At 29.9% G+C, this 141,239-nt stretch overlaps 13 protein-coding genes across 16 annotated transcripts; 3 read left to right on the plus strand and 10 right to left on the minus strand.

Moving 5' to 3' along the window:
- Positions 1-8,376: 8,376 nt before the first annotated feature.
- LOC132946655 (uncharacterized) lies at positions 8,377-9,483 on the plus strand. Its single transcript, XM_061016700.1, has 3 exons — positions 8,377-8,473; positions 8,735-9,089; positions 9,179-9,483. Exons 1-3 carry the CDS (start codon positions 8,377-8,379, stop codon positions 9,363-9,365), a joined length of 639 nt encoding a protein of 212 aa, XP_060872683.1. The 3' UTR covers positions 9,366-9,483.
- A 4,763-nt stretch (positions 9,484-14,246) lies between these two features.
- On the minus strand, positions 14,247-15,347 carry LOC132946658 (uncharacterized). Its single transcript, XM_061016702.1, has one exon. The coding sequence runs from the start codon at positions 15,345-15,347 to the stop codon at positions 14,247-14,249; it is 1,101 nt and encodes a 366-aa protein (XP_060872685.1).
- Positions 15,348-16,474: 1,127 nt separating this feature from the next.
- LOC132946659 (uncharacterized) lies at positions 16,475-19,982 on the minus strand. Its single transcript, XM_061016703.1, has 3 exons — positions 19,886-19,982; positions 16,869-17,223; positions 16,475-16,779 (listed from the first exon to the last, which is right to left on the minus strand). Exons 1-3 carry the CDS (start codon positions 19,980-19,982, stop codon positions 16,593-16,595), a joined length of 639 nt encoding a protein of 212 aa, XP_060872686.1. The 3' UTR covers positions 16,475-16,592.
- A 3,665-nt stretch (positions 19,983-23,647) lies between these two features.
- On the minus strand, positions 23,648-34,473 carry LOC132946189 (ATP-binding cassette sub-family C member 4-like). Of its 2 annotated transcripts, XM_061016057.1 has the most exons (26): positions 34,003-34,473; positions 33,801-33,884; positions 32,058-32,168; positions 31,839-31,973; positions 30,570-30,780; positions 29,686-29,908; positions 29,433-29,589; positions 29,209-29,347; positions 28,671-28,781; positions 28,272-28,559; positions 27,847-28,011; positions 27,653-27,774; positions 27,489-27,586; positions 27,339-27,424; positions 26,858-27,249; positions 26,488-26,771; positions 26,333-26,412; positions 26,088-26,238; positions 25,887-25,993; positions 25,428-25,551; positions 25,186-25,356; positions 24,974-25,101; positions 24,672-24,917; positions 24,387-24,559; positions 24,059-24,299; positions 23,648-23,957 (listed from the first exon to the last, which is right to left on the minus strand). In XM_061016057.1, the coding sequence occupies exons 1-26, from the start codon at positions 34,077-34,079 to the stop codon at positions 23,913-23,915; spliced, it is 4,149 nt and encodes a 1,382-aa protein (XP_060872040.1). In that variant the 5' UTR covers positions 34,080-34,473; the 3' UTR covers positions 23,648-23,912. The 2 variants fall into 2 exon arrangements, with proteins under 2 accessions (XP_060872040.1, XP_060872041.1); XM_061016058.1 differs by lacking the exons at positions 31,839-31,973; positions 32,058-32,168.
- Positions 34,474-40,150: 5,677 nt separating this feature from the next.
- On the minus strand, positions 40,151-56,171 carry LOC132946193 (probable multidrug resistance-associated protein lethal(2)03659). Of its 3 annotated transcripts, XM_061016061.1 has the most exons (27): positions 56,046-56,171; positions 52,156-52,263; positions 51,983-52,066; positions 50,366-50,476; positions 50,149-50,283; positions 48,441-48,651; positions 45,974-46,196; positions 45,572-45,728; positions 45,351-45,489; positions 44,868-44,978; positions 44,476-44,763; positions 43,952-44,116; positions 43,758-43,879; positions 43,594-43,691; positions 43,441-43,526; positions 42,970-43,361; positions 42,598-42,881; positions 42,445-42,524; positions 42,228-42,378; positions 42,037-42,143; positions 41,834-41,957; positions 41,591-41,761; positions 41,387-41,514; positions 41,084-41,329; positions 40,826-40,998; positions 40,509-40,749; positions 40,151-40,416 (listed from the first exon to the last, which is right to left on the minus strand). In XM_061016061.1, exons 2-27 carry the CDS (start codon positions 52,161-52,163, stop codon positions 40,387-40,389), a joined length of 4,065 nt encoding a protein of 1,354 aa, XP_060872044.1. In that variant the 5' UTR covers positions 52,164-52,263; positions 56,046-56,171; the 3' UTR covers positions 40,151-40,386. The 3 variants fall into 3 exon arrangements, with proteins under 3 accessions (XP_060872044.1, XP_060872046.1, XP_060872047.1); XM_061016063.1 differs by lacking the exon at positions 56,046-56,171 and having other exon boundaries at positions 52,156-53,916; XM_061016064.1 differs by lacking the exons at positions 50,149-50,283; positions 50,366-50,476.
- Positions 55,944-68,566, minus strand: LOC132946192 (ATP-binding cassette sub-family C member 4-like). Its single transcript, XM_061016060.1, is given in 27 exon segments — positions 55,944-56,491; positions 56,570-56,810; positions 56,887-57,059; positions 57,171-57,416; positions 57,474-57,601; positions 57,678-57,848; positions 57,920-58,043; positions 58,125-58,231; positions 58,323-58,473; positions 58,536-58,615; positions 58,698-58,981; positions 59,068-59,459; positions 59,553-59,638; positions 59,692-59,789; positions 59,854-59,975; positions 60,034-60,198; positions 60,431-60,718; positions 60,839-60,949; positions 61,468-61,606; positions 61,825-61,952; positions 61,954-61,982; positions 62,089-62,311; positions 63,115-63,325; positions 65,119-65,253; positions 65,327-65,437; positions 67,805-67,888; positions 68,001-68,566. Coding segments are annotated over 27 exon segments (4,068 nt in total). The 5' UTR covers positions 68,009-68,566; the 3' UTR covers positions 55,944-56,458.
- A 7,681-nt stretch (positions 68,567-76,247) lies between these two features.
- Positions 76,248-81,292, plus strand: LOC132946660 (uncharacterized). Its single transcript, XM_061016704.1, has 8 exons — positions 76,248-76,300; positions 77,441-77,659; positions 77,917-78,107; positions 78,670-78,776; positions 78,924-79,130; positions 79,854-80,050; positions 80,137-80,276; positions 81,252-81,292. The coding sequence occupies exons 1-8, from the start codon at positions 76,248-76,250 to the stop codon at positions 81,290-81,292; spliced, it is 1,155 nt and encodes a 384-aa protein (XP_060872687.1).
- LOC132946662 (uncharacterized) lies at positions 81,251-94,577 on the minus strand. Its single transcript, XM_061016705.1, has 4 exons — positions 93,575-94,577; positions 91,269-93,080; positions 84,215-85,006; positions 81,251-83,720 (listed from the first exon to the last, which is right to left on the minus strand). The coding sequence occupies exons 1-4, from the start codon at positions 94,172-94,174 to the stop codon at positions 81,906-81,908; spliced, it is 5,019 nt and encodes a 1,672-aa protein (XP_060872688.1). The 5' UTR covers positions 94,175-94,577; the 3' UTR covers positions 81,251-81,905.
- Positions 94,578-95,908: 1,331 nt separating this feature from the next.
- LOC132946663 (uncharacterized) lies at positions 95,909-97,046 on the plus strand. The gene is made up of 2 exons (XM_061016706.1): positions 95,909-95,936; positions 96,200-97,046. The coding sequence occupies exons 1-2, from the start codon at positions 95,909-95,911 to the stop codon at positions 96,709-96,711; spliced, it is 540 nt and encodes a 179-aa protein (XP_060872689.1). The 3' UTR covers positions 96,712-97,046.
- A 2,938-nt stretch (positions 97,047-99,984) lies between these two features.
- Positions 99,985-103,936, minus strand: LOC132947842 (uncharacterized). Its single transcript, XM_061018077.1, has 2 exons — positions 102,935-103,936; positions 99,985-102,440 (listed from the first exon to the last, which is right to left on the minus strand). The coding sequence occupies exons 1-2, from the start codon at positions 103,532-103,534 to the stop codon at positions 100,626-100,628; spliced, it is 2,415 nt and encodes an 804-aa protein (XP_060874060.1). The 5' UTR covers positions 103,535-103,936; the 3' UTR covers positions 99,985-100,625.
- Positions 103,937-105,562: 1,626 nt separating this feature from the next.
- LOC132947258 (venom serine carboxypeptidase-like) lies at positions 105,563-111,576 on the minus strand. The gene is made up of 3 exons (XM_061017511.1): positions 110,193-111,576; positions 108,396-109,114; positions 105,563-106,659 (listed from the first exon to the last, which is right to left on the minus strand). The coding sequence occupies exons 1-2, from the start codon at positions 110,941-110,943 to the stop codon at positions 108,444-108,446; spliced, it is 1,422 nt and encodes a 473-aa protein (XP_060873494.1). The 5' UTR covers positions 110,944-111,576; the 3' UTR covers positions 105,563-106,659; positions 108,396-108,443.
- Positions 111,577-117,887: 6,311 nt separating this feature from the next.
- LOC132947021 (venom serine carboxypeptidase-like) lies at positions 117,888-121,234 on the minus strand. The gene is made up of 2 exons (XM_061017199.1): positions 120,466-121,234; positions 117,888-118,694 (listed from the first exon to the last, which is right to left on the minus strand). Exons 1-2 carry the CDS (start codon positions 121,211-121,213, stop codon positions 118,024-118,026), a joined length of 1,419 nt encoding a protein of 472 aa, XP_060873182.1. The 5' UTR covers positions 121,214-121,234; the 3' UTR covers positions 117,888-118,023.
- A 552-nt stretch (positions 121,235-121,786) lies between these two features.
- LOC132946939 (venom serine carboxypeptidase-like) lies at positions 121,787-129,126 on the minus strand. Its single transcript, XM_061017060.1, has 2 exons — positions 127,888-129,126; positions 121,787-125,198 (listed from the first exon to the last, which is right to left on the minus strand). The coding sequence occupies exons 1-2, from the start codon at positions 128,672-128,674 to the stop codon at positions 124,570-124,572; spliced, it is 1,416 nt and encodes a 471-aa protein (XP_060873043.1). The 5' UTR covers positions 128,675-129,126; the 3' UTR covers positions 121,787-124,569.
- Positions 129,127-141,239: the final 12,113 nt, after the last annotated feature.

Consider the following 141,239-nt stretch of genomic DNA (forward strand, 5'->3'; position numbering starts at 1 on the left):
TTCATCAAAATCTCAAAAATGTACAAATTATTTAGTAGCTAAAAATGTATAGTAAAATAAATTACTTTTATAACAATAATATCATAAAAAAGGTTAGGAAAGCTAACTCTGCGAGCGTGCTAAATTTCCGGTTTCTAAACGTATTTTAATACAACGCAATAAACTATAATACCATAAACAAATAAAAAGAATTTGGTAACTTTTATATTTTGGTAGGTACCATTGTTTTAATATTGGTTAGTATCAATATATACTTATTGAATACGCAAATGTTGATATGTTGATAAATTTACTTTGAATAGAACCGCTGCTAAATCTTAACACAAATATGAAATATTCGTAAAATTATGTTTTAACATTTGACTTTTGTAACTTAATAGACTAAATAAAATATAGCATGACATCGTTTTTCGTATACAATGATTTTAATTTTGCTAATGTTTGAACATTTAAAACAAGATTTCTAAAAATTTGTTCATACTGTAACCAAAAACCTAAAATTTATAAGCACAGTTATTTTTTTATTTACATTTCAATATAAAATTTGGACAAAATTAAATATTTTAATAAAGAATAACGATTTTAGTTATTTTGTTGTAATTAAAAATATAATTTGTGGTTACTTGAAACTTTTAAAGTATTATTATATTTTATACACACAATGACATTGTCAATTGCAATATTTTCAGAAATATTAATTCAACTAATTAATAATAGTAAATACTTTAATAGGTAGCGCAATAATATCATAACATATATTTAGTAATATATAGGCCGAGAGACAGTCTTCGCTCTGAATCGTTTTTCGTATACAATGATTTTATATCATTAAATTCAAATGCAATACATCCAATACAGTTACCTGCCTACACGATGCCTACATTTATATCGGAGTAGTAATCACATTAATATCATTTTTTTTAGATGAAATGCATGCACTTTAATTAACATAGAAATGTATCAACAGTGTCATATACGTCACGCAAAGGCTTGGCGTATGTAACAGATATATTTTGGTTTCCGATTCCCAAACCGTCAAACGAGTAAATTATCGATACCTGTTGTAAAAGCCTATTTGAATTTTCTTTTTGATGACCACGATAACGAGTACTGCACAAAAGGATAGTTAAACAAGGTCCGACAGGATTTACACTATACAACTCTAAGGTTACTTTACTCTCAAATAACTGACCACGATAACGAGTACTGAATGTTCGAGGGTGGGATCTCTCTAACCTATACAAAATCTTACTCTTTCTCGACTGACCACGATAACGAGTAGGTACTGTAAGAGAAAGTACCTATGTACTAAATAAAGTGTCTTGCTACCTTTTCAGTGTTATTCACCAAAGCCAGAAATAAAACTTGAACACAATTTTCGGTCAGAAACACTTTTATTGATGCAGTCATAAAACAATTATAAATTAAACACTTAGTCCGTGCTACAGTTGTCACTTTTTTGCGTACAACCGTCGTACTACGCTCCCGCCGAGTTCCACGACGACAGCGGGACTGTCTCGTCTCGTGCCCGCGAATGTAGCGGTGTTATATGCACAAATATCATAGTGCCGCCTCAGCAAATTTTAGTTTTACATATCAGATTTTGCTACAACAACGAACACGGAAATAGCCTTATATGCGGACGATAGTGTCATTTATTCTAGTTCCGATAAAATCGAAAATGTAATAGTAAACATCTAAACTCATCTTGACGAAATACAAAAATGGGCGCAAAAATGGAAAATCGTTCTCAATCCGACCAAAAGCACAGCAGTCATTTTCACACTTCGTAGACCCACTAATCATAATTCCTTAAAAATCAACGGACACAATATACCTTGGTCTCAAAACATTAAATATCTTGGAGTTATTCTGGACAAAAAACTTACCTGGAACCCACATAATATATCCTCTAAAGTGCAACAAGGATACCAACGTTTAAAAATTGTATACCCATTAATAAATCGGCAAACATCACTGAGCTGGAAGTGCTCATTACTACTATACAAACAAATCATTCGTCCTCTATTACTACACGCTGTCCCTGTCTGAGGTCAATGTGCGCCAACCCACATAAATAAAATCCAGGTTCTACAATCCAAAGTCCTCCGTGTGATTTCAAATGCCCCTTGGCTTGTTCGAAACGATGCCCTGCACACCGACTTCAATTTACCAACTATTAAGGACTATATAAAGGACCTATCGGCAAGTTTCTTCTGTCATCTACGCAAAGCAAACGGTCCACTGCATTACGGGTTAAATGTTAGCCCCATCAATCGAAGACTAAAACGTGGTCGTCTCCATGATGTCCTAAAGTAGCTTATCTTCAACCTAGTTAATTATTACATTATATTATGTTAATATCTTTTTTATAAATAGCCAAAAAAAATGTTGTTCTTTATATAACTAAGTTTAGATGATTTTGTCAGGAAAACTCTACAAATAAATAAAAAAAAAAAAGCACATTTTAGCTTCATTGAACTGAGTAATAACTAATAATTATTTACTTATTTGCTAAATTTTATTTTTACATTAATACTATATATTAATATATTATAATTTACAATTATTTGATGACTGTCTAAGATAGAATACAACAACAACTTAAAAAATTGTATTTCTTCAAATAGACAATGAATACAATTTATAATTGAAACAACTCCTAAGCTCGTATATAATATCATAATCATGTGCTATAAGCAAAAAGTATTTAAATAATTATAGTATAATAATATATTAATATTATAACCTGCCTGCAGTAATATGATCTTATAACCTGGTGTCATAAAAACTGACTAGAATTTCTGTAGGTTCTTGTAATTAAAGTTCGGTTACATTTTATCGAACGTCGTATACGATATTGTAACGTGTATATATAGAATATAGTATACCTATATGGCTTGGTACGTGAGGTGTATATCCTATACCTAATATTAATCTAGTATTATATTGGGTACCAAGACGTTTAAAGGTACACATTTTAGATTCTGAGCGGAGCGAGGAAGCTAATAGTTTTACAATGGTGTTCATTTTTTAATTTTTTTTTTTATATCCTGTATACAACATTTTTACCAGAAGGAGTTTTTCCATATCAACATATAGTAACTTATCTTTTAGAAAATTGGATAAAAATGGTACTTAGAGAGGTAATTTTTTGATTTTATCAATAGTTATTTAATGCCACGGGAAAAACCACCGAAAAATTACGAAAAACCGCTAAAAATGGGCTTTTAATTTCTAACGCTTTGTTTATCACCATAGATACGAATAAAAATAATAATATTATAATATTAATTCAACTTACATAATATAATAAATAATAACAATATAAAATATCCAGACTGACCGTTTTCGCTCAGTATCGTTTTTCTTATACAATGATATTATATCATTGAATTCAAGTTTAAAGAATTTATTATACAATGATCCACTTGTAACCTACTGTACAGCAGAGCAACATCCACTTACCTGCTTTTTTTTTCTATTTTATTTTTATAGTCTATAAGCGTTACCCAGGAGCAGTCATGTAAAAATACCGTATTTTATTTTTCAATTGTATAATACGTGTATTATACATGAATTATCGAAGAGTCTCGCTAGAGACTCCTTTCTGTGCATAAGTAACACCGATAAGAAACAGCACACCGACAACCGATAGCGAGACTATTATACATTAAGTTTCGTTTCGGCGCTCGGACCTCTCACTCGCACGCGTTAGTTGAATGCAGAGTGCGAGAGAGACAGAGCTAAAAACTGCAGTTTTGTGAGTCTTTTTCTTTCGTCCGTCATACAGCGAGATGCGGCCGCCCAAACGTCCCCTTCCAACGCCGCGCCGTAGCAACCGCCACGCGCCGGCCGCTACCGTACCGCGAACCTCACCCACAACAACAGCTAGCTAGTCTTCTATTCTATTCTATTCTATGGCTATTCTATTCACTCTGCGAACGCCGTGGAACATACTACGATTTGTAAATTTTGCTGTTACAATAAGTATAATTTTTTTGTCACAAATTCGTATGATTATTATATGATACTTTACATAACCTTTGCATTGTATGTTCTTGTAAAAATGTCCAAGAATTTCAATCAAATATTATGCGAGTACCGGAGTACCCATAAAAAATGATTCGAAAATAACGTATGAGTTAAAAACACTTATGGATTTCGAACGTTCAATTAAAAAAACCGGGACTACATGTTTAAGTTGTAACAAGGATACACCTCATAATGTTCAGGTTGATCCAAAAATTACCAACAAAGTTTTGATAATTCAATTACAGTTGGAAAACTCCTATAATAGCAATCCTGGGGATTATATATTCTGTAATATTACAAAATAAAGGCTTTGCCAACGTCTGTACTGAAAATTCACAATCGCTCCTATAAGCTACACAGCTGCATTTTCTACGAGAATAATCTTAAATCTGGCAGATACAGCATAATGATCAGGGAGAACAAAACCAACTGGGTACAAATAAAAAACCAAATCACGAAAATACAAAAGTGGCCCCAGAATTCCAAAAACGCCCAGATTTTAGTATTTGAAGCAAAATAATTACATTGTCCTGAGATATCACAGTAAAACGTGCTTCGGAAAAATAATTGAAATCCTCAAAAAAACTACTTCGGAGAAGTAAAAAAGGCTTTCTGTGCGTAAGTTGAAGAGATTGGGAGAAAAGATAGAACTTTGGTGTTAATAAAGATGTGAAATCAATCTCAAAGTTCTGTGCCAAAAAGGGCCACGGTTGAAAAAATAGAATTTGGGGCTTAATAAAGAAGTGAAATCAATACCCAAATTATGTGCCTCAACTTGAAAAAATATCTTATTCAAAAAAATTTCAAGATGTTCAACTGTACAAACATTAAAAAAAAATATTAGCTCAGAACGGCGTAAAATAATGATGAATTAGCCATAAATCGGAGTTGTTGACTTGTTTACGAGTTAATCTGTCTGACTAGAATTTTTATTGATAATCTGTAATTAGGGCCGCTTTGTGCTAATTTTCTCATTAGTATGAATTTTTGTTGACAAACTGTAATTCACGCCGTTCTGTGCTAATATATTTTTTTAATGTTTGTACAGTTGAACATCTTGAAATTTTTTTGAATAAGATATTTTTTCAAGTTGAGGCACATAATTTGGGTATTGATTTCACTTCTTTATTAAGCCCCAAAGTCTATTTTTTCAACCGTGGCCCTTTTTGGCACAGAACTTTGAGATTGATTTCACATCTTTACTAACACCAAAGTTCTATCTTTTCTCCCAATCTCTTCAACTTACGCACATAAAGCCTTTTTTACTTCTCCGAAGTAGTTTTTTTGAGGATACGTATATAATACGGTATTTTTCAAAAATCGTATGTAGTTTAGATAATTGTTAAATATATAGCTACCAGAGTGTAATAAGAATGTAATATCAATAATATTTCAGTTTATTGATGAATAATAAAGCATTTTGATTATTAAATTATGTAATGGCAGTCTGGTAATAAATTGATAACTACCTAAACCTAATAGAAAATATATGAAAATGTATTGGTTCTAAGTTTTGAGTATTAGGTTTTAATATTTGCAGTTATTTGAATTAGTACCTATGTAATTATTTAATTAGTAAGTGTTTACTTTTTTGAATCAGTTTTTAGACGTATTAATAAATTATTTGCCAAACGAAATGCATTATAGGCATAAGCCTCTTTACAAAATAAGAATTTTCATTTTTCAATATTTCCAACATAATACTTGGTAAAATATTTGTCAACAATAGCTTTTTGCTTTGAAGGTCGACCCATAGTAAAAACAAACAGTTACTAACGTTTAGTAACTTCCATTAATTGTAACTTGTAGCCTGTAGGTAGTTAAATAGAATTATTAGAATTTAGTAGAATATTACACTACGGTCTTAGGTGTAGTGTCCACGATTATGACGTATGACTTATCAGTTATCAGTAAGATATCAGACTACTATTTACGAACGATTTACAAATGTTTACGACTAGAATCATAGAACTTAAGTTAGTTGATCTATGACTAGAATAGTCCTTTGGTGTTGATCTTTATAATATCTTTCCTATAATATGATCGTGACTACCACCTACTAATAACACGAACGTCTCTCCAGCACCACCCATTCAAAAATTTTACAATTTTTTTTTACAGGAAATTAGCATGTAATTAGCATGAATTTCGCCAAAATTTGCATGACAAAATATACAACTCTATGACAAAAAATGATGTGCGGTGCTGGAGAGACGTCTCACCAGCACCGCCCAACGTAAAACTTAAAAATAATAACAAACTCGATATACCAAAATGTAGCACGTGATTAGCACGAATTTGCATGATATACCCCGAAATTCGCACGTGTCTGGTCCGCGAACAAACCACGTTCGATTATTTCGCGCGTCTCGCCAGCACCGCCCAAAATGGAAATTTTGCGAAAATCAAAAAACTGTTTATGCCAATATTTAGCACGTGATTAGCACGAATTTGCACGATATACCCCGAAATTCGCACGTGTCTGGTCCGCGAACAAACCACGTTCGACTATTTCGCGCGTCTCGCCAGCACCGCCCAAAATGGAAATTTTGCGAAAATCAAAAAAATGTTTATGCCAATATTTATTAAATTTTGATTTTCCATTATTTTTTAGTTTTATTTCTAGAAATGTTAATAAAATTTTAGTTGTTGGTTAAAAAAGCTTGAAAATATAAAATAGAAGGCTCCTAGTATATTGTTTCAAAGGTAGATGAAAAATATTAAAAATATTTAGTCACAGTTTTTTTTTATAAGCATTTAAAGTTCAGAAATCACGAAAGTTAGCAAATTATTTTGAGTGAGGATTCGTAAAAATTTTTCTTTTTAAATCTAAGATTTTAAAATGTAATACAAGATTCCTTATAAGATTATCTACCTTTATCAAAAAAAAAATGTGTACGAGAAAGTAAAATTAAAGTTTTATGACCGTTTGAAATTCAAATTTTTACAACATTTAATATTTACTCGATTTCTCATGTAGCGATTTCCTTATTTTGTTGTAATTCAAAATCGAATAACTGTAGATACATGAAAATTTCACTGAATGTTTATTATATTAGCATTTCCTACACACCATACAATTTTAAAAATATTTTGACTGTTGTGCCAAAAAGTGTAAAAATTGTATACAAGGCTCCTGATATATTGTTACAATAGCAGTTGTAAAATATGAAAAATACATTGGCACAGTTTTTTTTATAAGCATTTAAAGATCAAATCTTGACAAAATTTATCAAAATATCGAAAATTATCAATCATTGTAATTAATAAATTATAAAATGTTCAGTTTTTATAGCTAAGGATTCAAAATTTAAAACAAGATTCCATGTAAGTAGTTTATTCTGTTACCAAAAAATCAAAATAATACACAAGCACAGTTTATTTTTATAGTAATTTTAAGTACAAATTTGGACGAAATTACATATTAAAAAACCTAGAATAACTATTTTAGTTATTTTGTTGTGATTGTATAATATTATTCGTGGTTACTTGAAACTTCTAAAGTGTACTATTATATATCTATGATAGTATCACGGTTTGTTGTTGATGTATAACGCGTTACAAGTACCTAATGGATATTGTGATATGATTAATTTGGAATTTAGTATAGGTACCTATTATAGGTCAATTTTTTTTTTAATACCATAAATATGTATAATATGTCTTAAACCTAGACTGACATACCGTCTCCGCTCAGAATCGTTTTTCTTATACAATGATATATCATTAAATTAAAATTTAATACCATGCATTATACAGTGACCCACTTGTAACCTTCAGTACAGCAGAGCACCTTTTTATTAATATTTTCACTGTAGATTGAATAATTGTTAAGTTGATAGAGCTAATTATTTAACAGTGGTAGACTTAATATAATGCTCATGTTGGATCCCTTGTTTTTAATTTGGTTAGCTCGTAGGTAGTAAAATATTTGAATGTTTTGATTAAAATAGGATATATTATATCTAAAATAGTTTAACTTGAATCATCTCTAAGGTTTAATACGATCATGTTATTGTTTGGGTGTGATTGTAATATGATTTGTACCGTGGTATGATGGGTGAGCTGGGGAATTCCAAACAGAAGTTCATCGATATCCCATCGTATTATTGTTATTGCTCATTGCCTATTGGCCAATAAAAATAAGCTGCGCTACTAATATTGCTACTGTATTATCATTAACCATTTTTAGTATCCAGGATTTTTTTAATTCATTATTCCGATTTCACCGTTGTTGAAATAAACGTTGTTTCCACGCCGTTATGAGTTTGGTTATTTAGTTTGCACCTAATAGTTAGTTTATGTATAATTTTTCTCTATTAATTCATTACTACCTGAATAATGGTGGGTCGAAAAACAGTTATCCCGTCTCATCAAATTGTGGAAGCAGTTCTTAAGTTTAAAGACCGTATAATAACTGAAGTCAATGGTGAAAAAAGTAAGTAGACCTAAATTTTTATAAAAACTTACAGTAATAATCAATTTAATACTAAATTAAATTACTTTTTACACGTATTATTCAAATATATTACTTATATAAGTACACTTTTATTTGATTATTTCATAATGATAAGGTATTATTACACAATACATATCATCTAAATAAAGTTTTTTTTATTTAACTATATGCACTTACATCATTAAATTATCTGCGTTACAATTGACATATATTAATAACTGTTAACTTTTTTTTATACAGGTAGTTCGGATGAAAATTTCAGCAGTAATCTGGATTTTCCTAGAAGAAAATTTGTGGTAACTTTTTCTTCAGAAGAATGGAAAAAAATAAAACCTGATGATGTGCAATACAGACTGCATGATAAAAAACGACCATCACAAAGTTTTAAAACGTACTATGCATTAACCAAAAATCAATGGACACCTATTTTGGCTGAACATTTTTGGGTGCATACACAACTTCCATGCTGCTTATCATTCCGCAAAGCAAATGTTCATCCACATGGAACAAACTTTGTGACCGTATTTGGACGATGTAGTGTATGCAGCTCATGCTTTAAAGGGATTATTTCTGAAAAACCATTAGATAATGAAAAGTAATATTTTTATTAAATTTTAAGCAAATTTTTTTCCTAAATTTTGTTATTTCATACAAAGTTGTACATTTTAATTTTATTTTTTACAGGGTATTAATGCAATGCACGTATACGGGGAATTTTGACATGTTGCACGAGCCAAATAAAAAACGCCGTTTGTTGGGAACAGCAAAGGAAAAAGTAATAACAGCCATTGTTCAAAAAAATATGTCTAGCGCCACACATCGTGAAACAGAAGCTGTACGACTGATGAAAACAGGTGATTTTAGTCCGTAATAATAAGTATAAAAAAAAATCCTTTTCAGGAGGAGGGTGTTGGAGGGGGAGCGTTAAATTTGAAAAACTACAATTTTATTCACCTCAATCTTTTGTAACGTTAGGTTAGTAAAAAAAATTAAAATCGTTATTTTAGATTAGTAGTGAAGCGATTCATTTTACAATGATGTTTTTTTTACGTCTGTGAACAATTTTTAGAGCTGTTATGCTTGAGTCATCGACTTAGGACTTGTTCTGTTAGGAAAGTGAATGTTTGTTCTTTCAGGTTATTCTGAACCACCTATTATACCATCGGGGGGTGCATTACGTCAAATAAAATGGCGAAACTTGGCATCAAATAGAAGGCATGAAGACGTATTTATATCATTGGAAATCATGAAAAATGAAAATGAGTATAAAGACATTCTACATGATTTAAGTTGTGAACCATTTTATATTCATTACCATAGTTGCGAACAGATCCATCTCTACAGAAGTTACTGTCAAAGTACTTCTTATCCTAAGATCATAATTGATGCAACAATGATCCACATTAATTAAGAATTTTAAAAAATTACGGTTTCAAACATGATAAGTGAGCGGCATACAACTCTTGCTATCTATAACTGGCTAGCAAACTGGTTAAATTTTAATGTGCCTTCACCTAGAGAAACTGTTTGCGACCAATCCATGGCTTTGTTGTCCGCATGTGTGAAATGTTTTACCCAGTATTCTTCACTAAAACAGTATATCAGAGTTTGTGCTAAGTTAGCATTAGGTAAGGTATCGCCGGATCCAATTTGGTTGCCCAATTGTTTCATACGAACAGATGTTGCTCACTTTATAAGATTAGTGAGTAAATGGATTCCATTGAAGAATACTCAAGGTAGAGTTAGAGAAGTAATTCTACGCAGCATAGGAGTTATAATTAAAAACCAATCTATATCGGAAATATATTCAATTGTTTTATCCCTATTTGTCGTGTTAACAAATGAAACTGATGGAGTTGATGCAGTGAGAGGTAGAGACACTCCATGTGAGTATCATAAAAAACAATTAATTGATATAACATCCACGGGTTTTATAAATTACGAAGAATGGTATAATCAAGTGTTATCAACTATTGACTCTGAGGAAGACATTCATGATTCAATTAAGGAAGTGGATGAATCACAAAATTTTGATCTTGATAATGAAAAAAATCCATTTCAGAGTTGGGCTGAGGAAATATTTGAAAAGAGCAAAGAATATATTCAAGAGGGTAATGGCATTAATGCTATGTATTTGCCCACATTAGTGCCATTAATAATTAAATGCATGCAGTTTTTACCTTTGTGGTCAGGTTTAATGATACCTATTTTTAAATATGGAAAAATGACAGCCAGTTCTGCAGGAGTGGAATCAAGCTTTAAAAAACTAAAAGTAGTAACTTTCAAAGACATAGACCTTCCTACAAATATTGATTTGTTTTTAGAAAGACACATAATATCTCTACGAGGAAATTCTCTTTTGCGTTCTTCAAATTACACACATACCATTCAAAGTAACAACTTTAAAGAAGTTATACTGATTGATCAAACTAATGAAGATGACTTTATTGCTATTGATGAAAACAATATTAATGATATTATAATGGACACTGAAAATGAAATCACAATAAACAAATCAATAACAGTTAACTGTGATGAGAATACTGCTAAAGAAGGGTGGGATAGAAAATCTAAAAAGCAACGTATAACAAATTCTTACTTAAACTCTAACACACATTTGCGTCATATAGACTTAAATAATTCACGCAGCATTACATCGTTACCTAATTTAAAAAATGGTTCAAAAGTAACTGATCTAAAAAGTAGGAATTTAAAAGGTTATGGTAAAGTTGCACTTAGTAATACTTGTGCTTTTGATGCACTGGCTTCAATATTCACGGTGTCTTATTGTACAAGTAAGCGATATTCCGAAGAAATAAATTGCCTGGAAAACCCAAATGAATTTCTTTCTTTTGTTTCGTCAATTGTTAAAAAAGGAATCAACCCTACAACTTACAAAGAAAGAGCTCAGATATTATTAACTTATCTCGAACCAGAAGCAACCAAAATTGACTATGACATTACATTAGTTTCTTGCCATGCAACAACAGCATTTGTCATACAAAAGCTATTTCAAGATATACCTACGGCATTTGATTATATATTATGTTCAAACCCTAAATGTGACTACTCAACGGAAAAACAAAAACCAGTGACATACATCACATTCCACACAGAAAATAATCTAGATGGTTTACAAAATTTTTTATTAGAAAGATTATCGATAGACTATTTTACTTGTGGAAATATAAACCAATATCAAACAAACCCATGTAATGGTGATAAAACTATAAGGACCGAAGCATCTACAAAACATTTAATTATAGAAATTTTAAAATGGGAAGGTACTTACAGTAAATACATTAACTAAAATATAACCTATAAACACTATATACATTTATTTATGTTATCATATTTTTTAATTGCAGGAGATATTACTAACTATAAAGATCAATCAACAGAAGCTGCTCCACAGCTACAAATACCTCTAAAGGATATCCCACAAGTTCTAACACATTATAACACAGCATATGAATTGCGAGGTGTATGTGACTATCGGAAAGGGCTAAGTAGATTGCGCACATCTGTTGGTCACTATGTAGCGTACTGTAAAAGAGGGCCTAACAATTGGGAATTATTTGATGACACTACCAAAAAGTCAAAAGCAGTCAATCAAAATACAGTTGTATTGTGTGAGCTTCTCATTTATACAGTATAATAAAATAAATTATCAAAGCATTTGTATACCATAAAATGTACAAATAAAATATTTTGATTATCTGAATTCAAATTGTATAGGTACTTCATTAAAATAACTTGACAATATATTGTTATCTATTAAAAAAAATTCCAACCTCCAAGTGTAACCAATTTTAAAAAATAAAATTTAATAAGATTGTTTACGAAATTTCTATTAAACGTTTGAAAAACTCTGTGTAAAGTTCTAATAAATACTTAAATATAATACTGCAGAAGTGTAATGAGTGGGGAATAAAATACTTCATACCTGTACTTATACAATAGGTGCCTATACCAATGGAGGTATTTTATGATTCAACCAGCTTCAGCTGCCTGAGAAGAGTCCGAAAAATTATTAAATTGGGATAATAAAGCAAAATTATATGTTAATTTTGATTCAACGTGGATGCGTCTGAGTAAAACTAAAGTTAAATTAATTAAAATATAAAATGGGGAACTTTATTTCAAAATTTTCTTAACCAGAAATTACGTTTCGAAAACCTTTAATTTAAAAATATAAACTTGGTGCAACTCAAATTTAACTTTGTACACAGTTTTGTATTATTACCAAAATAAAAATCTTAGATTTAAAAAGAAAAATTTTTACGAATTCTCAACTCAAAATAATTTGCTAACTTTCGTGATTTTTGAACTTTAAATGCTTATAAAAAAAAACTGAGACTAAATATTTTTAATATTTTTCATCTACCTTTGAAACAATATACTAGGAGCCTTCTATTACATTTTCAAGCTTTTTTTAACCAACAAATAAAATTTTATTGACATTTCTAGAAATAAAACTAAAAAATAATGGAAAATGAAAATTTAATAAATAAAAAAGTTTAGATGGTGGAGTGAAGTGGTACGCGGGGTTACCCCACAAAATTTTTGTCCACTACTCCGCTTGTCTATACTTATAACTAGGGCTGGGATTTCGATGCACTTAGCATTGTTTTTCAAAGCTTACTGTACAATGCTCGTCTTGTCACAAATTTGTTTTATGTACATTTGAATAAGAATTAGAAAGTTTATTTTGCATTTTTTTGGGCATCTAACAGTAGATTATAAATTATAGAAAACTGAAAAAGTATTATAATTGAGGTAGTAACTAAAATATGAAATTTAATTTTAAAGTTAGATAAAATTGTGGAAATTGGTTACGACAAAATTATATAGGTAGATAAAAACAAGTTAAAACATTTTATTTAAAAAAATATTTTATTATTCCGCAGAAAAAATGTTAAAATGTAAACCTTAAACATTGAATGAATTATACAGTTGTTTATCTTGGGTACCTATGTAAACTTAATAATTATTGGTATATGAATATTTAATATTATTATCTACATTTTCGTATACTTGTAAATTTGACGTTTTTTTTTAAAAAAATTAGTTATATTATTTACTGCATGGGCTTCCACGATAAAAAATTTTTTGTAAATCAAATTGTCTAAAAATATTGTTATACTTTTATCTTCTTCTGTAATGCCGTTAGTTTTTTTTCTTCGTGTATTTCAATATTATTGTTATGATTACACGGCGTTATGGATAGGCAATTTAGCTATACCTCTGTCATGGTTCTATTTGTCCGGTATCTCCCGTGTTAGGCCTTATTCAACAATAAAATACGACTTATAAATATAATAATCATAAAAATATAAAGTAATTAGTGTTAAAGACGAATGTACACATTAAATTATATTATTTGTTTTATTGTTATTACTTATGATTATGTACATTTTTTTTTTATTTCTCACATTTTTATTTTTTATAACAATCAGAAAAAAATTTGACGGTATTCGAAGTAAAAATTTACATGTATAATTAATATTTACATATGTTATGCTTCATTGTTTATTTGATAATATGAGCAAATTAACAATCATTATAATATTAAAGTTTTTCAACAAAACGAAAATTAAACAAAATGAATTTTAATAAATTATAAACTTAAATTTTGGATTGATGACACCAGTCAACATCTCTTTTTGCATCCCTCTTGTCTTCTCAACTCGTTGTCATCTCACAGATGCAATCGAGCGCACCATATGGCGGTATCGTTGTACCTACCACACTATTTGCAACAGCAACAGCAGCATAACGTCCTCCCGAACTTGAGGAGCCGCCTCCCCACTGCCGATAAGAACGATCTACGACGACCTTGCCGGGGTTTTTCTGCTGCTGCTGACTTTGCTTGGACCGCAGTCGTCGCTGGCTCCAACCCATCGCCATCACTTTTGGCCACGGCTATAGGAACTATGGTCGTGCTTTCGGTTGCCTCGTCCGGAACAAAATCGTTAACATCAGCCAGTGCATCTAACAGCTGGATTCTAACCGGTGCCACGTAAGAATCAAGCTGTTCAGTCACCGCTGACTTTACTTGGATCGTAGTCATCGCTGGCTCCAACCCGTCGCCATCACTTTTGGCCACGACTATAGGAACTATGGTCGTGCTTTTGGTTGCCTCGTCCGGAACAAAATCGTTAACATCAGCCAGTGCATCTAACAGCTGGATTCTAACCGGTGCCACGTAAGAATCAAGCTGTTCAGTCACCGCTGACTTTACTTGGGTCGTAGTCATCGCTGGCTCCAACCCGTCGCCATCATTTTTGTCCACGACTATAGGAACTATGGTCGTGCTTTCGGTTGCCTCGTCCGGAACCAAATCGTTAACATCAGCCAGTGCATCTAACAGCTGGATTCTAACCGGTGCCACGTAAGAATCAAGCTGTTCAGTCACCGCTGACTTTACTTGGATCGTAGTTGTCGCTGGCTCCAACCCGTCGCCATCACTTTTGCTCGAAGTCAATGTCGTCGTCGTCGGTTGTTGATCACGGAGCTCACTGATAGCACATACAATTTTTGGCCTCGCGGTCAGTGTAGGGTCGTCTACCGCGTCATCTTTCGTCGTGTATTTATTGTCGTCCACCATATATACGTTGTCTGTCGATGGATAATCGCACTCCTGCAAGATTCCAACAGGAGCTTCCAACAGTTCGTCATTTGGACACAGGGATAGTAGTGGTGCTAAATCTAAAGTCCTCTGATCGGCCTCCACCTGCAATGTGGATGTCGTCGCCGACGGTTGTTGGTCACAGAGCTCAGTGATACAGACAATTTTCGGCCCCACGGTCAGCGTAGGGTCGTCTGCCGTATATGCTCCGTCGTCTGCCATCATGTGAGTGTTGTCTTTCGACGGATATCCGCTATGGGTGCGGAACTCGTAATTCTGCGAATTTCCAACAGTCGGATTATTCTGCACTCGTCCTGACGTAGTGACGTTGTTTTGCAAAACTTTTTTTGATTTTTATAAGGTTGACTCCTCAGCGTTTTTTTTTTACCTCACGCAAGGTTATAGAAAAATTATTAAACAATAAGATATAAGTAATACATTCAAAAGTTGATTATTAAATTATATTTATGTTATAGAAAATAAAATAATTCGTTAAGCGGTTCGTTACGAAATATAAACTGATTCAAAATATGTAATCGGTCGTATGAATAAACATCCAAACGAATATTTCCATGACAACAAAATAATATAATATTGTTCAAAATTTAAAATATAATACACGGCCAATTTAATTCCAAAGACATTACATATGTAAATTTCAACATAATTAATATTAACATGAATACTTGTATTATACAAGTAATATAAGTGGAATACTTAAAAGCACCTTTATTGCACGTCACAATATTTTCAAAATATTTAGATTTATTTTATGCTATTCGCTACCACAAATCTATTAAAACCGTATGTTTGTATTGTATTTACTATTGACTAGGTAATAATAACATCTAGCAAGATCGTATAAAATAATATTATAATTTATAATATAGAAAATTAGTTTTTGTCAAGAGTTAGTTCAACCTGGTACTACTGATAGAAAAATAAATTACTTACAGAAATACCATATAGGTACCAATATACCTATAGTAAAATATGTTTAGGCTGACAGATCGTTTTAAAACAATGATTTATATAACCCCGATGGTATAATAGGTGGTTCAGAATAACCTGAAAATATGAAATATTTGATTGATGGTTTGAACATTTTTTTTCTTGTAAAAATGTTTGTTGTACCCTTACTTTTCCCCCAATTATTTTGAATATGTAGGTATTACTCAGTATTAGGATGCATTTCTGTTTTTTTTAAAGAACAAACATTCACTTTCCTAACAGAACAAGTCCTAAGTCGATGACTCAAGCATAACAGCTCTAAAAATTGTTCACAGACGTAAAAAAAACATCATTGTAAAATGAATCGCTTCACTACTAATCTAAAATAACGATTTTAATTTTTTTTACTAACCTAACGTTACAAAAGATTGAGGTGAATAAAATTGTAGTTTTTCAAATTTAACGCTCCCCCTCCAACACCCTCCTCCTGAAAAGGATTTTTTTTTATACTTATTATTACGGACTAAAATCACCTGTTTTCATCAGTCGTACAGCTTCTGTTTCACGATGTGTGGCGCTAGACATATTTTTTTGAACAATGGCTGTTATTACTTTTTCCTTTGCTGTTCCCAACAAACGGCGTTTTTTATTTGGCTCGTGCAACATGTCAAAATTCCCCGTATACGTGCATTGCATTAATACCCTGTAAAAAATAAAATTAAAATGTACAACTTTGTATGAAATAACAAAATTTAGGAAAAAAATTTGCTTAAAATTTAATAAAAATATTACTTTTCATTATCTAATGGTTTTTCAGAAATAATCCCTTTAAAGCATGAGCTGCATACACTACATCGTCCAAATACGGTCACAAAGTTTGTTCCATGTGGATGAACATTTGCTTTGCGGAATGATAAGCAGCATGGAAGTTGTGTATGCACCCAAAAATGTTCAGCCAAAATAGGTGTCCATTGATTTTTGGTTAATGCATAGTACGTTTTAAAACTTTGTGATGGTCGTTTTTTATCATGCAGTCTGTATTGCACATCATCAGGTTTTATTTTTTTCCATTCTTCTGAAGAAAAAGTTACCACAAATTTTCTTCTAGGAAAATCCAGATTACTGCTGAAATTTTCATCCGAACTACCTGTATAAAAAAAAGTTAACAGTTATTAATATATGTCAATTGTAACGCAGATAATTTAATGATGTAAGTGCATATAGTTAAATAAAAAAAACTTTATTTAGATGATATGTATTGTGTAATAATACCTTATCATTATGAAATAATCAAATAAAAGTGTACTTATATAAGTAATATATTTGAATAATACGTGTAAAAAGTAATACCGACCATATTCTGTGGAAGAATTAAAGATGGCTTCTGGTGGATCAATCTTGGGACTAGAACAAAATCCGAGCTTTTCTTTTATCTCATGGCGTCCCTTATACACAAAAGTGTGAATAGCACTTTTACTCATAAGACTATTTAAATAAATACTTATATCACTTCAAACAGTGTCAGTAGCTACAATAATTTCTGAAAAGAATATTTGTAAAAATAGAATTTGTAAAATGTTACGTCAAATTATGAATTTTGTTTAAATCCTTATTTTTGCACAACCCTCCAATAATAATAGCCTACTCACGGTACGAAGTATAATATACAATATATATTTTGTATTATTATTATTTAAGAATAAATTAGCATAAATGATAATTCTGTATACAATAATTATAATCACAATATTCTTGTTGTTTTTATTTCATATTAATAATAATGTATTTTATTTGATTATTCTTTGGAAAAAACTCAATTTACAAAATACAAAATTAAAATAATATTAGGGTTGAAAATTTGAAACATAATATTTTATCACACTAACCATATTGGATGGTATATTAATATTGGTCAAACAGAAATTTATTTTACGAGTAGGTTAAAATTAATTTTCTGAAAAAATTGTATTTGATGTCAGTATGGAATATAATAATATACTTTAAAAGTTTCAAGTATATAGTTACCATTTACCAACGAATAATATTTTTAAATTACAACAAAATAACTAAAATCGGTGTTCTAGGTTTTCATGTACTTACCTAATTTCGTCCAAATTTAACTTAAAATTTGTGTAAACAATAACTGTGTTTATATAGGTAATATTATTTGTATTTTTTGGTTATAGAACGAACTATGTGGAAAAAGGTAATTTGAATAAAAAATGTTAAGAGAATACAATAAAATTATACATTACGTCGAACTCAGTGTAAAAAACGGATAAGTAAAAAAAAAATAGATCTTTAAGCACTTTAAGGATGTGATACCTATCGGCTATCATAAATCAATGCTAAGTAAATTTAATAAAAAGTACACTTATTTTGTTTTAATAATTTATTTACTTGGCGAGAAATTATTTTGAGCAGAAATGTCCATTATAATATAATATTTTAAATTACATTGATTTTCTAATGCATTTTGTTTATTTTATTCACGTTATTTCGTGTGCTGTGTCGTATAAAGTTTACGTCATATAGTTTCTCACCGAGTAAATAAATTATTGAAACAAAATAAGTATATTTTTTATTCAATTTACTTAGAATTTATTTATGATATCACATCGTTACAGTACTTAAAGATCTGTTTTTTTTACTCTTCCGTTTTTTGCACTGAGTTGTGATATAACCATTAATTTAGAAAATTGTCAAGACAACAGTATTTTTGGGAAATTTATTTTATCACTAAGATTCTTTTTTTTATTCAATAAGTACTTTTCTTTATTTTTTATTCTTTCTTTGTACACTTTATTTGGCATATTTATAATTAAATAATACCAATATATTATCGTACGAACATAATATAGGTACGAACATAGGAATAATTATCAACAGTATAACACACTAGGTAATAGTGTAATACTATAGTATTAATTACAATTTAACAAACTACATTAAATAAAATATAAAAAATTTAAGCTATAATGTAATTCAATGAAGCGATATAGTTTATAACGAATTGAAACAAATAATCCATAGCTACGTATAGGTAGTGGCGAGAATCTAAGTTAAAATATACGTGAAGTCGTGAAAGAGCAATAATGAAATGCGTCGCGTACATGAAATTGAGTGGGGGAATCAGTCGGCACGACAATGCGAGATGCGGCCGCCGTGATTCCAGATTTCATTATAATTTCTCATTAAAAAGTTTGCACATTTCCTTTAATAACGTAATTTCTAACAGTACTATTTTGATGATTTATTCAAAAAGATCATCTGCACGATTTTTCTAATTTTTCCAATTTATTAGAAATATATTGATTTAGTAGATAATTAGTTAGGTCCGGTTAAAAAAAACACCAAAATGTACAATGTTGAAATGGGCAACTCCTGCTTCGAGATAATAATATACACTGTCGTGCCGCCGCTTTATTTTTTTTTACTTAAGGTTAGCTCGCGCCACGACGATGAAAACTATTTGTTCAGCACAAAAAAATTTAAAAATTCAAATATTTGAATATTATATACCTAATTATTTATCAATCTTTTATTTCTTTTAGTGAAAATTAATTACAAAAAGTGGTATTTTTGGAATTTTGAATAATTTTAAATTTCTATATTAAATACTTAAATTTGTTTTTCATATTTCACATTTTTTCAAGCATATTTTTAATTTTTTAACATCTATATAACTACCGAGCCCTACATATTAGTGAATACACACAATAAAGTTATAATTTACTACGTCAATTAATTTAATTTAGTATTAAATTGATTATTACTGTAAGTTTTTATAAAAATTTAGGTCTACTTACTTTTTTCACCATTGACTTCAGTTATTATACGGTCTTTAAACTTAAGAACTGCTTCCACAATTTGATGAGACGGGATAACTGTTTTTCGACCCACCATTATTCAGGTAGTAATGAATTAATAGAGAAAAATTATACATAAACTAACTATTAGGTGCAAACTAAATAACCAAACTCATAACGGCGTGGAAACAACGTTTATTTCAACAACGGTGAAATCGGAATAATGAATTAAAAAAATCCTGGATACTAAAAATGGTTAATGATAATACAGTAGCAATATTAGTAGCGCAGCTTATTTTTATTGGCCAATAGGCAATGAGCAATAACAATAATACGATGGGATATCGATGAACTTCTGTTTGGAATTCCCCAGCTCACCCATCATACCACGGTACAAATCATATTACAATCACACCCAAACAATAACATGATCGTATTAAACCTTAGAGATGATTCAAGTTAAACTATTTTAGATATAATATATCCTATTTTAATCAAAACATTCAAATATTTTACTACCTACGAGCTAACCAAATTAAAAACAAGGGATCCAACATGAGCATTATATTAAGTCTACCACTGTTAAATAATTAGCTCTATCAACTTAACAATTATTCAATCTACAGTGAAAATATTAATAAAAAGGTGCTCTGCTGTACTGAAGGTTACAAGTGGGTCACTGTATAATGCATGGTATTAAATTTTAATTTAATGATATATCATTGTATAAGAAAAACGATTCTGAGCGGAGACGGTATGTCAGTCTAGGTTTAAGACATATTATACATATTTATGGTATTAAAAAAAAAATTGACCTATAATAGGTACCTATACTAAATTCCAAATTAATCATATCACAATATCCATTAGGTACTTGTAACGCGTTATACATCAACAACAAACCGTGATACTATCATAGATATATAATAGTACACTTTAGAAGTTTCAAGTAACCACGAATAATATTATACAATCACAACAAAATAACTAAAATAGTTATTCTAGGTTTTTTAATATGTAATTTCGTCCAAATTTGTACTTAAAATTACTATAAAAATAAACTGTGCTTGTGTATTATTTTGATTTTTTGGTAACAGAATAAACTACTTACATGGAATCTTGTTTTAAATTTTGAATCCTTAGCTATAAAAACTGAACATTTTATAATTTATTAATTACAATGATTGATAATTTTCGATATTTTGATAAATTTTGTCAAGATTTGATCTTTAAATGCTTATAAAAAAAACTGTGCCAATGTATTTTTCATATTTTACAACTGCTATTGTAACAATATATCAGGAGCCTTGTATACAATTTTTACACTTTTTGGCACAACAGTCAAAATATTTTTAAAATTGTATGGTGTGTAGGAAATGCTAATATAATAAACATTCAGTGAAATTTTCATGTATCTACAGTTATTCGATTTTGAATTACAACAAAATAAGGAAATCGCTACATGAGAAATCGAGTAAATATTAAATGTTGTAAAAATTTGAATTTCAAACGGTCATAAAACTTTAATTTTACTTTCTCGTACACATTTTTTTTTTGATAAAGGTAGATAATCTTATAAGGAATCTTGTATTACATTTTAAAATCTTAGATTTAAAAAGAAAAATTTTTACGAATCCTCACTCAAAATAATTTGCTAACTTTCGTGATTTCTGAACTTTAAATGCTTATAAAAAAAAACTGTGACTAAATATTTTTAATATTTTTCATCTACCTTTGAAACAATATACTAGGAGCCTTCTATTTTATATTTTCAAGCTTTTTTAACCAACAACTAAAATTTTATTAACATTTCTAGAAATAAAACTAAAAAATAATGGAAAATCAAAATTTAATAAATATTGGCATAAACATTTTTTTGATTTTCGCAAAATTTCCATTTTGGGCGGTGCTGGCGAGACGCGCGAAATAGTCGAACGTGGTTTGTTCGCGGACCAGACACGTGCGAATTTCGGGGTATATCGTGCAAATTCGTGCTAATCACGTGCTAAATATTGGCATAAACAGTTTTTTGATTTTCGCAAAATTTCCATTTTGGGCGGTGCTGGCGAGACGCGCGAAATAATCGAACGTGGTTTGTTCGCGGACCAGACACGTGCGAATTTCGGGGTATATCATGCAAATTCGTGCTAATCACGTGCTACATTTTGGTATATCGAGTTTGTTATTATTTTTAAGTTTTACGTTGGGCGGTGCTGGTGAGACGTCTCTCCAGCACCGCACATCATTTTTTGTCATAGAGTTGTATATTTTGTCATGCAAATTTTGGCGATAGTCATGCAAATTCATGCTAATTTCCTGTAAAAAAAAATTGTAAAATTTTTGAATGGGTGGTGCTGGAGAGACGTTCGTACTAATAACCATGTTACTTGTGTGGCCGTGCTCCGTCGTTGTATTACTGTTATAATTTGAAACATTGTGTTGCGTATATTTTCTCTTTATTATTGATCTACCATTTACCACAATTTTTTTTTTATACTATTTGTATTTTATTTTTTTATACATGACGTATAATACGTTTGTATAATACAATATTATACAATTTGTATTATACAATTTACATCACTGCCCAGGAGACACCACGGGGAGGTTGGCTTTTAATTGTTTCGAAATGTATATTTATTATTTATGGATACTTATTTATTAATACATTTATCTAGATCTAAGATAAACATTAGATAACTTAAGCAGTATTTATCTAGATAATATAAGGTATCAGATGTTATTAGCGTTGGTACAACAAAAAATGTTACCCTCGTCTTTTTTTATTTTATAAATTCACTACATCTAAAATTACTAATTATTACGCATTATTTACCATGACGTGTTTCAAAAATTTCAGTTATATTCACATTCATGGTTCTTACTATTTAGTTAGGAAAAACGAATCAAACTGACATACTGTCAAACTGAGTCTATGTGAATGAAAGAATAAAGAAATCTGTAGTCATATATTATATTATATTGATATAATAGGCGTAAAAAAGATATTACATATTGTCTAATAATTTATGTGTATTATGTTTACCCAAAAGTTCTTTGATTAGACTGATTTATCCGGTAAAATTATAATATCTTTTATTCTATGTGTTCAAACGCAGTTTACCCGTTTACTAGTGCCTATTTGTAACCGTTCGTGTAGGCTTTTAGGTTAATGCCCGATGTGCCTAAACGTCCAGCGCTCAAAATAATGTCTACGGCCAATGATGGGCCATGGCTCATTGCTCCTCCCCCCCTTCGGCCTTCGCTACGCCACTGATCACATATATAACTATAATATAAGAACTATAAATCCATAAGTGCAGTATTCACAAACCAAACTTAAATTACATATCAAAACGACAAGGGTTTTTGAAAATTTGACACCCAATACAGTTATGTGATTGATACTGGACAATCCACGCCCGACATGTTTAATACACGAACAGACAAATGTTTACACTGAGCTTGGTATGAGTAACGCTTATGGCTTTTAGTATCCATACGTATGCGGTATAACCATAGCACAGATAGAAAATTATACAAATAATTTATTATATAGATAATTTTAAAGTTATCTGTGCACAACACTATACATGTATTAAGTATTTATTTTACCTACATAGTATATATTCATTATATTCTACTATTTTAAATAATGTGAAATGGAATAAAACATATTTAAAATTACAAAATTTGGACTTGATAACTCAATCATTTTCCGTTCAAAAATTGAATCATATTGATAAAAATTGGAGGAAAAAAATTTATTTAAAAGTAATAGTCATTGAACAACGAGTAAAGAAATAATTAATAAACATTTTTATAATAATTGTATAAAAATATTACTTTTTTAAAATTGTGAAATTATTTTTTTTAATACACATTTTTCACTATTGTATAAAATAATTCTATATAGCATGTATAGTACGATATTATACATTTGTATTCTACAAACTCATATCACCATCTATAACGATATAGTTGCGATTTACAAACAACAACTCCGACTTCTTCAATAATTTAATTGCTAGGAGATTTCTGCATCAACTAGAGGACTGAATTTTTTAAAACTCTAAAATATTATGGTACAGACATTTTAGTTATAAAATTATGAAATATCATACAGTTTATAACTTATGAAGTGTGTTAACGAAATGTAGTTTGTTCAAATACCTCAGATGCCACACTATGTAAAAAGTAAGCAGTATCCTTTCCCGTCTGTTCTACCATTTTGTAGAAAAATCCATCAGTGTTTTTCAACAAACTATACGGATGGTCAAATTCAATTATTTTTCCAAAATCCATTACTAGTACTTTATCGGAGTCCATAATAGTATTAAGACGGTGAGCAATTGTTAGTACTGTGCAAAACCTAAATTTATTTCTAATTGTATTTTGAATCAACTTATCAGTCCTGTAAAAAAATTAGTATGTATGTATTGTATGTGATTAAATATTTTTGGATTTCAAAAGAAATTGCAGCTTTCAAAACTTTTATTACATTGGATCGACATTGGCGGTGGCCTCATCCAATATCAGGATCTTATGTTTTTGTACTATTGCTCTAGCCAAACAAACTAATTGCCTTTGACCAACACTGAAATTGGATCCACTCATGGACATTTTCGAGTTTAGACCATCGGGCAAATCCTCTACAAAGTCTTTGAGTTCTACCTATAATCATAAATAAACTACTATGTTATAATTAATTCTTAAAATATTTTTCATTCAGTTATTCATAACATCGATATTTTGTTTTTTAAGTGAAAGTAGTTAAGAAATATACTTCATCTAGTGCATTCCAAAGAGCATGATCTGAGTATTCGTCAAATGGATCTAAGTTTGTTCGCATTGTCCCAGAAAACAATACTGGTTCTTGAGGAATAATGGACAACTTAGATCTGAGGTCATTCAGTTCTAATTCGTGTATATCTACATCATCAATGATGATTTTACCTTCATTTAGAGCTAATCTAAACAATGCTCCGATAAAGGATGATTTACCTGCACCGGTCCTACCAACAATACCCACCTAAATAAACGTAAAACAATCATCATTTAATATTTAAAATAACACTCAATCGTTACTTTTTCCATTGTCTGAATTTGAATATTTAGATCTTTTAATACATATGGTAAATCTGGGCTGTAACGTAAACTAAAATTTTTGAACACGATTTTTCCCAAGGAAGGCCACTCTTTTAGTCTCGTTTTATCTAGAAAACAAAAATAATAATTTAAACATAAATTATTCGTGGGATATAAAATATATAAATGCGATAGTTGTTATCTAATTTTACCAGTAGTACATTGAAGGGTATCTTCGATAGGTAAATGTGTATATTGTAATATTCTTTCAACAGTTATCATTCGGTTTTCTAAAGATGTTGATAGTTGTATTCCCCATTGGATCCTGTTGATCAATGTAATCACCTGTGTAATAGCTAGACCAACAAATCCTCCTTGGATATCTAAAATAATAACAAATTAATTTAAATAACATAATAACTTTCACTATATTGTATCTTAGTTTTTAACTTACTTCTGTCAATTACTAAAAAGCAGAATATTACAACACTTAAATACATAATACAGATTATATCCAACCAAAAAGCGAATCCTCGATTCAAACACGTACACAAATATGATGCAGAGGTATGTAAATCCTAAATATTATATTAAAAAAAAATATAATTATATGAACCATTAAAATAATAGTTTTTTTTGGATCGAGAAGCCCGGCAACTATGGTCATCAACTGTTTGTTTTTAGTTTGCAGGCGAAATTTTTTAGTGGGCACTTATGGGTATCTGCCATGCTTGGGTGGGGGACGGCGACACTGCTCTCCGGACACCGTGAATTGCTTAAAGAAAAATGCCACCCGTAAACCGAGGTTTGAACCAGCGCCGGTGTGCGTCACAACCGACGCCTTGGTCCGCTCGGCCACTCCGTCCCCAAATAATAGTTTTATTAACATCGTATAATAACAATTTTAACTTACTTGATGTTTATCAAATTCACGAGATAATATATTCTCTACTTTAAATGCTCTTATTGTTGTTAAACCTTGTATTGATGTATTCATATGAGCTAATACAGGACTTCGTGCTGTTTATAGTTAAACATAACAATTGTTTTAATTTAATATAAAATATATACAATAGGTATACACAACTATTTATAGTTTAAATATGGCACTTACTTTCTCCTTCTAACTTGATAATACCTTGAGATGTATTGAGATGTAAATATCTTAGTTTGTAGATGATAATTCCGACGATAAATGTAGGTATCAAAAGATAAACATTAGTAAATACAACAATAAATACACTTGCCAAACTTAAAAAAACAATCTATTAAAAATAAATAAATAAATATGAAGCATTAATTTATGTTTAAGTGGAAAAAACATCGAAGTATATTAAAAATTATTCTTCAATTTATTACTTGTATGAATTCAAAAAAAATATTTGGTAAGGTTTTATCCACCGATTCCATGTCTTTAGAAAAGCGGTTCAATATCTGTCCTGCATAAAATAATATAATATAATATTTTATGCAAGAATGTGTAAATCACATAGGTAATTCAAAAAAAATAATACCTGTAGAATTGGTATTGAAAAAAAACATGGTGGTTCTTATAATGGAATTGAACATTTGTTTGTGTAAATTTATTGAAGCTTTCGTAGTTATTTTGACAAATATAGCGGACCTGATGATAAGTGATAATATCAGGAGAACCATTAATATGACATAAATCATAACATAATATCGCTGGAAATTAGGTAACAACAATGATGCACTATTCGAATCGCAAGGCGTTGCTGTATTATTGCTGTAAGATGTATTTAATAATTTTTGATGTTCATATACTTCGTGATTTACCCTGAAAATAATATACACAATACACATAAATACTTAAAATTATTTTTCCATTGATTGATAGTAAATGAATAGTCGTATAAATAGTACCAAATGCTAAGCCAAAAATCTCCACTGGTAGTTAGTACTTGAGTAAAAATGCACATACAAATACTTAACAGAATGTCAATTGGGCTTCCACCAGCCAATATGTATGATATGATTATGTTTTTGAAATTATATTCATATGACTTGGGAGGTGATATTTGATTAGGTTTTAAAGCTTTGTCATCACTAATGTGATTCTCATAATTAGACGATATAATGCTGTTGTTAGATCCACGCAGAGATGATACCAAGCGTAAATCGGCACTATTGTTGTTCATATTGTTAGTTTCGATTTCATTTTCAATATTAGCACTTTCTAAAGATCCAAGTAAATTTGTAAAGTCAAAACTGGAGGCTTTTAGAGTTTTATACGATCCTTCAGTTACTATTTTACCCTACAAATATAAATATTATAAAACTTAGGTTTAAGGTTGATATAGTATTAAATCATCCAGTAATCCAACGAATAAAAAAGTATACTAACATTATCCATTAGAACAATTTGATCAACGTAAGATAAATATTGTGCTTGGTGTGTAATGAGAATACATGTTTTTGCTTTTAGGTAATCTATTAATCAAAAATAACAATATGTTTATATGTGTTTATACTATTTAAAAATTCTTATGTGTACCTAAAATGCATTTTTCAAATAAATGCTTGCCAACTCTAACATCAACCGCTGAAAGTGGATCATCCAGTAAGTAAATATCTGCTTGTTTGTACACCGCTCTGTTGTAAAACATTTAGAATTATTAAATTGAAAATTATTTTGTTAATTTTGTAGATTATACTTGCCTCGCTAAATTAATTCTAGCTCTTTGTCCTCCACTTAAGGTTATTCCTCTTTCTCCCACTATCGTCTCATCACCAAGTGGAAATTGTTCAAAATCGCTTTTTAGTGCACATACATGAATAACCTATTTAAAAATTATATCAGTTAACTTTATTCTAAATTTCAAGATAGGTGATGTTAATCTTTATAAATTTACTTGTTTAAAACGTTCTTTGTCCATAGGTGATCCAAATAGAATATTCTGTTGAACAGTCCCAGAAAATATCCATGGCTCCTGTGGTGCATAAGACACTACACCATGCACAGAAATGCTGCCTTCAAAAATGGGCAATTCTCGTAAAATTGCGTGTATTAATGAACTCTGTATAGAATGTGATAACCATTAAAATAATAATAATATAATAATATAATCATTATATGTCTTATAAGATAGATTTAAAGTTCTTAAACTGTTTTTTTGCTATTTACATTTTACACATTATGTGTAAATATTGCAGAATGATAAATTAGTATAATTTTTTTAATTAATCTGTATTTTGATTTGTTTCTCGTAACATCCTATGATAATGGCAGTTAGAGAACCTCTAAAATAATACCATATTATTTGTTATATTTGTTCACCTTTCCAGCTCCTACTGATCCAACAACCGCAAGCAATCGGCCAGTTCTTGCAGTTAAGTTAATTTTTTCTAATGTGTTACTATTTTGATCGTCTGCCCATTTCGCAGTAGCATTTAAAATAACTATACTAAAACAATCATCAAGTTTAGTGTTATTTTCAAAATCCTTACAGTTTTTTGTAATATTGTCATCCGCAATAAGTGATTGAATAACATCTTTTTCCACTGATGTGGTGGATTTTGAACAACATTTTGATATTTGATCTTTTTCCCCAAGTAACAAGAAGTCCTAAACAAAAAATATGTATACTTAAATATTTTTTAAACATGCATCAACTATGTTACATATTCATCACTGATATTTGGAATAAATAAATATAAAAATACTAGGGTAATATACCTCGATGCGTTTAATGGATACAATCAATTCACCGATTTGCAACAAACCAGTACAGAACCGTACTGCCATTGAGAAATGCAACACAGTGTACAATGATGTAAGAACATAAACCTATAAGGAAATACTAAATAAAGATTAGTTTAACATAAATCGAGCTACAAATAATCAAATACTACGATTTAATAAGTTGTTAAGAAGTCTTTTATTGTATCCATTTTTCAATGGCACAATTTACCAAATTTGTTTCCACAGAACAAGTTTTCTGTTTGTTAGCATTTATATTAGATTGATTTGATTTGTGATATCTTAAAGTACAAACATTAAGTGTATAATATTTATGTTGTTTTTTTACGATATTTACATTTTTAAACTAGTTATGACTTATGAGTTATAACTTATTAGTAACTCCAATAGATTTATCTCAATATTAATGTAAAAAACAAAATTTGTTGTACGTAATACGTATATAAAACGGGACAATACATATGGGTATTATATGGGTATGGCTATAATAGCATCTTCTTAATTGTATATTTACTTTGCACACAGATATGTGATTTCCTAGTGAGATATACAATACAATACTGACAAATAATTGAAACCTTATTTGAAATACTTTGAACGATGTAGAAATGAATTTAATAAATGTTGATCCTTTAATTTGTTTAACTTCCATTCTATAGTTTATGAAAAACATAACATAGTAGGTACTATTATATAAATATATAAATTCAACTTTTTATAAAATCGTATAAAACGTACTTTCGCACATATTCTATAAGTTTACTAAAAGGTTTTTCCCACGTGTACATTTTTATCACTTGTATTCCCAAAATGATTTCATTCATTAGACGTATTCTCTCATCGGTATTTTTCGCCGTCTTGTAATGGGTTTCAGACATTTTTTTCCCCATCCAACCTGATAATTAAATAAGTAATATACAATTTAGGTATGCAGAATGATTGCAAATAAATGTATTAATTTCACCTATTTAAAATAATTTAGTCAACAAACCTTGTAATGGAATAAAAAATAAAAAGGTGGCTATTCCAACTAACGAGGACATGCCAATTTCCTGCCACAATAAATATGTGACCACTATTGTTTGCAGGGGTCCAATCCACAAATAATGTAATTTATTTAATGTAATGTCGAAATGATTTACATCATTCGATACCAAATTTATCATTTGGCCAACTGTGGTTTCGTCAAGAGCTTTATTACTCAGAAATAATGCCTAGGTAAAAAATAATATAAAACTATTTTTGATTCGTAAAATTAAGATAAACAAAATATTTCCATGTTATACATTTAGTTATTGCTTCATCATTTATTAATATTCAACATTTCGGAAATAATAGCTATTTCTATATAATATACGCAAAATCAGCTTTTGACAAAATCGATTTTGTGTTTCTCTAGTACCTAACTCAAAACGATTAACCGATTATACTTGAAATGTTCACATAATATTTATATGACCATTATCCATAATAATAAAATGTTAAAATATTTTAACTGTTTTTGAGGTATTTGTAGGCAATTGAAATTTTCAAAAATGTTTAGCTCGGAAAAAAAAATTTAATACGGGGCTCCTCCGTTATTAATATAAAAAAAAAATGATGCTTAAATCTACAAAATTTATTACTCTGAAGACGTCCACATTTTTAAATTATTTTGAGGTGGAAAATTTGTCTATTTATATTTGGTTATAATTCAAAAATATAGGATATACCTGAACATAGGTTATACCCCACAGATATACCTGAAAAATTCCCCAGATGATTACTTTATAATTTTTATGTATTTTCCAAATATTTTTTTTTTAGCTAGAAATCACTGGTTAACGGTATAATAATGTTATTTTTAAAGAATATTTCATAGGTTTACGGGTTTACCTTCCTGTAAATTAGAGACGAGCATGCAACTCGCACCTTCAGCGCTTCGTTAAATACTTCTTGATCTAATAAATAGTGTATGTTTGTTGTTATAAATAAGCTGATTACTAAACTGGAAGCGCAAATGTATGCATATCTTATATCAGAGTTTTTGGAATAATCGGGATTGAAATATTCCAATAGTTCACCAATTAATATAGGTTGAGATATCCTGTAATAATGGTGTACTTAATTAAAACCTTTCAAAATATTTACTGGTTTAAATTAATATTACATCAACAAAATATATACAAATAAATAATATGTCAAACCAACAATATTATTAAACCACCTTTTAAAACTTATACAGTTCACATAATTTGGCCAGTTTGAATTCGAAGCTATGCCAAACACAATTCTTAAGAGTCAATAAGTGTTGAATAATAATGATATTAATAAAAAAACCAATTTCTTTGAACATAGTACCATAGATAAACTTTTTATATAACGTATACAGCCAACTGAATTAATTTCATTTTTCTATACTATATACAAAAATGCACGAGCTTGACCAATACGATAAGGAAATATTACTATATTTAATTTAATTATAGTAATTATAAGCATTGCTTGACTAAATGATACTTTTAGGATTTTTTTATATAATAACAACGTGAATTTATTATTTTATAAAATAAGTCGTTGACAAAATTAATCTAGGATTAAATATCCTGTAACTAAAATGTCCAAGGTTAAAATAACCAATAGATAGGACAAAATATCCAATTTGTTAATTTAAAATATATATCTGAGTATGATTGCCGATAAATTGTTGTATACAAATATACAAAATAAAAATAATAATCTAACATATTATAGGTAAATTATATTACACAAACAAAGTAGTTTAAGTTTTTCTTGCATTCTTAAATATTTTGGTGTTTTTCGTGATGGGATGTCCCAAACTCTCTTTGGCAATTTATTTTTGTCAGTTAATTTTTTTTTTTTAAATTAATTTTTTCATAAAACAGGGTTTGCGAGCGGTTTTTTGAAGGGTTGAATCTATTTAGTTTTCGTTTATAAAACCACAATATGCATTGCTTTAAATTCGTAAATAAGCGTATACCTTGTAGTTGTTTTACAAAAACAGTTCAAAACACTACTGTCAATAAGTGCATCTACAAATTGTAGAATTGGACACTCGATAGTTTATTTATGTAGTTTTTTATATTCCTTAATATTTTTGTTTATTAATGTAAGTTAATTAGAAAAATAAAATATAATTCTTACTTTAAAATAACTTCGAGTATACAAATTAAAAATCCTAGAAACATATATTTAGCACCAAACATTTGGATCAAAGCTCTCAACAATATCGGCTTCCGATTCGCTAAATATGCATTGGCCAACTCCGATCTCCATGTCCTAAATATGTGCCGAAAGAAATGTCAATTTACTTCAAAGTATTAATAAGAAATACTATAGTATTATACATTATAGTTGATTTACTTTTTTAATTTGTCGCCTAATGATGATGATGTGTGATCGTCTAATGTCGTATACAAATCAGTTTCATTTAAATCCCTGTGCCGTCCTATTTTTAATAGGTCGGACAACCATCTAAATCAGACATACAATAGTTTAAAAAATCCACAAAATAAATTTGCATTTTTTTTTAAATTAAAAATATTTACAAATAATTCAAACAATAGGTACACTATACAATTGTTTTTTCAAAATTACATTTATTGATTGGTAATTACCGGATTGGGTCGGCATGTGATTGAGCAAAACTCAATGGATCTTATTATTGAATTGTGCCAATGAATTATAGTCATAACTATAATGGTTTTAATAATGGAATATTTGTGATACCTAGCATTGTGATTTATCAGTTATCGAGTGGACATAACTATTATAAAATAAAACTAGCCAATTTTGTTTACAAATATTCACATAAACTACACTATTTAGTATTTTCGTTGAATTTGCAGACGAAGGGATTAGGCATTTTTAAAGCATTCAAAATGGTTAAGCAAACATTAGGCATTATAAAAATAAATTCAAGGGATTTTAAAATTATTTTAAATGCAACGGATAAGTTTGTTGAATGTTGATTGAGCAAATACATCATTAAGAACTATATTGGTATATTGGATTTTTTTTAAATATGTAAAAATAATTCAAACTAGGTAGGTACCTATATAATTTTAGATTATGAGCGGAGCGATGAATTTATTGGTTTTACAATGATGTGTGTTTTTTTTGTGTCTGTGTACAAGATAAGTAGACGAAATAATGCTTCGGTTTTCAACTTCAGTATCTTGTTCGATGGGAAAGTGAATCTAGTTAGAGCAGTCGGGAGGTCAAAATTTAAAATTCTCAAAAGTTTTCAAAAGCGGGAATTTTACGCAAAATGAGTTTTTGACAAAATTGATTTTGGTTTTTGGTGTAACTCTAAAACGAACGACCGTAGATAAATGATATTTTCACTGCGGTTGTTTATATTTGCATTTTCTATAGGTACACGATAACATTTTCAAAATATTTTTATTTGTGTTGAACTGTTTAAAGACATTTTCAGTTTTAAATTTTTTTAGTTTTTTTTGCTAGAATGTCAAGAAAATGTTTTATTAGTTTTTTTTTAAACTATTGTCTATAAAATATTTTATGCTCGGTCAAAAATCTTGAAAATGTAATACAACGTTCATCATAAGTTGTTGTTAGTGGAGATTAAAAAAAAAGTTGAGCGTAAATTCACAATAATTACTTATGAGCGTATATAGTTAAAATGTTGACAAAATTCATTAAAATCATGAAATTCGGCAAATTATTTCAAGTTGGAAATTCATTAAACATTTTCTATTTATACCTAAGATTTTAAAATTGTATGAAAGATTCCCTTTAAGTTTTGCTACATTTAACATAAAAAATAACTTTACCGAGGTCAAATTAAAATTGTACAAGTGTTTGAAGTTAGACTTGGATATTCACCCGTAAATTAACAAATTCTCGGAACAAATTCCGGCCAATTGGTATCTGTCATTTTCATATTTTTAACATACAAGTATATTTTAACGACTAAAATACGCCCTGCAAGTATACCCTGGATGTTCATCTTCGCCGACGGCTACCGTTATGATTACTATCTTATAATGTAAAGTAATACCAACTGTGTATGTAGTTTGTGACGTCAGACGTCGGCCAAGATGAACTGGACGGGTTATAAGTATATTATTTTAAATAATTTACCGGTATGTGATGATTTCAAAAATATTTGCATTACATCTTGGATTGTGAGGACGTTCTATTTTACTTTCTGCCTTCGGTATTTCTCTTAAATTACAAAATAATGAAACAAGTAAATACAAATTCAGTTGGTTATTACTTATTAGTTAATATATAGATATAAATATATAAATTATATAATATTTGAATACATTTGATAACTTACCTGTACATAATGTATATAGTACCAACGGTTGTGTAATTCGTATTATGATGTCTGATGGATACTAAGTTAATAATCATGTAAAACTAATATTTATTAATCTTACATTGTATTATTTTTGAAGGTATAAAGAGGACGTCACACCCGCATGTGTCGTCTCCGTCTTACAAATGTACAATATAGCAAAAACTGTTTTGCGCGGGACAACTTTTATCTTTCTGTGTTTGTTAGTAGTGGCTCCAAAATTACTGAACATATAGGGTAGAAAATTATCTTTGCAACAACGTGCCTATATTTTAGATAACATAAATACAATAAATGTTCTTTGCTTCAAACATTTCGTTTTTTATGTTTTTTATTTGCTTATAAAAAATGATTGGATAGTACTATTAAAAAAAAACACGTTGTTGCACAGATAAGTTTTTCATTACGTGTTGTAAAAATTTGGTAGTTCTACAACAAACATGGTGCGAGAAAAGTTGTCCCGCGCATAACAGTTTTTACTATGTTGTACATTTGGAAGACGGCGAGACAACACATGCGGGTGTGACGTCCTCTTAAAAAAAAAGTAAAACACTGATATTTTCCACTTCTTATAATCAGTGTTATGTGAAGTATCTAATCAGTGGGTATTTATCGTTCAGAGTATTAAATAATAGACTGTATTTTGTATGAACCAATCGTTCTTACCACATCAAATAACATAAAACCACTTCCTCCCCTTTTTAAATATTTTTTATAAGAATGAGATAGCTAAAGTTATCGACAAAATAAAAGTTTAATATTACATTTTTAAAAACGGACTCGACACGTTCCTCACAACGTCCGTCCACTTATGTATTAGTAAGTTTAAGGACATTTTAAGGAGCCTTTGAAATATTTTAATATTTGAACTGATATTAGCTCTCTCACAAGGGGTTGGTATTAAAAAATCCAATGTATAAAATCATACATAATAAAGAATGGATATGACACTCCGGCCAATACCAGTATTCCGGTCCACGAGAGAACATTACCGTGTCCCGAGTCCCGACCAAAATGGTTCTGAACACTCATCGACAAAGGTTCGGTACATTACTCAGTACATTCGGCTACAATTTAATTTGATTTCTCATGCTCGACGCTTCGATGGCAAATAGTATAAAATAGACAATTCAAACACTGCAGCCGCCGTCACCCCGCACACATTGCCCACTAATCCTGGTCACTGCCAACCGACCCCTCCTCCCATTCAGCTTACCCATTCCACCGACGATGACGCCGATACCGCCGCCACCGCCTCCTCCCAAACACAATGCCCACTCCAACTGGCTATCACCGACTCTTCCACCTTGTCAGCTTACTCATTCTATCGACGCCGCGAATCCATTATCTGTTATAAGTAATCATATTTTCGTTAACATATTGTATATATGTATTCGTTCGTTTTGACGTTTAGTTATATATGAAGTCCAGCCCGGCCCGGAAAATTGTACAAAAAAACCTAGGCCCGGCCCGGAATAAAATTCCAAGACTTAAAAAAGCCCGGTCCAACCCTTTATTTTATTTCAAAGGCCCGGCCCGGTCCAATGTTACTACGGGCCGGGCTTTTTAAGGACCTGGTCGGGCTGGCCCGGTCCTTGCAGGTCCTTAGTAGGTACCTACATTATGGACAGGTCAGTTATCAAATTATAATATATTCGAATATTAGATCTATATTTAGTATTTACTTAACTTGTGCTACCTGGGCTTTTTTTTGGACAATTTTTCGGGCCGGGCCGGGCTGGACTTCGAATAATAAATCAAGGGTTGGACCGGGCTTTTTAAGGATTTTTCTTCGACAATAAATAATTACAATTTAAAATAATAAATAATAATGATAAAACCGGTGTTGGTATAGGTTAGGTTAGGTTAGGTTAGGCTCTACATATAGAGTATACTCTATGGATAGATACTAGATAGTAGACACAATCACAATGCATATAATAATATTAAGATTGGTAGGTATAATAAAGCTATTTATATACCATAATAATATTATATTTTTTTTCACAATATTTTTTGGATCAGGTCGGGCCGGGCTTGAAGATAAAATGTATGGACCAGACCGGGCTTTTTACGAGCTTAACATTATTTTCGGACCGGGCCAAGGATTTTTTTTCACAATATTTTTTGGACTGGGCCGGACCGTGCTCGAGGATTAAATGTATAAAATGGACCGGGCTTTTCACGAGCTTAACATTATTTTCGGACCGGGCCAGGGCTTATTTTTCACAATATTTTTTGAATCGGGCCTAGCTGGGCCTGAGGATAAAATTGATGGACCGGACCGGGACAAAAATTTACGGCCCTTACAGGTCTATAGTACCTACATAGTTAGTCGTTTAATTCGAACTATGGTTTGTGCTTAATATTTAGATAATAATCATGTTAAACAACAAAACTATAATATTTAAGAGTCTTATATTGTATTTCTTGTGAATATATTTCAAAAAAATATTATTTTGGTTACAATAAATTATTAGTATAGGTACACTCACGCCGATTATTTAAATTAAAACATTGATATATTCCACTTCCTATAACCAGTTTTATTTGTACCTATCATCAGTGATTTTTATATCTCCCATAACCAGTTTTATTCATAACCATTATTAGGTTTGTATTTATCAACTGGTTTAGAATTCAAAATTCATCTTCAGGTTAACATAATAAAATAAAATCGCAATTTTTTGATATTATCACACCAAAAACACTTCGTTATAACTCCAAGTAAAAAAACCTAAGATAAAAAAATTCATGTAGTGACATTACATTTAGTAATGATTAAACCTCTAAAAAATATGATATAATTGGAAACTAAGTAAAATGCAATTTTATAATATTACAAAGACCTATGACGACAAATAAGATTAATTGTAAAGTTAAGGACTTAGTCAACATATTGTTAACTTGGCAGGACGTGTAAGTACCTAAATACAAATAAATAACCACCATAATAAATTTCGTAAATAAATTAATAATATATAAACAATTTGTTGAAGTGTTTAACTTTAAAATGAATCTCTTTTGTCGTCATAGCCCATTGGTATATTTGTAGTATTAAAAAATGGCATTTTACTTAATTTCCAATTATACCACATTTTTTAAAGGTTTAATAATTACTAAATGTTATGCCACTACATGAATTTTTTTTTTACACGGAGTAATAAGTTCTAACGGAGTGTTTTGGTGTTATATTACATGAGTGCATTAGGTAACTTAACTAGGTAGGGTAACATCACTAGTAAATGAACGCTTAAAAAGCTTATATATAATTACAATTTGGTGTTATTGACTTACTTACTAATATGAAGTTTCTACTAAAGAAGGTCTGTAAAATAATGTTTTGAAGAAATCTAAATTTAACTTAAGCATGATTTTTAATTAATTATTTATTCATAAAAACCAGTTTTCCTAGTAAATGAACAAATTTTTTTCAATGAATGACACTTATGTTCCTGTAAATGTACACTTAATTCATTTTCCATTTACCAGATATTTCATTAAGATTTTTAATAATGATTATTTTATTTTATTTTATTATATCCGGTGGCGGTGGCGTTAAATTCTATTGTCTTGGTTTTAACGCCGTGGTGAGCGGTGAAATGTGTGCTGTAGCAATTCGCCGCCACCGCCACCGGTGCAATGTGTAACCTATAAACTAAGTATTAGTATAACTAGTATGCTACTAGTTTACAGGTTTATGTATGTATTATTATAATAAGTCAATGTAACAAAAACGTTGAATTTAAAAACGAGACTAGCTATACTAGTAATACTTAATATAAGTTTATTCATAATTCGTTTAATTCAATTGGAAAATGTTTCTAATTATACATGAATCATGATATAATACGATAATTATATTTTTGTTTTTAACCACAGACCTCCGGTTACCAAACAGTTGTACCGACTCCGAGTTTTGTGAATTTTTCATCTGTCAATCTTAACATTTTGCCGCTTGTTTTTCAAGAGAAATAACCAATTTTTGTCGTTGGTCTTTAATTTTTTCTATTATATTTTACATTTAAAAAATAATTTTTGAATGTAAGCCACACTCCACGCTGTCATAAAATATGTATTGAACATCATTCTCCAACCAAACTGGCTATTGACATCAATAACCAGGGAATGTCTAGATTTACCAATTTTTAGGTAAAATACGTCATTTACCGGTTAATAATCTCATTCACCACGTTTACAACATTTACCTTAAAATACCAGTATGTAATCCAAATACTAATTGCTATTTCTTAAAAATTACAAAACGAAGATATGAACATGAAATTTTGAATAGCGGTTCCTACAATGCTCTATAGCGATGTTCAATAAGAACTAAGAAGGAATTAATTAACCAAGTTTGATAAGTTATTCGGTGTTAATATAGTATACGGTCATCTAGGCGAACTGCCTTGGAGCTTACCGGTTGTGTTTAGTGTATCGTGTATGCATAACAAATGTTGCATGTACAATGTACATAGTACCTACATTGGACAATATAAAATATGTGATAAACGATAATCATAGTAGAAATTAAAGGCTATACATAAACTTGAACTAACTCTGACAATTATGAAAATGTACAATGGACCTTGTTCAAAATTTGAAACAGTAGTAGTTTCTCAGCTATAAGAATATTTTATTCCATAAAAAATATTTTACAAAATTATAAAACAGATGTAATCTTGAACCTAGTATTTATTGTACTAATTTTGTCAAATTATAATAAATTGTTATATATATATATAGATATTATAATTAATCTATATATTACAATTTACAAATCACCATAGCTCATATATCGTCCAAAGTTCAAACTCATTATCATGGACCTAGTATCCTTAATACACAAAGTTAAATAACTAAAAACGTCAAGTTCAAATTTTGATTTTAAAACAACATTATTTTAAGAAAATTAATGCTAAATAGTTTGCAGTAAAAAAGGGAGGTTCTCATTTGAAAAAAGGTTTGTATATCTACAGGAAACTCCTTAAGTAATAAGTAATATCAATATATCAGATTATTTGAAAATATTTGAATATAATACCTTTACGCATAATAATTAAAAATTCTAAAAAATAAATTTTGAATAAATATGAATTATTGAAAAAAAGGTAACTCCCTGAGTGAGCAATGAGCATGGTTGATCTAAACTTGTTAATCATAGTGTACTACATAAGTAATTCATAGAATAAATGTTGTTTTTATTTATTTTAATTCGTTATAGAGGCGGGTACTAGAGAGAGCAAACCAACATATCAACAAGTTGGTCAACGTACCAATCTGTGTTTATTCTGAGTTCTCTTGATACATATTTTCTGTATGAGGAATTCCAATATTATATGTTATTTATGTTTTATTACTATACATATAGAAAACATTTAACCATGAGCCGTCATTTATTTTTATGGCAATACGTTTTTAGTTAAGCAGATAAACCTATTCATACATTTAAACAAAGTAAAACAATTAAAAAAAACCTTGTATAACAAATAATTGTAAAAATCAAATTATTGCATGATTCTAAACAAGAAAAATAGTAAAATAAGCAAAAAAATATTACAATTATTTGTTTATTTTGTTTAGCTGTTTGGACTAGAGAAAACTGACAAACATACGACGAAGAACACAAAAATGTAGGTAATTGTTATATGGCAATACATTTGTTATTGACAAACGGTGACTATAATAAAAAAGCTTTTTCAATAATTTAATTGCTCAGATTTCTTAACCAACTGGAGTCTGGACTTTTTTAGAACTCTAAAAAATATGGTATAGAGATTTAAATTATAAAATATCACATATTTTATATTGATGAAATGAATAAATATGTATTTTAAGATACCAATCAGTGTTTATTCTGAGTTCTCTCGATACATGTTTTCTGTATGACGAATGCCAATATTATATGCTATTTACGTTTTATTACTATATAGCAAACATTTAACCATGAGCCGTCATTTATTTTTATGACAATTCGTTTTTAGTTAGGTAGATAAACTGATTCATAAATTTAAACAAAGTAAAACAACTAAAATAAACTTTGTGTAACAAATAATTGTAAGAACCAGATTATAGCATGATACTAACCAAGAAAAAAAGTAAAATATGCAAAAAAACATTAAATATATACTCTATAATGTTATAGGCTATATTATAATATTTTCATAGTAAACCATGTACTTCAAATAATAATAATAATTATTTGTTTATTTTAAATAGCTGTTTGGACTAGAGAAAGCTGACAAATATACAACGAAGGACACGAAAATGTAATTGTTCTATAACGATACATTTGATATTTAGAAACGTTGACTATATTATTTAAACAACATTTTCAATAATTGAATTGTTCAGATTTCTTCATCAACTAGAGTCCGGACTTTTGTTAAAACTCTAAAAAAAAATATGGTTGGTATAGAGATTTAAATTATAAAATATCACATATTTTATACCAATGAAATAAGAAAATATGGATTTTATAATACCTCAGATGCCATACTATGTAAAAAGTAAGCAGTATCCTTTCCCATCTGTTCAACCATTTTGTAGAAAAATCCATCAGTGTTTTTCAACAATCTATTTGGATGGTCAAATTCAATTATTTTTCCAAAATCCATAACTAGTACTTTATCGGAGTCCATAATAGTATGTAGACGGTGAGCAATTGTTAGTACTGTACAAAACCTAAATTTACTCCTAATCGTATTTTGAATCAACTTGTCAGTCCTGTAGAAAAAAGTAATTATGTATGTGATTAAATAATATTGGATTACAATAAAGCAGTTTTCAAAACTTTAATTACATTGGATCGACATTGGCGGTGGCCTCATCCAATATCAGTATCTTATTTTTTTGTACTATTGCTCTAGCTAAACAAACTAATTGCCTTTGACCAACACTGAAATTCGATCCACTCGCGGAAATTTTCGAGTTTAGACCGTCGGGCAATTCTTCTACGAACTCTTTGAGTTCTACCTTTTTAATTATTAAAAATATTTTCAGTCAATTAAGAAAAGAAATTATTTTTTGTTGTTAGGTGAAATTAATTAAAAAAATATACTTCATCTAGTGCATTCCAAAGAGCATGATCCGGGTATTCGTCAAATGGATCTATGTTTGTTCGCATTGTCCCAGAAAACAATACTGGTTCTTGAGGAATAATGGACAACTTAGATCTAAGGTCATTCAGTTCCAATTCGTGTATATCTATACCGTCAATGATGATTTTACCTTCATTCAGAGCTAATCTAAACAATGCTCCGATAAAGGACGATTTACCTGCGCCGGTCCTACCAACAATACCCACCTAAAAAAACGTAAAACTATCATTATTTAACATTTAAAATGACACTCAATCAACTACTTTTTCCATTGTCTGAATTTGAATATTTAGATTTTTTAATACATATGGTGAATCTGAACTGTAACGTAAATTAAAATCTTTAAAAACAATTTTACCAGAATAAGGCCACCCTTTTGGCCGCGTTTTTACTAGAAAATAAAATAATTACATACATTCTTAGTAAACATAAAATTAATAAATAAAAAAATAATTATCAAATTTTACCAGTAGTAGAGTGAAGAGTATCTTCTTGTGGTAAATGTGTGTATTGTAAAATTCTTTCAACTGGTACCATTAGGTTTTCTAGAGCTGTGGATTGTTTTACCCCCCATTGAATCCTACCCAGTAATGCCACCACTTGTGTAAGGGCTATACCAACAATTCCACCATAGACATCTAAAATTAAAATAAATCTCTTTAAATGACACGGTAATATTTCAATATGATATATCTTAGTTCTTGACTTACGATTGCCCATTACCAAAAAGCTTGATATTACAATACATAAATAAATGATACAAATTATATCTAACCAGAACCCGAATCCTTGATTCAAACACGCACTTAAATGTGAAGCTGAGGTATGTAAATCCTATATGTATGTAATACTAACATATACAAACAACTCAAATAATTTTAATTTTAACATCGTGAATTATAATTTAACTTACTTGATGTTTATCAAATTCTCTAGATAAAATATCCTCTACTCGAAATGCTCTTATTGTTGTTAAACCTTGTAATGTTGCATTCATATGAGCTAATACAGGACTTAGTGCTGTTTATAGTTATAAATATTAATTGTTTTCAATAAAATAAATCATAGGTATACGTTTATTTATAATTTAAATATCTCACTTACTTTCTCCTTCTAATCTTTTGACACCTTGAGATGTTTTGAAATGCAAGTATCTGAGTTTGTAAATGATTATACCCACGATAAATGTCGGTATTAAAAGATAGATATTAGTAAATGCAACAATAAATACAGTTCCCAAAATAAACAAACCATTCTATTAAATATATAAAAATAAATAAATGTAAAGTATTTCATATATAAGTAATATAAACATAGTCACTTGAATGGTATCCAACAAAATATGTGGTAAGATTTTATCTACAGCGCCCATGTCTTTAGAAAAACGATTCAATATCTGCCCTGCAAAGAATAGGATAATAAATGTCATGCAATAATATGTAAATCACATAAATAATATAAAAAAAAATAATACCGGTAGAATTTGTATTGAAAAAATACATGGTAGTTCTTATAATGGAATTAAACATTTGATTGTGTAAATTTATTGAAGCTTTCGTAGTCATTTTGACAAATATAGCAGACCTGATGATAGCTGTTACTATCAGGGAGACTATTAATATGACATAAATCGTAACATAAAATCGCTGGTAATTAGATAACAACAATGATGCACTATTTGAATCCAGAGACACTGACGTATTATTGATGTAAGATGTATTCAATAATTTTTGATACTCATATACTTCGTGATTTACCCTGAAAACAGTAAAAACAATACACATTTCACTACTTAAAATTATTTTCCCATTAATGTATAGTTAATGAGGATTCGTAGAAAAAGTACCAAATGCTAAGCCAAAAATCTCCACTAGTAGTTAGTACTTGAGTAAAAATGCACATAATAATACTTAACAAAATGTTAAGCCTACTTCCACCAGACGTAATGTATGATATAAATATATTTTTGGAATTATATTCATAAGACTGGAGGGACGATATTTTATTAGGTTTTGGAGATTGATCATCACTAATTTGATTTTCATATTTAGACGATATAATGCTGTTGTTGGATCCGTGCAAAGATGAAACCAAGCGTGAATCGGCACTTTTATTCTTCATATTATTAGTTTCAATTTCATTTTCAATATTTCTACCTTCTGGAGATCCAAGTAAATTTTCAATGTCAAAACTGGAATCTTTTAGATTTTTATAAGATCCTTCAGTTATTATTTTACCCTAAAATAGAGAACATAGCTTTAAGGTTGATATAGTATTACATCATCCAGTAATCTCACGATTGAACACTTATACTAACATTATTCATTAGAACAATTTGATCAACATCAGATAAATATTGGACTTGGTGTGTAATGAGAATACATGTTTTTGCTTTTAGGTAATCTATTAATTAAAAACAATATGCTTATATTATTATGTGTTAGTACAATTTAAAAGTTATGTACTGTACCTAAAATGCATTTTTCAAATAAATGCTTGCCAACTCTAACATCCACAGCTGAAAGTGGATCATCCAGTAAGTAAATATCTGCTTGTTTGTACACCGCTCTGTTGTAAAACATTTAGAATTATTAAATGCAAAATTATTTTGTTAATTTTGTAGATTATACTTGCCTCGCTAAATTAATTCTAGCTCTTTGTCCTCCACTTAAGGTTATTCCTCTTTCTCCCACTATCGTCTCATCACCAAGTGGAAATTGTTCAAAATCGCTTTTTAGTGCACATACATGAATAACCTATTTAAAAATTATATCAGTTAACTTTATTCTAAATTTCAAGATAGGTGATGTTAATCTTTATAAATTTACTTGTTTAAAACGTTCTTTGTCCATAGGTGATCCAAATAGAATATTCTGTCGAAGAGTCCCAGAAAATATCCATGGATCCTGAGGTGCATAAGACACAACACCTCGTACAGAAATTCTACCTTCGCATAAAGGTAATTCCCGTAAAATTGCGTGTATTAATGAACTCTGTATAGAATATGATAACTATGAGTTTTGTCTTATAAAATAGATCAAAAGTTCTCAAACTTTCTTTTGCTATTCACATTTGAGATAATATTATTATGTGTAAATATAAATTGCAGAATGGCACACACGTGTTCCTCCCCCTACCGACTTAATAACCTACAGTAAAACTAAAAATAGCTAATGGCCTCAGCTGCCGGGCTCAAGATCAATTAAAAAAAAAAAAAAATTGCAGAATGATAAATTGGTATAATTTTTTAATTAATCTGTATTTTGATTTGTTTCTACTTTCTCGTAACATCCTGTGACTATGACAGTTAGAGAACCTCTAAAATAATATACTATTTGTTATATTTGTTTACCTTTCCAGCTCCTACTGATCCAACAACTGCAACTAATCGGCCAGTTCTTGCAGTTAAGTTAATTTTTTCTAATGTGTTACTATTTTGATCGTCTGCCCATTTCGCAGTAGCATTTAAAATAACTATACTTAAATCATCATCAAGTTTAGTGTTATTTTCAAAATCCTTACAGTTTTTTGTAATATCGTCATCAACAATAAGTGATTGAATAATATCATTTTCCACTAATGTGTCAGATTTCGAAAAACATTTTGATATTTGATCATTTTCTCCGAGTAATAAAAAGTTCTAAACAATAAACTTGTAATAAGATATTCTTTTTTAAATGTACATAATAAATAATTTATCACTGATATTTTGAAATTATTAAATATAATGATATTAGGATATACCTCGATACGATTTATGGATATAATCAATTCACCAATTTGCAACAAACTAAAACTGAACAGTACTACCATTGTCACATACAACACATTGTATATCGATGTCAGAACATAAACCTATAAGAAAGTATCAATAATATATATTAATTCAATATAAATCAAATTCAAAATATTAAAGTATAGTAGGTTATTACACCTATTGTGTTGTCTTCATCTTTAAATCTAAAATCAATTTGGTGTATTTTTACAATTTTTAATTTTTAAGCAAGTTATGAGTAGGTAAAATACTAAAACATTTTAATTAAAAAATTATTTGAATACCTAGCTTAAAAATTAAAATTATAAAAAATTCCAACATGCAAATAGTTGTAAATGCATATAATGTTCTTACTCTACAATGTTCATGTTAAGAAGTAAATTCACAAAATTGGTTCTGATGAAGACAAATTTTTTTTACGTTTATAAGAAAACTCTTAACCGTATAATTACTTTGCGCACAGATATGTGATTTCCAACTAAGATATACAATATGATACTGACAAATAATTGAAATCTTGTTTGAAATACTTTGAACGATAAATAAATAAATCCAATAAATATCGATCTCTCAATTTGTTTAACCTCCATTCTATAACGTATAATGGCATCAATATAACTCTATACATTATTGTGTATATAATTTTAACTTATAAGACTATTGGTTAGCATACTTTCTTAAATATTCTATAAGTTTACTAAAAGGTTTTTCCCACGTATACATTTTGATCACTTGTATTCCCGAAATGATTTCATTCATTAGACATATTCTCTCATCGGCCTTCTTAGCCGTCTTTAAATGGATATAAGACATTTTTTTCCCCATCCAACCTGAAAATTTGTTTTATTTGTTAAGTTAGCGTAGCTAGGATTTTTTGATTTTTTTGTGAGGTGGGGTGCTGATTATATGTTTACACAGAGTTGGTTTAACTAGGGCCTCCCATAAGTTTAACATCACTCACCTGGCTACGCCACTGACACAAGTAATACACAATTTATTCCGAATGCTCGCAAATAAATTTATTAAGTTCACCGATTTAAAATAATTTATTGTAAATGCATAACAATTAACAAACCTTGTAACGGAATAAAAAAAAAAAGAGTAGCTATTCCAATTAATGATGACACGCCAATTTCTTGCCACAATAAATATGTAACCACTATCGTTTGCAGAGGTCCAATCCATAAATAATGTAATTTTGGTAAGACCATGTCGAATTGATTTACGTCATTCGATATCAAATTTAAAATTTGACCGACATTGGTTTCATTAAGAGTATTAGTAGTTAGAAATGATACCTGGGTAAAAACAATAATATAAAACTTTTTTGTTTTTTTACTTCCATAAGAATTGCATACTTATTTAGGTCAGCTACTCCCTTCTTTTGGAGGACACACCTACCAATACTGTCCTCAAAAATAGCAACGGACCACGATTAAACTAACAGTACTACACTTTTATTAAAACTACCTATTTAATACGGGACAGAACTTAAACGAACATAATTTTATCTTAATAGAAGTCTAGAACATTGAGTATAGTAAATTTGCATATCGGTAAAACACACAGTAGACCAGTGCTGAAATAATTTTTGGTCACTCCAGCAGTCCAGCCTGTGGCCACCCCCCAACTTCACTTTATTGAGTACCTGCTATAAGGTAGAGGAGAGGGTCACTTCTATACACTTATTAATATTTTTAATTTTAAATAAACAGGTAGGTAACTAAATAACTAAAATCTTCATTTTTTGTTTAAATATCCACTTTATTCAAACTTTTATAAAAAAAAAAGTAAGTATAATATGTACTTTTGATACTATTAAATTATTATTGCTACAAGAACAATTTTTGAAGAACTTTGTATTACATTATCTGGTTTTTTGACCGAGAAAATATAATTTTGTCAACATAAATGTGTTATTATTGAACTCAGTTATAAATCATTGCCTATGGGCTATGAAAAAGAATTCTAAGGGGAGACGTTGTGTCCACCTAGTGATCTTTGTATATAGCGAATTAAATTTAATAATAATAATAAAAAAAAAAAAATGTTTTTATAAAAATTGAAAATATGTCATAAGTCCATGTCTATCAATAAAATAACTTTCCAGTATATTTTTTTTTTGTTTAAGTTACAGAAGCTAGTGAGAAATCTTCTTTTAAAATCTAATGTTATCTTTGAAAAGAAAAACATTTTTTAATTTCTAACATAAAATTCAAAAAATTCACTATATTTATAACATGCGAATATACATATTTGGTGAAAAAGTGTTTATGGTTATTAGTTTATAAGTTTATATTTTTAAGTTTTATAAAAAAACTTGCTAAACCCGTCCCTCCGTTGCCCGTAAAAAATTGAAACTCTTAAAAAAATTATGATTATTCAACTCGATTTTGATGTAACTCCCTGCAATAAGTGCAACTCAGCCACTAGAAAAAAAATTAAGTCTATCGGTCGAGTAGTTTCCGAAAACATTAGCGTTAAAGGTTTCAATTTTATACATAAAGATAAAATTGGATTTTCGTAAAAAAAATTATTTTTCGGCTAACGATTTTTAGTACTACTTGGAATTTTTTATTTTGACTTACTGTATGCACCAACTAGATTCTCTTTTCTATCAGGAAAGATACAGATGTTAAAAGTCATAGTATTTTTACTATCTCAAATATCGGTAACAGAAAAAAAATACACATTGTAAATACTATACATTCATTGTTACGCTCAGAATCTAAAAGATGGGCAAGTAGGTACCACTCTGCTGTACAGTAGTTGTCGAGTGTATCCCCTTAATGAGTTTGTAATATTTGAACTCAATGATATATCATTGTATGCGTAAAATTATTCTGATTAAAGATGGACTATCATCCTATATCAAGTATATTATACATATTTTGTTGTACGTTTTTTGATATTACGATAAATATAACTCTTATTTTACTTTTTAGTTGCATTTACCGTAGGTTAATTTAATTTTTGCCTAAAACATTGCAATTATTTCATTAAACATATCATCATTATAGGGTTATCTGTATTTCTTTTGATCTTACAATAATTTAAATATAAAACTAATATTTTTTGTGAATTACTGACTACCTAATTATTAGCAAATTAGGAAATAATATGCAAATTTCCTCGATTTTTATGAATTTTGAATAAAAGTTATTGTGGATTAAATATTATACGATTAAATATAAGATACGATTAATTTTTTTTTAAATTACATATGAATGACAATTGAGCACCTTCTATTTAATTTTAAATCGGGGAAGTTCTGACTGTGGTAGACTTCTTGAATTTATCTTAAAAAACCTTCTTACGCCAAAAAGAAGTTTTCAAATTCTAAAAATTAGTATTAAATTATTGAAAATATTGGCCATATATGGTAGGTTATGATCGGACCACTAGACGGAGGAGGTTAGAGGTAACTTCCAGCACGTTCAAAAAAACATATAAATAATTTAAACCACTATCTATGATAACTTGGCAAGCAATTGCTGGTTATCATAGAATAATATTATCTTTAAAGAATATTCTAGGCTTACCTTTCTGTAAATTAGAGAAGAACATGCAACTCGCGTCTTCATCGCTTGGTTCAAGATTTCTTGTTCCGTTGAATAGCTTATGACCGTTGTTATAAATAAGCTGATTAATAAACTAGACGCGCATATATATGCATATCTTATATCAGAGTATTTGGGATTATCGGGATTGAAATATTCCAATAGTTCACCAAGTAATATAGGTTGAGATATTCTGTAATAATGGTGTACTTTACAAAATAAAACATAACAAAATATTTTTGGGTTTAAATTAGTATATTACATCAGTCATTTTATACACAAAAAATAATATGCTCATCCAACATTAATACAGTCATATAAAACCTATATAGCTTACATAATTTGGCGAATATGAATTTCAAAAGCTTATTGATCGAAATCTATCGAACACATATTTTGCTTATTAACTATAATAATACAAATTAACTACTAACATTATAATTCCATATTACCTATATTGATTAACTCTGTTGGCAACGAATCTTAGCAAATTAATTTTATTTTTTGGGAGATTCCTGAGTGCGTCCTAGAATATTAGGTATAATACTACATAGTTGTTTCTCTTTATTTTGTGTTCTTATATTGTGTACTTTGGTTATTTTACCCCTGGATATTCATACCTTGGATATTTTATCCCATTAACTTAAAAAATGTGTGTATGTACCTACTATGTATAATAAATAATAATATAAAATATATAATAAATCTACCTACTTATTGATATTTGATACAGTGACACATGATAGTTATGTAATAATGAATTTAATGTATGGTTATAAAATATAATATAAGACATAAGTGTACAAGTGTATAACTGTATAAGATATGATAAGTAAACACGGTTGTAGAGTATTTATACATTTCAATATGTAACTACTAGTTATAATTGCATCTAATAATTTATATTTTTAGGTATCAATTTCTGTGTTGGAAATAGCAGTCAATTTTTTTTTTAGTAATATTATTTTTAATATATTAGTTATGCATTCCCCTGAGGACACCAAACGGTTATAATAATAATAATATATTAAGTTATTTTCGTAAACCACTGTAAGTAATATAACTACAGTTGAAATAATAGTTCTGTGACAACCGTAGGTACGGTTATACGTGTAACCTGACCTTTCTTTAAAATGTTATTTTATAAACCTACAAAAATTTTAAAAATCTCAAAAATGTTAAATAATATTTAATATTTACAATACATTGAAGAGAATAAACAACGTAAGACCTAATTAGGTACTGAATTTTTTACTTAATGGGTACACAGCATTTAAACATAAAATTTAAAATCTAATATATCCACATTGCTATCTAAGTTTTAAAAAATTTCATAAATGTAATAATAATAATAATTTATTATGTAATATTATAATTTAAGAAGGTATCATTCAACAAAATATTATTTTATATTATTTTGCACGGGGCCTGCATTTTGCAACCTTGCCCCTGAAGGGATATAAAATATAAAATATCAATTCAGATAAAATTGCTCATAATACTATGATAGGTGACTAAAATATGTAGAATTGTTTGCAACATAATAAATTAAAGCACCAAATCAATGTGTCTCTACCAATCATGAGATGCAACATTTTTAGCTAGAAATCATGTTTATTAATGCAGATTATCATATTCATAATTATTATAGTTAATTTAATCTATAAGAAGAAAAAAATTAAATTTTTACTTGAAAATAATTTCTAGTATGCAAATTACGATTCCTAGAAACATATATTTGGCACCAAACATTCGGATCAAAGCTCTTAACAATGTCGGCTTTCGATTCGCTAAATGTGCATGGTTTAACTCCGATCTCCATGTCCTAAATATATGTGGAAAATAAATGCCAATTTACTTCAAAGTAATAAGAAATACTATAGTATTATAAATTATAGATGATTTACTTTTCTAATTGATCGCCTAATGATGATGATATGTGATCGTCTAATGTCGTATACAAATCTATTTCTTTTAAATCCTTGTGCCGTCCTATTTTTAATAGGTTTGACATCCAGCTAAATAAATAATATAATAATTTTGAAAATCCATAAAATCATAAATACATTTTATTTTTTTTTTTAAATATGTACCAATAAATAATTCAAACTAGGTAAGTATATAATAGCTTCATTTCAAAATCACATTTATTGATTTAAAAAATAAAAATGCGATTCCATCACGCGCACCAGAACTCCGTACAATCCTACATTTTTGGTAACTTTGTTCGTAGATCGTAAGTAATAATACATTTGTTTGTATTAATAATAATTTTGATCAATCGTTATTTATTTGTAATATTAAGATCCTAATACCTTTCGTGCTCCCGAGCTATGGTAAAAATATATTCAAAAGAACTAATAAGCCTGAATATCTTATATTTAACGGGTCATCCCCGACCACGTTACAATATTATATCATTCTTTAATTAGTTGGTAGTTTAAAACTACGACATGCCTATGAAAGTAATAAATAAACATAAAATTATATAATATATTATAGTGATATAACTAAATAAGAAATCGTCGTCGTAACCTATTTAACATAATTATTACATTTATCTAGGACTACATTTTGAATTACGATTACTTTTGAAAGGTTTAGTACCTAGTAATTAGAATTATGTACAAACATAAATATCAGGAAACCAAACATAAAAATAATCGTTATATTATACCATTATACCTATAGGTATTGTCTACTAGTTACTAATCAGTTTTTCCCGTTAAAACTTCAAAACTTATAGTATGTTAATATTATACGTACATTTTAACCAAAAAAAGTTTTTGGATACTTGACTAGCTCATTTTTATATTAATATAATCTAATCTTAAAAGAACGTGTTTAACGGGATTCATCATTGTTAGATATATTGGTACTATCTATACGTACAACTCATTTAGTAATTGATAATTTATTATACCGGCATAGTTTGATACCATATATTTTTAAATTTTAAAGATTATAATTAATTAACCTTCATCTTTCACTCAAGATTGTCTTGTAATTAAAAACTCGTACAATTTTTAATAGGTATTAATATATGTATAAGATTTGAAAATTTATCACAAGGTTCATTTTAAGTTGTTGTTTCTGGAATCAAAAAATAAAGGTGACCGTAATTCCACAAATATTTTTATAAGCATCTGATATTGACAAAATTGGATATTAACGCGTAACAAAATTAGTTTTAATGAGAATTTGAAATATACTAGATTTTTAAGTAATTTTGGCTCACGCTATCGTTAACTAATGTATAGGTCATATGATAATGTATCTTAGTATTGTAGGGGGTGGATGGACGAACAATGTCTACTTGTTATCGTAACGGATATAATATAATTTAATAATGTCTAATTTTGTTTAATTGGAATCACATAACATTTGAAATGTTTAGTAATTGAAACACTTCGCACAACATGTAATTTTTTTCTAGCATTGGTATCTGTAATTCTGTATTTTCAACATATTTTAACGACTAAAAGACGTCCAACTAAGTACCTATAATATTTTAATTTATTTACCTATATGTGATGATTTCAAAAATGTTTGCATTATATCTTGGGTTTTGAGAACGTTCGACTTTACTATCTGCCTTCGGAATTTCTCTTAAATAATACAACAAATAAATACAAATTGAGTTCATTATTACTTATTACAATACAGTTATAATATTTGAATAAATTTGATAACTTACTTGTACATAATGTATATAGTATGGTTGTGTAATTCGTATTGTGATTTCTGATGATAACTTATTTAATAATCACGTGAACCTAATATTTATTATTCTTATATTGTATTCCTTGAAAAAAGTAATAAAAAAATAAATATTATTTAGATTACAATAAATTATTAGTATAGATACACGCACGCTGATAAAAAATATTTCATTTGCAATGCACGCCGATTGTCAAGTAGCTAACTGAAAGTATAACTCACAGACCCACTGATATTTTCAACCTCTTATAACCTTCAGAGTTATTTGAAGTAGGTATCTAATCATTAGGTTTTCATCATTCAGAGTAATATAATAATAATTGAGGCTGATTTCATATGAACAAATTATTCTCGCCTCATTACCAATTTTCCTTTAGTTATGCATTTATTCAAAAAATTGATTTTTGGAATTGTTAAGTATACCTATCTACTTACTTAAAAGCCTATAATTACAATTAATTAATATATTTTTATGTTAAAAAACTGTTTGAAACTAGATACATATTATATTAATAACATTTTTTTTAAAGATGGCATTTAATCACATATGAAGAAGAAAGCATAATTGTATATAACTATACGATATGATCGCTTTACTTGAAATTATAACTTTTTGTAAGTGTGCAATTCTAAATTTTTGTTTTTTAAATATTTGATAATCACTGAGTGGGAATCAGAGCTTTTGGTGTCAATTTTCATATGGTTCGTTGTTAACTTTAAAGTGAAATTATGTATAGCGATTAGTGATAAAATGTATAATGTATTAGGTATTTATGAAAGTTGATCTATAAATTATATTATAATTATTGTTTTATATCCATAGCTGAGAAATTTTCGATTACACCACTTGATGCGCTATGTATACGTGACGAGTATGTACCTACTTTATTTACTTTATTTACCTTTTTAATGCATGATGATGCTGGTTTAGAATTCATTTTTTGTAGGTACATAATATTATATTATATTCTTCCGGTGATAAGTGGCGTTGTTTATATTTACTTAGAACGCATTACAAGATAATGATCCAACGATAAGACGACTACCTGCTGGTAGGAGGGGATTCTGAATCTAGTTAAATCTGAATGGATAGTATACAACTGGCATGAAAACGTTTTACGGAAGCTCAATTAAAACTTAGTAAGGTCTACAGATCATTGACTTGGGGAATAGCTGGAATGACAGTATATTATGTTTACAAATGTGTGAACAACTTTATTTTAACGCAAATTCAACAGTATAAAATAATACAAAACTACTGTAAAAATAGTTTTTTTATTTTATTTAAATTGTGTAAAATATGAAAAATACTATCATACCATTATATCAATGGTCAATGTGTTTATAATTTAATATTTTAATAGTTTATTGATTTTATACTTGCACTTAGCATTTAACATTTATTGTTATTTTCTCACCAATTAAATACTACTTATAATGGTGACTGACAAAATGCTAAATATTGTTTTCCATATTATAGTATGATTATCTGTATATATTAACGAGACCGTCCTAAGTGATTAATTCATAACAACGCTGCGCTGAACCTATTAGAGTTATTTCGGTTTGAAATTGTACGTGTAAATTGTATTCCTATATTCCTATATTCAACGAACTTTATTATTGTTAGTATTATTATTATTATTTCCGTGACTACAATATTATTATTATTTATTTATTGGTATTTATTATTGATATTTGATATCGAAACTTGCATTTATAGCTAATTATCTACATTCATATTGGAACATAGACACGCTAAAATGAAGCAAAATAAGGTTTAAATTTATCAAAAATATGAACAAACTTCAAAATAAGTGAATTTAAACCACGGCTTTAGATAGTACTATCATATTAATTATATTTTCTTAGCAAAATTAGTAGTTATTCGAAAAAATCGAGTTTGTTTTTTTAATGTAACTCAAAAACGAATAACCTTAGATACTTTAAATGTTCACGAAATATTTATATTAATATTTTCCATGTAGGACAAAATATTTTGACTTTTTTTGAGCTATTAATAGTCATGTAAAATGTTGGTTAATAATGTAGAAATTTCAATACAAGGATCCTCATAATATTTTCATATATCAATTCAAAAAATATCAAAAATACATAATTAGGTACAATGTTTTTTTTATAAAAGTTTCAAGTAAGAATTTTGTCAAAATTTGAAAATATCATGAAAACTTGCAAACTTTTATGAACTAGAAATATATACAGTTTTTTCTTTTTATATATAAAATTTAAAATTGTATAACAAGATTCTTAATTAGTGTTTCTACTTATGACAAAATAAAAATAAAACCGAAAAGTCATAGTAATTTGTTGTGATCGTTTGAAGTTTAAATTTTTATGTCATTGAATACTCGTCCGTAATTAATGATTTATCATCAAATGATTTTTGATTTTGTTTTAATTTAAAAACGATTAACCGTAGAAATTTGAAAATCTAAAAAAATATTTATATTAGCATTTTCTATACATGGTATAATTTTCAAAATATTTTTATTTATTTGATTTTGATTCAACCTAGATGGACAACCGCAAATCACGGTTTGGGTTAAGCACTTGGTATATTTTTTTAACGTGGTTTAAACTAATTACTCTCTAAACTTTTCTGAAATGTCTAAAATCAATCTCTGAGTTTTTCGTAAAATTCAATTGAATAATTTTTGAGTATATAAGCTACACACATACATTTGTTTTTAAGGTTTAGTTTCATTATTCGAGGCCATAAGCGAGACAATTTGATGCTGCTTGTACCTGAACCGTCGGAGTAACAAATGGCAACCACTTATATACAAAAAAAGGTTTCAATTTCCACCCTGAATCTCAAAATCTTTGTTTGAGGACCTTGAGGATTTAAAAAAAAAATTTCTTAGTGGGTCTCTACATCAAACTAATGACTAAAATTCATACTCATAGATTTGGTGGTTCTGGCTAAACGATGATGAATTAGTCAGTCAGTTAGTTAATCCGGATAAATGTTTCGTAATAAAATAAATAGTTAAACGTACCTAAGTAAAACAAAAAATAATGGATGGTATATAAACATTTTAATAGTATTTATAAGTGTTTTTATATTTAAAAAAAAAAAATTATAATAATTTCTACTATTACTATTATAATCTGATACAAATAGCAACCATTTATGAACAGAAAAAAAGTTTCAATTTTCACCGTGAACTTCAAGATCCCTGCTTGACTTTTTTAAATGCGAATATCGGAAAATTTTTTCTTATTGCACATCTAGGGTATTAGAGAAACCACTATTCCAAATTTTAAATTTCAAGTTCGTACATTTTGCAATTTTTGAGATGTAGCTATGAATGAGTGAGTGAGAGGTGTTTGGATCTTATATATATATATATATATAGATTGTCAATAGATTAATTATAATTTACATAACTTTACAAATCACCATATCTTATATAACTTCCAAAGTCTAAACCAATTATCTTAGACCTATTATCCTTAGTGCACAAAATTAAATAACACAAAAAGGCCTACTTAAATTTTTGATTTCAGTACGACATTATTTTCAGAAATTTTAACCACTAAATAATTTACAGTAGAAAAGAGAAGTTCACATTTGAAAAAGTTTGTACATCCACAGAAAACTCCTAAAGTAGTACAAATATCTTAAGTATTTGTAAATATTTGTATATGAACTTCAAGCATAATATTTAAAATTTCTAAAAAACAGATTTTGAATAACTATGAATTGTTGAAAAAAAAATTCACTGACATGATTGGTCTCAATACTTGTTAATAATATTATTTTAATTTATTTTAATTCGTTGTAATGGTAGGTACAAGTTAGAGCAAACAAACATATCAACAAGTTGGTCAAAGTATACTGACCAGTGTTTATTCTGAGTTCAAACGATTCATATTTCTGATATATTATTGTTATTTACGTTTGTATTACTTTATCCGTGAGCCGTCATTTGTTTTTATGGCAATACGTTTTTAGTTAAGCAGATAAACCTATTCATACATTTAAACAAAGTAAAACAATTAAAAAAAACATTGTACAACAAATAATTGTAAAAATCAAATTATAGCATGATACTAAACAAGAAAAATAGTAAAATAAGCAAAAAATATTACAATTATTTGTTTATTTTGTTTAGCTGTTTGGACTAGAGAAAACTGATAAACATATGACGAAGAACACAAAAATGTAAGTAGTTGTTATATGGCGATACATTCGTTATTGACAAACGGTGACTATACTTAAATAGCTTTTTCAATAATTTAATTTCTCAGCTTTCTTAACCAACTGGAGTCCGGACTTTTTTAAAACTCTAAAAAATAGAAATTTAAATTATAAAATATAACATATTTTATATTGATGAAATGAAGAAATATGTATTTTAAGATACCTCAAATGCCACACTATGTAAAAAAAAAGCAGTATCCTTTCCCGTCTCTTCTACCATTTTGTAGAAAAATCCGTCAGTGTTTTTTAACAAACTATATGGATGATCAAATTCAATTATTTTTCCAAAATCCATAACTAGTACTTTATCGGAGTCCATGATAGTATTTAAACGGTGAGCAATTGTTAGTACAGTGCAAAACCTAAATTTATTTCTAATTGTATTTTGAATCAACTTGTCAGTTCTGTAAAAAAAAATGACTATGTATGTGATTAAATAATTTTGGATTACAATAAAGCAGTTTTCAAAACTTTAATTACATTGGATCGACATTGGCGGTGGCCTCATCCAATATCAGTATCTTATTTTTTTGTACTATTGCTCTAGCCAAACAAACTAATTGCCTTTGACCAACACTGAAATTCGATCCACTCGCGGAAATTTTCGAGTTTAGACCGTCGGGCAAATCCTCTACGAACTCTTTGAGTTCTACCTTTACAAATATAAAACCTACTGTATTATTAATAATTATTAAAAATATTTTCAGTCAATTAAGAATATAAATTATTTTTTGTTGTTAAGTGAAATTAATTAAAAATAATACTTCATCTAGTGCATTCCAAAGAGCATGATCCGGGTATTCGTCAAATGGATCTATGTTTGTTCGCATCGTTCCAGAAAACAATACTGGTTCTTGAGGAATAATGGACAACTTAGATCTGAGGTCATTCAGTTCCAATTCGTGTATATCTATACCGTCAATGATGATTTTACCTTCATTCAGAGCTAATCTAAACAATGCTCCGATAAAGGACGATTTACCTGCGCCGGTCCTACCAACAATACCCACCTAAAAAAACGTAAAACTATCATTATATAACATTTAAAATGACACTCAATCAACTACTTTTTCCATTGTCTGAATTTGAATATTTAGATTTTTTAATACATATGGTGAATCTGAACTGTAACGTAAATTAAAATCTTTAAAAACAATTTTACCAGCATAAGGCCACACTTTTGGCTGACTTTTTACTATAAAATAAAATAATAACATACATTCTTAGTAAATATAAAATTAATAAATAAAAATATAATTATCAAATTTTACCAGTAGTAGAGTGAAGAGTATCTTCTTGTGGTAAATGTGTGTATTGTAAAATTCTTTCAACTGGTACCATTAGGTTTTCTAAAGCTGTGGATTGTTTTACTGCCCATTGAATCCTACCGAGTAATGCCATCGCTTGTGTGAGGGCTATACCAACACTTCCACCATAGATATCTATATCAAAAGAAATCTCTTAAAATAATATGGTAATAATTGACTGTGATGTATCTTAGTCCTTAACTTACTGTTGTCCACTACTAAAAAGCTTGATATTACAATACATAAATAAATGATACAAATTATATCCAACCAGAACCCGAATCCTTGATTTAAACACGTACACAAATATGATGCAGAGGTATGTAAATCCTAAATGTTATAATAAAAAAAATATATAAACTATTAAAATAATAGTTTTATTAACATCGTATAATAACAATTTTAACTTACTTGGTGTTTATCAAATTCTCTAGACAAAATATTCTCTGCTCTAAATGCTCTAATTGTTGTTAAACCTTGTAATGATGCATTCATATGAGCTAATACAGGACTTCGTGCTGTTTATAGTTATAAATAATAATTGTTTTTAATTAAAAATAAAATAAATCATAGGTATACGTTTATTTACTAATTAAATATGTCACTTACTTTCTCCTTCTAACCTTCTGACACCTTGAGATGTATTGAAATGTAAGTATCTGAGTTTGTAAATGATTATACCCATGATAAATGTCGGTATCAGAAGATAGATATTAGTTAATGCAACAATAAATAGAGTTCCCAAAATAAAAAAAACGATCTATTAAAAATAAATAAATAAATATAAAGCAGTTTATATTTAAGTAGAAGATAAATAGTAACTTGAATAAAATCCATAAAAATATTTGGTAATGTTTTGTCAACAGCGCCCATGTCTTTAGAAAAACGGTTCAATATCTGTCCTACATAAAACAACATAATATCATCTATAATAATTTATGCAATAATATTTATATCACATAGGGAATTCAAAAAAAATAATACCTGTAGAATTGGTATTGAAAAAAAACATGGTGGTTCTTATAATGGAATTGAACATTTGATTGTGTAAATTGATTGAAGCTTTCGTAGTAATATTGACAAATACAGCAGACCTGATGATAGCTGTTACTATCAGAGAAACCATTAATATGACATAAATCATAACATAATGTCGTTGGAAATTAGATAACAATAATGATGCACTATTTGAATCACTAGGCACTGACATATTATTGCTGTAAGATGTATTTAACAATTTATGATACTCATATACTTCGTGATTTACCCTGAAAACAGTATAAACAATACACATAAATACTTCATATTAATTTTCCATTGATTAATAGTTAATGAGAAGTCGAATAAATATTACCATATGCTAAGCCAAAAATCTCCACTGGTAGTTAGTACTTGAGTAAAAATGCACATAAAAATACAAAACAAAATGTTAGGTGTACTTCCACCAGACTTAATGTATGATATAAATATATTTTTGGAATTATATTCATAAGACTGGAGGGACGATATTTTATTAGGTTTTGAAGATTGGACATCATTAATTTGATTTTCATAATTAGACGATATAATGCTGTTGTTAGATCCATTCAGAGATGATACCAAGCGTGAATCGGCACTATTGTTGTGCATATTGTTAGTTTCAATTTCATTTTCAATATTTGAACCTTCTGAATATCCAAGTAAATTTGCAAATTCAAAACTGAAGGCTTTTAGATTGTTATAAGATCCTTCAGTTACTATTTTACCCTACAAATAAAAATAGAAAACATAGCTTTGGAGTTGATATAGTATTATATCATCTATTAATCTATTAATCTAAAGATCAAACATTATACTAACATTATCCATTAGAACAATTTGATCAACATCAGATAAATATTGTACTTGGTGCGTGATAAGAATACATGTTTTTTCTTTTAGGTAATCTATTAACAATATGCTTATAAGTTTTACTCAATTTAAAAATGTTTAAGTGTACCTAAAATGCATTTTTCAAATAAATGCTTGCCAACTTTAACATCAACAGCTGAAAGTGGATCATCCAGTAAGTAAATATCTGCTTGTTTGTACACCGCTCTGATGTAAAATATTTAGAATTTATAAATGAAAAATTATGGTTAATTATCTAGATTATATTTGCCTCGCTAAATTAATTCTAGCTCTTTGTCCTCCGCTTAAGGTTATTCCTCTTTCCCCCACTATTGTCTCATCACCAAGTGGAAATTCTTCAAGATCGCTTTTTAGTGCACATACATCAATAATCTATTTAAAAATCATAACAGTTTATAGTTTAAAGTAAGTATATAATGTTAATCATTACTTTTTGAAAACGCTCTTTGTCCATTTGTGATCCAAATAGAATATTTTGTTGAACAGTCCCAGAAAATATCCATGGTTCCTGAGGCGCATAAGACACAATGCCATGCACAGAAATTCTACCATCACAAATAGGCAATTCCCGTAAAACTGCTTGTATTAATGAACTCTGTATAGAATGTGATAATCATGAGTCATATTTTATAAAATAGATCTAAAGTTCTAAAACTGTTTTTTTGCTATTTACATTTTACATTATGTGAAAATATAGCAGAATGATAAATTGGTATAATTTTTTAATTAATCTGTATTTTGATTTGTTTCTACTTTCTCGTAACATCCTGTGACAATGACAGTTAGAGAACCTCTAAAATAATATACTAATTGTTGTATTTGTTTACCTTTCCAGCTCCTACTGATCCAACAACTGCAACTAATCGGCCAGTTCTTGCAGTTAAGTTAATTTTTTCTAATGTGTTACTATTTTGATCGTCTGCCCATTTCGCAGTAGCATTCAAAATAACTATACTAAAATCATCATCAAGTTTAGTGTTATTTTCAAAATCCTTACAGTTTTTTGTAATATCGTCATCAACAATAAGTGATTGAATAACATCATTTTCCACTGATGTGTCAGATTTCGAACAACATTTTGATATTTTATCTTTTTCCCCGAGTAATAAAAAGTTCTAAACAAAAAACGTTTAGTTTGATATTGTTTTTTAAATGTACATTAACTATGGTCTATGATACATAATTCAACACTGATTTATGAAATAAATAAATATAAAAATATTAGGGTAATATACCTCGATGCGCTTAATGGATACAATCAATTCACCAACTTGTAACAAACCAAGACAGAACAGTACTGCCATTGAGAAATGCAATATATTGTATATTGATGTAAGAACATAAACCTATAAGGAAATAGTAAACATGGATTAGTTCAATATAAATCGAATTTCAGATACTTTAGTATAGTATTTTGTTAACCGTTTTATTTTGTTAACCCTATTTTGTTTCTTTATCTTTCAAACGTTAAGCCTACTCAATTTGTGTCAACAGAGCCAGATTTCTGTTGAAAGCTTTAATATTAAATTGAATAAACTACAATCTTAAATACGCAAATATAAAATATTATGTATTAATCAAATTTGGTTTATTTTTATGATTTTTCAATTTTTAATCAAGTTATGGGTAGATAAGTTAAACATTAAAATTTAAAAATGATTTAACTCGCTTAAAAATTAAAATACATAAAAACTCCAACATGCAACGTCGCAAATGCCGATGGGTATAATTTCTCATGTAGGTATGATTATAGATTTCATTACAATATTAATGTTAAGAATTAGAAACACAAAATTTGTTCTGCTTAAGACAAATTTGTTGTACATTTGTAAGAAGACTCTCAACGAGATAACTATATATTTACTTTGCGCACAGATATGTGATTTCCAAGTAAGATATACAATATGATACTGACAAATAATTGAAATCTTGTTTGAAATACTTTGAACGATAAAGAAATAAATCCGATAAATATCGATCCTTTAATTTGTTTAACTTCCATTCTATAATATATAATGTATAATGGTATCAATATAATTCTATACATTATTATATGTTATAATTTAAACTTCCCAGACAGCAATTTTATGATTAATAATATTATTATAACATTGTAATAACGAATAATATTAGTATAACGTTATTATAATATGATTATATGCTATTATAATATTATCATTACAAAATGCTGTCTGGGTTATAACACTATTGGTTAACATACTTTCTCAAATATTCTATAAGTTTACTAAAAGGTTTTTCCCACGTATACATTTTGATCACTTGTATTCCCAAAATGATTTCATTCATTAGACATATTCTCTCATCGGTCTTCTTAGCCGTCTTTAAATGGATATAAGCCATTTTTTTTCCCCATCCAACCTGAAAATTCAACAAGTAATACACAATTTATTCCGAACGCTCGTTAATAAATCTATTCTATTCACTAATTTCAAATAATTTATAGTTTACATAACAATTAACAAACCTTGTAACGGAATAAAAAAAAAAAAAGTAGCTATTCCAATTAATGATGATACGCCAATTTCTTGCCACAATAAGTATGTAACCACTATCGTTTGCAGCGGTCCAATCCATAAATAATGTAACTTTGGTAAGGCCAGGTCAAATTGATTTACGTCATTCGATATCAAATTTATCATTTGGCCAACAGTGGTTTCATCAAGAGCTTTAGTACTTAGAAATAATGCCTGGGTAAAAACAATAATATAAAACTTTTTTGATTTTTGATTCCCATAATAATTTCATACTTATGCAGTTCAGCTAACCCCTTCGTGTGGGGGACACTCTCCAACATTGTACAATAAATTAATACAGATCTCAAAAATAGCCGCAGTCCTCATTTAAACTCATGTAAAATTTCCTACTATAGTATGAACATGGCACTACACTTTTATTAGTACTACCTATTTAATACGAGACATAACTTAAACGAATATAATTTTCTCATAATAGAAGTCTAGAATATTGAGTATAGTAAATTCGCCTATCGGTACAACACATGGTAGACCAGTACTGAAACTAATTTTAAGTCACTCCATCTAGTAGCCACCCTCTAATTTGGCTATATTGAGTACCTACTAAGGTAGAGTTAGAGTGTTACTTTTCTAAATTTAAAATTTTTGATTTCAACAAAAAACAGCTAGGTAGGTACCTAAATAACTAAAATCTTTATTTTTCGTTTTAATATCTAATTGAATCAACTTTTGAAATTCAAACGCATACAAAAAAAGCTTGCACATGTGGTACTAAAAAGTTTTCGGATTCTTAAAATTGGTATTAAATTATTGATAATATTGGCCATGTTTAGTGATGATCGGACCACCAGTCGGAGGAGGATAGAGGTAACTTCCAGTAAGTTCAAAAAACATACATACAAATTCGAAAATTATCAAGCAAAAATATATCATTTAAACCGCTATCCATGTTACGATGGCAAGCAATTGCTGGTTTCATAGAATAATATTATCTTCAAAGAATATTTTAGGCTTACCTTTCTGTAAATTAGAGAAGAACATGCAACTCGCGTCTTCATCGCTTGGTTCAAGAATTCTTGTTCCGTTGAATAGTATATGACCGTTGTTATAAATAAGCTGATTAATAAACCGGACGCGCATATATATGCATATCTTATATCAGAGTATTTGGGTTTATCGGGATTGAAATATTCCAATAGTTCACCAAGTAATATAGGTTCAGATATTCTGTAATAATGGTGTACTTTACAAATTAAGCATAACAAAATATTTTCGGGCTTAAATTAGTATAGATATTAGATCAGTAATTTTATACACAAATAAACAATATGATCAACCAACATTAATAGTTGATACGGTTTTATAAAACCTATCTAGTTTACCTACATAATTTGGCGAGTATGAATTTCGAAAGCTTAGTGTTCGAAAGCTATTCCAAACACATATTTTGCTTATTAACTATAATAGTACGAATTAACCACTAACATAAAAATTCCATATTAGGTACCTATTTTAATTAACTCTGCCGGCAATGAATCTTAGTGAATTAGTTTTATTTTTTGAGAGAACCAGGAGTGCGTCTTAGAATATTATAGTACACCGGATCACCTGTTCTTTTATTTGAATTTGCATGATTTTGGATTTTCTTACAAAATAACAAAGTTTATTAATTTTTTCAACGTTTTTGTTTTGCAAATGCAAATATCGGCTTATTATAATAAAAAGAAAAATGATGATTAATCATAGAATAATAGAATATTCTATATATAGATTTATAAGAGATAATAATAATGAATATATATTTGATTAAATTGTAAATTACAATAACATATTACATATTTGAAATATGACAAACTCTGTACTAAATTTAAAGGTAACATGAATCAGGAACTACTGTGACTCTCAATAAATTTGTGTTTTTAAGGTATTAAACTATTATTGATTGCATCCGGCTTAGCTTCTTGTAATTTTGCTATTCCCCTTTAAATTTGGTAATTGGACATTTTTTTAAAGTGTGAATAGATTCATAGTATAAGGTACCTAATAGATATGTAATAGCTATAAATGAATCTAAATATTTCGTATAGTAAAAATTATAATATACCGTACGTAAAAGTCCCCACGAATAATGTTTTAAAATAACGAAATATCAAATAACTAACATCGTTATACACATATATACTTCGTTTAAATATCTAATTTTGACCAATTTTGAACTTAAAATGTCTATTAAAAACCTGTTTTTATAAATATTTTTAGATTTTTTTGTTTACAATATTAACTACCTACTGTTTACTTATTAGTTATTAGTTATTTATTACCATTTACGTATGACTATTTACTTTATTTTATAAACTTGGAACTACCTACAAAATAATTTTCAAATGTTTGTGATATTGATGCGATTTTTTTTATAAGCATTTTAAGTTCAAATATTGACATAAAGTTGAAAAAAAGGTGGGTAAGTGGATGTCGTTCTGCTGTAATGTAGGTTACAAGTGGGTCAATGTATAATGGATGGTATTAAATTTGAATTCAATGATATAATATCACTGTATACAAAACACGATTCTGAGTCGTGACACTTTGTCAGTATGGATATTTATATTGTTATTACTTATTATTTATACGGTAGCCGGTAAGTTGAATTAATATTATAAAATAACAACAAAAAAACTAAAATTGTTATTTTTGGTTATTTAACATGTAATTTCTTCCAAATTTTAACATGAAATAACTATAAAAACTGTGTTTTTATATTTTTGAGATTTTTTGGGTACAAAATAACCTATTTACGCGGAACCTTGTTGTAAGTTATCAATCCTTGGCTATAAAAGTTAAACATTTTATACATTTTCAACTACAAAATCATTTTTAAATTGAACATTTGATAAAAATGTTGTAAAAAATCAAACATGAGATGCTACATTTTTATTTAGAAATCATGTTTATTAATGCAGATTATCAATGTCATAATATTAGTTTAGTTAGTTTATTCGATAAGTATGTTAAATTCTTACTTGAAAATGATTTCTAGTATGCAAATTACGATTCCTAGAAACATATATTTAGCACCAAACATTCGGATCAAAGCTCTAAACAATGTCGGCTTTCGATTCGCTAAATTCGCATTGTTTAACTCCGATCTCCATGTCCTAAATATGTGGAAAACAAATGCCAATTTACTTCAAAGTATTAATAAGAAATATTACATTACTATTGATTTACTTTTCTAATTGATCGCCTAATGATGATGATGTGTGATCGTCTAATGTCGTATACAAATCTGTTTCTTTTAAATCCCTGCGCCGTCCTATTTTTAATAGATTTGACATCCAGCTAAATAAATCAAATAATAATTAAAAAATCCATATTATCATAAATAAAATATTTAGTTTTTTACTAGTTCGGTACACAAAAACGTCTTTTCCAAAACACATTTATTGATTTAGAAAATAAAGGTAACTACTTAGTTGAATAGATAGTAGCATACACATAAAGAACTTATTAGTTATTGTTAATATAACTTAAAATAAAGGTTACCCTTTATAATTTAAATTTAACTGTGACTAGTTTTGAATTGATCGGTATTACAACAATACGATTACTTTTAAAATGTTTAGTACCTAGTAATTAGAAATATGTACAAACATAAACACAAGCACCAATTATCAGGAAACCAAACTTATAAATAATATATATATTTTACAACTATACAGAGTGTATCTTTTTTTTTTTTATTTATTGATCTTAAATACATCGACATCTAGGTCATTAGTACAAGGTGTTAAGTTAGGTGGTATTTACAATATGTTACATAATTTTTTTAAATTAGGTTATACAATTCTGATTTTTTTAGGAATAAAATTAAGTTGTTTGTGTCCTGTGAGTTTGGTCCAAGTGCTTGGCAGATTTGTTCGGAGATGTGGAATAGAGTGTATCTTATGTCATTGTACGCGGGTTTTTTTTAACAATTATGAATCGATGACATAGAATTTCGTTAAAACGAAAAAAAACGTGTTTCTTTATTTTTAACAGACAATTTTTTTTATAACAATTTTTAAATTTTTAAATACGCAGTTGTACCAATATCAAAGTCAAATTTATTTATTAATACGGCAACTACTATATTTGTTAATGGATTCTGGTAAAGCTTTTTTTTCTGAAAATTTTGATAGTGAAATCATCAATTTTGGTTCGCTAGTTTATTAACTATGGTTAAACACCCATACATAAGTACCTAAGACATTAATATCAACAATCGAATACAATTTACCAATTTACCATTTTTACTTTAGCCAACTAATAAAGAATAAAAATGTATGGTATTGTAAGAAAAGTAACTGTGAAGTATGATTACCTATAAAAACAAATTATTATAATAATACTGATTTTGATGATTATTGTATGTTAAAATAAAAATAATGAACTATGTTTGCAAAACAATTTTGTTTATGTTTTTTTTTTTTGAGAGAGTGTCATTAGATTACATTTATGTGTATAAAAAGGTAGTTATAAGAAAAAAATATTTAGCTCTTGTAAATTAAACCTATACCAATTGTTTCAATTAAAAGTATATCAATGCATATTTTAATAAATTTTAGAGGACCATAGTTAATAAACTAGAGAACCGAAATTGATGATTTGACTATCAACATTTTCAGAAAAAAAGCTTTACCAGAATCCATTAAAAATATAGTAGTTACCATTTGAAATGTTGAAATTGTAATAAGAAAATTGCCTTTTAAAAATAAAGAAACACGTCTTTTTTCGTTTTAACGAAATTCTATGTCATCGATTCATAATCGTTAAAAACCCCCGCGTATAAAGACATAAGATACACCCAGTATAAGTTATCTAATAACTATCTGTATCTGATCAGTATTTGCAGTTCAAACTTCAAAACTAATAGTACGTTTATTTTATACATTTTAACTAAAAAAGAAATAATGTTTTTTGATACCAACCCAGCTCTTTTGAATATGAATATAATCATAACAGGAAGTAAAATATTTAATTAGGACAGACCAAATAATAAATATGAAAATACATTCTATCATAACGTTAGAATGTTATCCATCAATATTGAGTCAGGCTATGGCCTGACCCGTAGTTTCGCCTATATAAATATAATCTTATCTTAAAAACGTATTTAACAGGTTACAGGATTAAACATCGATAGGTAGATTGGCATCATACATTATTTACAACTCATTAAGTAATTTTATAATTACATCTAAGATTAATGAATTTAACACAAGGTTCTTCGTAAGTATTTTTTTAAAAAATAAAGGTGAGCATAATTCCACAATTATTTTATAGAAGCACCTGTAGTTTAAAATTTGACTAATTTGGATATTAACGCGTAACATAATTAATTTACATTTGAGCATTTGAAATATTTTAGAATTCAAAGAGATTTTATCTCGCTCACACTATCGTTAATATTAATGTATAGGCTAGTATATTGTTCTCTTCTTGTTCTCATAACAAATATATTATAATTAAGCAATGTCTAGTTTTGTTTTGCCGGGATCGCATTACATTTGAAATGTTTAGTAATTTAACCACTTCCCACAACAAGACATTTTTTTTATTCCAGCCTATTTGTATCTATCATTCCGTATTTTAACATACAGGCATAATATTTTAACGACTAAAATACGTTCAAGTATGTACTTACCTATATTTTTTTAATTTATTTACCTATATGTGATGGTTTCAAAAATATTTGCATTACATCTTGGGTTGTGAGGACGTTCTACTTTACTATCTGCCTTCTGGATTTCTCTTAAATAATAAAACAAGTAAATACATATTGAGTTGGTTTTTATTTAATACTTATTACTTATTAGTTATTATTTCAAATAGATACAATATTTGAATACATCTGATAACTTACCTGTACATAATGTATATAATATAGTACGGTTGTTTAATTCGTATTGTGATTTCTGGTGAATACTTAATTAATAATCATGTGAAACTAATATTTATTAAACGTATACCTATTGTATTCCTTGTAAAGGTATAAATCAAAAAAAAAAAATTTCGATTGCGATCAATTATCATTTATTAGTTTACGCGCACACCGATTGTCATGTAGGTATTACTGAAAGTATTATAATGCACTGATATTTTCCATTTCGTATAACCCATAATATTTTAAGTACCTATCTAATCAAGTTTAACCCCACTACCGCCGGTATTTTTTCACTATACGTAGGTACGTAAAAATATATCATACAAATGAATATAATTTTAAATACAGTAGAAACCGTTTATAATGACGTTCACGGGACCAAAGAAAATAGGTCATAATAACCGGTTGTCATTATAACCAAAATGACGAAAAAAAAATTGCAACTTCAATACATATTATTATTATTATTTCTTTATGAAATGTATAATATAGAAAAAAGTAAAGATAAAAACATTTAATTATATGTACATACATATGTATTTAAAATAATTAGTTCAATTATTATTTAAAGAAATCTGTTATTTTAGATTTAACTTTGTTAGTATAAAAATCACGCTCTATTTTTTTCTAGTTCTTCAAAATTTATCTTTGGACTTACGTTATTCAGAGCCATATAATTTGCTAACATCTTTGCTGCATTGAACACTGCATTAATAGATAAATCTCCAACGGGAGTATCAGCTTCTTTACTATCATCGTCTTCCATGCTTACCAAGGCCTTCAGCTAATTCATTGGCTTTCTGTTGAAGAATTGGTCCATTAATTGGAATGCATAGATTTCTTTGTTTTTTAAACCATCGTAATAAAACATTATCTAAATCTGTATGTGTACAATTTCTAAGTTTCTTAACTAATAATTTTTCATTTTGAAACTCTTGTTCGATTTTATCTCGAGCTTTCCATATGTTGGAAATTGTAGAGTACTCTACGTACTCTACGTACTCACGTGACCTACGCCTAATTCATTAGGTATGTCGGAATTTGTTTCACCTTTTTTTAAACGAAAAATGACATTTGCCTTTTCTTCGATGGTGAATTGCTTTCGTTTGCTCATTTCACAATACAATTTAACACACGAACACAAAACACTTTTAACCGCACGACGATTACCCGTACACTGACAATAAAATAAAATAAAACTGACGAATAAACAACGATGTAATTTTCGGTATTATCGGTATCGTAATAGTACCTTCGATAAAGTAAAGTCATTATAGATAAAATATTTTTCCAATATAACCAAAAATAACCTTCATAACATCCGTATAGTCATTATATAGACGTCATAATAACTGATACAAATTAGCATAGGCGCAAATAGTGTTTGAAATCTGGGGGGGCTGAAGCCGTAGCTCAGTTCAGGATACTGAATACTCTTATGAGTTATGATGCTTTTAAATTATTACAAAACCACTAAAAAAATTTACCTTGCTGCAGCAACATGAACTACAAATAAACATAAACATATATAGGTACATATATATATATATATATTATATACCATCTAAATTAAAATTCACATAATTATCTAATATTATATTAACACATTGGTATTTTTTTGACATCAATTTTTTTTATTATTCTTATAGTAAGCCTCATTACAATAATTTAATTCTCCTTTCGGTTTTACTAAAAGTATTTAGAATCTCTTCCACGTCAACAACAATATCTTTTTCAATTTCAAGTATGCCTAAATTGCTAAACCGGTTTTGGGACATAGTAGATCTTAAGTACGTGTTTATTCTTCGCATTGTGGAAAATGACCTCTCAGAAGTGGCTGAACTTACAGGCAATGTAATTGCTATTTGAACAACTTTAAACAAGTTGGGAAAAACTTGTTTACTTAGGTGTTCCTTGATATGTTCAAATTCTATGTTTTCTTTTATTATATTTTTAAAGACAGTCATTTCATATTTTAAGTTTTCTGTATTTAATTTAAAAACATCCTAAATAAAACAAGTTGAAGCTGAGTACTCAATATATTAACTATTCTGAGAACTTCATGTAAAATAAACAAATATACAACAAACTTTACATTTTTCATAGTCGCTAAAACACCTAAAACATTAAAACATTAGTTTGAAGAAAATAATTATATATTTTATTGAAATATTAATAAATAAATTATACCAATAGCTTGTGCTACATCTTTGGATTCTTGAGCTTCTATTTCTTCAGTTAAAATACATATAATGGCTTCGAAATTGTTTAATACAGCTTCACAACTCTTATATCGGCAAACCCAACGTATATCACTCAGTTGACAAATTTTAGTTTTTTTTAAATTTAGTTTATTTTGCATTTCAATTAATTTGGTGTGCGTTGTGCATGAGATATTGAGATATAATATAGTATGTGAAGGTCTGCCGACCGTTTCTTATCAGACATCAGTGCTGCACATTTCCCACCAACTATTCTTTAGATTAGCGTGATCACGTGGTTCTCAAAGCATTAATCGAAATTCGATTATCATTTTTCAAATCATTCGTTACGCGCGAAAAGTGATATTTCTTTCGAAATTACATTGTAATTTATAATGTGTATCATATAGTAAAATCATTTGTTTTTGGGGGGGCTATAGCAATTCTTAGGGGGGCTAAGCACCCCTAGACCCCCCCCTATTTGCGCTTATGCAAATTAGTACATACAATATAGGAGTTTTGCCAGGACATTTAATCTCAGGTCATTACACCCAATATGTCACTACAACCGGTGTCATTATAAACGGTTTCTACTGTAGTTTTATAATAATAGTTTTTTAATAATCTATATATACATAAAAATGAATGTATGTCTGTCCGCCTGTCTGTCTGTGTGTCCATGGCAACCGTTCATATATTGTTTTGAGATTTCCGTCTGGGTGTGTCCATATTACCATGGCAACCATTTATATATTATTTTGAGATTTTCGATGGAATTTTTTATATGTGTTACCGCTTACCGGCAATGTTGACATTTAGGAGATGATGACTGTTCCTAGAAAATGTTGACAATTCCTAATACCGGAAGGAAATAATAGCATTGCCTAGTATATGCTAACATTTCCTAACTATATCAAGCAAAGATGCCATATATTTTTTTTAGATATTTCAATTTAATCTGTCTAATTATTACTTTTATCAAACATAATTATTAATTACCCGGCTATTACCCTAATAAATTATCAATAATCAATAAAAAATCAAGTGTTGTCATACATTTTTTTTATTACTTTAATTTGTGTAATTTAAGATTTTTTACATTTTTAAATTTTTACTCATTTTTGTTTTCACATGGCAAACTTCCGTGACATTGCCTGCCGGACATTGCTGGCTCAGCCCGTTTTGGCCCAGCTTGGAGCCGGGCTTGGACCGAGCCCGGGTATACATTAAGTATGTGTTTCCGGGCCGGGCCGTGCTTTCTAGCGCACGGAACCGGGCTTGGACTGGGCCCGGTTATGCACCGTCTTAGTGTGAACTGTGAGTGAGTATACTGGCTATCTGGCTAGGCTTACATTTAACACATAATATTTTAGGTGTAAACAAGGTAAACAAGGTAAGGTGGTTTTAACTAAAATAAATTGGACCGGGTGGTTTATTTAACTAAAATGTGTCGGGCCGGACCGAGCCGTCTACAATAAATCGGGCCGAGCTAAATGTATGTAAAAAATATTTAAACGGGCTTGGGTTTTAAAAATCAGGCCCGCGCAGAGCTCTAATATACAGGTAGGGACACTTATAATAAAATACATAAATATTACGATGAACACATTATGCAATACCTACGCGATAACCATAACATTTTCCAATCAACCATTTTATCAATATCAGTCATTTCCCCACCTGATATTTTTAGAACACGGACAATATATTGACAGTAGTGGCAGTATAATGGTTTTTAGCATGTCGCCGTTGCGAGTTAGTTATCGTTCTAATAGTTACATTTTAAAGCTGGTTCCACATGACTTGCAACATCATAATCGGAGGTTCTATGTCACTTTGTACTGTCAAGCATTGAAAGTACGAAACTTTTATATACTTACTACTTATCACTTATATTTACAATATATACTTTAAATATATAATAGTATAAAGTGATACGTGATAACATTTCCTAGGAATTGTCATTATTTCCTAAATTGTCAACATTTCCGGTAACATATATAAATGGTTGCCATGGTACTATGTATAACATATTATTCATATAGAGTAGGCAATTTTAATGGGCAACGAAGAGCACGGGATCAGATATATATACATAGATTAGACCTCTGGGCAGAAGATAGACTAATTTAAAAAGGGAGAGGACCAACCCCGGGAGGTGCTCAAACAGGGATTTTGAGATTTCTGATGAAAATTGTTGTTTATAAATGGTTGCCATGGGTTTTGAAGCTATTATAATAATAATTTTTGGTTGCCGGGCAACGAAGTGCACGGGATCAGCTATTATATTTATAAAAAAGACAAAAATTAATATTAAATATAAACGAATTGCCGCGCTACTGTCACCATCGAGTTTCGATAAAAATTTATGGTGAGAAGACCATCGCCACCGAAGTTATTATTAGTTATTATTAGATCGGATATTCGAAATTATATTCCATTATGAAACAACGTAGTTTATTGTAGATATTACTGATAACTGATTACAATTTAGTGAAATTAATATCAAATTTGTTCAAACGCAAGCATGAGGGTCGTAATTTGACGATTATTTATAGACATATGTATCATTCGATGTATGCCTCTCTAAGGCTATTGGGGGGGGGGGCTATAATTGTGCGGAAAATAATTCAACGGGACGTAATTTTGCGGAAATTAAATTTGCGGAGCGTAATATTTTGGAATGTTTAATCACGGAATGTAAAATCTCAGATCGTAATATCTCGGACTGTATTATCGCGGAACGTAAGATTTCGGACCGTAGTATCACGGACCGTAAAATGACGGAATATAAAATTTCTGACTGCAATATCCCGGACCGTAAAACAACGGACTGTAATATGACGGAAATGTATAGTGTGGAACGTAAAATACCGGAACGTAATATTACGGAAAATAATAATTGGTTCCTAAAATATTGAATGCTAATTGCCTCTAAGGTCCGCTAGGGGTCGCCATCGCTTCTAAGTTGGCGGCCGAGGCGGGCTATTGGAATAAGTACCCGATTTTCGACGACTGTGCAGTCCTAAGACGGAAGCCATAATATATTTCTAATTTATTCGTATGCTGTCACTTGTCAGTCAAGTGTACGTTACCGCAGCGCCATCACCTTTTGTTATCACGTTATCTGTAGGTTGTTATACCAATTAATATTACCTACTTTATAAACTTTTTTTTTACCAAATGTTTAAATGTTTCTTACGAAAATCGTTTGAAGGACTTGTTCAAAAAATTAAAAAAAGTTGTATCAACAGTGACAAGACATTTTAAATTGTTCATTATTAAATTTGATTTCATATCCAAAGGTGGGCATTAACTAGTTAGTTAATTTTCTAATCAACTTGTGAATTTAACTAGTTTAATTGACAGTTTAAATAACTTAGCTTTCCTCAGTTTGTTTAAAAATAATCAGCATCAAGTTAAACATTTTTGAAATTTTTCGTTTTTATGGTTTCATACGTAAATATTAATACTAAAATAAAAGTAAAAATAAAAATAAAATAATCCAATACTATAATAATACAAACATTTCTGTTATTTTTCTCGATAAAATAATTTTGTAAATGGATTTTTGTTATAATAGGTTAGATACGCATAATTGATAATAAGTATTATTATTTATTGTGATATGTAGAACGTAGGTATTTAAATATTTAATAATCATGTAAAGTAAAATAGGTATAATTACTGTACATTACAATGAAAGTTCAATAACATTGTTTATTATAATAATTTAGGAAATAAGAAAGAACGCAGTCACTATTTATGTGATCCACATACTAACTAAAAAAAGTATACTAACTTTTTTTTTAAACTGAGTTAAGTTAATATTTTGTCCCTATCAACTTTTAACATATCGAGTTAAATGTATGATTTCTTAACTGTTAACTGTCAACTTATCGATCTTATCCTCGCTTAACTGAACTTAGCTTGAGTTAATTGTTTTCATTAATTTACCCATCTTTGTTCATATCCGATGGATATACATGTTCAAATATATCGATTAAATATTTTAGAAATTTGTAATACATATGCTTATTATTATGAGTAAATTAGATTTTTATCCTGATCCTATGGACCAAGAAAATCATCTAATAAAATATCTTTTGAAAAACTCGGAAAACATTCTGAAACAGATTAAACAATTTAAAGCTTTCTATTGAAATTGCAGAGAGATTAATTAATCTATTGAATGTATTATAAAAAAAATATAATCGACTAATTTTATAAGTAATACCATCGATTATGAATACTAGTACCTATTTATAATACTAGTTATACCAATAGATTCCGTAAGATTTAAAGGGTGTTTATAGTTTACTTTTTCTACTCCCAGGTAGCTAAAATACTGAAACGGCTAACCTTATTAGTTATTAGTATCAAAACCCAAATGCAAAAAATCTTTTTTTAATTTAGCACTATTGTAATAGGTATCACACTGTATGACATTTTTGTTTGCTAAATCACATATTATAAAATCTGCAAGTGTGATGATGGTGTGATGCGAACCGACTGTGTTTTACCTTACTTCATCTTCCTAGGTACCCAATGGCCAATCCTATACCGTATGGTTATTTAAAAATAAATTTTCCATAATTTTGAAATTGAACTCTTAAACCTTTCAAAATTAGGTTTTAGATTCTGAGCGGAACAATGAATACTGTATTGATTTTACAAAGATGCGTGTATTTTATGTAAATTATAGGTAGGTGTACATACACGATTTATATTTTAAAAATTGGATTTATTCTCAGTACTTATCAAAATTAAAAATAGCCAGGATAAACAACATCCCACCTCACATAATCTAAAATTCTAGCTATACCGCTGTACCAAAGAATATAAGTAGTGAAAGAAGATATCGAAAATAATAAGATATCAACTTAGTTTTTGTTTTTTTAATGTGGTCACCTTAATGTGATTGAATATTGCTGGGTGGTATAGATTATAGGCTATAAAAGCCATACTCCGTTCACGTTATAGAATACCTTACTTGTATCGATTATTAGAAGTTATATTTTGATACTATTGATGTAAGTTGAAACTTAAAATTACAAAATTAAGAAATACGACTAGTTATATTATAAAGACTATATTAATAATTAAATTATTAGGAAAATAATAATTAATTATTTCTAGAGGACGCTATACGCAGCTCATGTGGTGTCTCCGTCTTTCAAATGTATAACATAGAAAAACTGTTTTGCGCGGGTAAGAATCACTCAGACTGTAGTCCAAGCTAAGCAACCAGATTTTCACACTATAAAGAGGAGAACATATTTAACTGTGTAACGTTGATTTTATTTTTTCGATATCAGAACTAAAAAATAAGTTATTCAAGATCGAAAAACTCAAAAATAATACATTTTTTAACAATAAAAACTTTTATCGTATTTGTGATATTGAAAAATTAAAAACAACGTTGCAGTCAATGTTCTCTTCTTTCTAGTGTGAACATTTGGTTGCTTAACTTGGACTACAGTCTGAGTGATTCTTAACCGCGCAAAACAGTTTTGTTATGTTCTATATATTTTATAAGACGGGAACAACACATGCGGGTGTAGAGTCCTCTTAAAAGCTAAAAAAACGATGATATAATATGATAAATGGCCAGTGTTGAAATAAAAAGTAACGTCAGAGCAAAAACCAAAAACCAAAAATATGATTAAAATATTAAAAACCGTAAATATAACCCAACATATTATAAACAAACGCCGATTATCAAATTTATAGAGTTTTATTATTATGTAACCCGTTCAGACGTTCTAATTTGAAGTTCGAAGAATCGGGCTGATATTGGAATTTGGAAATAACGTTGAAAAACTAGACAGTGCAGTCTTATTAATATTATACTCATATTATAAAAATAAACACAACCACATTAATATATTATCAGCTCGTTAATAGACATAGCCGTATAGACGTCATATACGATTCAATCGATTCGCATACGTTATTGGTACTGCAAACTGTGAATTTCTGGAGTTTTTTTCCGATTTAATTACAATATATTATATATATAATCATGTTCTTAAATGGTTTTATGTACAGGCATAATGGGAAAAAAAATGGAATCGCGTAAGTAACAAAATATAATAATATATTAGTGTATACTTAGGTAGTATGAACTATAGCAATTACGTAAGTTACACACTACAAACATGAAACAAATATTTAAAAATTAAAACTCAATGAACAGTTGATCGAATTTTGATTTTTATTAGGCATAAATGCAGTTTAGCTATTTTTTTCCGGAAATCATTGTACTTTTTTTAACCATTTAAGAACATTGGTGCAATCAGAATTTATCGGTTGAACTTGGATAGTTTCAAAGTATAACTTATATCCTTTAGGAGTTTGCTATTTTGCATATTTTATTTATAACTAAGGTTCGGGACTTTTTGTACTAAAAGTCATCGAAATATGCAGTCGAAATTGTCAAAATATGCTTAAATATTTGCAGCTAAATTTTTGTATTATTTTTGAGAAAAGGATAAAACCTAATACCTACTTATAATTTTAGAAATACAAAACTCAAACATGCAATTTTACGTTCACTTAAATAAAAAAAAATGCAAAAAATGCACAAATATATTAAAAGTGGTTCAAACGATGGGCTCTTCCTAAATTATGACGATATATACAAAAATATTCAAACTTTATATTTAATTTCGCTATTTCATAAAACAAATTTATAATTTACGGACTACGACCACTACAAAAAAAATATGCAAATGCAAGAAGTCCTGAAACCTATTTTAATACTATAATTATTATTATTTATAAATATACCTAATCATTTATAATCATTATTTAATTTCACAATATTCCCACTCGTCAACCCTTCAGATCTTTTATTTTTTTGAAATTATTTTATTAATGATAAGTTCGATAATATTATATCCATATAGGTAACTTCGGATTCCACCATTTTTGTTGAGATTAAAAAAAACACAAATTTACGAAAAAAAATTCAAAAATGTTATTCTTTTTTGTAGGCACTTTAAACTTGCAAACACGATTTGGGAGTTATGACTATTTTTTTACCATCATTTCCAAAGGAGATATTTTAACCAACTTTTTTTGAAAGCTCCATCATAAACATACATACAAAAATACACATTTTCAAACAAAAAATTCACAAAAATCTCTTGAGCTAAACTGCATTCATCCCTAATCATTCACCATGTTTTATATTAATGGCTTAATATTTTTTAGTTACTATAAATGTGCAAAATCTCAGGAGTTCTTTTGTGATGGAACTGCTAGGAAAAATGTTGATGGTACATTTTCTGAATTAAAACCACATTCAAGAGCACACATTGCAAATAGAGACGATGAATCAAATCTGATTGTTTTATTTAGAGATGCATTGAAGGAACGATCTAAAAATGAAAATATCTCATTGAAACTGATTTATGATGATGAAGCACAAAGGTAATGCATATGGTACACTAGTACATGTATTGAATAATATCATTAAAAAATATTGTTTTTTATTAATTATTATTAAGATTCAATTTCTAAGTTACCTACCTATTTTAGTATTTATATAGCTAAATTTTGAAGTGAAACTTCTTTATAGTTATATTTTTATAAAGTATCTTGTATGATTATATCTTGTATCATATACTTATACTATACATTTTTAAGTATCCTACTTGATCCTGCTAATATATATTAATGTATTTTAGACACAGAGTTGCCGCTGGTTTTTATCCCTGGTCAACTGCAGAAAGTATAATGCGCTCAGTTAGAAGATCCTCCCTACCAGCTTTACCTCATTCGTTGCACGAGTTAGCTGTCAAATTTGATAATGGAGATTTATCCAGATATATGTGTTGCAACAGTTCCATATTTAGTGGATCAGTTAGAGATCCTGACGGTAATATTTATATTTAATATGAAATATTTTTACTGTCAAATTATACCTTGCAGAGTTTAAAGTTTAGATGACAATAATGTCAAAATTTGATTCTTCAAAGATTCTGTTTTTTTATCTAAAATTCTGTAGGTAGTAGGTATCTGGATAAACAATTTTAGTTTTATCTTTTATAATTACTATCTGTAAATACATTTTCTTAAAATTTACCAGGAATTTTTGTGATGATACCTATTTTATACTTTAAATTTGATAAATATATTATGAAACATTCAAAACCCAAAATTTGTATCAGATCTTTATTAAGCTTAAGTTCTAGTTACAATAATTAATAAATCACAATACCTACATGACCAGTATGCCCATAATATGCTTATTTATTTCATTATAATAATATTTTGTATTTTATAATATTAATATTTATGTATGCTAGGTAAATATTCATTTAAATTGTGTGATCAAATGTATAGAGACATAAAGTATTATATCTGGATTACTAAGATAAAAAATGTATGTTTAGGTAAATACAGTGTTATATTAGCATGTACACGCTTAATTAATTTAGTTCTGTCACATGGCATAACTGAGGTCCACGCGGATGCCACATTTAAAATAGTACCGTTTAATATGGGCAGTCAACTGCTGAGTATTCATTTTATGATGGATAATTTAGTAAGTTGTATTTAATTTTATATATAGAGTTAAATTTTAATAATTATTATTGATTTAATTATTATTATTTTTCTATAAAATAGGTATCTACCTAACAGAAAATGTTAATTATTAATTGTAGTTAAAACATGATATTTTATTTTTCAGTCGATACCAATAGCCTATGCACTAATGGAAACAAAATCCAGAAACTCATATCAATGCGTGATGGATTATATGAAGAACAATTTATTTCCTAACTTATCGCCATCATTGATAATGACTGATTTTGAACCAGCACTTAGAGATGCATTATCTTCTAGTATAGGTGTTGAAGGGACACGTGTCTTAGGGTGTTGGTTCCATCATAACCAGGTAAGTATATCTACTGTTGATTAGTACTTTAGTTGGAACATAAACCATTTTTGATTATTTTTCCAAAAAAGTATATATATAATTTAAGTTTTTTATTTATAAACATTTACATTTTTTAGAAAAGAGTAAATATTTTTAATTTTGTAAATAAAATTATTTATTACTTATTATAAATAAGGTTTATTGTTAAATATGGCATTTTAGACATTTTTCTATGCATTAACATAATTTTATATCTGACTGATACCCGGCACCCGCTTATGCTGTCTAGTCCTATATTAATGGGAAATATAGCAACATTGCACAAAATAAAAGTAATACTCTGGGTTGAAATTTGAATTTCTATATCTATTGCCTGCTAAATTTGAATAAGACTATAAGAGACTATACAAATATAATATTTTTGAACAATACCTAAATCCTTTTTGATAAAATATGTTTTTTTCTGAAATAAAATTAATGGTGTTGTAAATTTTCCAGTTTTGAATTAATATCACTAATTTCTACATTAAAACAATAATATTCTACAAATACATATGCCATTTTCTCAAATATGGTCTATATTATACTCGTTAGATAGATGAAGACAGAAAATTAGGTTATCACTTCCTCTTAAAGTTTTATAACTATAACGAAACAAAATGTATAAGTTCAGTATAAATAGTTATAAGTAATATATTTATCACTTAATATTTTTTAATTTTAATATAAATTTAATTACAGGCAGTATGGAAAAAAATGAAATCTTTGAATTATTTACCAACTGTTAATTCAAATCCATATGCTTTGAAGACTTTAAAAATTCTAATGTGCTTACCATTATTACCTAGTGCAGAAATTGAACAAGGTTTTCTACTCACTAAGGCATATGCTATCCACCACAACGTTCCATTAACTAATCTCTTTGAATATTACCAAAAGTATTACATCATAATAATTTTATTTACTATATAAATATGTTTCAATTATTAAAATACACATTTTTTATTATGGTTAAACTTTAAAGTTACTGGATAGGACGTATCGGAGTTAATGTTTTATCTGTGAATGGTGTCTCAAGAAGGACAAATAATAACTTGGAGAGCTTTCATAACTTTTTGAGACACAAGTTCTCTATTGCACATCCAAATTTATGGGTCTTCCTTGGTAAGTGTTAAATTAATTTCCATTTTTTATCTGTGTAAAAACTAAAAACAACACCTTTTCAATATTAAAACCAATATATTTTATTTTATTTTTACTTTGGTCAATAAAATATAACTTTTTTCTTTTTTTATTGGTCTAAAGTATCGGCAACAATGGCCATTAGCAATAGAAATTTTTATTATTCACCAGATGAAATCCACACAATAGTAAATTCAATTAACATAGGTTTCAACTTTCAAGTTTGGATCTAAAATTAGAATGTACTTTTTAGTGTTTCAGTGGTGGTTTTATGCTATACCATAAGTTCTTGAATACATACCTAAATATTTTAAAATGTAATACTACCAATATTGGTATATGGGTAATAATAGATATAGGTAATATTATAATGTCCTAATGTCAACTGTCAAGTAAATACTATACTGTATAATGCAGTGTATTAGTGTATAATAATAAAATAATTCGCAAAGGTGTTGAACATTTAAATGACAACCTATTTAGTATTTAGTTGCACCTCATACTTTTGGTGTGCCACTTCCCACATCACATTCTCATAGCAGGATTTAAAAATACTGTTGCACTTTCCAAAAAATCAAAATTAATTAATAAACTTCAGCTTTTAGCTAGGTATAGTATCATTTATGATTACTTGTTATAAATGGTGTAAACTATAAAGTAAACAATTATTAGAGTCACTTTACAAATCATATAATATTATTTAACTATACAAATGTAGTAGGTAACTTAACTGTCCTGTGCGTTTAATTCAATATTCTTTATAGTTCTATGAGTGGGCAATTTGAAAATCATGTACATAATATTTATTAAATTTAAGTCTTAACCATAAATATTAAATACCTACCTACCTGTACCATTTATAATAATGAATTCAGTATCATTTTAAATTTGATGAAAAGTGTTTCATCAATGTTAAGCATGATTTAAGATAGTACTATTTTAAACCGTGATGTTAAGGGTCTTCGACAGTAAAACTAAAACGTAACAACGCTCACTAGATGTCGTAAAACCTCTCACGCAATGCTTTATACCACGCCCACTTCGGTCGCTTACCGACGCGTGAGCGAGTGATTGAAACCGTCTCCGGGAGCGGCGCATCATTCTCTCAATACTACTCGTATTGACTACACAATTCAAGCGCGACGCAACGTTCGATTTATTTAATAATTTACGGTACGCTTCGCATACGCTTTGGTAATTTTATTTTTACAGACGCATAACCTATTATACTTTTATTGACCTATTATTATATACGCTTGTATTCCAATATTATTACTATGCAAATCAATAGGTATTTTGGGGATATAATAATTTAAATGTTCCACCTCTCACGGTCAGTCGTCAGTGAATAGCATTTAGTAGAAACCTAGTACAACCGGCAATACGAATGTCCCTTAGTCATTAATTATATTAATTTATGTTTGTAATGTATATGTGTATATATAAGTAAGACAATAAATCATAAACGAATATATAAATAATATTTTTATTTTATTTTAACGTATAGACGATTTCATAATATGTTAAGGTACATTGTAAAAAAAAACTTAATATTTGTATATACTTAAACTATATACTTTAACAAAACTCAATATTACTTAAAACAAAATATTAAAGAAGCTTTAAACGTTTATTTTTTTTTTCTTCTTGTGCTCTAATTATGTACTCTGGATTCCGTATTGGCATACTACGTGAGTGCCTCGGGTCGACCAATTCCGGCAAAAAGCAATTGAAAAAAAAATTTTGAAGTTTCGGCAACATGATAGTAGTCCAAAAATGAATGTCCCTTTTAATTATTTCATACTTCATTCCTTTTTTTGTCCACACGGCGAGAATACAATAATCCCTTTGACAAACATTTAACTGTCCCTGTACTTGGTAATACCACTTATGATTTTTTTTAATTTCATAAGTGGTCCCATTATTAGTTTTTTTCCAACAGCTAATTTTTTTTTTTTCAATTCCTTCTTCGGGAGTCAGATCTGCAGCTGATTGAGGACATTTTATTTCGACCAAGCCATCTTCATCAATTAATCCATCTGGAGTTGCTCCAATGAAATAATTAAACTCATCAATGAACAATCCACACTCTCTTATTTTTATACTTAGTAAATTTTCTAAACAAATTTTAGCTTCATTTTCATGATTTCTTCCATACTCCATTGCTATTGTATCAACATCACTAGTATAAATTAAATTTTTTATTAGATTTTCACAACCCGTGTCTGGACGACGGTTAATTATGCTTCCAAAGTTTGAAGCAGTAAGTAATTTACGCCTAATGTCCAACCAATTCTGACAAGAACTTTGGTTAACAGTTTGTCTTTCTATTACCTCTCTTTGTGCAGCAATTTTTTTCATGGACTCAATGACTTCCAATTTTTCTATATTATATTCATTTTCATTCATATCTGGTTTCATTGAATTTTCTCCATATGAAGCATTTGAGTCATTCACACCAAATAATTTTTTTTTAAACCTTTTATTTTTCGTCAAGCGATTATTTTGACGAAATTGATTATCTCGTCGTGTTATTTCCATTTTCACTGATGGCAATTTTTTAAAGGGACTATTTTTTAAAATTGTCTTGTGCAAAGAATAAAAAGGTCTTTTAGAATTTTTAGTAACTGTAGCAATCGCACAACGTCCAGCGTATGACCCTTTTAGAGCAAAATTCACTCTTTTCCCTCCTATAAGTTTTGCAATAATGGCATTAAAAGATTCAACTATATTGCTGTCAACATTCAGTATCAAGCTTGAAGTATGTCTAGCAAGATACCTAATAGGTTGCATTACGCTATCTATAAACACTCTATCTGTACTAAAAATTTTTTCCATGTAATTAATATCGTTTGAATTATTATCGTCGGTTATGTCACAAAAATATTTTGAGCAACTACTATGATCACCGAAAACATGATTGACAACATTTAAAATATCATTTCTGAGTCCTATAACTGAATTTTCTTTTTTTCTATATTCAATAGCTTTCACTATACCTTTTCGCATTCGTAGAATATTACGTGATAACAATTTTCTATGAGCTAATTGACCTGCTTGTTTTTTCGTAGTTATATCTCTAAGTTTGTTACAAAAATTACGAAGAAGGTGGTTACGGCATTCAACTTTTTGTACAGTTAAATTTTTATAAGGCCTTGCTTCTAAAATTTTTTTGTATACGCTTGAGTCTCCATCGGCTATCAATTTTTGATACCTTATACCATACATAGGTTCACTTTGTTTAAAACCTTCAACTATTACAGCTGCTTCCATACCCGACGATCCATTTTTATCCGACCAATTTTTAGTGCAACAATGTTCTTTAACTTCTTTTGAACCAAGACCAGAACGAATACAGATTGAACAGTATTTATTTTTTACTCCCAAAAATAAAACTTTTTTCGTTCTATACCCAATTATTGCAGCCTAAATATACAAAAATAAAAACAATTTTAAATATTTAATAAGAACATAATATAATCTATTATTTAATTATAATATGTACAATATTGTAAACAGTATCTAGAAAAATTACAAGGTTTCTCATGAGTAGTTCATATTATAACCAAAAACTCTAAAAAAATGTATCAACACAAGTTCTTATAGGTATAGATATTTTAAGTTCAAATTTCGACAAAATTAGTTATTTAAATGAAGAATAACGATTTTATTTATTTTGCTGTAACTAAAAAATATTATTTATGGGTATATTTGAAACATTAAAAACATATTATATTATTACATTTTATATATAAAATGGGTATATACCTACACACAATTTTCAAATGCAATGTTTTTGGCAAAAATTAATTCAACCTACTGTAATATACTTAGGTATACTAAAAATAGTAAAATATATTACTTTTGTATAGCATATCATAAATTTATTAAATTAAAATAAGAATATAATATCAACTTACAGCGCCTGATAATGAATTGTAAGTTGACCTGTAAGACCGTTTGCACCAGGATCCATCTGCAACTACTGAAATAAGGGGAGTTCCGTCAGTATCTATGTCTCCGGCACTTACGGCTAGTTGAGCTTCTTCTTTTGCAGCTGCCTCCATTTCTTTAAGAGCACATTCATTAAATGATTTGCAAACTATATCATGTGACTTATTGTACACAAACTGACTTAAGGGAGGTATTTCCAAAGAAGCGGTCATAGTTTGAAGCTGACTAAATCCTCCACCCACATTCATTATACCAGCTACTGCAGCAATATTTATATCCGTCATATTCGCTTCTGAACTTTCCGAGTCAATTGTATATGTTTTCAGACAAAAATTGCATTTAAATGCAAAAGATGATTTTAAACCAATTTTTTTTTCATTGACACAAACCATGTCCTTAAATGAGCAACCGTATGGGTCGTGATTATCTTTTTCTTTAATTTGTTGACATATATAAGCTAAATCTAAAATTCGTCGTCCAACTATAGTGTGTTCATGATTCTTGATAGGTGAAATACTTGTTTCTAGCTTGTGCGTATCAACATCAGAATTTACGTCATATTCCATAGACGTAGCTAATGGTTGGGCTAGGTTAACATCATCTTGAGATAATGAAAAAGAGACTTTTGCAGCTTGGGAAATAGCAGGTGTACAATTTTCAGTTAGAGCAGGATTTGGAACTACATCAACAGGTACAGGTGAGACTGAAATTTGTGTATTTGAAGAAGTTTGATCACTGTGCTCTCTGGATAAATTAAAAGTATATACGTATATATAAAACTAAACCACAATTAATTATATATCTTGTTAATCATTAAAATGTTCGTAATATTTACACCATACTAAAAATGTAGAAGTTAATTTAAAAAAAAAACCGGGAACTCGCTCTGCTGTATAGTAGGGTTGTAGTGGACTTCGGTCATAGATTAAGTCACTATAATAATATGGTTAAGTCTATGATACATTTTATTTAAATTGTAATATATTTTATTTTGATACAAGTAATTTATTTTTCAATTAGGGTGGGTTGGCGGTTGCATACAGCAGGTTTAACCAAATTTTTTCAAAAACCTATAGCCTATATAATGAGTAAATAAAAGGCCAAATCAAACATTTGGCGAAGGTTTCCTTTTTATATGACTACTAATTAAAAATAAATTAAAAAATAGACCTATTTATAAAACTACTATTTTTAATAATAACAAAAATATAAAACCGTTTGATAGTGAATCGTTAATAATTCATGTGTAAAAAAAAGGGCAAAAAAATCCAAATTTTGAAATGGTTATTATTTGTTATACCTATAGTATAATAATATTCAATATGACGTCTATTTTAGATTCTGAGTGGAGCGATGAATGTATTGATTTTAACAATTATGTATGTTTTATTTTTTTTTATTTGTGTCTGTGTACACGATAAGTAGTCGAAATAATGCTTCGATTTTCTACTTCAGTATCTTGTTCGATGGGAAAGTGAATCTAGTTGGTGCATTGGGGAGGTCAAATAAATACGTAATTTTAAACAAAAACAAAAAAAAAAAATTTAAACAAAAACTGAATTTTTCACGCAAAATCGGTTTTTGACAAAATCCGATTTTGGTTTTTAGTGTAACTTTAAAACACATGACCATGACATTTTCACTGGTTGTTTATATTAGCATTTACTATACACCATAAAAAAATATAATAATAAAATATGTACCTTGTCCATCGACTTTTAAACAAGCTTTGTGAACCTATTATCTTAGATTTCTTCTTTTTTGATGGAAACCCTCTCTTTTTTTTGCATATTCTCGTATTGGAATTACTCGAATTCATTTCAATGTTCACGTTTGAAGCTCAAGACGGAAATGATTTTCATAATAATAATCAATTAGTAGGCTGTATTGTGTATACAAAAGCAATGGATAAAAATAGCCAGGCGGGCGGGCGGCAGCTGTCGTGTTATCGCTCGTGCCGCGAGTCGCGTCCGTCGACGCATTTCCAGGAATAAGGAGTGGGGGATTTAATAATCTTGGTCGCCGTTGGAATTGTTGAGCAGCACAGGTTGTGCAACAAATTATTTTATATCTATCATTATATCAATAAACATGTTCTAGTATTTCCATATTTACGGCTTCCGAGGCAGGTTTAGAGAAATAACATACCTATACAAAATTAAAGCCAAGATCTTAATCTAAGTTCACACCAGATACATTTTGAAATAATCTAATATTAAGCTTTTTATAGCTGTTTTAAATTCTTAAAATATCAGTTCCTTAATAGCTTGTATTTAATTAAAAAATATTTATTATTAAAAATGATCTGGTGTAAACACAGAAGACTAGGTAACGAGTTCAGAACAGTTTTCAAAATTGAAATCGAATAGATTGAACCGTGTTTATTTTTGGAAATTCAAAGACCATTTTAGCGCTTGAAAAATCTAGTGACGAAGACCCTTAAGACAATCTTGACTTTTTGCTAAACTGCATAATTTGATAATATGTTTTATAACCATATAATATATATATATATTATTAGGTAATTATGTTCGTATAACAAACACATATATTATAAAATATTATAATAATAAATTTGGTTAAATCATCAGGTCAAATATGTGAGTTGAGCCAAAAGTACCACACTACGGTTACTCAAATTTCTAACGGTCTGCAACCAACAAGGAATCTCAAAACTAAGTACCTTCTTAACTCAAGGTTGATAAAAAGGGCTGTTGAACATCATGAAGCAGGTCTATTAAGTGTATGGCAATTTCTAGTGAAATGTTCATATTCCTGTGCTGGCTATGAAAGAAGGCAAAGACATTGGGCACTAGGTATTGAACATGATCATGAGTCAAATGATGATGTTTTGGAAGATGACTTTGTTGAACCAGATCCAGAAGTACCACAAAATGCACCAGAAGTAGTACACAATCCAAGGAATTGTATGGTTTGTTTAACTACTACTCCTGGTGAAAATGTAGCTCAACATATAGTGTTGCCTTGTGGTCACGCCTGGGTGTGTGAAACATGCGTTTCAGTGTTGGATGGTCAATATCAAAGAACGTGCCCAGTCTGTCGAGGAGATGTACTTCGCTTTCAAAGAATGTTTTTATCATAACTTATTGTACACCTATTCTATTTGTTAATAATTCGTTATTTTGTATTAACATACCTATTAAAATTTAATATTTTATACAATTGTTGTGCATATTAAGTACTTAGTCACCTGCATCATGTACTTATAGTGTATAGTTATATACTGAATATATTATAATATAAAAATATTATAATTAATTTAATTTGTTTCAAATATTTTTTAGAAGTGCCAAATATACTTGAAGCCGGTCAATTACTGTATTTGTGCACATGGGATGGTGACATAAAGTATTTACCAAATTTCAAAATAATTCGCTTTCGTTGTTTAAATATAATTTAATTAAACCTAAATATTAAAAATACTACCATGTTATATACTAGCAATGTTGTTGATTTTTATTATTCCTAAAATATTTTCCCATTTGTTATAACATGTGTGAGGTTATGGAAAAGAACTCAAGTATTTGCTTATTTTTGGTTTGACTTAAAATCTAAGAAGTGTTATGGACATGTCTGTCTGACTAGTATCACTAACAAAAACATGTCACCGCCTGGGTCGCTTCTTATGTTGAATAAGGTATAGTTTTTCTATTTTTTTTATTTTTATTTTCTACTTTAAAATGACACATTTGGTAACCACTGACAAAAACTAATGGGTTTTTGTAGTCTTAGAAATATATAATTAGTACTGGCATCTAACAAGTACCAATTATTTTAAAACATCAGTACTAAGAAGAAAAAGGTGGGTAAGTGGATGTAGCTCTGCTGTACAGTAGGTTACAAGTGGGTCACTGTAATGGATGGTGTTAAATTTGAATTCAATGATATAATATCATTGTATAAGAAAAATGATTCTGAGCGAAAACGGTCAGTCAGCCTATGATTTTACCAAGTATATTTGATGATATTATTGTGAATTGAGTAATTTATATATAACCTATTTACGTGGACCCTTGTTTTAAATTTTCAATCCTTAGCCATAAAAGTTAAACATTTTATACATTTTTAACTACAAAATAATTAATAAATTATAAATTTGATAAATGTTGTCAACATTTGAACTTTAAATGCTTATAAAAAAAAATTGTGCCTATGTATTTTTAATATTTTTCAACTGCTATTAGAACGATATATCAGAAGCCTTATACTAAATTTTCACGCTTTTTTACCCAACAAAAAAATTTTTATTGATATTTATAGAAAAAAAAAACTAAAAAAATTGAAAACTGACAATGTCCGTAAACCGCTCAAGAAAGAGTCAAAATATTTTCAAAATTGTATGGTGTATAGAAAATGCTAATATAAACATTCAGTGAAATTTTCAAGTATCTACAGTCATTCGTTTTTCAATTACAATAAAATAAGAAAATTGTTACATGAGAAATCAAGTGAATATCAAATGTTGTAAAAATATAAATTTCAGACGCTCATAAAAATTTAATGTATTTTCTTGTAGACATTTTTTTTTTTTTGATAAGGTAGACAAACTTATGAGTAATCTTATATTACAGTTTAAAATCTTAGATTTAAAAAGAAAAAATTTTATGAATTCTCAACTCAAAATAATTTGCTAATTTTCGTGATTTTTCAGTATTTTGTCAAAATTTGAACTTTAAATGCTTATAAATAAAAACTGTGACTAAGGATTTTTAATTTTTTTCATCTGCCTTTGAAACATTAACCTAGGAGCCTTCTATTATATTTTCAAGCTTTTTTTATACTCAACAGATAAAATTTTATTGATATTTGTAGAAAAAAAAACTAAAAAAATTGAAAACTGACAATGTCCGTAAACAGCTCAAAAAGAGTCAAAATGTTATATGGTGTATAGAAAATGCTAATATAAACATTCAGTCAAAATTTCATGTCCCTACGGTCATTTGTTTTAAAGTTACACCAAAAACCAAAATCGATTTTCTCGAAAACAGATTTTGCGTAAAAAATTCCCGTTTTTCCTTAATTTTTCTTTTGTTTTTCACGTCGCTTTTGAAAACTACTGGGAAATTTTTACTTTTGACCCCCCAAAATACCAACTAGATTCACTTTCCTATCAGAAAAGTTACTGTTGAAGAAAATCCAAGCACTTTTACTGTCCTAAAAGGTGATGACAGACACAAAAATAAAAAAATAAAAAAAAACACACATCATTGTAAAATCAATACATTCATCGCTTCGCTCAGAATCTAAAATAGCTATTTTAAATACTATATTAAGTTTTAAGACAAAAATATTTGAAAAGTATTTAAAAAGTGTTCTACACCAAAAATCCTTTAAATAGGTCTTTTAGTACTTATCAACACTGGTTACAACTTACTAGATAAGATACAATACAAATTATGTCTATTGGCTAGTAGGTCCTAGGTATACTATGTAATATAACCTTAGGTAATATAGTTACCTACTTAGCATTTTACTAATAGCTTAAGCACTTAACACTAATTAGATACTGAATAGTGAATAGGGTCTGATATTTAATTATTAGTTAAATAGATCCATGACAACAAAATATAAATACCTACACTTTATATTACAAAATGTCTAAAGTCATATGAAGTTATGTCTAGAATTGTGGTAATGTTTGTATTGGCGTTGAATATTCTGTGTCTTTAGTTAGTACGTAGGTACCTAACTTGTTATTATTAATTTTGAATTGATAATAAATATTATTTGATTTTCAAAGTATTTTTTTTTCAGTCGAACCTTCCCTGACATCTTCCTAATTAAACTTATGAATTTATTACGTACAAATCAAAACATTTCTAGACTAAAAAATGGTTGATTTGTTTATATTTATATTATAATATGGTTCGAAACTTCAAAATAATTATATTTATTTATGTGGTATGTTTCAGATCTTAAACTAAATAGCTAGGTAGGTAGTTAATTAACCTAAAAAATGTATTTTCAATTTATGAAAAAGTCATGTTAGGAGGCACTCTTTGTGCCTTCCATTTAAGATGAAATTATATGTTCCCAACTGTCGATAATTTTGTCAATAATAAATCATTTGTAGGAGATGTAAAAAAAACCCGAAGTTAATTCGACCATTTTGTAATTAGAAATACCTATGTTGAGAATCATTGGTTTATGGTATTATAAATTCCGTAATTTTACTTTCCGCAAAATTACGGTCCGTGATGTTACGTTCCTGGATAATACAGTCCAGGGAATAACTATCCGTGATATTACATTCCGCATTTTTCTGGTTCCGTAATTATATGTTCCAAATTATTTTTTTCCGCATTTGTCAGGTTCCGTAAATTTACGTTCCGCGACATTATGGGTCTTCGACAGTAAAACTAAAACGTAACAACGCTCACTAGATGTCGTAAAACCTCTCACGCAATGCTTTATACCACGCCCACTTCGGTCGCTTACCGACGCGTGAGCGAGTGATTGAAACCGTCTCCGGGAGCGGCGCATCATTCTCTCAATACTACTCGTATTGACTACACAATTCAAGCGCGACGCAACGTTCGATTTATTTAATAATTTACGGTACGCTTCGCATACGCTTTGGTAATTTTATTTTTACAGACGCATAACCTATTATACTTTTATTGACCTATTATTATATACGCTTGTATTCCAATATTATTACTATGCAAATCAATAGGTATTTTGGGGATATAATAATTTAAATGTTCCACCTCTCACGGTCAGTCGTCAGTGAATAGCATTTAGTAGAAACCTAGTACAACCGGCAATACGAATGTCCCTTAGTCATTAATTATATTAATTTATGTTTGTAATGTATATGTGTATATATAAGTAAGACAATAAATCATAAACGAATATATAAATAATATTTTTATTTTATTTTAACGTATAGACGATTTCATAATATGTTAAGGTACATTGTAAAAAAAAACTTAATATTTGTATATACTTAAACTATATACTTTAACAAAACTCAATATTACTTAAAACAAAATATTAAAGAAGCTTTAAACGTTTATTTTTTTTTTCTTCTTGTGCTCTAATTATGTACTCTGGATTCCGTATTGGCATACTACGTGAGTGCCTCGGGTCGACCAATTCCGGCAAAAAGCAATTGAAAAAAAAATTTTGAAGTTTCGGCAACATGATAGTAGTCCAAAAATGAATGTCCCTTTTAATTATTTCATACTTCATTCCTTTTTTTGTCCACACGGCGAGAATACAATAATCCCTTTGACAAACATTTAACTGTCCCTGTACTTGGTAATACCACTTATGATTTTTTTTAATTTCATAAGTGGTCCCATTATTAGTTTTTTTCCAACAGCTAATTTTTTTTTTTTCAATTCCTTCTTCGGGAGTCAGATCTGCAGCTGATTGAGGACATTTTATTTCGACCAAGCCATCTTCATCAATTAATCCATCTGGAGTTGCTCCAATGAAATAATTAAACTCATCAATGAACAATCCACACTCTCTTATTTTTATACTTAGTAAATTTTCTAAACAAATTTTAGCTTCATTTTCATGATTTCTTCCATACTCCATTGCTATTGTATCAACATCACTAGTATAAATTAAATTTTTTATTAGATTTTCACAACCCGTGTCTGGACGACGGTTAATTATGCTTCCAAAGTTTGAAGCAGTAAGTAATTTACGCCTAATGTCCAACCAATTCTGACAAGAACTTTGGTTAACAGTTTGTCTTTCTATTACCTCTCTTTGTGCAGCAATTTTTTTCATGGACTCAATGACTTCCAATTTTTCTATATTATATTCATTTTCATTCATATCTGGTTTCATTGAATTTTCTCCATATGAAGCATTTGAGTCATTCACACCAAATAATTTTTTTTTAAACCTTTTATTTTTCGTCAAGCGATTATTTTGACGAAATTGATTATCTCGTCGTGTTATTTCCATTTTCACTGATGGCAATTTTTTAAAGGGACTATTTTTTAAAATTGTCTTGTGCAAAGAATAAAAAGGTCTTTTAGAATTTTTAGTAACTGTAGCAATCGCACAACGTCCAGCGTATGACCCTTTTAGAGCAAAATTCACTCTTTTCCCTCCTATAAGTTTTGCAATAATGGCATTAAAAGATTCAACTATATTGCTGTCAACATTCAGTATCAAGCTTGAAGTATGTCTAGCAAGATACCTAATAGGTTGCATTACGCTATCTATAAACACTCTATCTGTACTAAAAATTTTTTCCATGTAATTAATATCGTTTGAATTATTATCGTCGGTTATGTCACAAAAATATTTTGAGCAACTACTATGATCACCGAAAACATGATTGACAACATTTAAAATATCATTTCTGAGTCCTATAACTGAATTTTCTTTTTTTCTATATTCAATAGCTTTCACTATACCTTTTCGCATTCGTAGAATATTACGTGATAACAATTTTCTATGAGCTAATTGACCTGCTTGTTTTTTCGTAGTTATATCTCTAAGTTTGTTACAAAAATTACGAAGAAGGTGGTTACGGCATTCAACTTTTTGTACAGTTAAATTTTTATAAGGCCTTGCTTCTAAAATTTTTTTGTATACGCTTGAGTCTCCATCGGCTATCAATTTTTGATACCTTATACCATACATAGGTTCACTTTGTTTAAAACCTTCAACTATTACAGCTGCTTCCATACCCGACGATCCATTTTTATCCGACCAATTTTTAGTGCAACAATGTTCTTTAACTTCTTTTGAACCAAGACCAGAACGAATACAGATTGAACAGTATTTATTTTTTACTCCCAAAAATAAAACTTTTTTCGTTCTATACCCAATTATTGCAGCCTAAATATACAAAAATAAAAACAATTTTAAATATTTAATAAGAACATAATATAATCTATTATTTAATTATAATATGTACAATATTGTAAACAGTATCTAGAAAAATTACAAGGTTTCTCATGAGTAGTTCATATTATAACCAAAAACTCTAAAAAAATGTATCAACACAAGTTCTTATAGGTATAGATATTTTAAGTTCAAATTTCGACAAAATTAGTTATTTAAATGAAGAATAACGATTTTATTTATTTTGCTGTAACTAAAAAATATTATTTATGGGTATATTTGAAACATTAAAAACATATTATATTATTACATTTTATATATAAAATGGGTATATACCTACACACAATTTTCAAATGCAATGTTTTTGGCAAAAATTAATTCAACCTACTGTAATATACTTAGGTATACTAAAAATAGTAAAATATATTACTTTTGTATAGCATATCATAAATTTATTAAATTAAAATAAGAATATAATATCAACTTACAGCGCCTGATAATGAATTGTAAGTTGACCTGTAAGACCGTTTGCACCAGGATCCATCTGCAACTACTGAAATAAGGGGAGTTCCGTCAGTATCTATGTCTCCGGCACTTACGGCTAGTTGAGCTTCTTCTTTTGCAGCTGCCTCCATTTCTTTAAGAGCACATTCATTAAATGATTTGCAAACTATATCATGTGACTTATTGTACACAAACTGACTTAAGGGAGGTATTTCCAAAGAAGCGGTCATAGTTTGAAGCTGACTAAATCCTCCACCCACATTCATTATACCAGCTACTGCAGCAATATTTATATCCGTCATATTCGCTTCTGAACTTTCCGAGTCAATTGTATATGTTTTCAGACAAAAATTGCATTTAAATGCAAAAGATGATTTTAAACCAATTTTTTTTTCATTGACACAAACCATGTCCTTAAATGAGCAACCGTATGGGTCGTGATTATCTTTTTCTTTAATTTGTTGACATATATAAGCTAAATCTAAAATTCGTCGTCCAACTATAGTGTGTTCATGATTCTTGATAGGTGAAATACTTGTTTCTAGCTTGTGCGTATCAACATCAGAATTTACGTCATATTCCATAGACGTAGCTAATGGTTGGGCTAGGTTAACATCATCTTGAGATAATGAAAAAGAGACTTTTGCAGCTTGGGAAATAGCAGGTGTACAATTTTCAGTTAGAGCAGGATTTGGAACTACATCAACAGGTACAGGTGAGACTGAAATTTGTGTATTTGAAGAAGTTTGATCACTGTGCTCTCTGGATAAATTAAAAGTATATACGTATATATAAAACTAAACCACAATTAATTATATATCTTGTTAATCATTAAAATGTTCGTAATATTTACACCATACTAAAAATGTAGAAGTTAATTTAAAAAAAAAACCGGGAACTCGCTCTGCTGTATAGTAGGGTTGTAGTGGACTTCGGTCATAGATTAAGTCACTATAATAATATGGTTAAGTCTATGATACATTTTATTTAAATTGTAATATATTTTATTTTGATACAAGTAATTTATTTTTCAATTAGGGTGGGTTGGCGGTTGCATACAGCAGGTTTAACCAAATTTTTTCAAAAACCTATAGCCTATATAATGAGTAAATAAAAGGCCAAATCAAACATTTGGCGAAGGTTTCCTTTTTATATGACTACTAATTAAAAATAAATTAAAAAATAGACCTATTTATAAAACTACTATTTTTAATAATAACAAAAATATAAAACCGTTTGATAGTGAATCGTTAATAATTCATGTGTAAAAAAAAGGGCAAAAAAATCCAAATTTTGAAATGGTTATTATTTGTTATACCTATAGTATAATAATATTCAATATGACGTCTATTTTAGATTCTGAGTGGAGCGATGAATGTATTGATTTTAACAATTATGTATGTTTTATTTTTTTTTATTTGTGTCTGTGTACACGATAAGTAGTCGAAATAATGCTTCGATTTTCTACTTCAGTATCTTGTTCGATGGGAAAGTGAATCTAGTTGGTGCATTGGGGAGGTCAAATAAATACGTAATTTTAAACAAAAACAAAAAAAAAAAATTTAAACAAAAACTGAATTTTTCACGCAAAATCGGTTTTTGACAAAATCCGATTTTGGTTTTTAGTGTAACTTTAAAACACATGACCATGACATTTTCACTGGTTGTTTATATTAGCATTTACTATACACCATAAAAAAATATAATAATAAAATATGTACCTTGTCCATCGACTTTTAAACAAGCTTTGTGAACCTATTATCTTAGATTTCTTCTTTTTTGATGGAAACCCTCTCTTTTTTTTGCATATTCTCGTATTGGAATTACTCGAATTCATTTCAATGTTCACGTTTGAAGCTCAAGACGGAAATGATTTTCATAATAATAATCAATTAGTAGGCTGTATTGTGTATACAAAAGCAATGGATAAAAATAGCCAGGCGGGCGGGCGGCAGCTGTCGTGTTATCGCTCGTGCCGCGAGTCGCGTCCGTCGACGCATTTCCAGGAATAAGGAGTGGGGGATTTAATAATCTTGGTCGCCGTTGGAATTGTTGAGCAGCACAGGTTGTGCAACAAATTATTTTATATCTATCATTATATCAATAAACATGTTCTAGTATTTCCATATTTACGGCTTCCGAGGCAGGTTTAGAGAAATAACATACCTATACAAAATTAAAGCCAAGATCTTAATCTAAGTTCACACCAGATACATTTTGAAATAATCTAATATTAAGCTTTTTATAGCTGTTTTAAATTCTTAAAATATCAGTTCCTTAATAGCTTGTATTTAATTAAAAAATATTTATTATTAAAAATGATCTGGTGTAAACACAGAAGACTAGGTAACGAGTTCAGAACAGTTTTCAAAATTGAAATCGAATAGATTGAACCGTGTTTATTTTTGGAAATTCAAAGACCATTTTAGCGCTTGAAAAATCTAGTGACGAAGACCCTTAAGACAATCTTGACTTTTTGCTAAACTGCATAATTTGATAATATGTTTTATAACCATATAATATATATATATATTATTAGGTAATTATGTTCGTATAACAAACACATATATTATAAAATATTATAATAATAAATTTGGTTAAATCATCAGGTCAAATATGTGAGTTGAGCCAAAAGTACCACACTACGGTTACTCAAATTTCTAACGGTCTGCAACCAACAAGGAATCTCAAAACTAAGTACCTTCTTAACTCAAGGTTGATAAAAAGGGCTGTTGAACATCATGAAGCAGGTCTATTAAGTGTATGGCAATTTCTAGTGAAATGTTCATATTCCTGTGCTGGCTATGAAAGAAGGCAAAGACATTGGGCACTAGGTATTGAACATGATCATGAGTCAAATGATGATGTTTTGGAAGATGACTTTGTTGAACCAGATCCAGAAGTACCACAAAATGCACCAGAAGTAGTACACAATCCAAGGAATTGTATGGTTTGTTTAACTACTACTCCTGGTGAAAATGTAGCTCAACATATAGTGTTGCCTTGTGGTCACGCCTGGGTGTGTGAAACATGCGTTTCAGTGTTGGATGGTCAATATCAAAGAACGTGCCCAGTCTGTCGAGGAGATGTACTTCGCTTTCAAAGAATGTTTTTATCATAACTTATTGTACACCTATTCTATTTGTTAATAATTCGTTATTTTGTATTAACATACCTATTAAAATTTAATATTTTATACAATTGTTGTGCATATTAAGTACTTAGTCACCTGCATCATGTACTTATAGTGTATAGTTATATACTGAATATATTATAATATAAAAATATTATAATTAATTTAATTTGTTTCAAATATTTTTTAGAAGTGCCAAATATACTTGAAGCCGGTCAATTACTGTATTTGTGCACATGGGATGGTGACATAAAGTATTTACCAAATTTCAAAATAATTCGCTTTCGTTGTTTAAATATAATTTAATTAAACCTAAATATTAAAAATACTACCATGTTATATACTAGCAATGTTGTTGATTTTTATTATTCCTAAAATATTTTCCCATTTGTTATAACATGTGTGAGGTTATGGAAAAGAACTCAAGTATTTGCTTATTTTTGGTTTGACTTAAAATCTAAGAAGTGTTATGGACATGTCTGTCTGACTAGTATCACTAACAAAAACATGTCACCGCCTGGGTCGCTTCTTATGTTGAATAAGGTATAGTTTTTCTATTTTTTTTATTTTTATTTTCTACTTTAAAATGACACATTTGGTAACCACTGACAAAAACTAATGGGTTTTTGTAGTCTTAGAAATATATAATTAGTACTGGCATCTAACAAGTACCAATTATTTTAAAACATCAGTACTAAGAAGAAAAAGGTGGGTAAGTGGATGTAGCTCTGCTGTACAGTAGGTTACAAGTGGGTCACTGTAATGGATGGTGTTAAATTTGAATTCAATGATATAATATCATTGTATAAGAAAAATGATTCTGAGCGAAAACGGTCAGTCAGCCTATGATTTTACCAAGTATATTTGATGATATTATTGTGAATTGAGTAATTTATATATAACCTATTTACGTGGACCCTTGTTTTAAATTTTCAATCCTTAGCCATAAAAGTTAAACATTTTATACATTTTTAACTACAAAATAATTAATAAATTATAAATTTGATAAATGTTGTCAACATTTGAACTTTAAATGCTTATAAAAAAAAATTGTGCCTATGTATTTTTAATATTTTTCAACTGCTATTAGAACGATATATCAGAAGCCTTATACTAAATTTTCACGCTTTTTTACCCAACAAAAAAATTTTTATTGATATTTATAGAAAAAAAAAACTAAAAAAATTGAAAACTGACAATGTCCGTAAACCGCTCAAGAAAGAGTCAAAATATTTTCAAAATTGTATGGTGTATAGAAAATGCTAATATAAACATTCAGTGAAATTTTCAAGTATCTACAGTCATTCGTTTTTCAATTACAATAAAATAAGAAAATTGTTACATGAGAAATCAAGTGAATATCAAATGTTGTAAAAATATAAATTTCAGACGCTCATAAAAATTTAATGTATTTTCTTGTAGACATTTTTTTTTTTTTGATAAGGTAGACAAACTTATGAGTAATCTTATATTACAGTTTAAAATCTTAGATTTAAAAAGAAAAAATTTTATGAATTCTCAACTCAAAATAATTTGCTAATTTTCGTGATTTTTCAGTATTTTGTCAAAATTTGAACTTTAAATGCTTATAAATAAAAACTGTGACTAAGGATTTTTAATTTTTTTCATCTGCCTTTGAAACATTAACCTAGGAGCCTTCTATTATATTTTCAAGCTTTTTTTATACTCAACAGATAAAATTTTATTGATATTTGTAGAAAAAAAAACTAAAAAAATTGAAAACTGACAATGTCCGTAAACAGCTCAAAAAGAGTCAAAATGTTATATGGTGTATAGAAAATGCTAATATAAACATTCAGTCAAAATTTCATGTCCCTACGGTCATTTGTTTTAAAGTTACACCAAAAACCAAAATCGATTTTCTCGAAAACAGATTTTGCGTAAAAAATTCCCGTTTTTCCTTAATTTTTCTTTTGTTTTTCACGTCGCTTTTGAAAACTACTGGGAAATTTTTACTTTTGACCCCCCAAAATACCAACTAGATTCACTTTCCTATCAGAAAAGTTACTGTTGAAGAAAATCCAAGCACTTTTACTGTCCTAAAAGGTGATGACAGACACAAAAATAAAAAAATAAAAAAAAACACACATCATTGTAAAATCAATACATTCATCGCTTCGCTCAGAATCTAAAATAGCTATTTTAAATACTATATTAAGTTTTAAGACAAAAATATTTGAAAAGTATTTAAAAAGTGTTCTACACCAAAAATCCTTTAAATAGGTCTTTTAGTACTTATCAACACTGGTTACAACTTACTAGATAAGATACAATACAAATTATGTCTATTGGCTAGTAGGTCCTAGGTATACTATGTAATATAACCTTAGGTAATATAGTTACCTACTTAGCATTTTACTAATAGCTTAAGCACTTAACACTAATTAGATACTGAATAGTGAATAGGGTCTGATATTTAATTATTAGTTAAATAGATCCATGACAACAAAATATAAATACCTACACTTTATATTACAAAATGTCTAAAGTCATATGAAGTTATGTCTAGAATTGTGGTAATGTTTGTATTGGCGTTGAATATTCTGTGTCTTTAGTTAGTACGTAGGTACCTAACTTGTTATTATTAATTTTGAATTGATAATAAATATTATTTGATTTTCAAAGTATTTTTTTTTCAGTCGAACCTTCCCTGACATCTTCCTAATTAAACTTATGAATTTATTACGTACAAATCAAAACATTTCTAGACTAAAAAATGGTTGATTTGTTTATATTTATATTATAATATGGTTCGAAACTTCAAAATAATTATATTTATTTATGTGGTATGTTTCAGATCTTAAACTAAATAGCTAGGTAGGTAGTTAATTAACCTAAAAAATGTATTTTCAATTTATGAAAAAGTCATGTTAGGAGGCACTCTTTGTGCCTTCCATTTAAGATGAAATTATATGTTCCCAACTGTCGATAATTTTGTCAATAATAAATCATTTGTAGGAGATGTAAAAAAAACCCGAAGTTAATTCGACCATTTTGTAATTAGAAATACCTATGTTGAGAATCATTGGTTTATGGTATTATAAATTCCGTAATTTTACTTTCCGCAAAATTACGGTCCGTGATGTTACGTTCCTGGATAATACAGTCCAGGGAATAACTATCCGTGATATTACATTCCGCATTTTTCTGGTTCCGTAATTATATGTTCCAAATTATTTTTTTCCGCATTTGTCAGGTTCCGTAAATTTACGTTCCGCGACATTATGGGTCTTCGACAGTAAAACTAAAACGTAACAACGCTCACTAGATGTCGTAAAACCTCTCACGCAATGCTTTATACCACGCCCACTTCGGTCGCTTACCGACGCGTGAGCGAGTGATTGAAACCGTCTCCGGGAGCGGCGCATCATTCTCTCAATACTACTCGTATTGACTACACAATTCAAGCGCGACGCAACGTTCGATTTATTTAATAATTTACGGTACGCTTCGCATACGCTTTGGTAATTTTATTTTTACAGACGCATAACCTATTATACTTTTATTGACCTATTATTATATACGCTTGTATTCCAATATTATTACTATGCAAATCAATAGGTATTTTGGGGATATAATAATTTAAATGTTCCACCTCTCACGGTCAGTCGTCAGTGAATAGCATTTAGTAGAAACCTAGTACAACCGGCAATACGAATGTCCCTTAGTCATTAATTATATTAATTTATGTTTGTAATGTATATGTGTATATATAAGTAAGACAATAAATCATAAACGAATATATAAATAATATTTTTATTTTATTTTAACGTATAGACGATTTCATAATATGTTAAGGTACATTGTAAAAAAAAACTTAATATTTGTATATACTTAAACTATATACTTTAACAAAACTCAATATTACTTAAAACAAAATATTAAAGAAGCTTTAAACGTTTATTTTTTTTTTCTTCTTGTGCTCTAATTATGTACTCTGGATTCCGTATTGGCATACTACGTGAGTGCCTCGGGTCGACCAATTCCGGCAAAAAGCAATTGAAAAAAAAATTTTGAAGTTTCGGCAACATGATAGTAGTCCAAAAATGAATGTCCCTTTTAATTATTTCATACTTCATTCCTTTTTTTGTCCACACGGCGAGAATACAATAATCCCTTTGACAAACATTTAACTGTCCCTGTACTTGGTAATACCACTTATGATTTTTTTTAATTTCATAAGTGGTCCCATTATTAGTTTTTTTCCAACAGCTAATTTTTTTTTTTTCAATTCCTTCTTCGGGAGTCAGATCTGCAGCTGATTGAGGACATTTTATTTCGACCAAGCCATCTTCATCAATTAATCCATCTGGAGTTGCTCCAATGAAATAATTAAACTCATCAATGAACAATCCACACTCTCTTATTTTTATACTTAGTAAATTTTCTAAACAAATTTTAGCTTCATTTTCATGATTTCTTCCATACTCCATTGCTATTGTATCAACATCACTAGTATAAATTAAATTTTTTATTAGATTTTCACAACCCGTGTCTGGACGACGGTTAATTATGCTTCCAAAGTTTGAAGCAGTAAGTAATTTACGCCTAATGTCCAACCAATTCTGACAAGAACTTTGGTTAACAGTTTGTCTTTCTATTACCTCTCTTTGTGCAGCAATTTTTTTCATGGACTCAATGACTTCCAATTTTTCTATATTATATTCATTTTCATTCATATCTGGTTTCATTGAATTTTCTCCATATGAAGCATTTGAGTCATTCACACCAAATAATTTTTTTTTAAACCTTTTATTTTTCGTCAAGCGATTATTTTGACGAAATTGATTATCTCGTCGTGTTATTTCCATTTTCACTGATGGCAATTTTTTAAAGGGACTATTTTTTAAAATTGTCTTGTGCAAAGAATAAAAAGGTCTTTTAGAATTTTTAGTAACTGTAGCAATCGCACAACGTCCAGCGTATGACCCTTTTAGAGCAAAATTCACTCTTTTCCCTCCTATAAGTTTTGCAATAATGGCATTAAAAGATTCAACTATATTGCTGTCAACATTCAGTATCAAGCTTGAAGTATGTCTAGCAAGATACCTAATAGGTTGCATTACGCTATCTATAAACACTCTATCTGTACTAAAAATTTTTTCCATGTAATTAATATCGTTTGAATTATTATCGTCGGTTATGTCACAAAAATATTTTGAGCAACTACTATGATCACCGAAAACATGATTGACAACATTTAAAATATCATTTCTGAGTCCTATAACTGAATTTTCTTTTTTTCTATATTCAATAGCTTTCACTATACCTTTTCGCATTCGTAGAATATTACGTGATAACAATTTTCTATGAGCTAATTGACCTGCTTGTTTTTTCGTAGTTATATCTCTAAGTTTGTTACAAAAATTACGAAGAAGGTGGTTACGGCATTCAACTTTTTGTACAGTTAAATTTTTATAAGGCCTTGCTTCTAAAATTTTTTTGTATACGCTTGAGTCTCCATCGGCTATCAATTTTTGATACCTTATACCATACATAGGTTCACTTTGTTTAAAACCTTCAACTATTACAGCTGCTTCCATACCCGACGATCCATTTTTATCCGACCAATTTTTAGTGCAACAATGTTCTTTAACTTCTTTTGAACCAAGACCAGAACGAATACAGATTGAACAGTATTTATTTTTTACTCCCAAAAATAAAACTTTTTTCGTTCTATACCCAATTATTGCAGCCTAAATATACAAAAATAAAAACAATTTTAAATATTTAATAAGAACATAATATAATCTATTATTTAATTATAATATGTACAATATTGTAAACAGTATCTAGAAAAATTACAAGGTTTCTCATGAGTAGTTCATATTATAACCAAAAACTCTAAAAAAATGTATCAACACAAGTTCTTATAGGTATAGATATTTTAAGTTCAAATTTCGACAAAATTAGTTATTTAAATGAAGAATAACGATTTTATTTATTTTGCTGTAACTAAAAAATATTATTTATGGGTATATTTGAAACATTAAAAACATATTATATTATTACATTTTATATATAAAATGGGTATATACCTACACACAATTTTCAAATGCAATGTTTTTGGCAAAAATTAATTCAACCTACTGTAATATACTTAGGTATACTAAAAATAGTAAAATATATTACTTTTGTATAGCATATCATAAATTTATTAAATTAAAATAAGAATATAATATCAACTTACAGCGCCTGATAATGAATTGTAAGTTGACCTGTAAGACCGTTTGCACCAGGATCCATCTGCAACTACTGAAATAAGGGGAGTTCCGTCAGTATCTATGTCTCCGGCACTTACGGCTAGTTGAGCTTCTTCTTTTGCAGCTGCCTCCATTTCTTTAAGAGCACATTCATTAAATGATTTGCAAACTATATCATGTGACTTATTGTACACAAACTGACTTAAGGGAGGTATTTCCAAAGAAGCGGTCATAGTTTGAAGCTGACTAAATCCTCCACCCACATTCATTATACCAGCTACTGCAGCAATATTTATATCCGTCATATTCGCTTCTGAACTTTCCGAGTCAATTGTATATGTTTTCAGACAAAAATTGCATTTAAATGCAAAAGATGATTTTAAACCAATTTTTTTTTCATTGACACAAACCATGTCCTTAAATGAGCAACCGTATGGGTCGTGATTATCTTTTTCTTTAATTTGTTGACATATATAAGCTAAATCTAAAATTCGTCGTCCAACTATAGTGTGTTCATGATTCTTGATAGGTGAAATACTTGTTTCTAGCTTGTGCGTATCAACATCAGAATTTACGTCATATTCCATAGACGTAGCTAATGGTTGGGCTAGGTTAACATCATCTTGAGATAATGAAAAAGAGACTTTTGCAGCTTGGGAAATAGCAGGTGTACAATTTTCAGTTAGAGCAGGATTTGGAACTACATCAACAGGTACAGGTGAGACTGAAATTTGTGTATTTGAAGAAGTTTGATCACTGTGCTCTCTGGATAAATTAAAAGTATATACGTATATATAAAACTAAACCACAATTAATTATATATCTTGTTAATCATTAAAATGTTCGTAATATTTACACCATACTAAAAATGTAGAAGTTAATTTAAAAAAAAAACCGGGAACTCGCTCTGCTGTATAGTAGGGTTGTAGTGGACTTCGGTCATAGATTAAGTCACTATAATAATATGGTTAAGTCTATGATACATTTTATTTAAATTGTAATATATTTTATTTTGATACAAGTAATTTATTTTTCAATTAGGGTGGGTTGGCGGTTGCATACAGCAGGTTTAACCAAATTTTTTCAAAAACCTATAGCCTATATAATGAGTAAATAAAAGGCCAAATCAAACATTTGGCGAAGGTTTCCTTTTTATATGACTACTAATTAAAAATAAATTAAAAAATAGACCTATTTATAAAACTACTATTTTTAATAATAACAAAAATATAAAACCGTTTGATAGTGAATCGTTAATAATTCATGTGTAAAAAAAAGGGCAAAAAAATCCAAATTTTGAAATGGTTATTATTTGTTATACCTATAGTATAATAATATTCAATATGACGTCTATTTTAGATTCTGAGTGGAGCGATGAATGTATTGATTTTAACAATTATGTATGTTTTATTTTTTTTTATTTGTGTCTGTGTACACGATAAGTAGTCGAAATAATGCTTCGATTTTCTACTTCAGTATCTTGTTCGATGGGAAAGTGAATCTAGTTGGTGCATTGGGGAGGTCAAATAAATACGTAATTTTAAACAAAAACAAAAAAAAAAAATTTAAACAAAAACTGAATTTTTCACGCAAAATCGGTTTTTGACAAAATCCGATTTTGGTTTTTAGTGTAACTTTAAAACACATGACCATGACATTTTCACTGGTTGTTTATATTAGCATTTACTATACACCATAAAAAAATATAATAATAAAATATGTACCTTGTCCATCGACTTTTAAACAAGCTTTGTGAACCTATTATCTTAGATTTCTTCTTTTTTGATGGAAACCCTCTCTTTTTTTTGCATATTCTCGTATTGGAATTACTCGAATTCATTTCAATGTTCACGTTTGAAGCTCAAGACGGAAATGATTTTCATAATAATAATCAATTAGTAGGCTGTATTGTGTATACAAAAGCAATGGATAAAAATAGCCAGGCGGGCGGGCGGCAGCTGTCGTGTTATCGCTCGTGCCGCGAGTCGCGTCCGTCGACGCATTTCCAGGAATAAGGAGTGGGGGATTTAATAATCTTGGTCGCCGTTGGAATTGTTGAGCAGCACAGGTTGTGCAACAAATTATTTTATATCTATCATTATATCAATAAACATGTTCTAGTATTTCCATATTTACGGCTTCCGAGGCAGGTTTAGAGAAATAACATACCTATACAAAATTAAAGCCAAGATCTTAATCTAAGTTCACACCAGATACATTTTGAAATAATCTAATATTAAGCTTTTTATAGCTGTTTTAAATTCTTAAAATATCAGTTCCTTAATAGCTTGTATTTAATTAAAAAATATTTATTATTAAAAATGATCTGGTGTAAACACAGAAGACTAGGTAACGAGTTCAGAACAGTTTTCAAAATTGAAATCGAATAGATTGAACCGTGTTTATTTTTGGAAATTCAAAGACCATTTTAGCGCTTGAAAAATCTAGTGACGAAGACCCTTATGGTTTGAACAACTTAATTCCGTTATTTTACGTTCCGCAGTATTACGGTCCGTAATTTTACTTTCCGTATTTTTTATCATTCCGGTCAATTATTTTCCGTAAAATTACGGCCTCCCTATTGGGGGGTAGGCGGAAAAAAAGTCAACAGAAAAAAAATTATAAAATGTCTTATTTTTATCATAGCTTTGATTCACTGATAAAAGCTCCATTTCGACTGATACATCGTATATCAGAGACGTACAGAATTTTGATGTCTCTTCCATGTAACACTATTAGAATAGTTATAAAAATTTGTTAAAATTAATCACATTTATGTTCTATTCGGCATAAATATTTTTTTTTTTTACCTATTCAGATTTTTAAATGAATACATAAATTGTTAATAGCTTATAATATAGTGTACTAAAATCCAATTACGAAGAAAGTTAAGGATTGCATAGCAATTTGAATATGTGGTCGCTGATTAATTCATAATTAAATTTAGTTATAGTTAAATAGTTACTGGTTATGATGTCAAAAATTAAAATTGATCCTACAAAATTAATCCTATTTTGTATCGGGTTAGAATAAGATAATACCTACTATGTAGTGTATTAAATGTATGTAAAATAGTGATTTCTATAAGAATATAAATTTACATGCTTTTTATTGTATGCATTACTGCAGTTTACAAATTACATTGAATAGTAGTTACCTACTATAGTATCTACACGTTAAATCATAATTCTAAAAATTAAATCTTATACAAGGTATACCAACATCTTATTATTATTATTATTATACTAAAATAGTTGTAAGTATAACATAATTATAATTTACTACCAAAAACTAAACCAAAAATTGAAACATCAGCTCCACTGGTAATTTGAACTTGAGTTAAAAAGCACATTAAAATACAAAATTAAATGTTTATAATAATTATTGTGCTTTATCTCCAGCCAAAATGTATAATATTATATTTATATAATATAATACAGTATATTTTTAGAATTATATTCATATGACGGAGTGCTGATATTTTATTAGCTTTTGCAGCTTTGTCATCCCTAATTAAATATTTATACGAAATACTGCAGTTGTTGGTTCCGTGTAGAGAAGAAACCAAGCGTGACTTGGCACTATTGTTGTTCATATTAGTTGTTTCAACTTAATTTTCAATATTAGTATCGTCTGAAGATCCAAGACATTTTGCAATATCAAAACTGGAGGGTTTTAGAACTTAATAAGATCCTTCACTAACTATATTTCCCTGAAAATAAAAATAAACAATATAGTTTAAGGTTTATACAATATTATATTAGCCAGTAGTACAAATATTATAGACCAGTGTTTACCAAACTGTGTTTCGCGGAACCATGAGGTTCCCCGATGATCACTTAAGGGTTCCGTAAAACTGAAAAAAGTGGTTTTTCAAAATACGGTCAAGGTTTTTAGGAAAATACATAATTTTTTTACAGGAGACGCAATGCACGGGGTACAGCTATCTTCTGTATTATATTTATATAATGTTATTATATTATTATATACACTTAGGTACGGTACGCGCACCTCGCGAGGTTCATAACCTACCTGATAATATACTGTTCACATATCACAAACTAGTCTTACGGGTGACGCCGGGTGGGATCATTTTAATATATAATTGAACGTTTTCTGACTAACTTACTGATTGATCAACGTAGAGCACTAGAGCCTAAACAATGATAGCATGAGGCTTCCAATTTTCACGGTTCCTTCGTACCACCATGAAAGTATAGGTACACTAAGAAAGCATTTTCCAAAATTCGAATTTTAAAGGGGTGCACAAGTATTTTGAAATTCAAGATGATTGTTGAAAATGTTTAAGTTTTGAACACCATTACACCAAATATTAAATAACAAATTTAACAAAGTTTGAATCATATAGAGTTGGCATTTTTAACGGGGAAATGAAGCACACGGGTTTAGCTAGTATTAAATAAAAACTGTTAAGTCGAAAATGTTATGGACTCATTATTTAATATTTTAATGTAATCAAATAGGCGCAATTGTGCTGAACATAATATATAAGACTTAATATACCTACTTAGTAGGTCTTTGCTGTATGGATAGAAATCTGTTGATAAGTCGTTATTATATGAATTTATATAATTATACATTTTTTAAAAACTTCACTTTTTTTTATATGCTGTCTATCCGTTTAAAATTTAAAATATCATATATTTATGTATAGGTATATATGAATATGAGTGCTGGGTCAGTGTATAATAACGAAGCGTCGTCTTGTAGAGGCAATTCGAAGTTATATAATATTATATTATACCTACGTATTAAGATAATAAGACGAGCAATAATTACTGTAAATTGTGTATTTTAGTTGATTTTTAACTGTAGTATGTACATTTATAATATTATGTATTGTTGTTAAAATCGTATACAGACTTTCGATCTCCAATAATATTTAGTATCAATTGTATAATACCCATAGACATTATACTTATTGACCAGCTCTACCAATATTACCAACAGTCTTACATTATACGTCATGAGAGGGTACGATTAAGTAACTGAGCGGTGAGCAATTAACGCACGCACGCAGAAATAAAGAACTAAAGAACCATCATGATGCATTGCCTAAAAAATCAATTCTGCATTTTTATATTATCAATTCCGTTTTCAAAACACGACATGTTCGCCGTAAACAGTCAAAATTGTATCAAAATCTCGAATATTACACTATGAAGGTGATTCTCATAAATTTGTAGTAAAAATTCCGTTTTTGAAAATACATTAATCCCTCTAAAAATTTGGGTAAACTGAGTTGGTTCATGATGATTCTTAAGCGGCGGTTTATGTTTATTAATATTATATGGTTACCGTTTATACTACCACCATTATCTTTATCAAAAATCCTAGATGAATTCAAAAGGACATGTCTATACTTCGATCATAAATGATCCAAGGGTCTACGAGAATTAAGTTTATGACAACAACTCGAATACTGACTAGTAAAATATTGCCGTCGACTGAACGATGCTGACAGGTTCCTGTTGGTCAAAACGTTTTGCCTGACGTGAACCGCTTGATGAGGTCATGAGCCCAAACTGGCTGATCGGCTGGCACCATGTGACCGGCATCCCTGACCAACAGCACGGTAAGCGGACCAGACGCCGTCGCGTAACCGGCCACGGTGGTCTCGTTTCCGTTGTCACATCGATTCTTCTTTTCGCAAACACGCCAAATGGTGCGCGACGGGTCGTTCCGAAATCGTTCCGCGCCCGACCACTGTAGCGACTGGGCCATGCGCATGGTGCCCCGGTGGTGGAGCTTGATGTCAAGCTGACCGCTGTACAACAGAACCCGATAGCGTCCAGCATCCAATAAAGCGGCCAACCACGGTGCCACCGACCTCATCACGTCGCCAAGCATGTGTTGATAGACTGCTTTGTTCAAGTAGATCATCCGCCGTTGGCCAACGTGTAGCGCGGTACGCACGGACGGCTTTTCCACGAACTGCACCCAATCATTGTCCGACGGCGGTTTCCGGTCCAACAGTAAGTTGTAGTAGTATTGCATACCGGTCAGGTTCTGGAACAGTGTTGGGTACGGGTAGAATATGCCGTTCAACATCTCGTCGAACGTCCGGAACGCGCCCTCGTAGTCGCCGCCGAGGATCTGAGCGTGAATAACATTATCGATTTGTTCGATTATGTGCTTTCCGTTTTCTGCAACCGTTTCAAATAACGTTTGTTTTAATAACATGTATATCGTATAACATATAATATATTTTCATAATAATTTTGTTTATTATATTACATACTATTTTAAAACTGAGACTGCCATGCACTTATAATTTACGAAAAATGGATTTTTATTTTTATTTTATTTATCACCATGTGTATACTTCCACATGCAATTTAATAGTTCGTAATTTTAAAATTATTATTATTATATGATTTAAAATGTTAATACTTACAAGTTATAACAAGATATTTTTTTTTTAAACGTACGACACGAAATTTAGACACATATTAATGTCATTGAATATTTTATTTTATACACTAGTGTATTTTACATTCATATATTTTATTTGTTACAGTATTACAAATTGTTATGAACATTTTATCCTTTCATTTGCGCATGTTTTTTAACTCATATTTTTTAAGTATTATTATACTTAAATTTTATACTATGATTATTATATCTGTAAATTTTGATTTATACATTTTAAATAATGACCAAACCATCTAGTTGTATACATTTATTTTAAAGTACACAAGAAAGTAACGTTAAAGTAACGTTTGTTCAAGAAGAAACTGATTTTACAAATATTATTATTAAATAAAATACAACTAAACAATTATTATCTAAAAAAAAGTATTTTTACTTATAAGTTATAAGTATAAAAGACCAAAGTGGATATATAAAAAAGTAAGAGTTTATAAACATTGTTTATGACTATGTTGTGTGACTAAAATATGTATAAGTTGTAAATACATATTTTCAAATGTGCAAGTAATTTACGATTATACTTTTAAATTTTAATATATTATGTAATGTATTAACCTTAAGCTTAAAGTTAATGTATTTGAATTTATAATATTTAAAGTTTTAAATAATTAACCATAAATTTACGAAACTAGTTGAAGGTCAGGTAATTTTCTCAAAAACGTTTTAACCAAGTATTTATAAGAGTTTATAATAAGGATACCTTTTGGTGATTTTTCTACCGGATTCAACATTATAATATGATTATTTGTATGAGAATAACGTGGGCGGCATAATATCATAATATGAAGTTACCGTCAATGAACCCGTGTTGGTACAGGTACTCGCTGTAGAACAGCTGGTTGAGAGGGTCGACCAGGCCGTTGCCGATAGCCAGCCCCTTAAGATTTATCTTGATCTTGGCCGCGGGGTTGTTCTGATGAATGGCGTATGACACGGCCGGCACGTAGTGGCCAGCGAACGACTCACCAGTCACATAGAAATCGTTGTGCTGATACTCGGGAAATAGCTCGAAAAACTGCACCAGGGTGACGTACAGGTTCCGAGCGACGTCCATCTCGTCGGTACTGTAACCGGAATCGTCACCTGTGTAGCTGAACCCTGCTCCCACTGGGTTGTCCACGTACAGCATCGAGTGTGAAGCCGTCCACGCATGGTCTCGCAACTTAAGCTCGCCGCCACAGCATTTACACACCGAAAATGGGCCATTCAGGTTGAAAACGCCGAGCAGGCTCGACGCGTCCGGGCCACCTTGTAGCCACAACAGGACAGGCGCGTCCGCTTTGCCGCTCACGGCCGGGAAGAACCAGAAAAACATGTTGGAACCGCGCACTTCATCCACGGTCAAGTAGCCAGAGTAGCTCTCGATGGTCCCCTTAAGGGGCGTTACATTGCATGCAGTCCGAGCCTCGTCGATTCGACCAGCCCGTATTAATGGCGTCAGGAGTAGGTCTCCGTTGCCTACATCTACTGCCGCAGAACAACTGCAGCAGACGAACGTGGACAGAAGCCACAGTAGCCACGATGAGGCAGTGTCAAGACGCATCGCTTGAATGCAATAAATTACGTACCGTGGCGTGGCGGGGTATCGGCGGCGGCGGCTGCAACAGCTGATGCGGCTATGTGACGACACGCAGGTGAACGGGGAGTTGCGGCTGTTGGCGGCGGCGACTGCGACACCGGACGATGGCAAGCGGCCGGATTACGTAACTGACCGGATTACGTAAGGCGCAAAGGACGTAATCCCGGCACTGAAAACGTCGTCGAAGGTCGAACGCGGAACACACGCAATAATAATATCGACGGTGGACGATATACGCGTTGCCGATCGCGACGCGAATTATGGCCCGTCGGAGATCAACGACAACTCAACTAATGAGTCGAGACGAAATAACACTGGGCGCGAACGTCGGCGACGAATACGCGACGACGAATCGTGGTCGTGCAACGGACCAGGGCGACGGTAGTCGATGCAACGTCGAACACGACGACAACGGCGTCGAAAACACGATAATCGCGCGCGCGCGAAATAACAATACACAACTAGGTACGCGTATAAAATATTAAATATGCGCGGATAATTCGCATCACATGCGGCTATCGATAAACGGCACAAAAACAACGGCCGGACGCGACGCACGCACGGTCTGCTCGCGTAGAGCGTAGGGCAAGCCGTAGTGATGGGCGATTCAGGTCGGTGAATCGATTTTTGAATCGATTTAAATCGGAATGAAAAAATCGATTTTTTGGAGAATCGATTCTTAAAATAACGATTTTTTAAATAACTAGATGGTGCTTTTTGACGTCATGTTCTAGCTCTCCCTTGTCACAACGGAACTCACCACTTCAATGAACAGTGACAGTGTCCAAATGGTGATAGCTGGTCACAGGGGGGAGGATGATACGCCCTTAATTTTTTAATTTTTTAAAATTTTATTGAATAAATTACCAAATTTAAAATGTTTTACGGCCCATAGGCGCACATAGGGGGGTGCTTGGGGGTGCTTAGCACCCCCAGGTTTAAAATTAGCACCCGCAGTTTCCTGTAAAATTTATTTCAGTAATCCACCAATAATTTGTAAATTATTATGCTTTATTGAGTTGGATATTTTTTTTTCCATTATAATTGGTCAGGACGGTTAGCCGTTAGGTATAAACCATAGGGCATAGAGTAGTAAACGAATTATCTTTAGCAGTATCATTATCAAAAATATTTATTACAATCACAGTTGTAGATATCTTGAACCGTGATTACAATTACCATTATTATCATGTAAAAGAAAATGTGACCAATACAAAATTTAAAAAAAATACAAGAAAAAAAATATGAGAAAATCGGATAAAATCGGCCAAAAAAAAATCGATTTCACAAAAAAATCGCCCTAGCAGAATCGATTTAAAAATCGATTTAAATCGCCCATTACTAGGGCAAGGACAAATTCTAAGTCGCCGGCGGCGACTTGGCCGGAAACCGAAAAACGGCCGGACTCGTCACGGACAACATTATCACGGAATACGGCTTCGCATTTGCCGGCGTCGGTAAACTTCAACGGGGCTACGTCAGGCTCTTCGATGTGCCAAAACCGGTCGATTAATTGCTCCACGGACGTGAGTAGAGACACGGCAGGTGGTTGCGGGATCAATATATCTGACGGCGACATTGACCCAATAAGGATCCACCCGAAACATGAACTGAACGCGGCCGGCAACGACTTATCCACAACAACCTGACGCCCGTCAATAATGGATGAAAACAGGTCTGCGCCTAATAATAGATCAACTGGCGCGGCGATATGGAAATCCGGGTCCGCCAACGCCAAGTGCGAAAACTTATCCCGTACAGACGATTCCAACGAATGCCGCGGGAGGTCACCGGTTATAGACGGTAAAACCCATGACTCGAACGCTAAAACTGGATCGGACGCGTAGCGCGGCACAACATGGCAATCGACTCGTCCTTGTACCGTGACTACCGGCACGCCGGCTAAACCCGAAATTGGTGCCGACCAAGTTGACCAACGGAGACCTAGCCGCTTCGCGCATGGCAGTGAAATCGCGTTTATTTGTGAGGCCGAATCGATCAACGCGCGGGCCACTTGGAAACTCCCAGAACGATCGCGTATATGTACCAACGCCGTGCCAAGCACGACGGACGGCGACCCGAGCCCGGATAATAGCGATGTGGGGATGGCAACTGACACCGCCTCCGATAACGGCGTAACGTCCGTAGCCGTCGGATGCAACAAACTATGATGACGGTGTGAACAAATTGCACATTTGGCGGGCGCCTTACAACTAGGTGACCAATGACCAGGACTGAGACACGAGAAACAAATACTTAGAGCACGCGCCCATTTCGTGCGTTCATCCGCGGGTATTGAACTAAATTTACGGCACACATCGAGCGCGTGTGACTTATTGCAGTATTAACACGAAACTGTGTGCGGCGACGGCGCCGGTACTTGCACAGCTGAGACTAATGACGTCGGTGATGGTCGATCCATTTTACGTGACCATTTCGACGGCGCAGACGGTCGGTCCTTAGGACGGGACGCGAGCACGGCCTGTTTTCCGGCGGCGCCTTGTACGCGCTCGAGTATAGCGATACGGTTTTTGATAAATGTGAACAAATCATCCACCGTGGGAAAGTCACCTGTCGTTTCCGACTCAAACAACGTGCGACACGACGACGAAACGCACCGTGACGCCAGTGAGAACAAAATGAAATCGCCTAAGTCTGGAACCTGTAATGCGGTAAGGACTGAAATACCTTCACCGAACACCGACATAAATTTATTCAAGTCCGACAAACTGTCCACGGACGCCACAGGTACTTGCAATAATTGGTCGACAAAAGATCCCGCGACTAAACGCGGCTTATCGTAACGCGATACCAATGCGGCCCAGGCTACGGCGAAGATGGCTCCCGAAACCAATATACCACGGATGACGTCGGTCAGAGTAGCTCTCGATGGTCCCCTTAAGGGGCGTCACATTGCATGCAGTCCGAGCCTCGTCGATTCGACCAGCCCGTATTAATGGCGTCAGGAGTAGGTCTCCGTTGCCTACATCTACTGCCGCAGAACAACTGCAGCAGACGAACGTGGACAGAAGCCACAGTAGCCACGATGAGGCAGTGTCAAGACGCATCGCTTGAATGCAATAAATTACGTACCGTAAAACTGGGTGAATAGCACGACATAGTATGGTTACACTGTTATAATTTAAAATAAAAATTAATACCTAAGATTTTAATAGGTAGTTAATAATAGGAAATAAATAAATAAAGATATAATGCTTACGGATATACTGCCGTAACAGCAACAACTCTTCCATTTTACCATATTATATTAATATTGTATTAATTATCTATAGGAAATCCGTATACCAGATACGAGCTTTGCTCAGTTGGTATACATATCAGCTCTTAATATTATTATATTATAATTGAATTGCGCTGAAATAAATATAAACAATAACACTTTACAAAAGACTGCTCCTGGAATTAGCTTGCATTCGCCACTCAGTTCCAAGAGATAGGTGTCTTGTGTGTTACTCACATGCCTATAAATAAGTAGTGCATCAATTTGACAATAAATAATGCTGATCTATGTGTCTTCATAATATCGACACACTACTTATTTGTGCTAGTCGTGATGCCCTCATTTACGATTGTTTATTAATTATGTACATTTGTACCTAATATGCTAAATTGATTGTTTTATCAATATTACAACATACCCCTTCGTTAAAATTGTGTGTGCCGTGAGTACCGATATTAGCATAATATATATAATTATAATATGGTTCGATACTATAAACAATAGTAATAATAATGATAATAACAATGATAATTATACATGTTTTGGTGTGGGTGATCCTGATTGTTGATTTAATCTTATACCTAAATTTGATTGATCTATAAATAAAAAACATATATGTACATGAGTGGAACGATGAATGTATTGATTTTACAATGATGTGTGTTTTTTTTTTGTGTCTGTCATCACGTTTTAGGACAGTAAAAGTGCTTGGATTTTCTTCAACAGTACTTTTCTGATAGGAAAGTGAATCTAGTTGGTACTTTGGGGGGTCAAAAGTAAAAATTTCCCAGTAGTTTTCAAAAGCGACGTGAAAAACAAAAGAAAAATTAAGGAAAAGCGGGAATTTTCACGCAAAATCTGTTTTTGAGAAAATCGATTTTGGTTTTTGGTGCAACTCTAAAACAAATGACCGTAGGTACATAAAATTTTGACTGAATGTTTATAATTGCATTTCCTATACACCATAACATTTTCCAAATATTTTGACTTATTTTGAGCTGTTTACGGACATTGTCAATTTCCATTTTTTTTAGTTTTTTTTTCTATAAATATCAATAAAATTTTATCTGTTGAGTAAAAAAGCTTGAAAATTTAATAGAAGGCTCCTAAGTTATTGTTTCAAAGGCAGATGAAAAAAATTAAAAATCCTTAGTCACAGTTTTTTTTTTATAAGCATTTAAAGTTTACAAAATACGGAAAAATCACGAAAATTAGCAAATTATTTTGTGTTGAGAATTCATAAAATTTTTTCTTTTTAAATCGAAGATTTGAAAATGTAATATAAGATTACTCATAAGTTTGTCTACCTTTATCAAAAAAAAAAATGTCTACAAGAAACTTAAATTAAATTTTTATGAGCGTCTGAAATTTATATTTTTACAACATTTGATATTCACTCGATTTCTCATGTAACAATTTACTTATTTTATTGTAATTAAAAAACGAATGACTGTAGATACTTGAAAATTTCACTGAATGTTTATATTAGCATTTTATATACACCATAACATTTTGAAAATATTTTGACTTATTTTGAGCTGTTTACGGACATTGTCAGTTTTCAATTTTTTTCTATAAATATCAATATAATTTTATTTGTTGTGTAAAAAAGCGTGAAAATTTAATATAAGGCTCCTGATATACCGTTCTAATAGCAGTTGAAAAATATTAAAAATACATAGGCACAATTTTTTTTATAAGCATTTAAAGTTCAAATTTTGACAACATTTATCAAATTTATAATTTATTAATTATTTTGTAGTTAAAAATGTATAAAATGTTCAACTTTTGTAGCTAAAGATTAAAAATTTAAAACAAGGTTCCACGTAAATAGGTTATATATAAATGACTTTATTTACAATAATATCATCAAATATACTTGGTAATATCATAGGCTGACTGGCCGTTTACGCTCAGAATCGTTTTTCTTATACAATGATATTGTAATTCAAATTTAACACCATCCATTACAGTGACCCACTTGTAACATACTGTACAGCAGAGCGACATCCACTTACCCACCTTTTTTTACTGGTATGCATCATGAATATTTGTATGAGAAAAGATGGAACGTATAGTATTATAATAATATTAAAAATGGTCTAATCTCGCTTTTATTTTTAATTATAATTACAATGTTGGTTTTTTTGTACCAAAAAAATATCTATGTAATACTTGTGAATCGTACAAAAACACAGAAAATAAAACTGACGAAATAGAATTATTGCAAAATCTTCATCTTTCTGAAGAAAATGCTGTTCGTTTGGAAAAAGAAGATGATAAACAAAAAGCAATCGATGGTTTTCAGTTTACCGCTTGTTTTGATTTACAAGCTATATTGATTGTACCTGACGGTAAAGTATCAAGTTTTTATTACAAAAGACGATTAGCAACATACAACTATACAATTTATAATATGAAGAACGGAGAAGGAACGTGTTACGTCTGGAATGAAACAATAGCAAACCGGGGTGCAAATGAAATTGGTACGTGTTTATTGGATTTTATACGTAATGAATTTAATCGTACTGAAAATAATTTATCAGATATAATATTTTATTCTGACAACTGTTCTGGACAAAATAGAAATAATTTTATTGCATGTTTATATTTATACGCATCATTAGTATTAAATATCAATACAATTCGTCGTCACAAGTTTCTAATCGTGGGCTACACACAAAATGAAGGAGACTCTATGCAATCATTAATAGAACGTCAAAAAAAATTGGTACTCCAAAGTGGCCCGATCTATGTACCGTCTCAATGGGTAGCAGTTATTAAGTCGGCAAAACAAAAAGGAAAACCATACACCGTAAAAAAAATGTCTACTTAAGATTTGTTCAATTTTAAAGATTTAAGCAAAGAAGATAAAGATACCATATATTACAAAAAAAAAACTTTAATTGGTATTCTTTGTTTAAATATCAAATTTCATCCAAATTTGAAATTAAAATGTCTATAAAGAAAATTGTATTTATAATTGTTTGGATTTGTTGGTTTTAGTGTTAACTAATTATCTGAAACTTTAACATATAATACTTATGAAAATTTGCAAATTTTCATGATTTCAACAAATTTTATCGAAATTTTAAATTCACATACCTATATTTATAAAAATATTGTTCAAGTTTCTTCACCAACCACACAATGTATTTACACTAAAAGGATATAAATTTTGAATAACTAATAATTATAAATTCGGGGAAAAATTTAAAACAATAGTTCTTATATATAAAATGCATTAAATAATATATTAAAGTATTAGCTCGTTGTTTCCATATAATATTAGTCTTTAAATAATTAAACCTAGTCTTAAGTTAAGGCATTTTACTACATAGTACATAGATACCTATATTGTTACGCCATTATACATTATACATACAAATTATAATTATTACTAAACACATTAAAGCTGGAAAAATTACTGATGATTACAGGTTCTGTTGAAAAAATTTTAAAATATTGTTGATCAAAAACATTTTTTTTTTAAAAAAAGAGAAGTATATTTATAATATAAATTAGAGCTTTTAATATTATCGTATTGTACCGCATCGACTTAAACAGAACCACTTGGCGCTCGTCGACCAGAGCGTCCTTGCCTGCACGTTCACCGTGCCCTGATACGGCACGATTACGTCCAGCTGTCCGGAGTAGAGGATCACGCTGTACAGGCCGGTAGGTATGCTTACATAGTTAGATATTATGATCCAAGGGTCTGTGTGAGTATCAGGTATATAATAACAACTTGACTGTAATAAAATATTTTTATCGAAAGACCGACATTGACAGGTGTCTGTTGGTCAAAATGTTTTGTCTGAAGTGAACCGCTTGATGAGGTCATGAGCCCAAACTGGCTGATCGGCTGGCACCATGTGACCGGCATCCCTGACCAACAGCACGGTAAGCGGACCAGACGCCGTCGCGTAACCGGCCACGGTGGTCTCGTTTCCGTTGTCACATCGATTCTTCTTTTCGCAAACACGCCAAATGGTGCGCGACGGGTCGTTCCGAAATCGTTCCGCGCCCGACCACTCTAGCGACTGGGCCATGCGCATGGTGCCCCGGTGGTGGAGCTTGATGTCGAGCTGCCCGCTGTACAACAGAACCCGATAGCGTCCAGCATCCAATAAAGCGGCTAACCACGGTGCCACCGACCGCATCACGTCGCCGAGCATGTGTTGATAGACTACCTTATTCTTGTTGTTCATCCGCCGTTGGCCAACGTGTAACGCGGCACGCACGGACGGCCTTTCCACGAACTGCACCCAATCATTGTCCGACAGCGGTTTCCGGTCCAACAGCAAGTTGTAGTAGTATTGCATGCCGGTCAGGTTCTGGAACAGGGTCGGGTACGGGTAGAATATGCCGTTCAACATCTCGTCGAACGTCCGGAACGCGCCCTCGTAGTCGCCGCCAAGGATCTGAGCGTGAATAACATTATCGATTTGTTCGATTATGTGCTTTCCGTTTTCTGCAACCGTTTCAAATAACGTTTGTTTTAATAACATGTTTATCGACATTATAAATATTTATCATAAATATATTTCATATTCCTTTTGGTTATTAATTATTATACAGCAGTTCCCTCTCCGGTTCTTTGTTCAAACGGGAACAAAAAAAAGTACTGTGGGGATATTTTGCTAAAAGCCTAAAACCCACATACACAAAATACAAGTATTCCAATCTAAGTTCTAAGGACAATATTATCTAATGCTCCTTGGTTTGTTTGTAATGTTGTACTTCACAAAGGCTTCTAGCTACCCACAATCACTCAGTACATATAAGAAAATTAGCAATCAACTTCTTCATCCTACAAACTAAGTGACCCACTTTCTTTACGCCGACTCAAGCGTGGTAGGCCACATGACCCTTTATTATAATTGTATTATCTTCTTAATTTTAATATCATAGTTAAAATACAATACATCGTTAAGCACAGTACTATTGTCATAATAATTACTGACTTATGATACTATTATTGTTATCTATTTTCAAACGTCAAAAATATATAATTCTGTTATTATGTCAGGGAAACTTAAATTAATAAAAACAGAAAACAGTATTTATCATTTACGCCTAGTTATTTTAATTGTATTTATCATTCACCTAGGTACGTTAACATTCCAAAGTATATTTTTACCACGATATATATAATAACTAGATACCCGACTTCTTCTTATCAATGACGCTGGCAGACATTTACAACTTGGGCAATGTTTACTAATCGTTAGAAAGGTAATATGATAATAAACAACAACATTTGATATCAAACAAGCCCGTTGCCAATCAAAACGATTAGAATTTGTAAACATTTCGCAAGTGACAAATGGCGTTGTGCATCATAATTCAATAATGTGTTGTGTATGGAGTCGGGTATATAGTTATTATACATATTTGTGATTTTTACTAACATGAAACAGCCACATTTGTCATTAAAAATTTAGATTTTTGATTTCAAAGCAATATTGTAAGTTATAACATTATACGAAAGTATATTTTATTAATTTTTGAATTTTTTTTTACAATATTACAAATTATAATAAACAATTTTATGGTGCCCACTGTTTTTTTTAGGTAGTAACGCACATTGTTTACATCATAAAACTATAATTCAAGAATATGTAATATTTGTATTGCACCTGTACATTTCAGTTCGTATATTTTGAATATTTACCCATCTACCAGTTGTATTCGTTTGATTTAAATCAGAATTAACATTTTTTTACAAAGAAACTGATAATTGAAAATGGGTAATTAACACATTCACCACTAGTCACAACACTACTATTATCGAAAAAATAAAATGCGCATACACTTACTTCGCAATATTATATAAACAAGTTTAATATCACAGTGACCGATTCTAATCACAATTTTAAAGCAATAATCATCATAGCATTGTGCATGAAATGTAGAATATATATTTATAAGTTACTCTTATTATAATATTACGTATTAGATTTTGAGTGGAGCAAAGAATGTATCGACTCAACAATGGTGTGTGTTTTTTTCTGTCTGTAAACAATTTTATCTTGTAGCAATAATGTTTTGATTTTTAACTTCAGCATTATTTCTGACGAGGAAGTGAATCTAGATGGTACTCTTAGGAGGTCAAATTGGAAATTTCATAATAGTTGTGAATAGTGTAATAATGTTTTAATATTATAATATGATTATTTGTATGAGACCAACGTGGACGACATAGTATAATAATTCATAGTAATATAATTATATAAAGTTACCGTCAATGAACCCGTATTGGTATAGGTACTCGCTGTAAAACAGCTGGTTGAGAGGGTCAACCAGCCCGTTGCCGATAGCCAGTCCCTTGAGATTTATCTTGATCTTGGCCCCAGGGTTGTTCTGGTCAATGACGTAAGACACAGCCGGCACGTAGTGGCCAGCGAACGACTCGCCAGTCACATAGAAATCGTTGTGCTGATACTCGGGAAATAGCTCGAAAAACTGCACCAGGCTGGCGTACAGGTTCCGGGCGACGTCCATCTCGTTGGTACTGTAACCGGAATCGTTACCTGTGTGGCTGAACCCTGCTCCCACCGGGTTGTCCACATACAGCATCGAGTGCGTAGCCGTCCACGCGTGGTCCCGCAACTTAAGCTCGCCGCCACAGAACTTGCACACCGAAAATGGGCCATTCAGGTTAAACACGCCGAGCAGGCTCGACGTGCCCGGGCCGCCTTGTAGCCACAACAGGACAGGCGCGTCCACTTTGCCGGTCGCAGCCGGGAAGAACCAGAAAAACATGTTGGAACCATGCAGCTCGTCCACGGTCAGGTAACCGGAGTAGCTCTCGATGGCCCCCTTCAGGGGCGTAACATTGCATGCTGCCCGAGCTTCGTCGATCCGACCAGCCCGTATTAGGGGCGTCAGGAGTAAACCTCCGTCCTTTAAATTTACTGCCGCAGAACAACTGCATACGAACGTGGACAGAAGCCACAGTAGACACGATGAGGCAATTTCAAGACGCATCGCTCGAAAAAGATTACTTACGTGTATTGCGAAATAATATAAATCAAGTGGCGATAGTTTTACGTAAAACTTAGCATTATTCAGGTACATGATGTCTGCTGATCTACCTACGTTAGGTCTGGTCTCAACACTGCGGTCGGTTTGTGTAATAATAAAATAAACAGACCACTCCAGTGGACTTTGGGTATATATTAATTACTAATTGGCATTATCGCCTGTTTATGTACAATATTAAAATATTTAGAGTGAGACGGGAAGATCACGAATACTGTTTGCATGTTACGTTAATATAGGTATTTACCTGAACACTTCGTTCTACTCATATCTGCACCTTATCTAGTCCACAGGACTCTGTCACCACAAATTCGCACATTAACACATAATTAGGTATATTATTTTTACCTGGTATGCGATTCAAAATGCAGTAGGCATAACCTTGTATAAACATAATGTGAAGCGACTAAACATTGACTTGAGTGTAATCAAAAAAACAATAAATTATGTAGGTATTAATAAAATAAATATATTTATTAAACAGGGGGGGGGGGGGATAGGTACAGTCGTAGGTGTTGAGTGTATCTCGTGCCATGTGCCTAATAAATTTGAATTCAATGATAAATCTGTTTTCACAAAAAACGACTCTGAAGGAAACAGTCTGTCAGTCGATATTATACTAACAATGTATTATTAATATGATATTTTTTTAATGCTATTAAAGTAATTTATTTTACTATTAACTATTACGATAAGTTGGTTTAATTAAATTTCATTTAAATTCCGAATATATTGCATTTATTAAATTATTAATATAATAATATATATATTTGCATGTGCCTATTATAATAATAGAAATATTGTTAATTTTTATCAACTTTTGAATCAATAACCGACTTAGGTGCCGTAGAATGGTATAAAATAGACAGTACCATTAAATTATTATAAATGTTTTGAAACAGGCATTTTGTATATAAAATATAATAGATAAAATTCATAAAAATTCAAATATCCGCGAATAATAATTTTTAATTACAAAAAAATAACTAAAATTATTATTCTTTGTTTAAATTTTGAATACAATATTTCATCCAAATTTGAACTTAAGATGTCTATACAAATGAATTTTATCTATACATTATATATATTAATAAAATATTTATAGTATTAACCACTTATAAGGAACTTAGTATTAAGCTAGACTTAGCTAAAAAATCTGAATATAAAATACTTATTACAATTTGCAAATAATTTGAAAATGTTCATGACTTCAACGAATTTTTTCAAAATATTTAAACTTACATACCTATTTACAAAAAAAAGTCATGCTTATGCATCTATAATATTTTGTAATAGCTAGCTATGACAAAAACTTATAAGAAACCTGTATTCAATTGTTCAAGTTGCTTGACCAACCAAAAAATGTATTTACATTAAAAGCATATAAACTTTGAAAAATGTATAATTATTAATTCGGAAAAAAACTTATTAACAATTTTCCTTATAAATAAAATGTATTAATTAATATATTAAAATATTAGCCGGTTGTCTCCATATAGGTAATATTAGTCTTTAAATATTTAAAGCTAGTCTTAAATAAAGGCATGTTACTATGTAGGTACCTATATATTATTACATATACATTATACATTTAAACATAAAAACTATAATTATTATTAAACACATTAGCTGGAAAAAATACTGATGGATACAAGGTTCTGTTAAAAAAGTACAAAAAAATCGTTGATCAAAAACATTTTTTTTTTTAAATGTTACACAATATAAATTAGAGCTTATTATATCGTATTGTATCGCATTGACTTCTCGTGAAATATAGTCATCCTTTTAAAAAATTTAAATATGCACATAATATAATGGATTTACATATTATAATGAGATTACATAGGTACTAAACAACGTTTAATACATTTATTGAAGTAGATTATTAATTTTAGCATAAAATATATCAAAAAAAAAAATATTTTTTATATTTTTTTTAAACTGATTTCTCGCATAAAAGATTTTTTTTAAATGTTGCAGCCTGCAGGATTAAAGGAAGAATAGTTAAACATATTTTAATCCCATTTATAGATGATCAAACATAACTTAGATTATTTTTTGGTAAGCAAGTTTTTTTTTACCGTGGGAAAAATTTAAGAAACCATATAACTACTTTATTATAATATACATAAATTCATGTTTGATATTCCACTTTAAAATGTAAAATAAAAATATTGAAGTGTCATATTATAATAATGAAACGCACTATAAATATCTTGGAGCATAAATGCGTGATAAATAAATATATAACTCACACACTTCATTATGCTATAATATAAAAATGAACCACTACGTCGCTGCATGTAAATAGATAATCTAAAACCCTTCCTTCTCGCTAAATAATTTTTAATTTTCTATATATAATCTTTTTATTGTACTAAATTGTATTATTGTAAATTGGGCGAAAGCCCGTGTCGTATTATAAAATAAAATAAAATAAAATAAAATAATATAATATACAATAAATGGAAATAGTAATACATAAATGTATACACTATACAGAATGAAAAAATGTTAGTTCAATATATATAAAATATAATACCTAATATATAACAAATTTTTTTGTCTATCTTTTGATAAAACTGTTTATATTTTGTTTAATGATATTAACATGCAATCGACTGCGAGTAGGTATATAATAAAACTACATCATTATGATGTCATTTCAAATTTTCATGAATGTGATGTGACTTACATATTATATTATATTATATTTATACTTATAAAGATTTATATCTTATTGTATTATATTCGGGAAACAGTGAATGAAGTTGCCCCACACCCATAAGTCCTGCATACTTTTTGACGAAGTCCGAAACATTCACCGACAATGCCTTAAAACAGTTCAAATCATAGTTTAAAGTCTTTAAACTACAGTCAAACCTAGTTAACTCGAAGTTGAACGGACCGGCCAAAAAGTTCGAGTTAATCAATAATTCGCGTTGTCCAAGGATAATACAATTAAAGGAAATTCTAGGGATCGGGGCAAAAGTTCGACGATTTCGGGTTCAAGAAGTTCGAGTGTATAATATATTAAAATGTAATCGCGAACTAGTGCGGACGTCGGTTTGACTCCAACGTGTACATTTTGCAACTACGACCTCAATATACTTTTACTGTAGCACACCGCAAATTAATTTACGGACAGTAGAAATAGAGTTTCAAAAATATTGGCAAAGACCTATGGGAAAACGGACTTGCGGTTAATATGACGGTTTGGAGGTAGGCAACTTCGATACTGCACCTATATTATATTTCGCTTAATATTATGGGGCGACGATGCGTCGCGGCCAAGCGGCGTTTCAGTCAAATGGCTTGCCTGACGTGAACCGGTTGATCATGTCGTGGGCCCAAGCCGGTTGGTCGTACGGCACCATGTGACCAGCGTTCCTGACCAGCAGCTCGGTAAGCGGACCGTACGTGGTCGCGTAACCAGCCACCATGGCGACGAGATACCAGGTGGTACGCGTCGCGTTCCCGAACCGCTCGGCGCCTGTCCACCGGAGAGCCCTGGCCACGTTCACCGTGCCCCGGTACGGCACGATTGCGTCCAACTGTCCGGAATAGAGGAGCACGCGGTACCGGCCGTCGTCCAGAAGCTCTGCGAGCCACGAGGCCACGGACATCGGTATGTCGTACTTCATCCGCTCGTAAACTGTGTCCACCGACGACCACTGGCGTCGGCCCACGTGGAGCGCGGCCCGCGCCACCGGGCCCTGCACGTACCGGTCCCAGTTGCCGCCCTCGAACGGTATCGGGTTCCTGTTCCACACCACGTTGTAGATGTTCTGCATGTCAGTCAGCTCGCTGTACAGCGACGGTGTGGTGATCATCATCCTGGTCATCGCGGCGTACGCGGCCCTGTAGTCCTGGTTGGCGATCCGGTCTCGGGCCAAGTCCTCCTGCACTTTGAACAAACGTTTGCCGTCCTCTGAAATGATATAAAGAAAATATGCACGTGAAAACGAAATTAATAATCAAAAATGATTTAAATGTGTTTGAATGAGTTTAATACACAATACAGCAATATGATACCTAGTTTATACTTTATGGTATAATACGGTGAACACAGATATCAGAACTACTATATGTCTATTATATTGAATAAAAAATGTCTCCTCGTAAAAAGCTTTAAAAAATACAAACTTTATTTATATGGTACACATATATCTCTTGATAATATGTCTAATGTCTATGATTTATATTATTATAATAATTACATCAATAAAATATCATCTTACTATATCATAGTGAAAATGTTGCCAAATATAAATTTTACTTTTATAAATAAATAAATTACTAATAAATGTTCATTGATCACAAGTTTGACGAGTGATAAAAAGTGGATTTTGGAAATAAGCCAATGGCAATGGACGAATACATCTGTAAAATCAGCTGGCACAAAAATAATTTTTAAGCAAAAGACGCACTCATTATATTTCAAAATATTTAATAACAGTTTTATTTTACGAGTGTTTTAATAATATAATAGTATCTAAATTTTCTCTCTATGAGTCATGCATATCGAATTTGTTTTATTACAATTTGTTTTATTTATAGGTACTACATTAAATTTTTTTTTCAATATAATATTACGTTATTAGGCATACATTTTATGAATCTAAAACTGGTACGAAGTCATCAAATATTCTTAATTTATTTAAATAACAACTATTTTATAATAATAATATTATCAACCATATTATGTGGTGTAATGGCATTTCGTTATAAATGCACAAGTTATCAACACTATTCGTATGTATACTGTATAGTATTTTAAAAAAAAATTAATATTTATCACAATCATTTGATATGAGAATATTGCTCACTTCCAAGATACTAAATTCCTCAAAAGTTTAAATACTTTGAACAAGTACGCGTGGACGCGTAGGTCCAATGTTACGTCGATAGGTATTTTTATTAAACGTCCTGACTCTGCGCACTGTTTTCTTTATCATTGGATTGTAAAATATGTAATTCTGATGTACAGTAATGGTATAATAATTAGTGTGACGTTTATAGTTGTTGAAATGCATCTGGTTATTATATACTCTATCATTATGACTCATCGGTGATCGCATACCAAAAACGATTCTAAGCGATAATAATTATTAATTTATGAGAAAATTAGGTACCTAACTATATTTTTTGCGTCAGAATATAGAATAACTCCCTATTAAGAACAAATCTTAAACATATAATTGTTGTTGCATAATTTATTTTAAAATATTAATATGCGTTAAATATTCTCACTGTTTAAAAAACATATTAATTAAGGACGATTTATTTTATTTTGTTCGAAAATTATATTAGAATGTAGATTTCCGCAATTATTATAAAACAAAAAATTTAAAAAAAAATTGTAGGTAGTCTTTAAAATGTCGTAAACGATACTTAATCATTATATAATTTAACGCATTCTATACCTTCTAGTTTCTACTCGACGACAGTGTTTTAAGTAAAATTGCGGCTTACACATAATACAAATTTAAAATTGTAAATTTAAACATCCCATTGAGTATATATAGTATATTATATGCTCGTTTTTATGTTTCTAAATTTGGACTCTATAAATATGTAGGCGATATTTTAGTTTAAGAGTGGGCGGCGCTGGGATACTGAGAAAATTCCCATTAGTATCATCAATGTTTCATTAGTGTACTTATTATTTTTATAATAAAATATGTATAAACACATAAATATTTTGTATTTTAATATCACGCTATATTACAACGCGTGCATGCGATAAATTGCTTACATTAGGTGTCTCAAAATTGATTTTAGGTTTCTGTTCGATGATTAATGGTAAACAAAATAACCCCTCTTGGCCTCGTCGACAATTACTATTAATATTTTATTCTAGCCAATTTATAATGGTGGTACGCTGGTTGATAACAGTATAGGGCTACGTACGTTCAATGGTAAGATGAGTACGCGATACTATCTTTAATATTTTTTTATAACTTATAAGAATTATATATTTTATCCAGTATACCTATATACCTACTACAGTATACAACCGAAACTGTAGGTACTTAACTACTATGTAATACAGAAATAACAATATAATGTCTAAAGCTAATGTTCTAAGCTGCAGATGGTACCGTAAAAACGAAAAGCTTCATATGGCTATAACTTAGAAAATAAGTATAACATCCCCATTGCTTTAAATTATACCAAACTTCAAAGTTAATAAAAAAATGTGTCTGATAAAGTAGCAATGTCCCAAATTAGGTACCTAATAAAATTTGTGTTATTACTTATTATACCCAATATCAATACAAATACTTTGGAAGTAGTAAATAAGTAATACCTATTACCTAGTAGGTGTTCTTTCTATAGCTGTTATGGATAGGTTATTGATAAGAGCTGTTATTACACGAGAACCACTATAAAAACTGCAAATCTTAAAAGGAGTTCTTTGAAAAAAAATGAATATGACCCTCAGATGAATATTAGTATACTTGGGGTTTTAGTTATTAAGGTTGAAGAAATGAAAAGGGCCATTCAAAGTGCTTTTAAATTTTCACGGACCGAAATGCTTCCCTGCAGGTCCGCCTCTAGACATAACTCATATAATAATACACATTATTAAGGTAATAGTGGCATAGATATGGTACCGTCGATGAGCCCGTTCTGGTACAAGAATTCGCTGTATACCATCTGGTTTATGGGGTCGATGAGCCCGTTGCCGATGGCCAGCCCCTTGAGATTGATCTTGATCTGGGCTCCTGGGTTGTTCTGGTGGATGGCGTACGACACGGCCGGCACATACTTGCCGGCGTACGACTCGCCGGCCGCGTAGAACTCGTTTTGCCGGTACTCCGGGTACAGCGTGAAGAACTGCACCAAGGCGGCGTAAAGGTTCCGGGCGACGTCCGTCTGGTTGGAGCTGTAACCTGAATCGTCGCCGGTGAAGCTGTACCCCGCGCCCACCGGATTATCCACGTACAGCACCGAGTGCGTGGACGTCCACGCGTGCCGGCGCGTCTGTAGAACGCCGGCCGCGTCCACCGTGAACGGCCCGTGCTCGTTGAACACCGAAAACAGGCTGGACGCGCCCGGGCCTCCCTGCAACCACAGCACGACGGGCGCGCCGCTGGACCCGTTCGTGGCGGGGAAGAACCAGAAGAACAAGTTTGATAGGAGCGCCTCGTCCACGGTCAGGTAACCGGCGCAACTGTCCACCGCCGCCGCCGTGCTGTTGTCCAAGCGCACTTTGCACGCGGCCCGCGCCTCGTCGATCCGGCCTTCGCGTATCATGGGCGACAGGTACAGTGCCCCGTCGTCTTTGACGTTGGTTCGCGCCGAACAGCTGCAGCAGCAGCAGAGGGCGGCGAAAAACGCGACGACGAACTTCAAGGTGGCGGACCGCCGCCGAATTCGGAGTTCGCGACGCATGACCATATTATTATATTATACACTGGCGCGGCGAGCCCGGTATAAAACCCGCGGTAGTATACGTGACCGCGCGTAGTCGTCGTCGGTATCGGTCTGATGTACCTATGATATTGTGTTATTATTATTAAGTATTATAACGATGATATTATTACCGCGTGGGATGGTCGTTATCCCGGTGGCTGGGCACTGCGCCGGTTACGTTAGGTTCGCGTGTCATGTTGATATTAATGACAATAATAACAGAGTATAACGAAACGCATAGCGATTTAACGAATATCGAGAACAGGGTGTCCGACTGGCGACTGGTCAAAACATTATGCGTTACGCACGTCTGCTGGTTAGGCGACCGAGAGCGTTGTACGCGTAGTATACCGACTACCGGTGCGCGCGATATATATTGTTATATTTTATTTTATTAAATGTGCGGCCGATGGGAATCGTTTGCGTACCGTCGACGATTTCGTACGATAACATTTTATACTGTGAGAATGTCAGTGATGAAATCGCCCTCCCTCCCACCCGTTCGAATCGGGCAGAAAGCCCGTGACGTATTATATTGCGCCGACGTTCTCGAATAATTTTTATTGGGACGTACATATTAATTTGTTATGTACGCCGTACATAATATTTTTGTGTGTAATATAGTCTTGTGCGTACTTGTGATGCAGAATATACTATTAAATACGCGTGTAGCAGACTTATGCTTATGATTTTTATTTTTTGCTGTACTTTACAAACGAACTTTGAGAATAGGGCTCCGAACATTTCCGCAGTCGTGAATATTACCTCGTCGTCGTTTTTTAACGTTAGGTAAAAGAACCCTAGACACGAACATTCAGTAAAAATCGGAGTTTAAGAGAATATTATTATTACGATTTATTGATTTATAAATGCACCTATGTATGATACGTTTAATGTTTATTTACTACTATATATTTACGAAATCCATTACATTTACAACAATAGAACAATGTAAAGTGTTGCGGTGTAACAGGCATAAGATGAGAAAAGAAAAGTTTTTATAAAATATAAAATATAATTATGTAATTGAATTGTCTGTTTGATAAACCTTATGTTATATTAATATTTATTATTTAAATAAACACAATTATAATATTTAACTGCATCACAATGAACATTAAAATATTAATAAAAATAAAATATTGTAACTTATATTAATACACGCAGCTGAGAGAGAGAAAAAATTATATTGAACATTTTTAAATAATTACACATTAAATGCAGCCTTAATATCACTTAGAATTTCAAAAAAATAAATCTAGTCTTACTGAATTAGCATTGGAAATACAGTGCAGGGGGGGAGGACAAATAATGGTTAGTACTTAGTACGTATATTTTGTAATGCATGACGTTAAACATGTTGTAATGCACTTTTATATAAAATTAAAAAAATATTTACTAATAGCCGTTGTATATCTACGATGATTATTATATCGTATAATATTTGTGTTAGCATGAAATAATTATAAAATTAAAATATAAACTGTATGGTCCATTTTGTTTTACAATCCTAGGAATTTGATACAACAGATATTAACAAAAAAATTGTACATTTATCATTTTATTTAATATGATAATTATGTTGATTACAATTTAAAAATATTTACGTCGTACCTACTTATATCCTTTTTTCAGCATAACAGCTGTTGTACGCATGTACACTGTACAGCCTTCCCTATACGCAGAAAATAGATTGTAATAAAATCAAATCAGTCTTTCAACATAAAATAATTCTGACATAAATTCATTTTAACTATTAAAAAATAAAAAAAAATAATAATTTATATTCACAATCATCAAAATAAAAATAAAATATTTATACAATTTATATATTTGAATAAAAAATTAATTGTCATTTACTTATAAAACATCAACAATTACATATACATTATACACAAATTAGGTACGATTGTACAAAGTAACAATTCATACAATATTTCAAAAAAATAAATTTCATGACATTTCAGAACCCTAATTTTTACTAGGTAAAATTGATCCAGTCGTGCACCGAAATTGTGTGAGATTCAAAATAAATGAGGATTATGTGCATTGACTGTGGAATTAATAAATGCTGCTGTCCAACTGCACTATGATTTGCTCAAAAGGCATGTCAGTTCACATCTGCCAGCGGGAAAATAAAACAATACGAAAGCTTACGAAAAAGTCTTTCCATGACTACCCGTATACATCCGTATCTTGGAATGTTTCAAGTGAGCTGTTCACGTCACATTTCCATACTGTTATTATCTTAGATCTAGTTTTCATTTCGTCGTCATAAAACCCCCAGGCCACAAGTATTAAGAATGCCATTATTATTATTATTATTATTTATTTATTATATAAAAAGTTAAATTTACACGCTGTTCTATATACTAAATAAAAAAGCGATTGCATGTCAAGATTTAAAAGCAAGTACATTATTTCGATTAAACTCTACTGTGCAAATAAAATACGCCTATGACTATTTTAAAATAATTTTAATATTTTTTAATACAGTGACGTCAATTTTATATTTTAATAAGAAACCTGAACGTTTGTATATGCACTAAGATCTAAAAATAATGTTTTAACTAAAAGCCAAGTACAAAAGTTTTCTTTTTAAAGTTGAGTATTTCCTATTTCAATAAAATAATGGTAAATACGCTTTTAGAATTTTTAGATTATTATACAAATTGTAATTTTGATATTAAATTGTCTAATTTGATTTTCCTTTATAATATATTAAAAATGTATATGAAAATAATAAAATATAAAAACTCTAATGATCTGAAGCTTTATAATTTTATTTTATGTGCAAACAAACTTTTATTTAACGTATTGCATTTACTGTTTTTGACGTTACAATATTTATCATATTTTTTAGTAAAATTTAATATATTTATTACATTTTTTTCGGAAATAAAACAGATCGGCTACAAACTGCATATTATTATGTGTTTTTTTTCGTTGTCCAGGAAATATTCTATATTATGTAATATATTTATACATTCCTACGATTGAGAATTTTCGTCGTCAGTATTGTTTTATTTTCGTACGAATTAATTTCTGGTACAAAAAATGTATTTTAGTGTCACTTCATAACCATATTATAAATAACAGTTCAATAATAATGTGCGTAAACATTTTTTTGTAAAATGCAATTTTAAAATAGTTATAAAATTCATTCGAATTTGAAAATAATTTGAACGAGAATATTAGTAACAGAATACGATACTATTTATGTGATACGACGACTCGCTATACAACTACGGATACCATGAATATTCTTTCAAAAGACTTACGATCGGTGGTAATATCTCAATATTCACATATAGTATTAATGTTAAAAACCAATAAATTAGATTCTCATAGGAGCGATGAATGTATTAGTTTTACAATGGTGTGTACATAAAATATATATTTTAGTTGTATGCCAATAGCATAAATAATATTTATTATCCATCAAGGAAACCAATGTGAAAATAAAACTATTAATATATTTTCAAATTTTGAATAATACTAATATAAAAAAAATATATATATATAGTAAATAATTAATTTATACATTATAAAAGTTTTTGATTTAAAAATTGGACTAATTAAATTATTAAACACATTAAGTATATTGAAAACAACAATATAAAAATAATTAAAATTAACGTTTACCAAAATATACATATTAAAACCCGTCACTCGTACTGTATGAAAATTATTGTAGAAATTGAGCAAAATAATATCTCATAAGTCATATTCTTATGCACTATATAGTATATACTGTTATGTAGGTAAGGTATTTGGAAATAAAATGGACTGGCTACAACACTCGTCACACGTGTTTTCTTCGTTGTCCAGGAGACTGTAATGTGTATACCTACCATGTTTATATTATTATGTCCGTTGATTACGAAATTTTTCGACAGTATTGTTTTGATTTCTTAGCAATCATTTTTTTTCATATAAAATTGTATTTATTTTCGTGGCACTTTATTACTATAATAGTTCGATAATTTGTGTATATATTATTTTCTAAAACGCGATTTTAAAACAGTTTTAGTTAAAAAAAATTAGTTTAAAAACAACTAGTACGAGGATCAGCAGTATTAAATATGGAACGACGAACACAACGGATATCACGAATGTGCTTTTAAATGATTTTTGCAGAAGACCTTCGAGTTACGGTGATCTCGCATATTAAAAATTAAAAACAATATGTTAGATTCTCATTGGAGCGATTGATGTATTGATTTTACAATGATGATTGTTTTTTAATATATTTTCAGTTTTTATATCAAAAAAAAATAAAAATTAAATACCTAATTATAGACTTCATTTCTTTTGTATATTTGTTTTTTCAAAACAAAATAATATTTTCAACATAACTCTTAAGCTATTAATAAATATTTAAAAAATTTGACCTCTTTTAGTTTTTTTCTATTTACATATAATAACATTTTATTTGTGAGTAAAAAAGTTTGAAATAGGTACCTACAAGGTTCTTATGATTTGTTTACACAACAGATAAAAATATTGAAAATACGCATATCTAATCATTTTTTTTTTAGGTACTTAAGTATAAAGTATAAGCTACTTAAGTTAAAATTTTTATAAAATTTGATATTCTAACAAAAAAAAGGCGGGCAAGTGAGTGTCGCTCAACTGTATAGTAGGTTACAAAAAGGTCACTGTATTGGATGGTGTTAAAATTATTATTGTGAATAAAGTAATTTAAATATTTACCTATTTACGTGGAACCTTGTTTAAAATTGTCAATCCTTAGCTATGAATGCTGAATATTTTATAAATTTTTAACTACAAAATAATTATTACATTTTAAATTTGATAAATTTTGTCGAAATTCAAACTTTAAATGCTTATAAATAAAATTGTGCATATGTTTTTTTAGTATTTTTCAACTAATATTGTAACAATATATCAGGATCCTGATCAGGCTCGAGCCTTGCATTAAATTTCAACGCTTTTTTACCCTACAAATAAAATTTTATTGATATTTATAGAAAAAAAAAATGGAAACTGAAATGTCTCTAAATAGCTCAAAATAAGTTAAAATATTTGGAAAATGTTATGGTATATAGAAAATGCTAATTTAAACATTCAGTCAAAATTGTATGTACCATTTGTTTTAGAGTTAAACCAAAAACCAAAATCGATTTTCTCAAAAACAGATTTTGCGAGAAAATTCCCGTTTTTCCTTAATTTTTATTTTGTTTTTCACGTCACTTTTGAAATTTACTGGAAAATTTTTACTTTTTACCACCCAATGTACCAACTAGATTCACTTTCCTATCAGAAAAGTTACTGTTGAAGAAAATCCAAGCACTTGTACTGTCCTAAAAGGTGATAATAGACAAAAAAAAAAAAAATAATAAAAAAAAACCACACATTGTAAAATCAATTCATTCATCGCTCCGCTCAGAATCTAAAACCATTTTTAATTAGTAAGTATGTCAGTAGTACATAAAACATTATACATTGGGATTTGGAATCTTTTTGTCAATACCTATATTATTATTATTTGTTTATTTATTTATTTTTGTGTATAAACCCAATGACATATTTTCGATATTAAGATTAGTTTTAAGACGCAATTACCTGCTGTCTTGTTAAGTATTCGAATACTTGTATTCAAATACTTTTTTTGTATTTCGAATACTTTTTGACCAATGTATTTTAAATACTAAAAAAATACTTTTTATTTGTATTTTTATTCTAGAATACTAAATACTTTTTTTAATTCTCGTGGTCTAATCGAAATTCCAATTACTAATATTTTGGAATGTACTATTTTAAATTTCGTTTCTACAATATTATTTTAAAATTTTTCTGATAATTTATAAATAAGGTTTCGCCAAAATACAAGCAGATAACAGAATAACTAAACACTGAAATCCCTGTCGGCTCCTTACTCCCATATTATATCATGGCATACAAGAGTACAAGACACTGACCACCACTGGTTGGATTGGCATTTATCTTGATCCTTTAAATATCTTTCTTTTTATTTTGGTTTTATATTTTTCGTACCTACTTATAATTATTTTAGTTTTTATATTTTCAACCTATTTCAAATAATTAGCCTAGGTATTAATCTATTTCTGAAAAAATTCCAAAAACTTGGAAACACGACATTGTTATACTAATCCAAAAACTCGGAAAGGACAAATTAATCACAGAAGTATATAGACCAGTATCTGTACTAAATACAATGTACAACACTTGAAAGAATCATTGATACTCGGTTGAGATGATGGTTTCTCGAAAGAATAAATAATTTTCCTCCCAAACAAAACGGTTTTCACAAACATCAAGCCACATACAACCATCTACACGACGTTCAAAACGAAATTTTAAAAATCTTAAAAACTAAAAAGGTTTTTTGGCTAGTTTCCCTTGATACCTGGCAACATGCATAGGAGAAAAATTACACAAAATACTTTGTAATGGCAAAATAATAAAACATCGGACAGAACATTCTTAGTCAAAATGAACGGCTTCCTCTCCTCAGTATTCAAATAAGAAAATGGTGTAACGCAAGGCTCCAACATCTTAGTAACGCTTTTTCTCATCGTCATCAACGACCTATATGAAGTATTTAAATTTCCCGTAAAATCCTCCTATATTCCGATAATTTAAACATATGGTGCCATGGGAAAAACACTAACAACATACAACCTCCACTTATATTGCTCAATATTGGTCCACACCTCTTGGGGAGCAAACTCATAAAATTAAGCTATCTTCTCTCCTAACTTACTCCAAACCCGCATCCATACAGCCAAGGACTTAAAACTCCTTATAGAAAATCACATCATAAACCAATAGTAACGCATATAGTCAACCCTCCGCGCCATACTCAATTAAGTAAAATATACAGTCCTTCCATGGCCAAACATACCACTATCCAGAAGACAGGAAGTAATCCTAAATAAATCACGAATCGGCCACACATAATAATAGTTGACTCACAGACACCTTATGGTCGGGACTGAACAGGCTTATGCCAAACATGCGAATAAATTCTAACAGTCAAACATAAAATTTGCCACTGTCGAAACTTCAGTAATATTAGAGCCCAGCTTGACATTGCAGAATATCTTGATGAATCAATAAGTCCAGATCCAGGCAACATCAAAAAATATACATCATAATCAACACATATTGAATGTATCATAATCGTACTATAAACCATTGTAACTATTATTACTGTACATATAACGTCATGAACTAATAATCGTTGTTGTATCGGCTTTAATAAAAAAAATAAATTAACAAATTAAACTCTTTCGGTTTTTTTTTTTGTATGCTTATAAGTTAGAACAGTATAACTATTAACTATATATTTTTATCTTTTTAGTACCTATCTTAGTTTTTATATTTTAAACTTATTTCAAATAGTCAGATAGTCTACAGGACATATTATAAGGTATTAATCTACTTCAATTTGATTGCATTTTTCAATATGCAAATACTTATGAATATAATATAATATAATATTATTATATTTTGCCTTTTTCATATAGGTAAGTAATATGTATTTTTTTACCCTTTTCAGACCTATTATCTTTTTCCAAATTATTAATTAATTTCATTTTTTTGCATGTTTCGTTCGAATAACTATAAATTGTTTTGTTTTTGCATATATATTTTTTTTTTACCTTTTTTGGGTATATTATCATTTTTCAAGTTATAAAATATCTATGTAATTTTTTTTTTTGCATTTTACATATAGATATAACCAATAGTTAATAACGAATAATCAATGAATTGTTTTGTCTTTTTCAAATATTATTGATCATACTTTTATATAGGACCACTAGGACTACTTATTGTAGGTACCTACATCAGCTATAAAAATTGTAACATTTTAATCATTGCTTAACAAATATATCGTTATCACTTGATAATTGTTATAAATTTATAATATATTATATTTATAGTATAGTTAAGAAATTAAGAAATCGTCCAATAATCAGTTTTTTCATCATTAAAAGTATATTAGGTTAATGCTTTGTAAACTATTTAGTCTTAAGGTGTGTAGGTACTTGAGTACTTCAGATCCGTGACCACGGTAATATACGTTAAGTTAAGCACAATTTAAAATTAAGTTTGTATTATCTTAAAAATGTACAGATGTACCGTGCGACAAGCCAGTCTTATACAGTTATACCCGTAAGTCATAAACTATAATTATTAATTCATATATTTTATATCATTACTATATTCATATACCTATATCAATATCATTAAAGATTACTATAAGATGGTTTCAGAACAAAGTAACAATATTTACGAGTTACAGACTACAGTGAATATTTATCTCATATGTGTGAAGTAAACTATAATTCGTAGTAAATTGACCTTAACTCTTAAGACCTATTGTTGACGACTAATTGGCCGGATGTCCATAATCAAACCATACAAACAGGATAGTATTGCGAATGGTGCACGTGATGCCAAACTCAAACAACACACGGACCGAAATTATTATGTATAAATTATACTTAGCATAATCATTGATAAAATATGCATAGATATGTCACACTCATAAACTAAGAAATATTATTATATATATATATATATATTTAAGACAAAAAATGTTTGTATCCGACTACCTGCAGTGTCCTTTCTGCATTCCTTAACTGTTCATCTGATTGCGATGAAATTTGGTACAGAGATAGATTAGATCTCGGGGAAGGAGATTACATTTTGACGTGAAAAAAGTTAAATAAGAGGTCAAATGTGTGGTAGTTCTCTTTGAGATTACTATTTTTAATATTTTTATTTTTTTGTTTATAAATGGTTGCTATTGGTTTTAATAATACAAACATTATTTTGTCTTAATCTCCGATTAATTATAAAAATAATAATTATTAAAACCAATAGCAATCATATTTTATAAACATATTATATTATTTTATTATAAATCGGAAAATCAGAAAGTAAAATAAAACAAAACCACGGACAAAACTTAAAAAATGCCACTGAAAAGAACTGTAATATTGGAAGAAATACGGCAGATGCAAAACGAAAAAGAGCCAAAAGAACAGCCGAACCGCCCGAACCGCGTGAATAATCTTTATACATAACAATTTTAGTGTATTTTAGTACAGAATGTATCGAGTTTGAAACTTTGAACCATATATATATATATATAAATGTTTGTCTGTATTTCATTGAACTCCTCCTAAACCACTGGACATTTTTTGTGTGTTTTTGAGTGAGTCCCTGAATGGTTAAGATTCACAATTAGACCCAGTTGGTTCACCCGGAGAGGGGCTCAAACAGGTATTTTGAGATTTACGATAGAAATATTTTAGATGGTTGGTATTGATTACATGAGAAATAATTAGTAAAAATTATTATTTTAAATGTCTGTCATTAGTTACTCTAGCAGATGATGTAAAATCATCCATCAAATCGTCGCACGTTTATGGTTTCGAATAAAGAAATTTATTATATCCTAAAAGAAATATGTGAGTTGAATGTATATTTGTAGCTATTATATAGGTTCTCAAAAACTACTTGACCAATTTAGTGAAAATTTCGAATTGTTCTTGGATATATTAGGAATGTTTAAAGAGTAGTTTGAACCACGTTCGATTTATACCAAGTGCTATAATTGTTCACCTTGGTCGACTTAGTTCACAAAGCTACCCAAATTTCTCTGTGAGCTGAGGTACCTAGGTAGATACACCAAAACTAAGATACACTTAAATAATATAAATTTAGTCAATTTGCGCCTATGGCTAGTATATATATAAATGAATCTTTGTCTGTCCATCTGTTTGTCCTTTATGCATTCCTAAACGGCTGGACCGATTTTGATGAAATTTTTGTATGTGTTTGAGTGGTTCCCGGATGATTTAGATTCACAATTGGACTCTATAGGTCCAACCGCCGGAGAGGTGCTCAAACGAGGATTTTGAGATTTACGGTGGACATTTTTGTTTATGAATGGTTGCTATTGGTTATAGGAGAAATAATTAGTAGAAATTAGTATTTATTATTTTATTGGTTGCTATTTATTAATCGGGTAGATTACCTATGTGCTAGCATGCATCAAATCGAATTTTCACACTTTGCCTTCTTTATATGCTGTCTCACTTTACCCGCAATCCGGCGTATAGTCGGATTGCCTATGAGGGAGGCTGAGTTGCACCCAAAACTCAAAAAGAATTGATAAATAACAATTTTTTTAAAAGATGTAATTTTTTACGGGCAACTTCATATGCATTTTTCACTGATTATTTTTCTAACATAATTTGTAGTTATTGAAGAAAAATATAAACAACATTTTAAGAAAGGTTGGTTGTTCAATAGTCAATACACAATAGTCAACACTCAATAGTCAAATATTAACCAAATATATCATAACGCATTATGTCAAAACAAGAATGATATTCACTTGCAAAGGAAAAAAATTAGCAAGTTGCTAAAAACAAGAAAACACCAAAAAAAACTAAACAACTTTTCAAAATTAGTTTAAAGTTTATAAGATAACTATTGTTGAATAATATTATAATATAAATAATATACCTTATCATATAATAAAATATACAAAATATTTTAAACATGTTTTTAGAGTTTTTTGTAAGCACTAGAAAATAATACTCCACTCTACCAGACTACTATTAAAATTAGAAGCAAAATCATAATAGTTTTAATTTAATTTAAAGATTTCAAATTAGGTTGCAAATATCCCAAGAAGTGACTAAATTATACATCATAATATTTTATAGTTGATGTCTACTTGATAAAAAATATTTAAAACAACAATGCAAATGTAAATTAAAATTACAGGCTCCAATTATTATAAATTATAATATATATTAGATGCTTACTCCAAAAAAAATAACATTTTAATAAATTCATAGTTTTGAAACATTTTGCATTTAACAGTATGAAAAAATAGGTCTTCATAGGACAGGAAGCGCGCTCTGGTGTCTATAGAACTATGGTAATATTTTCAATCAAAAGTGTATAAGTATAGGGGTCCAGAGCACGATTTAAGATATACTGTTATATCTACTAGTATATCTTAAATCGTGGTCCAGAGTGACGACACCTTATCAATACACATTGCCTACGTCATAATGGCTATCTGTACTCCAAATTTCAGCCAGATCCATTCAGTGGTTCCGGCTAGGCGATTATGAATCAGTCAGGACAAGCTATTGCCTATTTTATATATACCTATAAATTATAATATATTATAATATTGTTATAGATACCTTCTAATGTGACTATGATAGGTATGTCAAAGAAAAGTGTTAGACAATTATATTGAAATATAAGTATATTGTTTAAAAATTAAAAACTATGAATTGTACACTATAGTAAAAAAATGTTATGTATTTATATTAGTCGGTACGGAGCGTTTTTCTCCTATAGCCGGGTTTTTTTTTACAGTATTTTGATATTGGGGGGGTTTTCCGAATACCAATATAATAGCCCAACCCTTGGTTGAAAACTTGAAAACACTAATAAATTCAATATTCAACGAGACCTGATATTTTCCTAGGTATGGTATTTTTGATAGTTACCGTATAATCGGCAATACCGCAAATAACAATAATACCGTAGATACCGGTATCAAGATTTGAATTACCGCCAGCCCTATATTATGGGCTTTTTATAGAATATATTGTATTATTATAAAGTATATCATAGTATAGTCACAGATTATATAAAACAGTTTAATATAATCTGTGATTTTACTCCAAATGACGGCGTTTGCATTTGAATTTGAATCATGTTTACAGTTTACCTGACTTATTGTCACCCTGACCAGGGTGGATTGATATTCTTGATGGAATATCAATCCACCTTGACCATAGACCTATAAACTTATGGACAGCGCTTAGAGAGAGAGTTCAGGGGTACGATCTAGAGTAAAAGAGAAAAGAGAACGTAGGGCAAATACAGTGTTAGTTTCATAGGTCTATGATTACTACTTTGTGTTCATTCTCTATTCGCTCTTTCTTCTTTCTTTCTCTTATATGATTCCCGTCAGTGGATATTTTAACTAATATACTGGGCGACAGAAATGTCGCCTAGTAGATGATATATTTAATTACTGGGTTACAATCATTTTTTGTAAAAATATCGATGTCTGAAATTATTATAAAATTGAATTTATTGAATATTTATTATGTTTTATTTTGTTATTTATTTATGACGTATATCATTTCGTTTGACAAATAATTATTGAGAATAGAAAATCCATGTGACCGTTCACCGTAGCCCGTAGGCAGTACTTATCCATAGAATAATACAATCCAAAAAAGTAATTTATTCCACGCGGCACGCGACAATGCGACATGTTTTATCTGGTCGTAAGTAGTCCCGGCAAATATCTACAAATTGATTGTTTTTGATTTTATTTTAGTCCTTGTTCCTACAAGCTATTAGCTAAATAATTATTTCACTTTGAACCATTAAACAGTTTAAACGTTTTAAGCCTTCAAGGTAATACGTCATACGATATTACGACAACAGGACGACTTTCAGTAAATATAAAATAATTTAAAATCTAATATCTTATACTTGGACT

This window comes from Metopolophium dirhodum, chromosome 6 (genome assembly GCF_019925205.1).
Source record: "Metopolophium dirhodum isolate CAU chromosome 6, ASM1992520v1, whole genome shotgun sequence".
Lineage (NCBI taxonomy): Eukaryota > Metazoa > Arthropoda > Insecta > Hemiptera > Aphididae > Metopolophium > Metopolophium dirhodum.

Excerpts from the sequence above, each read along its gene's own strand:
- LOC132946660 (XM_061016704.1), top strand. The coding sequence starts at position 76,248 with ATGTTCTTAAATGGTTTTATGTACAGGCATAATGGGAAAAAAAATGGA. Across the intron at positions 77,660-77,916 it reads TATGATGATGAAGCACAAAG|ACACAGAGTTGCCGCTGGTT; the intron begins GTAATGCATATG and ends AATGTATTTTAG. Across the intron at positions 79,131-79,853 it reads GTTGGTTCCATCATAACCAG|GCAGTATGGAAAAAAATGAA; the intron begins GTAAGTATATCT and ends ATTTAATTACAG.
- LOC132946659 (XM_061016703.1), bottom strand. The coding sequence starts at position 19,982 with ATGGTGGGTCGAAAAACAGTTATCCCGTCTCATCAAATTGTGGAAGCA. Across the intron at positions 17,224-19,885 it reads TGAAGTCAATGGTGAAAAAA|GTAGTTCGGATGAAAATTTC; the intron begins GTAAGTAGACCT and ends TTTTTTATACAG. Across the intron at positions 16,780-16,868 it reads AAACCATTAGATAATGAAAA|GGTATTAATGCAATGCACGT; the intron begins GTAATATTTTTA and ends TATTTTTTACAG.
- LOC132946663 (XM_061016706.1), top strand. The coding sequence starts at position 95,909 with ATGATCTGGTGTAAACACAGAAGACTAG. Across the intron at positions 95,937-96,199 it reads GTGTAAACACAGAAGACTAG|GTCAAATATGTGAGTTGAGC; the intron begins GTAACGAGTTCA and ends TTAAATCATCAG.
- LOC132947842 (XM_061018077.1), bottom strand. The coding sequence starts at position 103,534 with ATGGAATATGACGTAAATTCTGATGTTGATACGCACAAGCTAGAAACA. Across the intron at positions 102,441-102,934 it reads ACAATTCATTATCAGGCGCT|GCTGCAATAATTGGGTATAG; the intron begins GTAAGTTGATAT and ends TTGTATATTTAG.
- LOC132947021 (XM_061017199.1), bottom strand. The coding sequence starts at position 121,213 with ATGCGTCTTGAAATTGCCTCATCGTGTCTACTGTGGCTTCTGTCCACG. Across the intron at positions 118,695-120,465 it reads CCAATACGGGTTCATTGACG|AAAACGGAAAGCACATAATC; the intron begins GTAACTTTATAT and ends AAACGGTTGCAG.
- LOC132946939 (XM_061017060.1), bottom strand. The coding sequence starts at position 128,674 with ATGGTCATGCGTCGCGAACTCCGAATTCGGCGGCGGTCCGCCACCTTG. Across the intron at positions 125,199-127,887 it reads CCAGAACGGGCTCATCGACG|AGGACGGCAAACGTTTGTTC; the intron begins GTACCATATCTA and ends ATATCATTTCAG.
- LOC132947258 (XM_061017511.1), bottom strand. The coding sequence starts at position 110,943 with ATGCGTCTTGACACTGCCTCATCGTGGCTACTGTGGCTTCTGTCCACG. Across the intron at positions 109,115-110,192 it reads CCAACACGGGTTCATTGACG|AAAACGGAAAGCACATAATC; the intron begins GTAACTTCATAT and ends AAACGGTTGCAG.
- LOC132946662 (XM_061016705.1), bottom strand. The coding sequence starts at position 94,174 with ATGGAATATGACGTAAATTCTGATGTTGATACGCACAAGCTAGAAACA. Across the intron at positions 93,081-93,574 it reads ACAATTCATTATCAGGCGCT|GCTGCAATAATTGGGTATAG; the intron begins GTAAGTTGATAT and ends TTGTATATTTAG. Across the intron at positions 85,007-91,268 it reads ATAAACGTTTAAAGCTTCTT|TTTAATTTATCCAGAGAGCA; the intron begins TAATATTTTGTT and ends TACGTATATACT.
- LOC132946655 (XM_061016700.1), top strand. The coding sequence starts at position 8,377 with ATGGTGGGTCGAAAAACAGTTATCCCGTCTCATCAAATTGTGGAAGCA. Across the intron at positions 8,474-8,734 it reads TGAAGTCAATGGTGAAAAAA|GTAGTTCGGATGAAAATTTC; the intron begins GTAAGTAGACCT and ends TTTTTTATACAG. Across the intron at positions 9,090-9,178 it reads AAACCATTAGATAATGAAAA|GGTATTAATGCAATGCACGT; the intron begins GTAATATTTTTA and ends TATTTTTTACAG.
- LOC132946193 (XM_061016061.1), bottom strand. Across the intron at positions 50,477-51,982 it reads TTTGAAATCATCACATATAG|CTGGATGTCAAACCTATTAA; the intron begins GTAAATAAATTA and ends TTATTTATTTAG. Across the intron at positions 42,882-42,969 it reads GATTTTTGGCTTAGCATTTG|GGTAAATCACGAAGTATATG; the intron begins GTACTTTTTCTA and ends TACTGTTTTCAG.
- LOC132946189 (XM_061016057.1), bottom strand. The coding sequence starts at position 34,079 with ATGATTATTAACTTAGTATCCATCAGACATCATAATACGAATTACACA. Across the intron at positions 28,560-28,670 it reads TATCCATTAAACGCATCGAG|GACTTCTTGTTACTTGGGGA; the intron begins GTATATTACCCT and ends TTTTTTGTTTAG. Across the intron at positions 24,918-24,973 it reads AAATTCAGACAATGGAAAAA|GTGGGTATTGTTGGTAGGAC; the intron begins GTAACGATTGAG and ends ACGTTTATTTAG.
- LOC132946658 (XM_061016702.1), bottom strand. The coding sequence starts at position 15,347 with ATGGCAGACGACGGAGCATATACGGCAGACGACCCTACGCTGACCGTG.